The following is a 144,179-nucleotide window of genomic DNA, read 5'->3' as shown; positions in this document are numbered from 1 at the left end:
ACTGCTGGTGGGTTCCATTTTGTCATAGGGTGCTGGCAGATTACGGGCCTCCCATTGCTGCTGCCAGGCCCGTAATCTGCCATGGGCCCCCGTACCGCCTCCTCATGCTGCTGCCAGGTCCAGAGTGTGTCATGGGTCCCTGTACGGCCTCCCATTGCTGCTGTCTCCATCGCCACACTCTGCCATGTGCCACTTTCAGGTCTCCTCACACTGCTGGTGGGTTCCATTTTGTCATAGGGTGCTGGCAGATTACGGGCCTCCCATTGCTGCTGCCAGGCCCGTAATCTGCCATGGGCCCCCGTACCGACTCCTCATGCTGCTGCCAGGCCCGTAATCTGTCATGGGCCCCTGTACCGCCTCCTCATGCTGCTGCCAGGTCCAGAGTGTGTCATGTGTCCCTGTACGGCCTCCCATTGCTGCTGCCTCCATCGCCACACTCTGCCATGTGCCACTTTCAGGTCTCCTCACACTGCTGGTGGGTTCCATTTTGTCATAGGGTGCTGTATGGCCTCCCATTGCTGCTGCCTCCACCGCCACACTGTGGCTCCACACTCTGGTTTTGGCCCCGTGACTGCCCAAATGAGTGAAGTGTGCGGTGATTCTAAGATCGACGGCACTCATCTGCATGTCATACTGACTGACAGTATTATTTCTCTTCCCCAGCAGACTCCAAGGGCATTTAAATTAAGGGTACAGTGTTCTGCACTAATATAAAGGCTCTCTGAAGCCTAGAAACACCCTTTTTATAAGTTAAATTCGCAGCGAATATATTCGCATCGAATCGAATTTATTCCTCGAATTCGCCGAATCAGCCGAATCGAATTTTTGAATACTTCGCTCATCTCTAGCTATAATCATATCAAGTACATTGTTCTCAGTAATCTCTGAGATCTAAGGTGCCCTCCTATGCTTTTTAGGTCTGGTTCACACCTACACCTGTTGCAATCTGCTGCAGGAAAAAAAAATCTCTGACCCTATCCAAGAACGCAGTGGCTGAAAACACATAGATGTGAACGTGTCCCATAGGAAACCATGTTAAATGGATGTAGTGAGTTTCTGTAAACCGCAAAAAGCACTAAAAAAACCTCATTGGTGTGAACCAGGCCTTATAGAGAAGATGAAAGAGAGAGGTTTCTGTTGTTTGTCCTGTGCCTGTTTTCCTGATACAGTAAGATCCATGAGCGTTGTCACCCTATGACAGAAAGTGGTTTAAACATATCTGACCTCTGCATTTTATGCATTGCACACTCCTGACCCCTGCACTCTGTGTATAACACTCCTGTTGCCTGCATTCTGTGCAATATGTAGTCCTGGACCCTGCTCTCTGCGTGCCATGTATTCCTAAACAAGACACTGACTACAGCACTCTGTGTGTTACATACTCCTGATCTTTGTCTGCATCACATTACACACCCTGAACCCCTGTACACTCCATTCTGTATCATAAACCCAACACTGACTGCTGCACTCTATATATTGCACATCTCCAACCCCAGAAATCCTCCTCACAGACTCCTGCACTATATATACACAACACTGTACATTATCTACGTCTTCCCAAAGTGTTCATTGTCTTAACAGTTGCCAGTTGCTAAGCAGTCCATGACTATTTTGATGAAGGTCTTCTTCAGGGAAGGCTCAGTTAAAGGTTAGCTCTCTGACTACTTTAAGTGTATGCAAAATCATATGTAATGAAAGAGTTTTATTTTTTTTTTAAAAAGATGTGTACACTAGGGATGTACTGATACCATGTTTTGATCGGCGAGTACTGATACTTGTGGTTAAGTACTCACTGATACCGAGTATCGATACTTTGTGGTGCAATTTGCGTCAATACAGAATGTATGGACGCAAATTGCACCGCAAAGAATAGCATGTGATTTGAACAGGAATGCTATTCCTGTCCCAATCGCATGCGGTTTCTCCACTGCTACTGTGTTAACCCAGGCTTGTTATAGCTTGGGTTCACATAGGAGCGGTGCTGGAAACCTTCCTGTACCAATCCCATGCTGAGTGGAGAGTGGGAGAGAAGGGAGTGTGGGGATGTATACCTTGGTGTCAGCCATCGGAGGATGGAGGCAGATGCTCCGGATTGTTAGCTGTAGGAGAGGAGATGACAAGCCTGGGGTCACACAGGAGCGGTGTGGAAACCACATGTGATTTGGATATTAGTGGCACAGTATTCTTAATCAAATCGCATTCTATTCTTTGCAGTGCAATTTGCGGCCATACATTTTCTAATTTTCTATACAAATCACACCACAAAGTATCGGTTTGCGTATCAGAAGCATTTTCATGAGTATGAGTACTTGTGAAAATACTCAGTATTGGCACCGATACCAGTATCTGTATTGATGCATATCTAGTGTATACTACAAAAAAAATGCCATGTGTCTCTAAAGAGTTCATATTTGGCTTGAAGAAAAGGTGGCAACCATACCCCAGACTGACAATGCTGCTGTCTGCACTGCTCTCTGTGCTCCTTCATGCGCAGTGGGGGCACTCTAATACAGGAGGTGTGTTACTGGCCAGATCATCAGGTGAAAAAAGAGAGAAAAAAGTCCAAAATAAGAAAATAATGCAGCCGCCACCTCTAATAATTGGTAATCAGCAATATATATTATAGTTTGGCTTTGGATTTAATACCACTTTAAGTGTTGCATGGTGTTCAGCAAGCTCAGTCATACATTGGTCCAAATAGACTCTTCATAATGTAGAAAGATGGTCCAGCTGCCATGGTGACACCTTTGTTATGGTCTTGTAGATGGGAAGGCATAAACTACTACAAGGATACTGATCCATTTGAGTCTCTAGTAGTTTTAATAATCTTTTGAGTCATTTAACTCACAGGTGCCCACACAAAAGGAAAATATCTGTTTTTGGGTGGAGCTGATCAAAATAGGAATGATGATCAAAACTGGCATCACTTCAGATTCACTATATTAATGGAGATGAAGTGATAAATATATAAAGAAGAACTCGCGGTGCATTACATTCTCAGACACTCTATCCCTGGCAGGAACGAATGGACTGGTATGTGAGAGTCAGCGGATTTCTGGTACAAAGTGCTTCTTTCTCTGGGAAGAGAGTCAGTAAATTCTTTGTTATCTTCATCTACCTCAATAGCTGACAGCAGCAGTAAATTCCTGGTGAGCTAAAAGTGGCCATATATGAAGGTCTAGGAATATTGATCTCCATTATTCTGTGCAGTTTGCAATGAATGGCATCCACTTACAGTATTTCTACAAAATCTGCAGAGAACAGATCACCAAACAGAGGTTTTCAGGCTGGTAGACCCCCCCCCCAATGGTGGCAGTGGCTAATGTGATCATTTAACTAAAGGCAAAACTTTTCTTTTAGCTTTGGATAAAGTGGAGAGGGATTAGAACATTGGGTTTTAACACGGTCTGTGTCCCTATTAGGGAGATTCTTCCTCTCTATTTGTCCTGTTTGCCGATATCACCGATAGTGAAAGTGAAAGAAAATCCCAAATGTTGGGATGTCTCCAGTATAGGAATTGAGGAGAAATCTTCCAATGGGGATGCTAGTTCTGGTGACAACCATGGATTCCCTTCTTTTGGAGGGATTTCAATGGCAGAAAAAACTGACAAGGGTTTTAACCCTCCCTAACCCAAAAACTTTGAAAAAAAAAAGTTTTGTCTTTAGGCTCTACTGTAATCTTTATACTCACTGAGACTAATGAATCCTCAGGAATTGGTCAATTTCTGCAAACCTCCCTACTTGTGTATATCCAGGGATGCACAGACTGAATACAGTCAGTGTCCCTTTACAGCTGGATTCCAGATATGAATTTTATAGCATTGGTACATTGGTCCAGCTTGGACCAATGTAAGTATGCATTTTTGATACCTGCAGGATCCCTGTGGAAGCTGTAAATCACTGCAGTAGTCTTCAGTAATTGCAGATATTGTTTGCGTCCTGTTCTGGGTGGCTGCTCTGCTGCACTGTAACCACATGGTTCACCCATTTGGCATGGGAGCCATTTACAGAACCCTTTGCATTTTTTTCAATGAATGCAAGGACAGGTGGAGAGGAAGGGCAATGATATCACAATCTCAACCTGATCCAAAGAAAGCCTTGCATCCTTTGAGAAAAATGCAAGGAGTTCTGTGAATGGTGCCCATGTCGAGCAAGCCACCCCGTGTCCACTATGCAGCAGGGCAGCTAATCAGCATGGGACCCAGAAGATAGTGGCTTTCTCTGTAGTAGTGAAGACTACTATACAGTGATTTTCCAGCTTCTACGGCGGCCCATCAGGTATGGCTTATACATAATTCTATTGGTCCAAGCTTGACCAATGTAACTGTGCTATAAATACTCCATACCTGGAATTCAGCTCTGTATCTAAACCCAAAACCAAAAATTGATTATATTGCAGCTTACTGTTCCTTAAATGTGGCGGCTGAATTAGATTTCTTTTCTTAGAATTTATTTCCTTTATTTTTCCTGTTGATCTGACCAGTAACACTATTCCATTCTTAGGGTGTCTCCATTCTGGATGGAGGAGCAATGCAGCCATTGTTGGTCTAGGGCAGTGTTTCTCAACTCCAGTCCTCATGGACCCCCAACAGGTCATGTTTTCAGGATTTCCATTATTTTGCACAGGTGATTTGATCAGTTTCACTGCCTTAGTAATTACCACAGCTGTTTCATCTGAGGGAAATCCTGAAAACATGACCTGTTGGGGGTCCATGAGGACTGGAGTTGAGAAACACTGGTCTAGGGAGAGGGTAGCGTTAGATGCACTTGACTTACAAACCGAAGCTGAACTTCAGCTAACACTTTATGGGCTGTTACAGCAAAAGTTTTCTTATATCATATCATCCCTTTAGGGCTCTGTGTGTATGGATGTAACTCCCACGCTCATGCGTGGCGGTGATGTAATCGCGGCTTGGCCAGAGTCCGCGAACCTGGAAGGGAGACTGGGTGAAGATGGAAGCCCTGTCAGCTGTGATAGCACACCACTGGAGGGCTTTGTTTTAAGCTGAGTATTTCATAATTTGCTAGTATGTGATGCATATTAGCATATTATGACATTGCCTGGCAGGAGGAATTTCTTTATTTTGGTAAAAAGCTTATAACATGTGAGCACAGTGACCCTCTGGTATAGAGAAGTGTATAAAAAGTTTAAAACGGTAGTAATGCATGTGAACATACCTGTGAAATACCTATTAATCACCTGTCCCCCAGAAGGTTTTACCCACTTCCTGACCAGGCCATTTTTTGCTATGTGGCACTGCGCTACTTTAACTGACAATTGCACGGTCATGTAATGCTGTGCCCAAACAAAATTTATATAATTTTATTTCACACAAATAGATCTTTCATTTGGTGGTATTTGATCACCTCTGGGTTTTTTATTGTATCAATGAAATTTTTTTTGACTTTCTGTTATAAGACATATCCCATATAAAAATTTAAAAAAATCAGATCTTAATACATTTTAGGCAAAAAGTAATATACTAAATGTCTTTGGTAAAAAAAAATCTCAATCAGTGTATATTGAGTGGTTTGTGTGAAAGTCATAGTGTCTACTATGGGATAGATACTGAAATTTTAATTCATTTGTTTTATACTAGTAATGGTGGTTATAACGAGACTGAGATGTAGTGCAGCAGGCAATCTGACAGTAACTGATGCTGGGGAAAACTGACTAACTACCACTGACATCACCAGTGACATTTGTACAGTGATTAGTGCTAATGTTATGCACTGTCACTGTACTAATGACACTGGGGAGGAAGGGGTTAACCTCTAGGGTGATCAAGGGGTTAACTGTGTGCCTAACAAGCTTTTATATGTTTAATTTGTGGTTCTTTTACTGGAAATCTAGTAGTTTTCAGTCCCTGCTTAGCAGGGAATGAATAAACAACCAAAACCCCGTCACTAAACACAGCTCTGTGTTGTTTACATTCACAGAGCTGTGTTTGGTGAAGCTCAGTGCTGGTAGTCAATCATTGGCCGAGACCCAGTGATTGGCATGTGCTGTGAAGCTCCTGCCCGGGTGCGCAGTTCATGTACTAGGTACGTGATCCAGTGCAGGGAGGCACCTCTTCCATAGGTTATACGGTCGGCAAGCAGTTGAGTGGGGTTAAAGTTAAATAATCTTCCCTGCTCCCTGGAGGTAAATAATCTCCTGAGAATAGTTCCATATTCTATGTAGGATATTTATTTCTTTAGAAGTAGGTAATACAATCCCTATGAGACATAATCATACAGTAATACAACTCATGACTTAACACTACAAGATCTGCGACAGATTGTTGTCAGAATAAGAATCATGTATACTACAGATTTCACCCATAGAAGGTGACACATAGAACAGGCGATGATCCTCTGGTAGACAGTTAGGAATTATATGTAAGTGATTAAACTTTTTCTATGTACAGACATATAAACTAACAAATGCAATATATCATAGGACACCTACAAGCGTCTTCTTCAATTACAATGTTGTTAAATATGTGCTGAAATTCGCTGCATTGACAGGATCTATATTTAGATTGAGAGTAGTAGAAATCTGATCGGGGGTGAGATCTGTAACTGAGATGTAAATCACACATGTACTGCCTGCAGCCTTCTCAGCAAACCATCATCTGGTTTCCAAGTGATCTCATTGTTACTGTATGCGCTTCCTAGAAAATACTCCATGGACGTGGATACTCTTACAGCCTTATAATAACATTTCCCTGAATGACTTGCACTAAGCAAACTGTCCCCTAGATGGCACTGTTGGCTTGAGAAACATTGACCAACAGCAAACCTGCACCTACCTGTATACAGTATGTCAGCTTTTCCAAAACTTTTTACCCCATGGGAACCCTTGAAATAGTTGTCTGGACTCTGGGAAATTTTTACTGAAACCAATTCATTGGGGGGTGGGGGGAATACCTGTTACATTGGTGGTCAGTGGGAAGAATGACTCTCTTACAGCCGTGGTCAGAGGGCCACTCATATGTCGCTGTCTATGCCAAGTGGTATTGGCCCTGGACTACGCAGGCACCATAAAATGGGAGGTCAACCAGTCAAAGCTCAAAGAACCTCTAGAAACCTCTGGAGGAACCCCATGGATCCAAGGAGCCTCAGTTGAGAATGGCTGGTATATCAATTTGGAAATCTCTCACTTAAAAGAGAGGCTTTAGAGGAAAGCTGGAACTGTGTGAAAGCACTTTGAGGTTTTATAACAGTATTGTTCAGGTACACTTTAAACTGAAAATATCTACGTACATTTCTTAAAATATGTTCTTACAGAATTACTATGATTTTGCAATGAAAGGACTTACAATGAGGCATACAGGGCTCCCCAATAAATATAAAGGCCCATCATGTGATTACGATTAATTTATACAAATGCAAAGGGGTCAGTCCACCTAAAAGTCATTAGTTTTGATTTGAGCGGGAAATGGTCAAACTACCTGCAAGATTATTATTTTTTGCTGGCTGTGTACCATTGGGGAAATTTTTCTTTAATTCTCGCCAATAGGAAGTTAGAAGAAATCTCCCAAAGTGAGGGGAGTAGACATCTGTCCCAGGTATAGGTGTCACCATTGGAAGATTGTCCCTTACTTCTTGTTTTGGGGACAACTCTAAAATTTTGGATTTCCATCACTTCTCAGTGGTGTACAATGGTACAAATATGTCTTATTCACATGGTCTCAGATGGCCGTATAATGCCAGGAATCTGAACATTTGTGCAGATGGAATGGAGAGGTGTTTGCATTCAGCCACAGCCAGCAATGGAGGGGGCAGACCTATCAGTCATCTGCCCCCTCCATTCATTTATTGTGCTTTATTCATAGAAGCTATGGCTCGGCTTCTATGAATTGCGAAGGTGGGCAGAAAGGGTGGGCATAGTAAGGCTTGCTTGATAAGAGCCTCTGAAAGCCCCTTAGTTGTATTATTCATGGGAAGGGGGGGGTCATGGATGGAGGACAATTTTTACTGACAGAGGAGGAATCAGCAGAAGGGACACATCCAACTGACTGTAAGTTATATCCCTTGTGCTGATTTTTCTGTTTGTGATTTTGACTGTACCTTAGGCTTTAAAAATCCAGCAGAAAGCATAAAACTCCTTCATAATGGCCACAGCAGCTGTGATGACTGCCCCAGGAACTCAATAGCAGAGATCTCACCAGTAGACCACCCAACAGGTATAAGAATTTGACAGACGGTTTAACTCTCTGTGATCCACCAAAAATGATTAGTTGCTGAGCCTTTGATCCATAGACAACACTTTAAAACCATTGCCTTTTAATGTGTTCATTTTGTAAAACAAATGCATTCGTAAACTAAAGGTAAACTGGTGTGACTTTCATAGTCCTCTCGTCTGGCACCAAGGATGAGCGAATCAGCTGTGGTTCAGTTCACAATCAGTTTTTGCAACTCTTGCGTGACGTTCACAAACTTTGTGGTAAACTCATTAAAATCTATGGGAGCTGAATGTTGTACTTCAATTCTTCCCATTTACAGAGCCTAAATACAGACTATTATCAAAGAAAGGGCACGGAAAACCAGGCATTGCCATGGGGGACACATGCCACCGATAAAATAAATACATTACTAAATACATTTTTATAAATTATCTATCCCTACACAGAAATGTCAGCTTTGCTTAATAGCCCCAACAGACACAGACAATATGGCTGCTGTGAACCCACCCTTATGTAGAATGAGGACTGTATTATCTATTTCTTCGAATCATTGGCTTGGAAAAGGCCATACAATGCATTGTAGGTTGCAACTTATTCAGCAAACCTGTTGTTAAAAAAAAAAAAAATTATTATTCCCAGGAATCTGCAGGAAAGCTATGGTAGCAACAAACCTCCCTATCAGGTATTGCTAGGCAGTGCTGGGGCATGGTCCTTCAGCACCTAAGATGAAGATGACCAGCCCCCCCCCCCCCCACACACACACACATAGTCCACTGAGCTGAGATGGATGGAGCTTACATGTGCAGTGGCCAAGAGAGTGCAGAAATGACAGCTGCTGTCTGACAATCCAAGGGCTACCACCTTTTAGTCCAAGGAAAATCAGATGACATGAATGTGATTTAATTATATGGGTCACGGTGAAACTGAGCCAGGTTTTTTACATTCTAATCTTGGTGTATCTGGAAACCAAGATAGCTTACAACTTAGTGCAAGTTTATTTTTTTTTGTTAGCAATTTTATAAAAATACATATATTATGGGGAGGCAAGGAAGCCAAAACACTTTCTTCTGATCTTCTCTCTTTCATTTCACTTTCTTTTATCTCAGCTCTACACAGCCAAGGATACCAAAGCTGCTTGGGTGTGGACCCACAGAAAAGTATCATCCTTGGTTACTCCATTAGATGCTTTCCATGCATACACAATTACCTTGCTATTTCTCACTGAAACACAATATGGGTATTCACCTTGAATATGCAGGACAAAGTGCACTTTCCCTGCCCTGCACTTCTGGGTATGGAGGAGCATGTGACCTGCTTCCCTGTGACAGTGCCTGGTACTAGCAGCCAATGGCTTGGCCTGAGCACTGTGCAACAACTGAGGGAATGACGTGGTTGCTTTGCCTGGCCACTGACACCAATGATTCTATTGCCAGCTGCAACCAAAATAGGAGCAGTGAAAGAGTGAAGGCAAAGGGAGTATAAAGGAAATGGTGGGGGGTCTTTCCAGAGATGTAATTTTTCCCTGAATGAGCACAGTGACAGCATTTCTTTCAATGCTGTTAGTTCAATATTGGTGTAGCGGGGGCTGGAGGGGCTATGAAATCCCCCGCTCTCCCTCCCCACCTCACTACAAGTGGGATCAGTGTAAACAATGGGCTGTGTGTGTAGCAGCCGGCTCTCACCTAGAGCTTCCTTGCTGTGTGAGCATTGGAGCAGCTCTGAGCCAACCAGGGGGAAGGAGGATTTACTTTGCAGCCACCATGGATTCTGGGAACTGTAGTCCTTAAAAGGCCATGATACAATACATGGAAATGAAGATTAATGGAGCTGCAGACTTAAATACCCATTAAATTCTCTGCACAACAGAGGAGAGAGTGAGTTATTCCCAGGCAATTCTGCAGGATCTGGAGAGAACAATGCAGGAAACCAGGCAGTGTGGACCTGCACTGGGGTGCAGAGACCAGAGAGACAACCACAGAGGGCTGGCGCATGGGAAAGAGGAGCTTCTTGTCCTGCACTGTGTGGTGCAGACCTGCTGCTCTTACCTGTCTGTGTCCACCATCAGAGAGACTGAGCTTGAGAGAGAGCCTGGGGACTGAGCCACAGAAATGTCCTTCGCTGAGCTGGGACCAGATCTGGAGAGACTTTTTGCTTACACCAGAGAGAGAACAAGCCTAGTGAGCACCTGCTCATGAAGATCAGAGACTTGAGGGATAGCAGAACACCAAAGGTATGGGACTGGGCCTGTTGCATGCCAGGAGTGGTGAGCAGAATCTTCTGTGCTTATCTCTACACTTGTACAGCTAATGCAATAGAGACTTCTTCCTGTTCAGCAGCCCATCAGCCATCCTTTACACACTCTTAAAGGGACATCTTTATATGCACCACCTTACAGAAGTTCCCCAACAGTAGCCTTCTAATACTGAAAATTAGGTGTCAGGAGAAGGAGCTTCAATGGGATATAGATTTTCTACTCTTGTGTGAGTTGTGCAGCATCTTAAAACAATTAAGCGCATGATAACCTTCTTTTTGATTGCAGGGGTCACTTTGGTCTGGTGAGTTATTTATTCACTTGAGCACAGTCTGATGGTTTATTTTCTTCATATTTGGAGGAAGTGGAGCATAAGATCACTGGAGACATATATATGTGGAAAGAACTATAGACATATTGAACTTCTGATCACTTCATGTATCTGGTTTTGTTACACATGATAATACCTATTTATGTACAGTTGTGTCCAAAATTATTCAACCCCCAATGCTGTAAAGGGGTTTAGGGACTATAGTGTACATTTGGAATTGTATTCAGAATCAAATCCTACAAGGACGTTGTAACTACCCAAATGCAACTAAAATGACATCAATTGTTTATGTAATACAGTAGTAAATGGTTCTTATGTGGTTTCTTCATTGCCACAATTATTCAACCCCTTAAAGACTACCACTCTGAAGAACAGAGGTTCATACAGGTGCTTTCCATCAGGTATTGAAAACACCTGTGGATGTCACCGAGCAGCAATCAAGCATAATAAGCACCAATTAGGCAGCTTTAAAATGACTGTGATACTCAGCTCCTTCTAGACATTTACTGGTGTGGTTACAAACATGGTGAAGGCAAGAGAATGGTCCAGGAAGACAAGAGAAGAGGTGATTTCTCTTCACAGGAAGGGCAATGGCTATAAGAAGATTGCAAAGATGTTAAACATACCAAGAGACACCTTAGGAAGCATCATTCGCAAATTCAAGGCAAAGGGCACTGTTGAAACGCTACCTGGTCGTGGCAGAAAGAAGATGCTGACTTCGACTGCTGTGCGCTACCTGAAGCGTAGAGTGGAGAGAAGTCCCCGTGTGACTGCTGAGGAACTGAGAAAAGATTTGTCAGATGTGGGTACAGAAGTTTCAGCCCAGACAATAAGACGCACACTGCGTAATGAAGGCCTCCGTGCCAGAACTCCCAGGCGTACCCCCTTGCTGTCTCCAAAGAATAAGAAGAGTCGACTGCAGTATGCCAAAAGCCATGTGGACAAACCACAAAAGTTGTGGGATAGTGTTCTGTGGACTGATGAAACAAAATTAGAACTGTTTGGGCCCATGGATCAACGCTATGTTTGGAGGAGGAAGAACAAGGCCTATGATGAAAAGAACACCTTGCCTACTGTGAAGCATGGTGGAGGGTCAATCATGCTTTGGGGCTGTTTTGCTTCTGCAGGTACAGGGAAGCTTCAGCGTGTGCAAGGTACCATGAATTCTCTTCAGTACCAGGAGATATTGGATGGAAACGTGATGCAGTCCGTCACACACCTGAGGCTTGGGAGACGTTGGACCTTTCAACAGGACAATGATCCCAAGCATACCTCCAAGTCCACTAGAGCATGGTTGCAGAGGAAAGGCTGGAACATTTTGGAGTGGCCATCGCAGTCACCAGACTTAAATCCGATTGAGAACCTCTGGTGGGACTTAAAGAAAGCAGTTGCAGTGCGCAAGCCTAAGAATGTGACTGAACTGGAGGCCTTTGCCCATGAAGAATGGGCGAAGATACCCGTAGATCGCTGCAAGACACTTGTGTCAAGCTATGCTTCACGTTTAAAAGCTGTTATAACTGTAAAAGGATGCTGTACTAAGTACTAAGATTGAATGTCACTTGGGGGTTGAATAAAACTGATAATGCTGTGAGCACAGAAAAGACATTTGTGGTTATTTCATTATAACTGTTATGTTATATTTGTCTGACCTACAAGTGCCTCTTTAATGTAAATGTAAGCAAGATGACTGAATGATCAAAAGCAATGTCAAACTGGCCAAAACACTCAATTTCAGTGGGGGTTGAATAATTTTGGACACAACTGTATATGTATAATACTATGGGCACTTGTTGAGTTCAGTATATATAGTATAGCGCCCCCTAAGGGGGGTCTTTTCACTGTATTGAGAGTAAGTACACTATATTGCACTTATAGAGAGGCAGCTTATAATTCATTCACTGGGTGATTTATATTTATTTTCTTTTTCACCACTGGCACACTTGTAGTCACCTTCATGGATAGTCCTTTGCCAACAAGGTATACACCCACCTGCCATTAGGGCTGTATGAATAGTGTGCACACAAGATCATTTCTTTGGGTTAGTTAACGTTGTTATATTGGCCAATGAAATTTGGTTTTACATTATTGCAGTTAGCTAATTGCTATAGTATAGGCCAGTGTTTACCTTAAGCAGTACAGCATCTTTAAACATGTTCATTTGCCTGTTTACTGATTCATGCATTGTCTAACATGCCTTGCCATAATACATCCAATTAAAAACACTACTAGGAAAATGTTTTGAGGATTGATGAAACAGAAGTTGAATTGTTTGGGAAGAAGCACTATGTACGGCACAAAAAGGGCACAGCTTACCAACATCAAAACATCATCCCAACCATGAAGTATGGGGAAGGAACATTGTGATTTGGGCTTACTTTGCTGCCTCAGGGCTTGGACCACTTGCCATCATTGGGGGGGAAATGAATTGCCAAGTTTACCAAAATATCCTCCACTATGTCATAGTGGCTGTCTGCCAGTTGAAGCTTAGTAGACGTTGGGTGATGCAGCAGGACAATGACCCTAAGCATCAAATTAAATCCACCACAGACTGGCTTCAGAAAAAGAAAATGAGCCTTTTGGAGTGGCCCAGTCAGAGCCCAGACCTTAACTCCATAAAGTTGCTGTATGATGACCTAAGGAGAGCTGTTCACACCAGACATCCTACAAATTTGTCTGAACTGAAGGAGTTTTGGAAAGAGAAATGGTCAAAATTTCTCCTAAACATTATGCAGGTCTCAACTAGAGACATCGAAAGTGTTTGTTTGAAGTCTTTGCTGCCAAAAGCGGTTTGACCAACTCTAAGGATTCACTTACTTTTTCCTCCTGCACTGTAAATATTATATGGGTGTGTTTAATAAAGACACAAGAAATTAGAAACGTTTGTGTGTTATCAGCTTAAGCACATAGGGGTTTATTTACTAAAACTGAAGAGTGCAAAATCTGGTGCATTTCTGTATAGAAACCAATCAGCTCCCAGAGTTTTTTCTCAAAGCCTAACTGAACAAGCTGAAGTTAGAAACTGATTGGCTACCATGCATAGCTGCACCAGATTTTGATCTCCCCAGTTTTAGGAAATCAACACCATTGTGTTTGTCTATTGGTATTGTCGTGGTGTTATGGCAAGTTACTTCAGAAAACCAGTTAATTGCAATGTCCACATACTTTTTCTTGCCACTTTATCTAAATTAATCTCAAGGATACGGATTCTATAACAAGAAGCTATACCAAGCTAATGCAGCTACCACAAGGCTAAAACGACACAATGTGAACAGTTAAAGGAACTTTAGAGAACTTCAGAATCCCTCCACCACCACCAACCCCCCCTACTCCACCAGTGCTAGACTATTTTGCGCCCTAAGCAAGACCAGCTACTTGCGCCCGCCCCCCCCCCCCCCCCCACAAAAACCCCCCCAAAAAAAATTTTTTAAAAACAGTAGAAAATATTAAGTTAACAAAACATTAAACTGCTAAATTTCTTTTCATTCAAAAAAATAAGTGCCATAAGATGCCGCCAGCACCAATATTAAAGACAAAATCAGTGTCACAGATGGACTGTATCTGTGACTGGCAGTGGCAGGGTGACAGTTCCAGTGGGTGGAGGATGATGGATCCACACTCTGACAGATTCCAGGCTGGAATTCCCCAGGCAGTGGAGGGAGATAAATGCTGTGACAGCAGGCAGCGCAGCCTACACACAGAGAACACCTGAACTGAGCAATCCCACACTATGACAGACCAACACAACACACCACCACCAACACTGACACAGATCAGCACGCCCATCAAGCACTAGAAAAGCAGGCTGTGGGATTGTGATGATGTCATCACCCACTGACACATCGCACACAGGGGCATAGATAAGGGGGGGGGGTCAGGGGGGGTCTGAAACCCTCCCCCCAGAGGAGAGTTGCCAACCGTACTTGCAGCCCTCAAAATTTCCACTCGCCTGCGAGTGGAAATAAGGTGGGGGCAGCGAGCAGTGCCGGGACTAGGGGTGTGTGGGAGAGGCGGCAGTGGGGACGGTGGCAAGCAGAGATCTCCTGTATGGCTTTCAATAAAGCAGCTGGAAGCTGCGGGAGGGAGAGGAGGAGAAGCAGCTTCCACCAGGAGATCGCTACTTGTCACCGCCCCCACCACTGCACAGAACATACCTGACGGTTCAGTTTTCCTTCTGGCCTCCTCCCTCCCACTGCCGCTGTGTTTTTCACTGCCCAGTCCCTCCCTCTATCCCCTGCACCAATAGGAGAAGAGGGAAGAGAGGCTGCATCTGCTTTGCCTCCTCCTGTGCCCGACCACACTCCAGTCCATGCAGCTTCAGAGGAGGTGTGGGCGGGAAACTGAACACAGCAGTCGACAGCTCTGATGCATCTGAAAGTGTCATGGTGAGTCCGATCTACCTTCCTTTCTTCCACCCCTCCCTTCCTTCCACCCACCACTCCCTTCCTTTCTTCCACCCAGCCACCCTCCCTTCCTTTCTTCCACCCAGTCACCCTCCCTTCCTTTCTTCTACCCCTCCCTTCCTTCCACCCACCCTACAACCCTCCCTTCATTCCTTCTACCCACCCCTCCCTTCCTTACTTCCTCCCACCCCTCCCTTCCTTTCTTCCACCCACTCTTCCTTCCTTCTACCCACCCCTCCCTCCCTTCCTTCAATCCACCCTTCCCTCCCTTCCTTCCACCCCACCCCTCCCTCCCTTCCACCCACCCACCCCTCCCTTCCTTCCTTCCCCCCACCCCTCCCTTCTTTCCTTCCCCCCACCCCTCCCTTCTTTCCTTCCTTCCACCCTCCCTTCCTTCCTTCCTCCACCCCTCCCGTCCTCCCTTGCTTCCTTCCATCTACCCCTCCCTTCCACCCCTCTCTTCCTTCCTTCCACCAACCCTTCCCTTCCTTCCACCAACCCTTCCCTTCCTTCCTCCCTTCCTTCTACCTTCTTGTTTATTGAAATCCTTCTGCTGGTGTGATGACATCACTGCAGATTTTTCTCTTTCCTCTGGCGGCAACAGCTGGCAGGCATGTTTCTATGAATGAGTCCTGGAGTACTAGGGGGAGACCCATAGAATATAAAAATCAAGCTGTAATTCTACTTAAAAGTGAACCTAACCTAGCACAAATTTCTAAACATTTCTAAAGTAATATGGCAGCTGTAAGTAACTCTGTTATTCTGAAAATCGACCCCTCAATCTCTGTGGAGTCTTTTGGATCCAAGGACCAGGGCTATTTAAGCACAAGTCAAGATTAACAACCCTCCCTCTGTATTTTCAACTGTAAAACACTGAAACTTCAGTGAGCTCTGAAATGTAACAGTTAAATGCCATGGGGTGATGGGGTGTACTATCTATTGAAGATATACAAGAAAGCTCTTTTTTCAGTGGATAGTACACTCATATAGGATTAGTGTTGCAACAGAATATTTATTATTTATTTCCTACAATGAAAATACTGGATTACAACTTTGCAGGATAAGAGAAGGTTTAACCATTTGCTGCATGGAATGTGATTTATGGGATCACAAAGAGACGTTGGTCGAAAAAAGGTAATAGTTCCTTCAGTACGTATGTGTGTATGTGGGGAAGGGGGGGCGTAATTATTTGTTACTGATCTCATACATGTATATTTCTGTAAACTAACAAGCACTGAAGTAATGTAACTCACATATCTTTGTTAATTTCTAGAAAATACTGGAAGTTGATAGCTTCCAGCAACATAATAAAAATTCTCCAGCATGAATGTGCACTTAGCTAAATATCCATTAGGTGGCACTAGTAGACTGTGCAATAGTGTAGTGAACTGGAAGCCAGTCTACACACCACTTCTTTTAATATTGACCTAAATGCACCTACTCTTCATTTTAAATGAATGAATGAATAGAGCAGTGACCACAGTTTTGAACATGTAGGGCCCAGGGCCGGATCTAGTCTATCTGATCTGGGGGTGCAGTAAAAAAAAGTCAGGGGGCACTGTGTCAACACTGTGTGTGAGTCACTGACAGTCTGTCACACAGTGTCACAACCTGGGAAACACTCGTTTGTATTAGGCTGTCATTAGATTAGGGTGATTGAACAGAACCTGTGCACTCTTATATCAGTTATCACTATCAGAGTCCACCTTTACATCGGGAATCCTCATCAGAGTCCCTCTTACATCATAAGTCCCCACCTCCCATTAGAGTGCCCCCTTATATCAGGGTGCCCATAAACGTGTCCCCTTACATCAAAGTCCCCATCTGAGTACTCCTTTACATCAGATGTCCCCCATCAGAATGCTCCCTTGCATCAGATGTCTCCATGAGATTGCCCCATTACATCAACTGTTCCCATCACAGTGCTCCCTTACATCAGGGTACCCATCATAGAAACATAGAAAAGTGATGGCAGAAAAAGATTGAGTGGTCCATCAAGTCTGCAGTGTGTGTGTATGTGTGTTTTTGTGTGTGTGTGGGGGGGGGGGGGTTTGGGGGGGTTGTTTTTTTTGGTTTGTTTTTTGTGTGTTTTTTTTTTTTACTTTTTTTGTCTCAGTATAGATCCATGCCTGTCCCAAGCATGTTTGAAGCTATTTACTGTTGACTGACTCACTACCTCTGCTGGAAGTTTATTCCAAGCATCATCTACTCTTTCAGTAAAATAGTACTTTCTGAGATTAGTTTTGAACTTTCCTCCAGTTAGATTAAGGTCATGTCCCCGAGTGCTCCTTTACATCAGGTGTCCCTATCAGAATGCTCCCTTACATCAGATGTCTCCATGAGAGTGCCCCATTACATCAAGTGTCCCCACCAGAGTTCTCGCTTACATCAACTGTTCCCATCACAGTGCTCCCCATCATAGAAACATAGAAAAGTGACAAAGGCGGAGCCTAACCATGGCGGCTGACGAGAGCCCGATGTAGGAGCTCTCGGATAAGCTCCTTCACCCACCTCCCCAAACCCCTACCTGTGATGTGGAGCTGCAGTGCGGTGGTCCCCCTTGGATGGATGGAGGAGCCCTGCGGGAGAGCTGATCCATGAGAAGGGACCCGGCTCCGGTGCTCGGGGTGAAGGTGTGTCGGGCTGCGGGGAGAGAAGGTGGAGCGGGGTAGCCACGTGACCGGCCGCTAAGCATCACTGGGAAACCAGGAAGCCGGCCGGTGTTTGGCGCAGAGAGAGAGGAGCTGCTCGGCTTGCGGACCTACCCCTGGGAACACGGCTGCCGGCCCAGTGCCTGGTCCCCTGTTTTAGTGCCGATAGTCTGGTGCCCTGCTGGTAGGCTTACTGCTCGGAGCTCCGCATCCTAGCCCAGTGCTCAGAGTCCTGTCAGCCGGTTTCTACCCGGAGCTCTGTCTGCCGGCTTGTTGGCTGGGACCTTGACCGTTGCTGGACTGTTGGGGGACGTGCTGGTCGGTCCGTTGTTTGGGGCCCTGCTGGATGGCCCAATGTTCTGAGTCCTGCTTCTGAAGGAGGAGAGACACGAGGGATTGGAGAGAGAAAGGAGGACGACTTCTCTGGAGAAACCCCTAAAACGAACACACTGCCCAGCTGAAGGACAGACAGAAATGCTGGTCGGGCCCCGAAAAGAAGAGAGATACGAGCAGGGTGAGTGACTCTGACCGAGTCTCAATAAATTACGTGCTTCTTGTGGGCTGTTGGGAGAGGCAGTGTGTGAGAGAAGAGAGGGGATCCCCTTGAGTGGGAAATGTAAAGCAGTGAAAAGGAGAAGAGGAAAGACGAATGAAAAATTTGAAAATTAAATGAGTGGATAAGTGGTGACGTATATATTAATAGTTATCTCTCCTTAACCCCTGAGCCTATAAGGAAGAATAAGAGCAATAGGAGAATGAAAAATAAAAGCGCAAAAGGAAGTGGGCTAAAAGGGACTCAGACTGGTACTATCAAAAAATACACTTCCCAGGGAAATATAACCCCAGAAAGGTCTCAGGGCAAAAGTGGAAAAGGTGAAGTAGATCTAAGCCTGGAAAGTAGCCCTAGACTATCACTAGGCCTTGACATTAGCAGCCAACAAATACCGGCTAATATAGAGATGGAGACAGAGCTACAAATACCAAACAAAAAAGAAATGGCAGAAATGTTCAAAGATCTGGAGAAAACAATAAAACAAGAAATTGTAAATATTCGAAATGATCTGGGACACCTCTTGGTGAGAGTGGAAGAAACTGAGGAAAAAGTCAAAAATCAGTCCCAAATTATTGCCGAATTGGAAAAAGAAATAATTAACATGGGGAAAGCCCAAGAAAAACTGCTTTATAAGGCTGAGATACAAGAAAATAGGAATAGGAGGAGAAATATTAGGATACGTGGGGTCCCAGAGAACTCAAAAGGAGAAAATTTGCAAGAGACGGTCTGTAAAATATTAAACTCCATAATGGACAGTACTAATATGGAAAAAACTAAAATAGAAGGAATTTTTAGACAAGGAAAAATCCAAGGAAATTCGGGAAAGGATAGGCCACGAGATATACTTGTCAAATTTTGTGAATTCCTAGATAAAGATAAAATTTGGAAGAGGATAAAGGGAAAAGCAGTAATTATGTATGAAGGAAAGGAATTACAGATATATGCGGACTTGTCACCAGAGACTCTATGGAGAAGGAGAACCCTTAGACCTCTATTGGAAAGATTGAAAGAACAAAAGGTGCAATATAGATGGGGGACCCCTGAGTGCCTAATAGGATGGAGAAATGGAATTACAGCATATCTTAGGTTCCCAGAAGATTTGAAAAATTTTTGCAACAGACTCAAACTACAAAGAATGGAGATTCCTGGCTGGGAAGAAGAACACTGGGAAATTAGAACGAAAAGAAAAGAGGACTGGCAATTGGTTGGTGGGGGGGGCGGGGGGAGGGAGGGGGAGGGGGAGAGGGAGAGAGTTAATTTTTTCTTTTTTTTTGCCTCTCTCTCTCTCTCTGCCTCCTGTCTCTCTCTGCCTTGTCCCTGCCGCCCTCAAACCACTGTTACTGAGATATTTTGGTAGGACTTAGGGGCTAAAGGGGAGGCGGGGAAGGGAGGAAAGCTGTCCATGGCTGGAGTTTTTTTTTCCCCATAGATTAAATCAAAAGTGGATAGTATTACCACAAATGATCGGTAGGCAATCAATAGGCCTAAAAAGAGGGGAGGGGGAGGAAGGGGGTGGGTTGGGAAAATGGGAGGGAGGGGGGAGGGGATGGGAGTGGGGTGGGATGGGAGTTGGGTGAGAGGGAGGGGAGGAGGTATTGGGTTAATACTCTGCATGACAGAAGGGACAAAGAGGAAGAGGCAATCTGGAAGAAAGATGGAGTTAATTGGGAAAGATGGAAGAAATACAGTTTATAACTTATAATGTGAACGGGCTGAGTTGTCCAGGGAAGAGATTTAGGTTGTTTAATGAGTTACATCATAGGGCGACATCAGTGGTATTTTTACAGGAGACGCATTTTGAGATAGAGGCAAACGTGAAATTGAATTCCAAACACTACCCAATATGGTACTATGCAGATTCTCCAATTAAAAGAGCAAAAGGGGTTGCAATAGGTTTGGCAAAGAATATGAGATTTGAGCTGGAGGATAGAAGAACCGACCCGGAGGGGAGGTTTTTATTCTTGAAAGGTAGACTTCAGGGGATAGAGTGTACTTTAGCCAACATATACTGCCCTAATAAAAACCCGGAGATGTATATGAAGGGTCTGTTGAAAAAATTAATGGAATTCAAAAAAGGGCGTTTGATAGTAGCTGGAGACCTAAATTTCTGTATGGATCCACAAAGGGATAATACCTCTTCTGTGCAGAGAGAGGGGAGTAGGTCTCTGAGAGCTTTGAAGAAAGTGATGTATGAATGTCAACTAGTGGATACCTGGAGAATAACGCATATGAAAGACAGAGACTATACCTTCTTCTCTAATGCACATGAGATATACTCGAGATTAGATTACATCTTAATAGACCATCAACTTATAGATCATCTGGTTAAAATTGACATAGAGACAAGGACGTTCTCGGATCATGCTCCGGTCGTAATGAAAATGGGATGGGGAAGAAGGTGGACTGGAGGATTAGGGTGGAGGTTAAATGAGGTTCTTCTTCTGGATGAGGAGGTAGTTCAGAAAATCGAGAAAGAGATTAAGGTATACTTTAAGGAGAACGAAACAGAGGAAGTTTCGATAGCTACAGTCTGGGAAAGCCATAAGGTATTCATAAGAGGAATCTTGATTGCGGCAGGAGCAAGGAAGAAAAAGGAAAGAAGAGAGAGGGTCAGTGGGCTATTAAAAGAAATATTGGACTTGGAGCAGATACATAAGAAGAAATTAACAAAAGATACGAGACAGAAGTTATTGGATAAAAAAAATGAACTAGAGAGGTTGATGGATGAGGAGAAGAGAAGAGTATACAACAGGGTTTTGAACGAGAGATATAGATGGGGAGACAGACCAGGAAGATATCTAATGAGAGCTTTGAATAAAAAGAAAAATAGGAACTACAGTTGTGACCAAAATTATTCAACCCCCAATGCTGTAAAGGGGTTTAGGGACTATAGTGTACATTTGGAATTGTATTCAGAATCAAATCCTACAAGGACGTTGTAACTACCCAAATGCAACTAAAATGACATCAATTGTTTATGTAATACAGTAGTAAATGGTTCTTATGTGGTTTCTTCATTGCCACAATTATTCAACCCCTTAAAGACTACCACTCTGAAGAACAGAGGTTCATACAGGTGCTTTCCATCAGGTATTGAAAACACCTGTGGATGTCACCGAGCAGCAATCAAGCATAATAAGCACCAATTAGGCAGCTTTAAAATGACTGTGATACTCAGCTCCTTCTAGACATTTACTGGTGTGGTTACAAACATGGTGAAGGCAAGAGAATGGTCCAGGAAGACAAGAGAAGAGGTGATTTCTCTTCACAGGAAGGGCAATGGCTATAAGAAGATTGCAAAGATGTTAAACATACCAAGAGACACCTTAGGAAGCATCATTCGCAAATTCAAGGCAAAGGGCACTGTTGAAACGCTACCTGGTCGTGGCAGAAAGAAGATGCTGACTTCGACTGCTGTGCGCTACCTGAAGCGTAGAGTGGAGAGAAGTCCCCGTGTGACTGCTGAGGAACTGAGAAAAGATTTGTCAGATGTGGGTACAGAAGTTTCAGCCCAGACAATAAGACGCACACTGCGTAATGAAGGCCTCCGTGCCAGAACTCCCAGGCGTACCCCCTTGCTGTCTCCAAAGAATAAGAAGAGTCGACTGCAGTATGCCAAAAGCCATGTGGACAAACCACAAAAGTTGTGGGATAGTGTTCTGTGGACTGATGAAACAAAATTAGAACTGTTTGGGCCCATGGATCAACGCTATGTTTGGAGGAGGAAGAACAAGGCCTATGATGAAAAGAACACCTTGCCTACTGTGAAGCATGGTGGAGGGTCAATCATGCTTTGGGGCTGTTTTGCTTCTGCAGGTACAGGGAAGCTTCAGCGTGTGCAAGGTACCATGAATTCTCTTCAGTACCAGGAGATATTGGATGGAAACGTGATGCAGTCCGTCACACACCTGAGGCTTGGGAGACGTTGGACCTTTCAACAGGACAATGATCCCAAGCATACCTCCAAGTCCACTAGAGCATGGTTGCAGAGGAAAGGCTGGAACATTTTGGAGTGGCCATCGCAGTCACCAGACTTAAATCCGATTGAGAACCTCTGGTGGGACTTAAAGAAAGCAGTTGCAGTGCGCAAGCCTAAGAATGTGACTGAACTGGAGGCCTTTGCCCATGAAGAATGGGCGAAGATACCCGTAGATCGCTGCAAGACACTTGTGTCAAGCTATGCTTCACGTTTAAAAGCTGTTATAACTGTAAAAGGATGCTGTACTAAGTACTAAGATTGAATGTCACTTGGGGGTTGAATAAAACTGATAATGCTGTGAGCACAGAAAAGACATTTGTGGTTATTTCATTATAACTGTTATGTTATATTTGTCTGACCTACAAGTGCCTCTTTAATGTAAATGTAAGCAAGATGACTGAATGATCAAAAGCAATGTCAAACTGGCCAAAACACTCAATTTCAGTGGGGGTTGAATAATTTTGGTCACAACTGTATATAGAAAAGATAAAAAGCTCAAAGGGGGAGTTGGTCCACTCAAATAAAGAGATTATTAAAGTGTTTACGGAGTATTACAAAAAGATATATAACATTAGCCCCCAAGGCCCTCTAAAAGAAACTCAAGAGGGAATTAATAAAAAAAAGATGACATACTTAAAAAATGCGGGAATACCAAAACTAAGCGAAGCACAGTTGAACTCCCTAGACGCAGAAATCTCCCAGGAAGAAATTAAAATAGCATTAAAAAGCACAGGGGGGGAAAAAGCCCAGACCCGGATGGTTATACAGTTAAGTACTATAAGAAATTTAGTGAAGTACTGTTACCCAAGCTGGAGAAATATATGAATGCTCTGGGAGGTGGGATGGAAGTGAGGAGAGAATCCCTACAGGCCCATGTAGTGCTTATTCATAAGGAGGGAAAAGATCCATCTCAGTGCTCCAGCTATAGACCTATCTCATTATTGAACACTGACACTAAACTGTATGCAAAGGTGTTAGCAAACAGGTTGAGGGATTTGATGCCTGAATGGATCCATGGAGATCAGGTGGGCTTTGTGCCGGGGAGAGAGGGTAGAGATAACGGCTTGAGAACCCTGATGCTTATTCAGAAAAGTAGAAAAGGGAAAGCCCCGGTGGTGCTCTTGTCAATTGATGCAGAGAAGGCATTTGATAGAGTGGACTGGGGCTTTATGATGGACAATTTAAAAGTGCTGGGGATAGGTGATAGAATGCGAGAGTGGATAAGTAAATTATATAGGGAGCCTACTGCAATCATCACGGTAAATGGGGAGAGATCAGAACCCATTGGAATGTCTAATGGTACAAGACAAGGCTGCCCACTGTCCCCCCTGCTATAAGTATTGTCACTCGAACCTTTGTTGTCAATAATAAGAAATAGTGGATCGGTAAAGGGAATTCAGATAGAATCCATAGAACACAGAGTAACGGCCTTTGCGGACGACTTATTGTTCTATGTGGGGAATCCCCGAATAACTCTCCCAAATATAATGAAGATCCTGAAGGAGTACGGTGAACTATCAAATTTAAAAATTAATCCAACGAAAACAGAGATCCTGAATATTAATATATCAAAGAACGAAAAAGAAAAACTACAAAAAGAATTTCCCTTTATATGGAGAGAAAAAGAGATAAAATACCTAGGAATAAAACTCACTGCCTCATCTAAGCATCTGTATAGATTAAACTATATCTCTTTGATAAATGAGATCAGGGAAGATTTAAAAAGATTAGAAGGAGGAAATCCATCCTGGATAGGACGTATAAACCTAGTCAAAATGGTAATTATGCCTAAAATACTGTATAGATTTCAAATGGTACCAATTAAAATCCCAGAAGCCTTCTTTAAGATAATGAAAAAAATGTTAACAAGATACATATGGAAGAATAAAAAACCTAGAATAGCATATGAAACATTGAGCAGGACTAAAGAGAAAGGGGGATTGGGTCTACCAGATGTCAAGAGATACTATAAAGCAGTGGTTTTAGCAAGAATATATGACTGGACATTTAACCATAAGGGGAAAAGTTGGGTAACAATTGAAAATGATCTTAGTGGCATTAGATTGAACTAGATGATATGGGTTCCACCACAGTTCAGGGGAATCAAAGAAAGCACAAGTACCTACACTTTAAATGTTCTTAGGGTATGGGACAATTTACACAAAAACATGAAATGGGAATTTAATTCTATACTAATGCCTCTCACAGATACTGATTATTTTCCTCCGGGAAAAAATAAGATATCAGGGAGATGGTTTAGAAAGGAGGATACCCAACTGAGAGATGTTTTGGTGGAGGGGGAATTGAGACCACTTAAAGATTTAATAGAGAAGAAGGGAGATATTTTTATTAGAATAGATGAGTGGAAATATCATCAATTGAAATGTTTCATTGGAAATCTACCGAAACCCCTGAGAGTAAAACAGGAGTGGAATATGTTTGAAAGGTTGTTAGAGACACGAAGGGATGGGAAGCACGGTATTTCAAAAGTGTATAGAATACTCACAGAATTAGACACAAATACAAAGTTAATTTTTATCACAAAATGGGAGAGAGATATGGGAGTTGGGTTTGATGAAGACAGACAGAGAAAGATGTTTAGATTGATACACGATAATGTTAGTATGAGAGAGGTTGAGGTTAATTATAAGTGTGTGACACGATGGCACATTACACCGAGTGTAGAGCACAGGATGAATGGGGAGAACTCAAATAAGTGTTGGAGAGGATGTGGAGAGATGGGCACGGTGTTTCACATATGGTGGGAATGTCCGAAAATCCAGGCTTTTTGGAAAATAATAGTCAAATTGATTAAAGAAATAACTGAAATTGACATAGGGTTAGACCCAACGACGTGTCTCCTACACAATGTGGAGACATCTGTAAATAGATATAAAGACTCAGGTATTTGGTACTTCTTGAATGCGACGAAAGGGTTGATACCTAAGTTTTGGCGGAAGGCTGAGGTACCGAAGGAGGAAGACTGGATTAATAGAGTAAACCAGATAGGTAGAATGGAAAGATCATACCATATACAGGAAGATAAGATGAGAGTTTATTCCAGGAGATGGGAAAAATGGGAAAGAGCAGGATTGAAAGAGAAATATAGGAAAATATGAACTAGGATGTGAGCAAAAAAAATTAATAAGCCTCAAGAGAGTAGAAAGGGCTAGAGTCTGCAGAGGGGGAGGAGGGGGGATGAGGGGCGGGAAGGGGGGGAAGTGGGATGGGAAAGAAAAGAGTTTTTAGTAAGGGAAAGATAGAAATGTTATAAATGTTTATATGTATGAGAATTTTTTTTCCCTTTTTGGGTTTTTGTATTAACATGAAAAATTTAATAAATATTTAAATAAAAAAAAAAAAAAAAAGTGACAAAAAAAAGAGTGTGTGTGGTGGGGTTTTGTTAACTTTTTTGTCTCAGTATAGATCTATGATTGTCCCAAGCATGTTTGTTGACTGGCTCACTAACTCTGCTAGAAGTTTATTCCAAGCATCAACTGCTCTTTCAGTAAAATAAGGTGTCCCCATCAGAATGCTCCCATACATCAGATTTCTCCATGAGAGTGCCCCATTAGATCAGGTGTCCCCATCAGAGTTCTCCCTTACATAAACTGTTCCCATCACAGTGCTCCCTTACATCAGGGTCCCCACTAAAGTACTCCTTTACATCAGGGTCCCCACCAGAGTACTCCTTTACGTCAGAATCCCCACCAGAGTACTCCTTTACATCAGGGTCCCCACTAAAGTACTCCTTTACATCAGGGTCCCCACCAGAGTACTCCTTTACGTCAGGATCCCCACCAGAGTACTCCTTTACATCAGGACCCCCACCAGAGTACTCCTTTACATCAGGATCCCCACCAGAGTACTCCTTTATATCAGGTGTCCCCACCAGAGTACTCCTTTACATCAGGTGTCCCCACCAGAGTGCTCCTTTACATCAGGTGTCCCCACCAGAGTACTCCTTTACATCAGGATCCCCACCAGAGTACTCCTTTATATCAGGTGTCCCCACCAGAGTACTCCTTTACATCAGGTGTCCCCACCAGAGTACTCCTTTACATCAGGTGTCCCTATCACAGTGCTTCCTTACATCAGTTGTCCCCATCATAGTGCCCCCTTATGTCAAGTGGCCCCATCTGAGTGCCCCATTACATTTGATAAGTCCCATCACCGTGACCCCTACAGAGATTTTCCCAATCAGAGTGCTCCCTTACATCAACTGTCTCCATCAGAGTGCTCCCTTACATCAACTGTCTCCATCAGAGTGCTCCCTTACATCAATTAAATAACAGAAATATATCCTCCTGTGCTTTTACGGTAAATAATACACTTAACTAAAAAGCAGCCAGCATCTATCCCACACCAAAAAAGGGCGATAATAGAAACACATATAAAAAGTGATGCAGCGCTAATAATAAAAGACTCAAAAGGATAATATACATAAAATACTGATAATATATATATTTAAACAAACGGAATAACAAATGACCCAAATCCACATGGGGATATAAAGGAGACAGTGACCCCTAGTATCCAAGGGTATTAAATGGTGACCAGGTGGGTATCTGCAGGAAAAACCAAACAGATACCAATGGCTTAGTGCAGAATAAAGTGTCCACAGTTCATATTACTAAGACGTGCAGGTGAATCACAGCACACTCCAAACATGATCCCAGGTAGTATGGCTGCAATGGCCTCTCACCTCCACTCTATGACCCCACAGGGCCACAAAGCAAATGTAGATCACCTCTGGATCCCTCAAGCCAGTGGCTCCTCAGGTAGAATGGTATAGGCAGTCATCACATGAACAGTATTCAACCGAACCAGTGGGCAAACGGAATATACCCTCCTCAGATGTCAAAGCTCGTATGCTCATAGGTTAAGAAGAGAACACAATCCTCATAGTGTATTACTGCTTTTATTGGCAGAAGTAACAATAAGCCAAAAAAAAGGAGATATATACACTCACATAACAGCAGCCCGTGTCCAGATCATTTCAATAAGCTGGATGTACAGCATGATCAAAAGGTGTTCCAAGATGGCGTCACGCCGGAAGTACGTCACCACGCTATTACCGTCGACACGTTGCGTCACGTAACTCGTGACTTCGTCAGGACAGCGTGATTGGCCAACAGTACTTCCTTTAAAGGCCGGGAACCGCGCCAATCAGAGATGATGGGCGGTACAATCGCGGCCATTTTTCCGTAGTTCATTATACAAAAGCATTCTTCTATTGGATCTAATACTCACAATAGGGAAAAAAACGCTTATGACTGGAAATAAGCCAGGCAACTAGTAAGTACCAATACAAGGCATATTAATCATAAGAAAACCATAAAAATAGATGTGGAAAACCCCATACTTTAATAAAAATAGAATAAAATATTAAACGCATGTCCATAAAGACATGACATGCCCCATTTGTATAAAATATAATAATTAGGAAAAACAAGGGGGGGGGGGAAATTACCACATCTATTTTTATGGTTTTCTTATGATTAATATGCCTTGTATTGGTACTTACTAGTTACACAAAAATAAAAAGTGCGGCGCTAATGAATACAAAATCTATAACCACATATATGTTTCAGATGATCCGGAACACAATGTGATATATATTAAACAGAGAGAATGACCAGTACATCAAATAAATGGTAAATAATAAAGAAAATGTCCAAGCAGGTTATTGCAGGATCTTGCATGGAAGCTATAAAAGCCAGGATCAAACGGTAAAATTGCGCACTCACCGGACGCGCTATAAAAAAGCGCATGTGTAGTATGACCCCTGGGAATCCCTTGTCAATCGAGGACGATGGATAACCATCCGGGAGCAGGTGATCTTGGTGTAATGAACAGCCTCCAGATCCAGAAATCCCCTTTAGACTGGGTGAAATAATGAGTAAGGAACTCCCTCCGGTGGTCAAGATGAGTAATGGGATGTCCTAAAATTAATAGGTCCAAATGGGAGCCAAAAAACACCTCATAGTGTAGTAGGTAAAATCAAAAAAGTTTATTCCAAAAATTAGATTGATTAAAACAGGGCAGAGACACTCAAGCAGTGAATGATACAAGTAAAAGTGTGACTGACCCAGAAGTAAGATGGCCGCCAGGGCCTCCTCGTGGCTCCAGGCGGCTAAGATGTCACGCTCTGCTGGCTCCTCCTAAGGCCTTTCGTGCTCCTGCACATCATCAGAGGGGAGGCCAACCTTACTAGTTGCCTGGCTTATTTCCAGTCATAAGCGTTTTTTTCCCTATTGTGAGTATTAGATCCAATAGGAGAATGCTTTTGTATATTGAACTACGGAAAAATGGCCGCGATTGTACCGCCCATCATCTCTGATTGGCGCGGTTCCCGGCCTTTATAAGGAAGTACTGTTGGCCAATCACGCTGTCCTGACGAAGTCACGAGTTACGTGACGCAACGCGTCGACGGTAATAGCGTGGTGACGTACTTCCGGCGTGACGCCATCTTGGAACACCTTTTGATCATGCTGTACACCCAGCTTATTGAAATGATCTGGACACGGGCTGCTGTTATGTGAGTGTATATATCTCCTTTTTTTGGCTTATTGTTACTTCTGCCAATAAAAGCAGTAATACACTATGAGGATTGTGTTCTCTTCTTAACCTATGAGCATACGAGCTTTGACATCTGAGGAGGGTATATTCCGTTTGCCCACTGGTCCGGTTGAATACTGTTCATGTGATGACTGCCTATACCATTCTACCTGAGGAGCCACTGGCTTGAGGGATCCAGAGGTGATCTACATTTGCTTTGTGGCCCTGTGGGGTCATAGAGTGGAGGTGAGAGGCCATTGCAGCCATACTACCTGGGATCATGTTTGGAGTGTGCTGTGATTCACCTGCACGTCTTAGTAATATGAACTGTGGACACTTTATTCTGCACTAAGCCATTGGTATCTGTTTGGTTTTTCCTGCAGATACCCACCTGGTCACCATTTAATACCCTTGGATACTAGGGGTCACTGTCTCCTTTATATCCCCATGTGTATTTGGGTCATTTGTTACCCCGTTTGTTTAAATATATATATTATCAGTATTTTATGTATATTATCCTTTTGAGTCTTTTATTATTAGCGCTGCATCACTTTTTATATGTGTCCCTTACATCAATTGTCTCCATCAGAGTGCTCCCTTACATCAATTGTCTGCATCAGAGTGCTCCCTTACATCAATTGTCTGCATCAGAGTGCTCCCTTACATCAATTGTCTCCATCAGAGTGCTCCCTTACATCAATTGTCTGCATCAGAGTGCTCCCTTACATCAATTGTCTCCATCAGAGTGCTCCCTTACATCAATTGTCTGCATCAGAGTGCTCCCTTACATCAATTGTCTGCATCAGAGTGCTCCCTTACATCAATTGTCTGCATCAGAGTGCTCCCTTACATCAATTGCCCCATCTTGGCTCATGGAACAGTGAATGCACTCTCAGAGACCTGGGGGGGCACAACTAAAATCTGGGATGGGGCAAAGCCCACCCCAGCACCCCCCTAGATCCGGCCCTGTGTAGGGCTCACATGTAAAAACAATGGTTACTATACAGAATAATATCTGACAAGCTTGTAAGTGCAAAGCTGTTCTTTGTTACATGATCACATAGAAAGACAATGCTTCAGGGCTCTGCAGGGACCGTTCCTCAATCATGTGATCAGATATTTGCCTGATGAATGGTCTCTGCATGGTCCGGGAAATGTTGTCTATGTGATCATGCAATAAAGATAAGCTTTGCACTTTGGTACACGCTTGTCAGTGTGCTGATCACATATCCTATCCATCTTATCTTTGCCCCTAAACTGTAAGACACTGTTTAGACCCATGATGTCACTATAAATTGACATGCCTGACGAACGGGACCTGTGCGGATCCGAAATGTTACACTTTTCTCTGTGATCCTTCTGCAATAAAAACCTCTTTGGATAATATTTTGAGATCTATGGTGTGCTGGCGAATAAGTACGCTTATTTTTGTGTTGTTTCCAGTTTCCATCCCTTTTTCCAGGAACATGTGCGATGAGAATTTAGAATATCTGGCTTCACAGATATTGCAGGGCTGGATCTAGGTGGAGATAAAGATCTGAAGAATCTTCAGATGACTACACTGCTAACACCAGAGCATAATATATATATATATATATATATATATACATATATATATATATATATATATATATATACATATATATATATATATATATATTTTAGAGATGTATATTAAAAAAACTTCCATTATGAAGCAGTTCCTTAAACCAGTGTTTCTCAACCTTTTTTCAGTCAAGGCAACCTTTAAAATGATGGACAGTCTCAAGGCACCCCATTCTAAAATGTAAAAAACTATTCTAATAGGTTTACATAACGCAGCAACACCCACACAAGTAGGACATACAGTGTTAGAGAGGATTTATTCTTTCAATGCAAATACACTTTTGCACGCTGGTACTGACTACTATTCCAATATTTCTCTTCTCCATTAGTTTTTATCCATCACTCAGCTAATTTGCCCCCTTTACTGGTAGAGAGGGGCAGGGGAGGGTCAAACAAGGATTCTGTACAGGTGACATCCTCAATATCAACTGATGGCGTAATTGATTGTTAGGACGCTGGCGACTAGAAGATTGTAATGGGGCACAATGAAAACGCTTTGTGTAACTAACAGGCAGGCTTGATCCATCCTCTGGCTTGTATACAGTTTTTGGGCAATGTATACTTTAGCACCCCTAAAGAAACATCAAGGCACCCTGGTTGAGAAAAGCTGCCTTAAATATTCAGAAAAGTTCCTTCATACCCAATCCCTAACAATAATACACAATTGAAAACTGGACAGGACAAGACTGGGCCTGGTCGTATTATTGGCAGGACTTTGCCAGAGATCATACCCCCAATTGACATGTATAACAATCATTTTGGGCAATGTTTAGGCATTTTGACAAAGCAACCCTAAAGAAACGTCAAGGCACCCTGGTTAAGAAAGGCTGCCTTAAACATTCAGAGAAGTTCCTTCGTACCCAATCCCTAACAATAATAAACAATTGAAAACTGGACAGGACAAGAGTGGGCCTGATCGTATTATTCGCAGGACTTTACCAGAGATCATACCCTCATTGACTTGTATAACGACATTTTTGGGCAATGTTTACGCATTTTGCCGAAGCACCCTAAAGAAACGTCAAGGCACCCCAGGGTGCCTGGTAACCCTAGTTGAGAAAGGCTGCCTTAAACATTCAGAGAAGTTCCTTCGTACCCAATCCCTAACAATAATAAACAATTGAAAACTGGAGAGGACAAGACTGGGCCTGTTCGTATTATTGGCAGGACTTTACCAGAGATCATACCTTCCTTGACTTGAAATATAAATAGGATATCTCTTCTTAAATGTATCATTCCAGTACCAGTATAAGGCAGGTCCAGTCCTCTAATTAGGAGTAATGTGAGCTGCGCTGCTGACACTGATTCTCATGTAATTGCATACAGGTTCCAATGTACATTTCACAATATTTCCCTTGCACGCAATCATTTATCACCTGATATTGGAATTGCTCCCTTAGGCAAATCTGCATATTAATTTTATTCACACAGCAACAATCAGCTTCTGCTCAGCTCCACCATTAACTGAACCTTATGCCTGTATCTTAGCACGAAGCTGCATCAAAAGTAGAGTTCACAACCATGACAATTATTTACTTGGTATGTGCACTCTTCGATGACCACCACCAAACCACCACTGGTCTATAGATATAATCATTGAATATAGATACAGTACTCCACAACGACACAAAGAAATCACTTAACCAGTTCCTGCCCAGGCCTATTCTGACACTTCTCTCCTACATATAAAAATCAGCATTTTTTTTTGCTAGAAAATTACTTAAAACCCCCAAACATTATATATTGTTTTGCAGAGGCCCTCGAGAATAAAATGGTGGGTGTTGCAATTTTTTTTATCTCACATGATATTTGCGCAGCGTTTTTTCAAGCGCAATTTAACAAAAAAACACCGTAATGAATTGATAATTACCTATATCTATATTGTACCGCGCTCCAAACTATATAAGTGCTCTAAATGAATTATAAATAAATATTGTGTATCACCAATAATTCAATAATAATCTATAACCATAATGCTTGAATCCATAATTGCATAATACTTAAATCCATGATTAAAGTGAATCAAAAAATTCTAATAATATTTATAAATCAGTGCATAAAAAACTGCGTGCATACAAAACTAATAAAAAGTGAAAAAATGAAAAAATATAAAAAATATAAAAAATATATAAAATATATAAAAAATAAAAAATAAAAAATAAACTGAAAGAAAATTTATATAAGTGAATAATAGTTCAGTTCATACGAATTGAGATAGTAATGTAGTTCAATCTAATCTGCGTAGTAAGTCAATGTTCATGACATGAACCTCTCTCTCCTTCCTCCTCTCCTTTCTCCTCAACACAGCTTTTCTCAATAAGGACTTTCTCCTCTAGTTGCTTGGCTTATTCCTCCATAACCGATACATACAGAGAAGGGAAAAAAGAAACATAGTGTCTTATCCTGGGTAACAAATGTTTAATGAGCTTCTGATCTCCCACTCACATGGTATCAACAAAAGTAGCGCTTTGTGTAAATATATCCAAATCCTCCTGCAAACAGCCCTGCAGGTGTGTGTATGTTCACTCGATATACTCGCCGTTCCTCTGTGGATGCGTGATGACGTCACCGCCCCTCCCCTACGCGTTACGCTACAGGGACTCGTAGCTTCCTCTGGGGGATGTAGTTTGTTATTGTTATTGTTTTTTATTGTTCCTCTACTCCTTGTTGGAGTCTGAATACAGGTCACATGACTGGACACCTCATGTGTCCAGTCATGTGACCTGTATTCAGACTCCAACAAGGAGTAGAGGAACAATAAAAAACAATAACAATAACAAACTACATCCCCCAGAGGAAGCTACGAGTCCCTGTAGCGCAACGCGTAGGGGAGGGGCGGTGACGTCATCACGCATCCACAGAGGAACGGTGAGTATATCGAGTGAACATACACACACCTGCAGGGCTGTTTGCAGGAGGATTTGGATATATTTACACAAAGCGCTACTTTTGTTGATACCATGTGAGTGGGAGATCAGAAGCTCATTAAACATTTGTTACCCAGGATAAGACACTATGTTTCTTTTTTCCCTTCTCTGTATGTATCGGTTATGGAGGAATAAGCCAAGCAACTAGAGGAGAAAGTCCTTATTGAGAAAAGCTGTGTTGAGGAGAAAGGAGAGGAGGAAGGAGAGAGAGGTTCATGTCATGAACATTGACTTACTACGCAGATTAGATTGAACTACATTACTATCTCAATTCGTATGAACTGAACTATTATTCACTTATATAAATTTTCTTTCAGTTTATTTTTTATTTTTTATTTTTTATATATTTTATATATTTTTTATATTTTTTATATTTTTTCATTTTTTCACTTTTTATTAGTTTTGTATGCACGCAGTTTTTTATGCACTGATTTATAAATATTATTAGAATTTTTTGATTCACTTTAATCATGGATTTAAGTATTATGCAATTATGGATTCAAGCATTATGGTTATAGATTATTATTGAATTATTGGTGATACACAATATTTATTTATAATTCATTTAGAGCACTTATATAGTTTGGAGCGTGGTACAATATAGATATAGGTAATTAACATCCATACACCTAGAGAGGGTGTAAAAAGTACCTGGCGATCTAAAAATCTAATTAAGCACGTTAATTGATTTATTGGTTCACTTCATTCATTATCTAATATTATTTTTAAACACGGAATTAATTGCTGTATTAGTTAGAAAACTTCTAGTGGCTCACAAGTATTTAATTAATTTGCACCGTAATGAATTGAATTGTACACAAACACAATATATGTAATTTTATGTTCAAATATAAAAGATTATGTTATGCCGAGTAAATAGATACCTAACATGCCACGCTTTAAAATTGTGTATGGAATGGCGCCAAACTATGGTACCTAAAAATCTACATATGTGACATTTTAAAAGTCTTTACAGGTTACCAGTTTACAGTTACACAGTAGGTCTGGAGCTATAATTATTGCTTTTACTCTGGCATTCGTGATAATACCTCACAAGTGTGGTGTGATCACCGTTTACATATGTGTTCCAGCTTATGCATGCATTCGCATTTGCACATAAGCAGAGTGGAGGGGGGGATTTTACTTTTTTTTATATATTTGTTTATTTTATTTGAATCTTTTATTTTTTACTGTCACTTTAATTTTTTTTTAATCAACTTTATTGTTTTCACAAGGGAAAAACAACATCCCTTGTGAAAGCATGGGCTGTGAAAGGTCCTCTTTATGGAGAGATTTGAGGTCTATTAGACCCCAACTCTCTCCTCTGGGATGAAGTGCAGCTGATTAGACACACATGGGTCTGATTGGCTGCATTTCTGGCCGATAACAGCCAGGTAAACAAACAACTGAAACCGGAAGTGACAAAATCTCTCTCTCTCTGTAATGTCACTGCCGCTGCCATTTACAACAATCCCAGGCCAGGTGAGACAGGGATAGGAGGTGATAGAAACATAAAAAGTGACAGCAGAAAAAGCTTGAGTGGTCCATCGAGACCACCCATTTTTTTGTGGGGGGGGGTTTGTTTGTTTTGTATTTTTGTTTTGTTTTTTTTCATTAGCTTTTTTGTCTGAATATAGATCTCTGCTTGTCCCAAGCATGTTTGAAGCTATGTAGTATTGACTGGCGATGGCAGCGGGAGGTCAGGGGACCCACTTGTGCTGCCCCCAGAAGTGATCGAGTTGCTCTTTAGCCACTCGAATCACTTCTGCATGAAAAAAAATTGCTAACTGCAAATTTTATTACCAGGATGATGCCTCTAGCTGCAGGCATCATCCCTGATTAACCACTTCAACCCAGGACATCCTTGGACATCCTTCGGGTAAGAAGTGGTTAGAGGGTCACTAAAGTTTCCTCCTAGATTGTAAGCTCTCAGGATCAGGGCCCTCTGATTCCTATTGTACCAAATTGTATTGTAACTGTAATGTCTGCCTTCATTTTGTAAAGTGCTGCGCAAACTGTTGGCGCTATATAAATCCTGTATAATAATAATAATAATAAGGCATTTTGTTTTTAGCTTCGCATAGAGTGGAGAGGGATTAGAACCTCTGTCAGTTTTTATTGCAGTCTGTGTCCCCGTCGGGGAGGTTCACCCTCTCTATTTGTCCTGTTTACCATTATCATCAAAAGCTAAAGTCAAAGACAATCACAAATTTTGGGTTGACATCGGAACAGGACTAGAGGGAAAATCTTCCATTGGGGACACTAGTTCTGGTGACACTTCAGGATTCCCTCACTTTGCAGGGATTTCCTCTCATTTCCTGTTTGGCTATGGGACAGGAAATTAAGGGAAATCTCTCTAATGGGACACAATTGGCAAATAAAAAAAAAACCTGACAGTGGTTAGGTAAGCAGATCTTAAGAATTATTCCACCAATGGGGAAACAAAGGATTGCACCATATACTTTTTGTATATTTCTTCCTATAAGTCCATTTGTACAACAGCACAGTGTGCTCCACTGGCAACTGAATAAATGTTGATTGAAGTTCACAGCAACCACTTTAATGTCCAAGTGGATATCCATAAGCCCACATCATACACTGTATACCCAGTCATAGGTGTGCGCAGGGGGTGTGCCGGCGCGCCTAATCACCTTGTGTGCCGGATGTGCCTACTCATCTTGTGTGCCGGATGTGCCTAATCACCTTGTGTGCCGGATGTGCCTAATCACCTTGTGTGCCGGATGTGCCTAATCACCTTGCGTGCCGGAGGTGCCTAATCACCTTGCGTGCCGGATGTGCTTAATCACCTTGCGTGCCGGAGGTGCCTAATCACCTTGTGTGCCGGATGTGCCTAATCACCTTGTATACATTAGCATCATCACTCTCTGTGTCAGTGGGTTGATGGGAAAAATCTCACACTGACCAGCTCTGCCATAACAGTATGTGTGTGTATATATATATATATATATATATATATATATATATAATAATAATAATAAATATATATATATATATATATATATATATACACACACATACGCATGTGTGTTTGAGCTTTGGGGTGCACACCCTAATGCCATAGGCTGTGCACACTTATGTGCCCACCATGTACCCTCTTTCATATGCCGATATTCCACCTGTCACATCCACCAAGTTGTCAGCCATCAATGTGCAGTGATGCATTGGGGTTGGGGGGGGTGGTTGTGGGGGGTTATCACATAGTAGAACAGCTCAAATTTTGCCCTGCCTTCACTATGCCATTACTACACAAATGAATGCCATTAGGCTGCATGATATGCATTTTTGCCATGTTTTGCTGTGTTTTTACTGTGTTTGCGGTGTATTTTTTACAGGACATGTGACTCAAAAACAGCACCAAAATTGCAATGAGGGTGCATTTTTGATGCATTTTCCAGACGTTTTTGCCAGATTTTCCATTGATTTCAATGGGGAGGTGTGTTTTGTGTGGTTATTTTTTACCAAACCTGCTCAAAAAATGCAGTAAGCAGGATTTTCAAAAATACACCATGCAAGTAACGTATCAATGCGAAGAGTTCCATAGGCTTACATAGTCACATGTTTTTCTTCCGCTTTTTTTTTAACTCAAAAGTGGAAGAAAAATGGATCAGTGTGAAAGCCACCTAAAAAAAACCTGCATGCTGTGTTTTGGGTGCATGTTTGGTCCGGTAAAAAAAAAACGCACCAAAAACGCATCCCTCCATTGAAGTGCATGGAAACGGCATAAAAAACGCATCAAAATGCACCTATGGGAAGTTCTCAAGCTCGGGTTCACAGAATTGTTTGACAAGGGAGATCATATTATATTTAATGGTGCCTTTCAGTGCAGTTTTAGCCTCATAGACTTCTATGTTATCTCACAAAAATCGCATTAGCATAGGTAAGAAGCATTCCTATGGGACTTTGATGGATTCAGTATTTTTTTAACCCGCACCTCTACCCCCTGGTCATCCTTCATCCATTGATTTTGGTACAGCTGTGATTTTGAAGCCTTCTTTCAATTGATTGATCTTTCCTTTGATCGATCAAACCTTCCTTTAATCATTTGATCCTTCTTTCGACCAACCCTTCATTCAATTGATCTATCCTTTCTTCGATCTAGCAATCGTTCAGTCGATCGACCCTTCATTTGCTTGTTTGATAGATCTATTCTTCAATCGTTCGATTGATTCTTTTTTTTGATTGATTGTTCTTTGAAATGATCAATCGACCTTTAAATTATTATTATTATACAGTATTTATATAGTGCCAAAAGGTTTGCTCAGCGCTGTATATTATAGTGGGGGACAATACATGAGACAATACAGTAACAAAACAAAACACGAGGGACTCAAGGGCCCTGCTCTTTCAAGCTTACAATCTAGGAGGGAGGGGATAGTGGTACAGGAGGAAGTGGCTGTGGGGGATGGAGTGGTAGGAGGAGTGGAGGAGATCGGCTGTTAGGTGAGGGCGGGGTAGGCTTCCCTGAAGAGATGGGTTTTCAGGGTGCGCCTGAAGGTGAGGAGGGAAGGTGACAGTCTGATTGATTGGGGTAGTGAGTTCCAGAGGATGGGGGAAGTCCTGGAGAAGTCCTGCAGTCAGGCGTGGGAGGTGGAGACCAGGGAGCTAGAAAGTAGGAGGTCTTGTGAGGAGCGAAGAGTACGGGTTGGGTGGTATTTGGGTATCAGGTCGGTGAGGTAGTTTGGGGCAGCATTATGAATGGCTTTGTATGTCTGTGTTAGTAGTTTGAATTTAATGCATTGGGCAATCGGGAGCCAGTGGAGGGAATGACAGAGGGGGGTGGCAGAAGCGGAGCGGTTGGTGAGGTGGATGAGTCTGGCCGCTGAGTTCAGGATAGACTGAAGCGGGGATAGTCTGTGATGAGGCAGGCCGGTGAAAAGGGAGTTGCAGTAGTCCAGACGTGGGATAATAAGGGAGTGAACGAGTTGTTTAGTAGTGTCTGGGGTTAGGAACGAACGTATTTTGGAGATGTTGCGGAGGTGGAGCCTGCATGAGTTTGCCAACGATTGGACATGGGGTTGGAAGGACAAGTCTGAGTCTAGAGCGACAGCTAGGACTTTGGCTTGTGTGGTGGGACTGATGGTGGCGTTGTTGGTTGTGATGGAGAGGGGGGGGTCACGGGCTGGGGGGAAAATCAGGAGCTCGGTTTTGGAAAGGTTCAATTTGAGGAAATGGAGCGATATCCAGTCTGATATATCGTTCAGTAGGTGGGTGATACGGGCGGAGACTGAAGGGGTGAGGCGAGGGGTGAAGAGGTAAATTTGCATGTCATTGGCGTACAGGTGATAGTTGAAGCCGTGGGAGTGTATCAGTTTGCCGAGGGAGGAGGTGTAGATGGAGAAGAGAAGGGGCCCAAGGACCGAGCCATGGGGGACCCCAACAGAGAGGGGGAGGTGGTAGCGTTATAGGTAATGGTGAAGGAGCGTTGGGATAGATAGGAGGAGAGCCAGGAGAGAGCGGAGTCTCTGATGCCGAGGGAGTGTAGTTTGTTAAGGAGGAGGGGGTGGTCGACTGTGTCGAAAGCCGCGGAAAGCTCGAGGAGTAAGAGGACTGAATTTGATCGATTGCCCCTTTTATCAAGCAAACCACCCTTCTATCAATTGATCTTTCCTTTGGTCGAAAGAAGACTAGATTGATCAAAGAAAGGAAGGGTCGTATGATCGATGGAAGGGTCAATTGATCGATGGAAGGGTCGATCGACGGAACGATCCAAACTGCTTCAGTGTGCCATAGGCTTATGCTGCTGTCAATCACAGCTAGTGAGCCAATGAGGAGAGAGATGTGGTGGGGCTGAGCCTCTGTGTGTGAATGGACATACAGAGCAGTGGCTCGGGAGCAAGCCCTTTTGGGTGCCCCCATAGCAAGCTGCTTGCTCTGGGGACACTCAGCTGGAGGGAGGGGCCACGAGCACAGGTGGGGGGCCCAAGAAGAGGGGTATAGGGGCTTCTCTGTGAAAAACCACTACACAGAACAGGAAAGTATGACATGTTTATTATTTTATTTTTTTTTTTTAATTGCCCTTAATTAATTTAAAAAATCCTTAAACTCGACAGCATTCTCTCTCTATGCAATCAGCACATCATCTATATACCTCCATAGGGCAACATGGGCCCTGAACTTACACAAGCACTCCACCGTAAAGCGCTCCCAATATCTACGCAAACTGCATAGGTGTGAACCTAGCCTAAGTGGTGCTGTACATGAAAAATACTTGAGGCCAATACCATGTAAAACAAAGGTTCTGACACTAGGTTTTGTACCAACAGAAGGGTTGATGTGTGTACAGGTGTATTGTCATACTCAGTATAATGTGTGTACAACTGTAATGTCATACTCAGTGTACTGTGTGTACAGGTATATTGTCATACTCAGTATAATGTGTGTACAGGTGTATTGTCATACTCAGTGTAATGTGTGTACAGGTGTATTGTCACACTCAGTATAATGTGTATACAGGTGTAATGTCATACTCAGTGTACTGTGTGTACAGGTGTATTGTCATACTCAGTGTAATGTGTGTACAGGTGTATTGTCATACTCAGTGTAATGTGTGTACAGGTGTATTGTCACACTCAGTATAATGTGTATACAGGTGTAATGTCATACTCAGTGTAATGTGTGTACAGGTGTAATGTCATACTCAGTATAATGTGTGTACAGGTGTAATGTCATACTCAGTATAATGTGTATACAGGTGTATTGTCATACTCAGTATAACGTGTATACAGGTAGATTGTCATACTCCATGTGTAACGTGTATACAGGTAGATTGTCATGCTCAATGTGTAACGTGTATACAGGTAGATTGTCATGCTCGTTGTGTAACGTGTATACAGGTAGATTGTCATGCTCGCTGTGTAACGTGTATACAGGTAGATTGTCATGCTCGATGTGTAACGTGCATACAGGTAGATTATCATGCTCGCTGTGTAACGTGTATACAGGTAGATTGTTATGCTCGCTGTGTAACGTGTATACAGGTAGATTGTCATGCTCGATGTGTAACGTGTATACAGATAGATTATCATGCTCGCTGTGTAACGTGTATACAGGTAGATTATCATGCTCGCTGTGTAACGTGCATACAGGTAGATTGTCATGCTCGCTGTGTAACGTGCATACAGGTAGATTGTCATACTCCATGTGTAACGTGCATACAGGTAGATTGTCATACTCGCTGTGTAACGTGTATACAGGTAGCTTGTCATACTCGCTGTGTAACGTGTATACAGGTAGCTTGTCATACTCGATGTGTAACGTGTATACAGGTAGATTGTCATGCTCGCTGTGTAACGTGTATACAGGTAGATTGTCATGCTCGCTGTGTAACGTGTATACAGGTAGATTGTCATGTTCGCTGTGTAACGTGTGTACAGGTAGATTGTCATGCTCGCTGTGTAACGTGTGTACAGGTAGATTGTCATACTCGCTGTGTAACGTGTGTACAGGTAGATTGTCATGCTCGCTGTGTAACGTGTATACAGGTAGATTGTCATGTTCGCTGTGTAACGTGTATACAGGTAGATTGTCATGTTCGCTGTGTAACGTGTATACAGGTAGATTATCATGCTCGCTGTGTAACGTGTATACAGGTAGATTGTCATGCTCACTGTGTAACGTGTATACAGGTAGATTGTCATGTTCGCTGTGTAACGTGTATACAGGTAGATTGTCGTACTTGCTGTGTAACGTGTATACAGGTAGATTGCCGTACTCGCTGTGTAACGTGTATACAGGTAGATTGTCATGCTTGCTGTGTAACGTGTATACAGGTAGATTGTCATGTTCGCTGTGTAACGTGTATACAGGTAGATTGTCATGTTCGCTGTGTAACGTGTATACAGGTAGATTGTCGTACTTGCTGTGTAACGTGTATACAGGTAGATTGCCGTACTCGCTGTGTAACGTGTATACAGGTAGATTGTCATACTCGCTGTGTAACGTGTATACAGGTAGATTGCCGTACTCGCTGTGTAACGTGTATACAGGTAGATTGTCATGCTTGCTGTGTAACGTGTATGCAGGTAGATTGTCATGCTCGATGTGTAACGTGTATACAGGTAGATTGTCATGCTCGCTGTGTAACGTGTATGCAGGTAGATTGTCATGCTCGATGTGTAACGTGTATACAGGTAGATTGTCATACTCGCTGTGTAACGTGTATGCAGGTAGATTGTCATGCTCGATGTGTAACGTGTATACAGGTAGATTGTCATGCTCGCTGTGTAACGTGTGTACAGGTAGATTGTCATACTCGCTGTGTAACGTGTATACAGGTAGATTGTCATACTCGCTGTGTAACGTGTATACAGGTAGATTGTCATGTTCCCTGTGTAACGTGTATACAGGTAGATTGTCATGCTCGCTGTGTAACGTGTATACAGGTAGATTGTCATACTCGCTGTGTAAAGTGTATACACGTAGATTGTCATACTCGCTGTGTAACGTGTATACAGGTAGATTGTCATACTCGCTGTGTAACGTGTATACAGGTAGATTGTCATACTCGCTGTGTAACGTGTATACAGGTAGATTGTCGTACTCGCTGTGTAACGTGTATACAGGTAGATTGTCATGTTCCCTGTGTAACGTGTATACAGGTAGATTGTCATACTCGCTGTGTATTGTGTATACAGGTAGATTGTCATACTCGCTGTGTAACGTGTATACAGGTAGATTGTCATGCTCGCTGTGTAACGTGTATACAGGTAGATTGTCATGCTCGCTGTGTAACGTGTGTACAGGTAGATTGTCATACTCGCTGTGTAACGTGTATACAGGTAGATTGTCATGTTCGCTGTGTAACGTGTATGCAGATAGATTGTCATGTTTGCTGTGTAACGTGTATACAGGTAGATTGTCATACTCGCTGTGTAACGTGTATACAGGTAGATTGTCATGCTCGCTGTGTAACGTGTATACAGGTGGGTTGAACATTACCTGTTGCTGTGTGAGAAGTGGGAGGAGATCCAGGAGGATGTCACTCTGTACCTGTCCCTGAGTCCTGTCCCTCCTCCTCCTCCCCGTAGAGTTTTGGTTGCTGTCAGCTGAGCTCTCAGACATGGTTAATAGCGCACACAAAGGCAGGCAGATCAAGTGCAAAGGCTAATTTCTCCTAAGCTCCATCTCTAAACCCCGCTCATGATCACTGTGTTCTTCACCGCCCTCCCCGGGCTGCTGCTGCTGCCTCTCCTCATCAGCTTCATCTTTCCATACATCTTCCAGGACATCGCCAATTTCATCACTGTATCTCGCTTCGGTATCAGGACCAGGAAGCGTTCCAACAAGACCCCAGCCTACACCATTGTGGACCTATTCCTGGAGAAGGTGGAGACGTGTCCTGACAAACCCTTTATCCTTTACCAGGATGAGGTGTACACCTACGCCGAAATAGACAAACTCAGCAACCAGACGGCCAGAGCCCTGCGCAAGCATGCTGGGGTTAAGTCAGGGGACTGTGTGGCCCTATTCATGAACAATGCCCCCGCTTATATCTGGATATGGCTCGGGGTGGCCAAACTGGGCTGCTCAATAGCCTGCCTCAATAACAACATCAGAGCCCAGTCATTTCTGCACTGCTTCAGATGCAGCGGGGCAAAGGTCATCCTCGCAGAGCCAGGTGAGTGCAGCTCTCTTTTCATGTGACATTGGTCAGGGCCCTACAAGTGGCGTCCGGTCATTGTGTACTGTACTGTGTGCTAACTGACAATGTGACGTGGGCCACTGCCCTACCTGTGAGATACATCCACTGACAACTGACAATGTGACATGGGCCAGTGCCCTACCTGTGGGATGCATCCACTGACAACTGACAATGTGATATGGGCCAGTGCCCTACCTGTGGAATGCATCCACTAACAACTGACAATGTGACATGGGCCAGAGCCCTACCTGTGAGATACATCCACTGACAACTGACAATGTGACATGGGCCAGTGCCCTACCTGTGGGATACATCCACTGACAACTGACAATGTGACATGGGCCAGTGCCCTACATGTGGGATATATCCACTGAGAACTGATAATGTGACATGGGCCAGTGCCCTACCTGTGGGATATATCAACTGACTACTGACAATGTGACATGGGCCAGTGCCCTACCTGTGGGATGCATCCACTGACAATGTGACATGGGCCAGTGCCCTACCTGTGGGATGCATCCACTGACAATGTGACAAGGGCCAGTGCCCTACCTGTTGAATGCATCTACTGACAACTGACAACGTGATGTGGGCCAGTGCCCTACCTGTGGGATACATCGACTGACAACTGACAATGTGACATGGGCCAGTGCCCTACCTGTGGAATGCATCCACTGACAACTGACAATGTGACGTGGGCCAGTGCCCTACATGTGAGATGCATCCACTGACAACTGGCAATGTGACATGGGCCAGTGCCCTACCTGTTGAATGCATCTACTGACAACTGACAATGTGACGTGGGCCAGTGCCCTACCTGTTGAATGCATCTACTGACAACTGACAATGTGACGTGGGCCAGTGCCCTACCTGTGGGATACATCGACTAACAACTGACAATGTGACATGGGCCAGTGCCCTACCTGTGGGATATATCAACTGACAACTGACAATGTGACATGAGCCAGTGCCCTACCAGTAGGATGCATCCACTGACAACTGACAATGTGACATGGGCCAGTGCCCTACCTGTGGGATACATCCACTGACAACTGACAATGTGACATGGGCCAGTGCCCTACCTGTGGGATACATCCACTGACAACTGACAATGTGACATGGGCCAGTGCCCTACCTGTGGAATGCATCCACTGACAACTGACAATGTGACGTGGGCCAGTGCCCTACATGTGAGATGCATCCACTGACAACTGACAATGTGACATGGGCCAGTGCCCTACCTGTGGGATACATCCACTGACAACTGACAATGTGATGTGGGCCAGTGCCCTACCTGTGGGATACATCCACTGACAACTGACAATGTGACATGGGCCAGTGCCCTACCTGTGGAATGCATCCACTGAGAACTGACAATGTGACATGGGCCAGTGCCCTACCAGTAGGATGCATCCACTAACAACTGACAATGTGACATGGGCCAGTGCCCTACCTGTGGGATATATCCACTGACAACTGACAATGTGACATGGGCCAGTGCCCTACCTGTGGAATGCATCCATTGACAACTGACAAAGTGACGTGGGCCAGTGCCCTACCTGTGGGATACATCCACTGACAACTGACAATGTGACGTGGGCCAGTGCCCTACCTGTGGGATGCATCCACTGACAACTGACAATGTGACGTGGGCCAGTGCCCTACCAGTAGGATGCATCCACTGACAACTGACAATGTGACGTGGGCCAGTGCCCTACCTGTGGGATGCATCCACTGACAACTGACAATGTGACATGGGCCAGTGGACCAACCTGTGGGATACATCCACTGACAACTTACAATGTGACATGGGCCCGTGCCCTACATGCATGATGCATTCCCTGACAACTGACAATGTGACATGGGCCAGTGCCCTACATGTGGGATGCAGTTCCTGACAACTGACAATGTGACATGGGCCAGTGCCCTACATGTGGGATGCAGTTCCTGACAACTGACAATGTGACATGGGCCAGTGCCCTACATGTGGGATACATCCACTGACAACTGACAATGTGACTGGGCCAGTGCCCTACATGTGGGATGCAGTTCCTGACAAATGACAATGTGACATGGGCCAGTGCCCTATATGAGGAATCTGGTCACTGGATGTGTGTGTACTGCTAACTGACACTGTGATATGGGCTAGTGTCTCACACCTGCATGTGGGATGCATCCTGTCACTGGATGTTTGTATACTGCTAACTGGCGATGTGACATGCACCATGCATCCTACGTGCATGTGCTCCACGTTCCTGTGCAATTCAGTGTGATGGAATGAATGGGCTGAAATTGCACTGATCACACCAAAAGTAGTGTGTGCACCACTTTTAAAAAACACACTACAACCGGATAGCATGGTACTGCGGTACAATGCGATCAGATGCAGGCAAACATACTGCGTGTACGATCTGTGTTTGGGGTGTTGTTCAAGGTGGGTGTTGTGTATACCTCCCTGTATGGGTAGCTCTGAGAGTAAACGTGTACACATACAAAGGTATTCCAGACTGGAAGCAGTCTGTGTCCAGGGATGTACATCCTCAGGTGTAAGCATGTTTAGCTGCGTTCGCCCATTGCACTAACCACTGGACGCAATACCCAGTTTTTACTGGTCTGACTGGTAAAGGACTGGCCAGGTGGCAACAATATATGCTATGGGCAACATAATTCTTTTATCAGACACTTTTAGATGATGACTTCTTACTGAATTGTAAACCATTCAGTTTGGAAGGAATGCTAACGGCACAGGAGGAACACTGCTCATGGCACTCAATGGACCGTCGAGAGCTAGCCAAGAAGTTGAAAGGGCCACTGTTTCAGCACCTGTGTATGCTACTTCTAGAATAGGGGTCTCCAAACTTTCTAAACAAAGGGCCAGTTTACTATCCTTCAGACTTTAGAGGGGCCGAACTGTGGTCAGTGGAAGTAGAAAACGTCCTCTCTGTAACAATGCCCCATTATTGGTGTCAGTGAAAGGAATTGTGCCCCATCATTGGTGTCAGTAAGAGGAACGGTGCACTATCATTGGTGTCTGTAGGAGGGATAGTGTCCCTCTATTGATGTCAGCGGGAGGAATAGTGCCCCATCAATGGTGTCATTGGGAGGAATAGTGTCCCATTGATGGTGTCAGTGGCAGGAATTATGCCCCATTGTTAATGTCAGAGGGAGGAATAGTGCCCCAAAGGCCAGATAATGGCAAACAAAAGGCCACAGTTTGGAGACCACTGCTCTAGAACAGTTCTTCTTCCACTAATCTGTTTTCCTTCAACTACAGAGCTGCAGGAGAATTAGCAAAATAGACATTTGCCCTGAAAACATTATTGTAATAGATACTTCCATAAGGCCAACAATTTACTCAGCACTTTACATATTGTACATTCACATCACTTACCATCTTACACGTCTCCCAACAGTCCCGGATTCCACAGGACAGTCTCAGAATGTAACAGTCCTAGCGTTCTGTGGATCTGTACTGTGTCCCACAGCCAGAACACTGCTGCTGTCATCTCCCTGCTCTTTCTCTCCCACATGGAGGAAAAATATATTTTAAAAATATTCTTCCCAAATATATTGCCATATATTTGAAATACTATATATATAAATATATAGATAGATAGATAGATAGATAGATAGATACTGCATGTTGAAATGTGTTTTTATTACAAAATATATGAAAAATATTTTTAAAAATACATTTCAAATATACTGTGTTTTTAAAAATACAAATCTACATTTTTGGAATGCATTTAGAAATATATGGGAAAATATGTTAAAATAACTTTTTTAGTTACTTTATGTTAAAAAAAATCAGAAGAATATATTTAAAAATATATATATATTTAAAAATATATATTTTTTAAATATATTCTTCATAATAATACCCTACATAATAATGACCCCTGTACACTACCCTACATAATAGTGACTCCTGTACACTTCCCTACACACTAGTGACCCCAGTACACTGCCCTACATACTATCGACCCCTGAACACTACCTTGCATACTAATGACCCCTGTACACTGCCCTACATACTAGTGACCCCATTACACTTCTCTACATACTATTGACCCCTGAACAGTACCCTGCATACTAATGACCCCTGTACACTGCTCTACATACTAGTGACCCGTGTACTCTGCCCTACATAATACTTACACTGGCCAGAACTTAATCCACCCATTTGGGCCAGTCTGTAATACCAGTTGTTCTGCTTTCATGATGGACTTCTGCACTGGACCAATTACTATCTAGACATGGAAAAAACTGTGAATGAACATGAATGAGTCTCACCAAAGTTACATTTTAAGATAGGCTAAGTTTATTTTTTACAGTAACTTTAGTTTTATTATCTTTACATTTTATTCATGCTCTATTTACTTTTAACTGAAGCCTTTTTAAATAAAAAAAAATACACCGTGCTGCCTATAATTTAGTATTTGTATTTCACGGCTTTCGCACCACCCTATAGCAAAAATACCGCTACAGGGCGGCAGGAGTGCGCAAAATCACACACACATATATACACATGATTTTGCATTTCCAGGTAGGGGGCACGTGCCCTACCTACGCCACCATTAGCGCCCTAAGCTCTCAATCATCGGGTCCCAGTCAGTGATTCCCCGCCGGCACCCAGCGATCACCGTGTTTCACGGACGGGGGAGAGACCTGTATGTAAACAATACAGATCTCTCCACTGTCAGCTCCTACACACTGCTTTGTATGGCTCTGCGTAGCAAAGCCATACAAAGCAGTGTGCTTACAGTGCAAAATACACACACACACAGCACGCAGTTAACCCTTTAATTTCCCCCAGATGTTAACCCCTTCCTGCCCAGTGTCATTAGTACAGTGTCAGTGCTTTTTTATTAGCACTGATCACTTTGTTAGTGTCACTGGGAATGTCAGTGGCAGTTAGTCAGTTCCCCCCAGTGTCAGAATGCCCGCCACAATCCCGCAGTCCCGCTATAAGTCACTGATCGCCACCATTACTAGTATAAAAAAAAATTCCAGTATAGTGTATATACCGCCATTTGTAGATGCTATAACTTTCACGTTAACCAATTAATTTACACGTTATGGGATTTTTTTAAGCAAAGATATGTAGCAGAATACATTTTGTCCTACATTTATGATGAAATTTGATTTTTTAAATGTTTTTTACTAGACATATTTAATAGAAAAAAGTAAAAAATAAAGTTTTTTTTCTCAAAATTGTCAGCCTTTTTTTTTTATAGCGTAAAAAATAAAAAACACAGAGGCAATCATTTACCACCAAAAGAAAGCTCTATTTGTGGGAAGAAAAGGACATAAATTTCATTTTAGTGCAGCGTTGCATGACCGCACAATTGTCAGTTAAAGTAACACAGTGCCGTATCACAAAAAATGGCCTGGTCAGGAAGGGGAGTAAATCCTCTGGAGAGCAAGTGGTTAAGTTAAAAAAAATGAGCGCCCTAGTAATGCACCACTATTACCTACATTTTTACTGTTGTGCAATGCTTGTGACTAAAAAAACAGCTTTTATAAATGACTGCATGCAACCCTTTACACACATCATTCAACACCAGCATTGTGTGCATTAAGCTGGCCATACATTAAGCAAAAGGAAAGAAAATCTCTCAATTCCCTCCATCAACACATTCAGTACTGATGGGGGAATCCCTCCCATTGCACTATTGAATTCTGACAGCGGAAGGTTTCCCAGCTGCCAGAACTCAAAGATTACTGCTGCTGGCTATAGCTGACGGCAGTAATTGTATGAAAATACTCGACAGGCTGAACTGAATTTGATCAACAGATTGACTTCGGTACAACCAGCCTGCCCATAGATGGATCAAAATTTCAATCTGCCTATGGACGGCTTAGTTTGTATTTGCTTCTCCTATGTGCAAATATTACCATGAGACACTCAAGACTAGCGACATCAGAAAAACAAATCTTTGTGTCTGGCCAGGATAAAATGAAGATGATCAATAATATTATAATTAATAATGAATCTGTATGCTTGTGATGATGTCTTTTGTAAAGGTACAATTACATGGAGATTGCCTCATTATACGCAGATAGGTGATTAAGGGGTTATTATGCAAAATTATGCCACTGTGGAGGATAATAATGGCAACGACAGCGTTGTAGTAACAGCTAATTAAAACAGATGCCCCCAGACTAAGTGAAGTCTACAGGGAGTTGTGATCCTGACTCAGCAGCCATAGGAGAGCTTACTTATTGTCTGTCTCTGTTTATCCAGAAATACACAGTTGGAAGCATTCTTCTCCCTCTGAGCTGTGTTATCAGTGGGAAGGTGTTCAGAAACAAGTATGTCCTCTTCATGTGCTTGTTTGCTCCAGTAACATGTTCTAACTCATCTGTGCCTATTGGGGCCATGGAGACCTAGAGCCCCACTGGGATCATTTTCAATTGACTCCCCCTGGAATTTACCATAGACACAGCTGTATATGATGAGAAATATGCCTTCCTTGACACCACCACCACATGCATTGTAGCTCTGTATATTTCTAAAACTGGGGATTTGATCTGAAAAAATCACTTGGGCTATTTCACATGGGTGGCAGCGTATACCGCCCTCTGAAAGGCAATCTGTAGTGGATCGTTTTTCAGAGGGTGGTAGAGCAGTGGCTGTCAGGTGTTCAGGAGGTGATCCTGCCCCTCTTGAGTGTCTGCTTTTTTTTAAATCCCAAGGGGAATTTTAAATTTAAGTGTCACACTGCATCTGCAAACCAAGCATTTGGCTTGCAGTTGCAGCACACTCCAATTGGCCATAATAGGCCCTTTTGTCAAACTCTGCAAGGAAAGTCTAAATAATTGCAAAGCAATGCATCATTTGTGAACAGCCCCATCTGACTGGGGAGTGGTAAAATCACAGCTCAACTGCCTGTTAATTCATACACTATATTGCCAAAAATACTCTGATGCCTGCCTTTACACGCACATGAACTTTAATGGCCCCCCAGTCTTAGTCCGTAGGGTTCAATATTGAGTTGGCCCGCCCTTTGCAGCTATAACAGCTTCAACTCTTCTGGGAAGGCTGTCCACAAGGTTTAGGAGGGTGTCTATGGGAAGGTTTAGGAGTGTGTCTATGGGAAGGTTTAGGAGTGTGTCTATGGGAAGGTTTAGGAGGGTGTCTATGGGAAGGTTTAGGAGGGTGTCTATGGGAAGGTTTAGGAGGGTGTCTATGGGAAGGTTTAGGAGTGTGTCTATGGGAAGGTATAGGAGGGTGTCTATGGGAAGGTTTAGGAGGGTGTCTATGGGAAGGTTTAGGAGGGTGTCTATGGGAAGGTTTAGGAGTGTGTCTATGGGAAGGTATAGGAGGGTGTCTATGGGAAGGTTTAGGAGGGTGTCTATGGGAAGGTATAGGAGGGTGTCTATGGGAAGGTTTAGGAGGGTGTCTATGGGAAGGTTTAGGAGGGTGTCTATGGGAAGGTTTAGGAGTGTGTCTATGGGAAGGTATAGGAGGGTGTCTATGGGAAGGTTTAGGAGTGTGTCTATGGGAAGGTATAGGAGGGTGTCTATGGGAAGGTTTAGGAGTGTGTCTATGGGAAGGTATAGGAGGGTGTCTATGGGAAGGTTTAGGAGGGTGTCTATGGGAAGGTTTAGGAGGGTGTCTATGGGAAGGTTTAGGAGTGTGTCTATGGGAAGGTATAGGAGGGTGTCTATGGGAAGGTTTAGGAGTGTGTCTATGAGAAGGTATAGGAGGGTGTCTATGGGAAGGTTTAGGAGGGTGTCTATGGGAAGGTTTAGGAGGGTGTCTATGGGAAGGTTTAGGAGTGTGTCTATGGGAAGGTATAGGAGGGTGTCTATGGGAAGGTTTAGGAGTGTGTCTATGGGAAGGTATAGGAGGGTGTCTATGGGAAGGTTTAGGAGTGTGTCTATGGGAAGGTATAGGAGGGTGTCTATGGGAAGGTTTAGGAGGGTGTCTATGGGAAGGTATAGGAGTGTGTCTGACTATGGGAAGGTATAGGAGGGTGTCTATGGGAAGGTTTAGGAGGGTGTCTATGGGAAGGTATAGGAGTGTGTCTGACTATGGGAAGGTATAGGAGGGTGTCTATGGGAAGGTATAGGAGTGTGTCTATGGGAAGGTATAGGAGGGTGTCTATGGGAAGGTTTAGGAGGGTGTCTATGGGAAGGTTAAGGAGGGTGTCTATGGGAAGGTTTAGGAGTGTGTCTATGGGAAGGTATAGGAGGGTGTCTATGGGAAGGTTTAGGAGTGTGTCTATGGGAAGGTTTAGGAGTGTCTCTATGGGAATGTTTGACCATTCTTCCAGAGCACATTTGTGAGGTCAGGCACTGATGCCGAACGAGAAGGCCTGGCTCGCAGTCTCTGCTCTAATTCATCCCAAAGGTGTTCTATCAGGTTGTGGTCAGGACTGTGCAGGCCAGTCAAGTTCCTCCACCCCGAACTCACTCATCCATGTCTTTATGGACCTTGCTTTGTGCACTGGTGTGCAGTCATGTGTGAACAGGAAGGGGCCATCCCCAAACTGTTCCCACAAAGTTGGGAGCATGAAATTGTCCAAAATGTCTTGGTATGCTGACACTTTAAGAGTTTCCTTCACTGGAACTAAGGGGCCAAGCCCAACCCCTGAAAAACAACCCCACACCAAATCCCCCCTCCACCAAACTTTACATTTGGCACAATGCAGTCAGGCAAGTACCATTCTCCTGGCAACTGCCAAACCCAGACACGTCCATCAGATTGCCAGACAGAAAAGCTTGATTCGTCATTCCAGAGAGCACATCTCCACTGCTCTAGAGTCCAGTGGCTGCGTGCTTTACACCACTGCATCCGACGCTTTGCATTGCACTTGGTGATGTACGGCTTGGATGCAGCTGCTCAGGCATGGAAACCCATTCCATGAAGATCTCTACGCACGGTTGTGCTAATCTGAAGGCCACACCAAGTTTGGAATTCTTTAGCTATTGACTCTGCAGACAGTTGGCGACTTCTGCGCACTGTGCACCTCAGCATGTGCTGACCCCTCTCTGTCATTTTACATGGCCTACCACTTTGAGGCTGAGTGGCTGTTGTTCCCAGTTGCTTCCACTTTATTATAATACCACTAACAGCTGACCGTGGAATATTTAGTAGCAAGGAAATTTCATGGATGGACTTTTTACACAGATGGGAACCTATCACGGTACCACTCTTGAATTCACTGAGCTCCTGAGAGCGACCCATTCTTTCACAAATGTTTGTAGAAGCAGTCTGCATGCCTAGGTGCTTGATTTTATACACTTGTGGCCATGGAGGTGATTGGAACACCTGAATCCAATGATTTGGAGGGGTGTCCCAATACTTTTGGCAATACAGTGTATTAATTGCATCTACACAGTTTCCATTGTTGGGTCACGTGAGTCCTGAAAACTTCCCAGCTTGTGGCTGCCACATTTCCATGAAATGTTCAATCAAAATAACTGCGCATTATGGGACTCACTGTTTTGTAATTTATTAACCAACATGTATTCGGCCTCTCGGTGAGTGGGCTTTAATGCCGTGCAGCCGCATATATGCTTTACCGTGCTGAGAGCGAACTCCCTGCATGCTCCCGATACAGTAACCTGGTGGGTACCAGATGCATACTTGAGATCGGGAGCTTTCCAATCATGTGATCACTGTGACTACCAATCACAGCATCCACATGATTGGAATGCCTGCCTTTGCCTCCTGGCATTTAGAACCTGGTAAAGGGTCGGGAAGGGGTTAAACAGAGTGGTTGTTCACAGACATGTTACACTTTGAAGATTGTTCCTTTAAAAGATAAGTTCACCTTTACAAAAAAAAGTTAAAAATACAATTTTTTTGCAGGTAAAAAAATAGGCATTTATAATTTTTTTGTTAGGATTTTGTAAATCATTGCACCCGTGATCAGCAGATAGTGAGTGTAATGCCATGATCCTGCAGACTGTCTGTGTAGCTGTCTGCCCGTATCTCCAATAGGTAGGCATTTACATTCTGATAGGAAGCTCAATGAACTATCTAGAGTGCTCAACTGCGCCTTGGTAGTTCATTGAGAAATACAAGCCGATAGCTGCAAAGGCTGTCGATTCTTGTAGTTTTCACATTCACAGGGGGATCAGGGAGTGCGGAGGCTGGCACATCTGTAACATGTTACATGTTACACCCTGAATATGGGTGTAACATGTAACATGTTACAAAAGGTGAACTTATCCTTTAATTTTATTAATAGCTGATGGAACAAATTTATAATTACTTTTGAGCACAAGAACGAGGAAAATCTAAAATCTGAAATTGAATAATTTCTTATCTTAAAGTGTTACTAAACCCACAACAGTAAAATCAGCCTTTATACAGTATGTAGTAAAGCATGCTTGTTATACTCACTGTGGAACCTAAGGGGTTATTTCCTCTGCATTGTGTAGAACAGCTGTTTGATCCTGACTTCTCCGATCCTCCCCTTCTTCCAGTGTCTTCCTCTTATCTCCTGATAAGACATATCATGTGGAATCTTTCTGCACATGCTCAGTTTAGCGTGTATTGCTAGAGAGGTTTTTTTTTTTTCTTGGGAAAGTGCATGTGATCAGCACAGGGCCAATTAGCGCTGTCCTGACAGAAGGTCAGGGGTTCTGCATCCTCCTCGAGCAAAATGAAAACTCCTACAAGCTTTAATCAGTGCTCAGCTGGACCTGATAGAAGTCACAAGACTGCTATATACTGCTGATGAGAAAAGGTATTTAGCAGTTTATAGTTACTAAAATAATTGCAATTCCATGTTCTGTGTACTGTGGGAGACCAGATATAGTGAATGCCGGGTCCTGGGTTTAATAACACTTTAACAAATACAATTCTAACTGTAATTGTGGTCCCCAATCTGGAAAAAGTATACTTTTTGTAATGCACATGTGATAAGAAAAGTTTCATCCGGAATTAGAACTTTTGTGGTTATCGACATCCATTGCTTTGGAAGATTATGCAAAGTAAAGGAATGAATGAAATAACAATACAAATAAAGAATTCTGTATAGTGTGTGCAAATTTGGATCTATAGGTAGATTCTAGTGTGTACTGTATATATATAAGTAAATATTCTTTATACAGAACACCAGAGATGAGACGGAAGATGTATTTTCCCACTATTTTGGTTGTGGACCCTTTAAGGAAGAGTTCAAGAGACATTTTTAGTACTCAGGTTCTCACCTATACAGGGTGTAGGGTTCCAAGGTAGGAGGACTGATTTACTGTGCTCTCTGGACTGGTAAGTCCTTATAAGGGACCCATAATTCTGAGGCTTGGAGAGACTTTGAGTGGGAAAGAGCCTCCAAACCCTAAATAGAGGAACTTTAGTCCCAAAAAGGATTAACCCACCTTTACAGAAGGCTTGAAAAGCAGTAGGAAGAAGTCAGTACCCGTCTATGAGGTAGAGTGGAGTAGTCCACAGCTGTGAGAAAGAGTGGGATGTCTGGTGACTTACACTTTGTCTTATGAGCTCCTGTGGCTTGTCTTGAACCCCCCATAAAAGAGACAGGAGCCCTAAGCCAAGTGTGAGACTGAGATAATGGCAGTGAACCATTATGTGGTCTTAATTACACCAGGACAGGGGCGGACTGACCATTTGGGAACTCGGGCACTGCCCGAAGAACGGGGTCAGTAGGGGGCCCTATGAGATGCCCCTGGTACTTTTCATAGGCTTTTTTGGGCATGTTTTGAGTGTGGGTGAGGAGACAGGGGCCCCATGATCCCCTATTGCCCCAGGGCCCCTTGAGTTGTCAGTCCGCCCCTTCACCAGGATGGACTGTTTGCATTTATTTTTGGTGAAGGAAGCTATTTGTGTTTGCTTGTTTTGAGAGACCAAAAATGACTGCTTACTTTTACAAGCGGCTGACTGCTGACCTTGGGCCCTCCAAATTGCAACTTCTAAATGTAGTGCTTACCACCGAAGGAGCCACTGATGCAAAGGTCCCAAATTCAGAATGGAAATGACCTTCCTGGCATTGCCACACCCTTTGCCACACCAATGCTCAGTGGGTAGGATATATTTGTGATAAACACCTTTTTAGGAAATAGTATAATAACTGCAACAGAAATAAACAATGACAGAAAAAAAGACCATGTGTAATACTACAAACAATGAGTGTCTCTGCAACTGAACCCCGGATCTGGGGAAGGGCCCCAAATTAAAGTGTTGGTGCTTGAAGCTAAAAGGTATTCCAGTCTCTCAAAACCCTTCCCACTGGCTAGTGTAGTTTTAATAGTTGGGGCCCAAAGTTCCTGCGGTGGAGCACTCAGGTTTAAGAGAATACCATGATACAGGGTGTAAGTTCCCAAACTGTATCCCTAGGTAAAGTGACAATGTTCCTTTAACTTGTGGGTAAGGAAGTTGTGGCCAGCAGCCTCTCACTACTATGCAGTCTGTAGTTAAACCTTCTGGAACCAGTGGTGCTGGTGGCGACTTGGTTCCTGTAGTGTTGATCTCTTACAGAACCGGCAATGCCCCTTTCCTCCGGCCTGCTGGATTTATCTGACTGCTGGGACCTTCATGCAAATGTGGCAGCCCAGTCTCTGACACAGCGGCGAACAGTCACCTCTCACTTTCCATGTGAGACTGCCCCAAGCCCTGGCTTGTGGCTTCTTCTTCCTTTTCCTTCTCTTTCTAGCACTCAGCTTCTAGGACTTGTATGTGGGTGGGTGTAGCGTGGTGCAGCGGCAATAAACACACTGTGCCTGTTTGCAATAAACAAAATTTGTATTTAAAGCAGAGTTCCACCTGAAAAAAAAAAAATAAAAGTCATCAGCTACAAAAACTGTAGCTGCTGACTTTTAAAATACAGACACTTACCTGTCCCTCGGTCCAGCGGTGTCCTCACCACTGCTGGTTTCACCGGCTGTCTTTTCTCCCTGGTGCTGACATCATCAGTGTGGGCACCCGGCTGTGACAGCTTGTGGCTTCACAGCCGGGTGTCCATTGCGCATGCTCGAAAAGTTCTACGCTGTGAATGGCCCCCGTAGTCTTTTGGGACTTGTCACATGTCCCAGAAGACTACGGGAAGGGAGGGGGGGCATGGGTGGGGGGAAACTTCTGCTTCCGATCACCTAAGCGATCGAAGTGGGAGCGGGTACCTGTCAAATTTGGGTACCCGCTCCCCAAAGGGGAGCGGGGAACAAAGGCTTAAAGCAGAACTTCCCCTTTTGGGTGGCGCTCCACTTTAAGTAATAGTCCAAAGATGCAAGCAGCCCAGTGGGAAGGCACCCAGCTGGGCAACATTCACAGTTCTACGCAACTTATAGATTGGAGCAGTTTCTGATGCATCGACAGTGACTGTCTCTGAGGGTGAATTGTGGCCTGGCTGGAGGGCCCATTAGGGAAGATTCCGATACAAGATGGTAAGTCCTTAGCCTGTCCCTACTCGTTCGGAATCTATCCCTATCACTATTCACTCTCCCTGACAGACGGGGTAACTGTCCCTATGCTATTCACTCACAAAAGTACCCCAAAACCTAAGGGCAGGCACCTTAAAAGGTTCTGCTGACCCAAGATGGCCACCAGGGTCACCAGGATGCAGTGTAGCCCAGGGGACCAAGGAAACCATAGACAAACCAGGTTTCTCTTGACTTCCTCTCCAGCTGCAGTACTGCTGTGGCTAAGTACCACTTAGAGTGGAGAACAAAGACCACGCCTGCCTACATGTAATCCCACAGAGATCTCCAATACTGTCCAGTCTCTCTGGGGGCTACCTCCCCCACAAGTGCCTGTTCCTCCCAAGGCTGCACTGCAGCCAGTCACAGTCTCCTGTGTATCCTGAGCAGTGGGCAGGCTCTCCACCAGTCGCTCTACAGCCCCGTCATAGTGCCTGTGTCCTCTCCATCCCTTTTTCTGTCCATTAAGCCACTCCACACACTTCACTTGTGCCCGGCGAGAGGGAATGACAGCTAACATGTGAGGGCAGCAGTGGCAGACCAATCTATGTGAGCTTTCAGTTGTGTGGCACAGTGCTGACATCATTGGAAGCCTGTCCTGACAACTCCTGATTGTCGGTGCTTGAACTGTCCATGACAGGTTGATCACAGTTCTGGGGGGCAGCAGCTGGGCATTAATCCCCACCCACCCTGCTGCACATGTATACTTATTGCTGTCATACAGGCGTTATAGAAACTTGGCTTTGCATTATTCTTTTTTTTTTATTTAATAAGCAATACAAGAAATCAGAACTTCGCCTGGGAAACCATCCACGTAGCTGGTCTGCATGACATTTTGAAGAGCCTTCAAATGAAATTAGCAGACTGAATGATGGCATCTTGGAATGATTTTTCAGAATTTCGTACAAATGTTTGAACAAAAATCTAACCATGTATGGTCAGAGATCAGATGTGAGTAGGCACTCTGTCTACTAAACTACTTAGTGGGGTATCATGTGCTGTGCGGTCACATGGAATTTTCGTGTTTGAAGCCTATTTGCTAGTTGTTTCTCTCACATTTATAAAGGGTTAAGAACACTAATAAAAGGTTGAACAAGATTCCCACATATCTTTGAAAAAAGTGCTTTCAGTTTGGTAAAGAAAAACAAAAAGGAGCACACCTGCTAAACTGAATTATCAAACCCAGAGAAAGAGGGAGAAAACATACTGTATTAATATAGCGCCGTAATAACCATGCAAACTTTTCTTTTTCATATTCCAAACTTTGCCACAAATATATGGTCATCTAGGTATGGTCTGATAGCTGTATTTTCAGCATGGTTTTATTATGTTCAACACAGGAAATCTCAGGGGTTAGGTTTTGTGTAAACTGTATCTGATCCTTCCACACATGATTTGGCTAGGTTTCAGGTTACATAGTTAGTCTGGCTGAAAAAAAACAAAGGTCCATCCAGTTCAACCATTTATAAAAAAAGAAAAAAGTTATAATCCTATACCCACAGTTGATCCAGAGGAAGGCAAAAAACCCAGCAAACCTAATCCAATTTGCTCCTGCAGGGGAAAAATTCCTTCCTGATCCCCCAAGATATTCCCTGGATCAACTTTACCTATAAATGTTAGTATCCAGTTATATTCTGTGTATCCTAGAAAGAATCCAGGCCTTTTTTAAAGCAATTCACTGAGCTGGCCAGACTCAACTCTTGAGGGAGTCTATTCCACATTTTCACAGTTCTTACTGTGAAGAAACCTTTCCGTATTTGGAGATTAAATCTCTTTTCCTCCAAACGTAAAGAGTGCCCCCTTGTCCTCTGTGATGACCTCAGGGTGAATCACTCTACACCGAGTTCACTATATGAACCACTGTTGTATTTACTGTATACATGTTGATCATATCCCCACTTAATCTCCTCTTCTCAAGAGAGAATACTTTCAGTTCCCCTAATCTTTCCTCATAGCTGAGCTCCTCCATGCCTCGTATCAGTTTGGTTGCCCTACTCTGTACTTTCTCCAGTTCCCCAATGTTCTTTTTGTGAATTGGTGCCCAAAACTGAACTGCACATTCCAGATGAGGTCTTACTAACGATTTGTACCAGGGGAAATGATATCTCTCTCTCTCTGGAGTTTATACCTCTTTTAATACAAGAGAGGATTTTGCTCGATTTAGAAACCACAGCCTGGCATTGCATGCCATTATTAAGCTTGTGATCTACCAGAACCCCCAGATCCTTCTCCACCATTGATTCCCCCAGTGATGTTTGCTGTGAGACAATAGGGGCAAAGTTACAAAGTTTAAAAAAAGGGAGGGTGATCAGACTCATTGATACTTTATAAACCTATTGCCTTTATGTTATTATTAATATGCTATTCTAAAGGAATGACAAAGGTGAGGGTGGTTTCAGCATGGCTGTAGTGTGTTGCCTGAAATGCTTTGGGAAGCTGGGCATTATAACAAGAATTCTTTGAGGAACATAAATTTCTATTTGTTCATACTTTTGTAAACACTTTGTATACAAACATACACACTACACATTAAAAATGCCCATGTAGACATCTTTCATGTTGTATGCCTCATCTGGATTCTCTGTTCACTCTTCTTTACTTCTTTACTCTCTGTTTACTGTTCCTTTGTAAAAATTTAAAAAACCCAATAAAACTTTGTAAAATAAAAATGCCAATGTACACACTATACATTAAAGTAGTTGTAAAGGCTGATAGTTTTTTAAGCAATCTATGCTTGAAGGCAAAAAACCTGTGTACAGCTCCCCCCTTCAGCCCCCTCTTATCCAGTGATATGTAGGGGAGCCTAGACTGTCCCAGGTCTCTCTTTCCTCATTGGCTGAGACACAGCAGTGGGAGCCAGTGAGCCAATGATAGCCAGTGAGCCAATGAGGAGAGAGCAGGTGCGGGGTCAACCCATGGCTCTATGTGTCTTATGGACGCATAGGGCCGGGCTTGGGAGCAAGCACACACCAGTGGCCCCAATAGTGCACAAGTGCTTGCTACTGGGGGCACTGGTCAAGGAGGAAGAGTCAGGAGAATCAGCGGGGGACCCGAGAAGAGGAGGATTGGGGCTGCTCTGTGCAAAACCATTACACATGGCAGGAAAGTATGACATGTTTGTTATTAAAAGAAAACAAAACAAAAACTGAAACTTTAGAATCACTTTAAACATTGCTATGCCCATGCTATAAATCATACATATACATGTACACACTATACATTATACATACTCATGATCACACTATTTATTATCACAGTATACAATATACATACCTGTTCACGCAATATACTTTATACCTACCCATGCACATGCTATAAATTATACATATCCATGTATACAATATACATTATACATACCTATGAACACAGCTACCCAATATACAGTACATACCCAAGCAAACACAATGTCTTATACATACCCATGCACTCACTATTTATTAGACATACCCATGCACTCACTATACATAATACATACACTTGCACACATTCTACATTATACAGTACATACCCATGCACTCACTATATTTTATATATACTCATGGACACACAATACCATGTAAATATCCATCCATCCTTGTGATATATATCCATTCGCGCGATATCCATTATAAATATCCATGCACACAGTTGTCACACAAATACAGAATGGCTGCACTGAGCAACTGAAAGTTCTCTCTAGTAGCTAATCTATATAATTATTACAATTACAAAAACATGGAAAAGCAAGCAGTAAAATAAGTGAATGCCACATAAAAATTACTTTAGACTCCATAAAAATATCTCAAAATATGTATTCCCTTATGACACACTATACTATGGTGGATCTCCTGGAAGTGAAAATGTACAGGAAGGCTCACTGACCATGATGAAGTATAAACCAGCACACCGAGTAGATTCTGAAGCCAGAGTCCCTGTCTGTCACCTTGGAAATAAAGGGGGCCACGGTGCACTCTAAATGTTGATGTAACTTTTTTGCTGATATGGGACTTCAATAAATCCTGCTTTAGAATCTACTTGATCTACAGGTTTTCTCTTCATCACTGGATAATGTAGGATACTACTGTAGAGCCATGCACCCATGTTTCACAAGGGTTACTGTTCTGTCTCTCCAATCTAAGCATTGATAGTGTGATCTCTGTAACTTACAGTTGTGATGATATAGCGATAACGTCAACCTCAGCTGGATACCACAGTCAGTGACTCAATCGATAAGACATCTTGTAGATCTTGTGAAGTTTATTCCATAAACTGAGAGAATCTTACAACAATGAGCATTCGATAGGTCAAAAGATCATAATGTTTCTTGCTCCATGACATGAGGCTAGAGCTGCAATGCATCTCTGGGAAAGGGAGAGGGCTATCTATACAGCATTAACTAAACCAAAGGAAAGAGAGGAGCAGAGACAAAATAAAGAAAACACTTAAAGGCATATGACAGTCAGTATGACAGTCTTGTGAAACATGACAGTTACCTATAGATGTCTGTGTGGCATGGTTTGGTGAATTGTTATGTGTAAAGTTAATGTACCTATGTAAACAATGTGTTGCTCTAAAATAAATTCATGCAGAGCCACAGAAGAAGTCAGTTGTGATGAAATGCGTAGAATGGAGCGGCATGCTGACATCATCACGTAAACTAGAAGTGACAGTAGAATCGCTTTGTTTGCCGGCTAGATTGTTTCATTGCAAAATAGTTTTTAGATGCTTGTGAGTGCATTTTATTAGATTTAATGAATATTTTAAGGATTTTATGGTATGTGGAGCATTTGTTTTTATGTTGCCTTCTGAGTGCTAGATGGATATTGCTGGGAGGAAGATACCTAGAAGAATATCTGTGGATGCTGCTGAATAACAGCAGCGAGAGTGATACGGTCCTGAGGATCATTTTTTGAGCCATTAGTGACATCTCTTTAATTAGGGGTCATTTGATGCTAGTAAACTTATATCTGTACTGTCAAGGTGGTGGCTTCGGCATGCATTCCAGGAAGCTGTGGTGGGGGATTATTGATTACACACTTGGATGTAGGACTTTGGTTTGAATGATACTGTGAATGGACTTTCACATCAAGTGGATAAGTTATGAATTAACTTACCATTTACAAGGAAATGTTTCATGTATGCACATGGACTTACATTTATTTTTGAATATTGTTGTTTTGCACATTGCGTCAATTAATTTTATCACAACACATTGCTCCTGGTCAAGAGTGCTCACGGTCACAATATTTGGTCATAGCTTATCATTAGGGGTTTTCTTAGAGGAGATTATTGTAGCTACATAACACTGGCTCTGAATATTGAGTCACCACCAGTCAAGTTTTTTTTTTTTTGTAAAGTGGAAAAGTAACCAACTGAATCAGAATTTTGCCCTTTGTACTGTTGTTCTGTTTAGAAGACCATGTCACCCTTTCACCTAGTTTATTGTTGTAACTGGAGGCTTTCATCAAGATGTAGACTTTAGTACAGGTTGCTAAACATGTTAGTTCAAAACATCAGTTAACAATAGACATATCACCACAGGGCTATTCTTACTGGAATGTATTCAGTTGTAGTTTTGACAACTTTTCAATGTTAGAAATAGTAAACTCACTGTAGGGTATAGTAAGCAATGACACAAAACCATTGCATTATGCTGTCCATCAATGCTAAGAAGCCGTTAAAATCCATGACAATCTGAGGATGTCTACTTCATAAAAGTTGAATAAAATATTAGCTTCTTAAACAATGGGGCGGTTTTCAAATATGATAAAGCAATAAATGGGGGAAAATTGATCATGTCATAGAAATAGAGTGTACTAAATGTATTGTGATAAAACTTGGGTAAATCATTGCTTTCCATTTCACCGCATTTTTCTACAGTTTATAGAACATGGAAAAAAACCATGCCAATGTGAAATGAAAAGAAAAAAAATGTAGACAAAAATAGAAAAATTAAAAAGAAGACAAAATAAGAAGAAAATAGGAATTAGGCCACATTGAATAAAGTTAACACATTTAACTTTAAAAGATTGAATCTTTTAAAGTTAATCTTTTAAAGTTGAAGCTTCTGTTTTTTGACAATTAGGATTATACCTGGTTCAGGGTGACATACATTATCATCATCAAACCATTCAACAAAAAAAGGAAAATGTCTTTATAAATACTGGATTATTTTAGCTCACAAATTAGTGAAAAAACAGAATAATCTGCCAACAGCAGCTTTGTCATTTCAGCTAAACTGGCAGAAGTAATAGGTGTCTTTTAGCCAACAGAGATAGCTGGAAACAGTGTAACTGATAAGAGTGCAGTGCAGTTCAGGCAGAGAGCACAAAAAGTTCAGTGATCAGATCAGCTCACACAATTTCTGGCAGGATCAACAGGTAATTGCATTTACTGAGAAGATATAATAAAAACCTTTCAAGTGTATATTTAACAGACCAAAAGAGTGCAAATAAGAGAAGTTGGCTTACATACAGTACAACATATTTTACTACCAACAACTACAGTATGTACTGCAAATTGTACCTCAGTAGAAATAAATTTGCTAAATTTATATAGTGAAGCATTATATATATTTTAAATGGTTATTGTGGAAACACAACTGATGGTTGCAGCTATTCATTATTAAGTTTATAGCACATTATCACATTATTAGGTTATTATCACACATACAGTTGTGTCCAAAATTATTCAACCCCCACTGAAATTGAGTGTTTTGGCCAGTTTGACATTGCTTTTGATCATTCAGTCATCTTGCTTACATTTACATTAAAGAGGCACTTGTAGGTCAGACAAATATAACATAACAGTTATAATGAAATAACCACAAATGTCTTTTCTGTGCTCACAGCATTATCAGTTTTATTCAACCCCCAAGTGACATTCAATCTTAGTACTTAGTACAGCATCCTTTTACAGTTATAACAGCTTTTAAACGTGAAGCATAGCTTGACACAAGTGTCTTGCAGCGATCTACGGGTATCTTCGCCCATTCTTCATGGGCAAAGGCCTCCAGTTCAGTCACATTCTTAGGCTTGCGCACTGCAACTGCTTTCTTTAAGTCCCACCAGAGGTTCTCAATCGGATTTAAGTCTGGTGACTGCGATGGCCACTCCAAAATGTTCCAGCCTTTCCTCTGCAACCATGCTCTAGTGGACTTGGAGGTATGCTTGGGATCATTGTCCTGTTGAAAGGTCCAACGTCTCCCAAGCCTCAGGTGTGTGACGGACTGCATCACGTTTCCATCCAATATCTCCTGGTACTGAAGAGAATTCATGGTACCTTGCACACGCTGAAGCTTCCCTGTACCTGCAGAAGCAAAACAGCCCCAAAGCATGATTGACCCTCCACCATGCTTCACAGTAGGCAAGGTGTTCTTTTCATCATAGGCCTTGTTCTTCCTCCTCCAAACATAGCGTTGATCCATGGGCCCAAACAGTTCTAATTTTGTTTCATCAGTCCACAGAACACTATCCCACAACTTTTGTGGTTTGTCCACATGGCTTTTGGCATACTGCAGTCGACTCTTCTTATTCTTTGGAGACAGCAAGGGGGTACGCCTGGGAGTTCTGGCACGGAGGCCTTCATTACGCAGTGTGCGTCTTATTGTCTGGGCTGAAACTTCTGTACCCACATCTGACAAATCTTTTCTCAGTTCCTCAGCAGTCACACGGGGACTTCTCTCCACTCTACGCTTCAGGTAGCGCACAGCAGTCGAAGTCAGCATCTTCTTTCTGCCACGACCAGGTAGCGTTTCAACAGTGCCCTTTGCCTTGAATTTGCGAATGATGCTTCCTAAGGTGTCTCTTGGTATGTTTAACATCTTTGCAATCTTCTTATAGCCATTGCCCTTCCTGTGAAGAGAAATCACCTCTTCTCTTGTCTTCCTGGACCATTCTCTTGCCTTCACCATGTTTGTAACCACACCAGTAAATGTCTAGAAGGAGCTGAGTATCACAGTCATTTTAAAGCTGCCTAATTGGTGCTTATTATGCTTGATTGCTGCTCGGTGACATCCACAGGTGTTTTCAATACCTGATGGAAAGCACCTGTATGAACCTCTGTTCTTCAGAGTGGTAGTCTTTAAGGGGTTGAATAATTGTGGCAATGAAGAAACCACATAAGAACCATTTACTACTGTATTACATAAACAATTGATGTCATTTTAGTTGCATTTGGGTAGTTACAACGTCCTTGTAGGATTTGATTCTGAATACAATTCCAAATGTACACTATAGTCCCTAAACCCCTTTACAGCATTGGGGGTTGAATAATTTTGGACACAACTGTAGGAGGTAGCGCGGGAGTGTCACTTTTCATTAACAATTGGCTAAATTGTTTTGGAAGACCCTTGTAACACATTGGTAAACCTAGGGGAGACTGAAAGGGGATTGTACAGTCAGACTGTATGTGTAGCATTTTAAGGTACACATCCAGAGATGACAACACAACATTTTTATGTCTACGGGAGGCCTCCATCCATTCCATCCAAGTGCTTCCAGCCAGGGGGCAGCAATCGACTGGATACTTTCCCCTGTGATAAGACGGCACTGGCCTTCTGCCCCTTTTATTTTTTTATATATTTTTTAGTAAGTGAGAATGCACATGGCATTTGTATGGCCGCACCATTTCGCGGGAAATGACATAAACTTACAATTATAATGCATATGGCATAGAAGAGGACTCAACAGTTGGCCTTACAATCATAAAGTCTCTGGCTCAGTCATTTGGCTGTATGGCAAAGCCTTGGTGAGGGAGTATCTTGTGTTGGAATTTAGTAATTAGAATAACACAATCTGTTAAATTGCTAACACAGTAAGCCTATACTGTACTATTCACAATTGGAGGGTGGTGGTTGGTCACACACTCCTTTCTTTGGAGCCAGCCAAGGACAGGACTTACGTACATTCCTTTATAATAATAATACAATCCTGTATAATAATAATAATACCTTTATCAGGTCGGGAGACAGAGCTGTGCTGATAAAGTGCCCACAAGTTGGTAGAATTATATTCATGAATAATCGCCTTCTCAAGTCCATGATCTGCTTAAAACTTCTCTGGGAAAGCAAGTGTTGTAACAACTGGAATATGGCCCTCTGCCTGGTTGTTAAGATTGGGATTTCTAAGGTTTAGTTGGGTGAGGGAGTATATGAAGTTGGTATATTCTAAGCTAATCACCAACCACAAGCAGTTCTACCATATGTGCTCCTCTGGAGTAGTTGAGTGACTTGTTGAGGATGAAATAATCTATGCATGTTGGAGCTATATACCAACTTAGAAGAACCTTGTAGTTTACCTCAGTAATCAAAGTGTTCATGTAGGATTTAGATGCTTAGGTTGCTAGTGTGTGCCAATCCTCAAATCCCATGCCTTCTCTCGAGTCTTGCACCTATCTATCTATATAAAGCAATTTTTGGAGGTTGAAGCTAGGATATCCTATTTGCTTGTTACACAACTTGTCATCCTGTCCAAGTTGCTGCATAGGAATTTAAATAGTGACATCAATGTCAAGGCGATCTGTGGCCCCACAGATTTGAGGAAGTGGGTTAGTTGATTGTATCAGTATAATTCATTGTTTGGCATTTATCATGCAGGATTGAACCCTCAACAGGTCAGCTATCCTCAGGAGACCTTCATTGATTCACCAGGGAAAATCACTGGGTTGGAGGCCTGGGGTAAAAGCAATGTTGTAAATAATGGGAGACAGAGCATTGTGGGAGGGATCTGAGCTTGTGCTGATAGCAAAGGTGATTCCATAGTCTGAGGGAGAACAAGAGTGAGGGACACATAATGAATAGAAGCCACATTAGGCCAATTCATTTCAGGGAACAGGTTTGTGGTTCAATCATGGTCCATGTGGGCCATGAAATCTGGAAATGGATGGCAATCAGTTGGGATAAATATGCCACTTGGAAATATTTTGTAAGATTTGGCATTCCGAAGCCTCTTCGTTTTTTTAGGCGTTTAAAATGTTAGCTTCTTAATTTATTCATAGGTATTTTATTGCCCCAGGTAAATTTCAATAGTTTTTTTTAGGTATGAGATGGTTTTAGAGTGTATTGTCATTTGATTTGGTATTAGGTTCCATTCTCAATAACAAGTCTCCAAAGTCTCACGATTTCCAGTATTACTTTGGTGTGACTTTGATCCAACTTTACATTCTCTGGACCAAAGTTGCATCAAAAGTCACACTAAAGTAGTGCAGGTACCTTTTCAAAATCGCTGCGACTTTAAGTTACACAGATTTGAATGGATGCCATTGAAAAGAATGGGCTGTGATGTGTCATGCAACGTTGATGTCCAAAGTCACATAACAAGTTGCACAAGTGTGAATGGAGCCTTAGAGTTTATTGCCACTTGATTTGGAAACTGTTTTGTATGTTGTTATGGGGTGGGTCATCTAAGTTACAGTTAGGAGCATGGAATTGTTTATTTGATTCCAGAAATAGCTGAAATTTGATGTAGGGTTTATAGGAGATTTGTAAAGGTAGTTAATAGGGATGTTACCAACATGAGTATGTCATCCGCAACAAAAATGTGCATTTATATTTCTGTTCTCTTGAGCGTATGCCTTTTTATGTCAGGATTTTCCTATATCATGGTGGCCAGTGGTTCTAAAGCCAGATTGAATAAAATTGTAGCAGGTAGGTGGGTAGTCCTGATGTGTGATTCTAGAGATGTTGAATCATAAGGGTTTTTACCCATTTAGCGATAGTGCCACAGAGGGAGATTGATAAATGTTTATATTAATTAGGAATTAAAGGCCAATAACAAATGATTGTAAGGCAAACAATAGGTAGTTCCAAAAGACTGTATTAAAAGCTTTGAAGATATCTAATGAGAGCAGCTGAGATAATATTTGGAACGTTTCCTGTTCAGGCCTAGTAGTGGGGTGCAAATCCCATTTGGTCCAGATGTATGCATGGAGGTAGGAAGACGTTAAATCTATTTGCCAGTTTCTTATGTAGGATGGCCATTACTCCATACTCATACTCCTAGACCTTTCCGCTGCCTTTGACACAGTCGACCACCTGCTCCTCCTCAGTAAACTCCACTCCATTTGCTTCCATGACACTGCTCTCTCCTGGTTCTCCTCTTACCTTTCTCAGTGCACTTTCAGTGACACATACAACAACTCCTCCACTCCTCTCACTCTTTTAGTTGAGCTACCCCAAGGCTCTGTCCTTGAGCCCCTCCTTTTCTCTCTCTACACCTCCTCCCTGTGCCAATTGATAACCTCCCATGGCTTCCTCACGTATAACAAATCTACTAAGCAACATATCAGCATGGATGTCACACCACTGCCTTAAACTCAATCTATCCAAAACTGAGCTTGTAATATTTCCTCCTCCCCGATCCCCCACTCATGTCTTTACTATTAAGATCAACAGCACAACCATTGGTCCCTCCCCACGTGCCAGGGTGCTAAGTGTAATCCTAGACTCTGACCTCTCCTTTGGACCCCTCACCCAATCACTGGCCAAATCCTGCCGCCTCAACCTCCGGAACATTTCCAAAATCCGTCCCTTTATGACCAATAACACCACAAAACAACATATCCACGCCTTGGTTTTATCCCATTGGTCCCTCCCCACATGCCAGGGTGCTAGGTGTAATCCTAGACTATGACCTCTCCTTTGGGCCCCTCATCCAATCACTGGCTAAATCCTGCCGCCTCAACCTCCGGAACATTTCCAAAATCCACCCCTTTATGACCAATGACACCACAAAACAACATATCCACGCTTTGGTTTTATCCTGCCTTGATTACTGCAACTCCTTCTTCACTGGTTTACCGTCTACCAGGCTATAACCCCTTCAGTCTATTATGAAGGCTGCTGCTAGACTCCTACACCTTACCAACCGATCAGTGACTGCTGCTCCTCTCTGCCAATCCCTTCATTGGTTTCCACTAACGCAACGTATAAAATTCAAAATACTAACCACAGCATACAAAGCTTTCCACAACACTGCCCCTAGCTACATCACCAACCTCATCTGCAGATATCATCCAAATCGCCCGCACCGGTCCTCGCAAGATCAATCTCCCTAATAGATCCCAGAATAGAAGAGAAAACCTGACAGGAGTTATAACCTTTCCCCACTCTATCTAAGAATAAGAAAATACGTTTTTGCTCAGCATACACCTTTTAAAATACAGGATTGGCTGTATTTTATTTATATGCACATACCAAATATTATATTAAACACTGTTCTACACTCTAGCTCCCTCGTCACCTCCTCCCACACTTGCCTCCAGGACTTCTCCAGAGCCTCCCCCATCCTCTGGAACTCCCTACCACAGTATGTCTGGTCAGCCCCCACCCTGTCTGCCTTTAGGCGATCTTTGAAAATTCACTTATTCAGGGAAGCCTACCCCATCTCCACCTAAGAACTGTACTTGAGCCACCTCCATGAGAACATCGCCTACAGCTATTACCTTTTGTACCACCTCCCCCTTCCTTTAGATTGTAAGCTCCATGAGTAGGGCCCTCCTATTCCTTCTGTACTGAAATGTATTGTAATTGTACTGTCTCCCTTATATTGGAAAGCACTGCTAAAACTGTTGGTGCTATATAAATCCTGTATAATAATAATAATAATAATGTAGGAGATGGGGCAGTAGTTTGCAGTTTCCCAGATCTATCCCTGTTTTGGGAGTACATAAATAAAAGTCATGTTTTCTGGGGGCGGTAGATTTTAAAATTTGTTATTTTGATATCTTAGTATATAGGAAAAGTAGTAGTAAAAATGCACTTGTAGATTTAACCACTTCCCGACCGGCCGTTGTATATAAACGGCCGGACGGTGGCACTGCAGGGTCGGGTGGCCGTCTATAAACGGCCTCCCCGCACCCTGCTTGTGCGCGCTCCCTGGGAGCGCGCAGCACCGCGATCCGGTGCCCGCTGTGTCCTCCGGACACAGTGAAACACCGATCGTCGGACGGGACCTCTGTACGAGGTCCCGATCATGTGATCACTGATTGGCCAATCAGTGATCACATGCAAAGTAGTAAGCAAGATGTCACTTCTGACATCATTGCTTACTATGTGTGAAATCTGTGAATGATCACAGAGGTCACATGGTACAAGGCTATTCACAAAAGCCTTGTACCATGTGACAAGCTGTGACCAATCACAGCTCACTCTGTATTTCTCAATGAGTGCAAGAATGCACACAGAGAGAAAGAGAAATGATTGCTTTTACATCCTATATGGGTGTAAAAGCAATCAGTGTAAAAAAAAAAAAAAAAAAAATCTTTATCACCCCTCACAAGTAGTACAGTGTCACCATGGTGACACTGTACTGCTAGGGTGACAGTATGTAAAAAAAAAAATAAAAATAAAAAATAATAATATAAAAAAATAAAATAAAAATGTAAAAAAAAATGTTTAAAAATTATAATTTTTGCTTATAAACTAATTTGGATTTTTTTTTTTACTAAAAAGATAACGGAATAAATTTTGGCTAAGATTTATGATGAAATATTATTTATTTGCAAAATTTTATTAAAAAAACACTTTTTTAAAAAATTTTTGGACATTTCATTTACATAGCAAAAAAAATTCAAATCCCAGTGGTGAATAAATACCACCAAAATAAAGCTTTATCTATCTAAAAAAAATGGTAAAAAATTCATTTGGGTACAGTGTTGCATAACCGCGCAATTGTCATTCAAAGTGTGATAGCGCTAAAAGCCGACATGGACAGGAAGGGGGTAAAAGTGTCCGGTCTGGAAGTGGTTAACCAATACATTTTTTTATATCTTTAAATGTAATAATTTAAAGGTAGAGGAGTGAAGCTGTGACCTATTTGACCTAGAGGAAAACATCTCACTGACTGCTTGGGCTTTGTTACACTTTTCATCACGAATTGGTAGAAAGTGTGGAGCGCTGCTGTGACTAATGTTATATTGATTGCTATTCATGACAATTTTTTAATATCATGCATATTTTTTTTCTTGATCTGTGTAACTGGGAGTGTGTCAGGGGTATATCCTTTGTATACATACTTTGGCTAAAGGTGCCAGAAAGTTGGGAGGTATACTAATTTATAAAATATAACTAAATGTTTATTAATATATTTTCATTTGCTAACATTGTTAGTTTACACTCAACATCAGCAACATATATTAGGCAAGGAAAAGGAAACTACAAACATTTGTACAAAATACAAATGAAGTTCATGGAAAAATTAACTTTGATAAGAATATAATAGATAAACTGGGTTACAAAGATCACTCAGTCGAGTAAGCACAGACAGGATTACACCATAAAATTAGGTCACAAAAGCAAATTAATGTTAAAGGTAATGTACTCTGTATATATATATTCATATATTTATTTACAGTATAAGTCCATCTGTGAAATTTCCTTGCTACTAAATATTCCATGGTCAACTTCTAGTGGTATTATAACAAAGTGGAAGCAAGTGGAATCAGCAGCAACTCAGCCATGAAGTGGTGGGCCACGTAAAATGACAGAGGGGGGTCAGTGCAGAAGTCGCCAACTGTCTGCAGAGTCAATAGCTAAAGACCTCCAAACCTCTTGTGGCCTTCAGATTAGACCAACAACAGTGCGTAGAGACCTTCATGGAATGGGGTTCCATGGCCAAGCAGCTGCATCCAAACTTTACAGCACCAAGTGCAATGCAAAGCGTCAGATGCAGTGGTGTAAAGCACGCCGCCACTGAACTCTAGAGCAATAAAGATGTGTTCCCTGGAGTGACCAATCACGCTTCTCTGTCTGGAAATCTTATGGATGTGTCTGGGTTTGGCTGTTGCCAGGAGAATGATACTTGCCTGACTGTATTGTGCCAAATGTAAAATGTAGTGGAGGGGGGATTATGGTCAGGGGTTGGGCTTGGCCCCTTAGTTCCAGTAAAGGGAATTCTTAAGGCGTCAGCATACCAAAACATTTTGAACAATTTCATGCTCCCAACTTTGTGGAGAGAGTTTGGGGATGGCCCCGTCCTGTTCCAACATGACTGCACACCAGTGCACAAAGCAAGATTCATAAAGACATGGATGAGTGAGTTTGGGGTGAAGGAACTGGACTGGCCTGTACTGACCTCAACCTGATAGAACATCTTTGGGATGAATTAGAGCGGAGACTGCAAGCCAGGCCTTCTCGTCCGACATCAGTCCCTGACCTCACAAATGCATTTCTGGAAGAATGGTCAAACATTCCCATAGACACCCTCCTAAACCTTGTGGACAGCCTTCCCAGAAGAGATGAAGCTATTATAGATGCAAAGGGCGGGCCAACTCAATTTTGAACCCTACAGACAAAGACTAGGATGCCATTAAAGTTCATGTGCGTGTAAAGGCAGGCATCCCAATACTTTTGGCAATATAGTATATATAGTCAGTTATGAACTATCAAACTATATATGAAATAATGCATATCAATGAATTGCCTACCGGATATATTTTTTCACATACATGTTAAAATCTGCATTTTTTTCTATAAAATTTTTTAAAATATAAAAGATGATGTTGCGTCAAGTAAATACACACCAAACGTGTCAAGATTTCAGGCCTGTGAAATGGTGACCTATCTATGGTACTTAAAAATTGTCCATCATTGACACTTTAGGTGCCTTTAATGGTTATCATTTCACTCTGACATTTGCCACAAACTCTCACATGTGGTGCAATCACTGTTTAGATATGCACGCTGTCGATACACATGTGGATGTATACATTTGCATTTACGAGCATGCGCAGGGAGAAGGGAATGCTTTTACATTTTTTTCAGTTATATTTATTTAAATGTATTTTTTAACTCTTATTTTAAAAAGTTTTTTTTTTCATTTAACTTTAGTGCTAACACAAGGGGGTAAACAAGCCCCCTTGTGATAACTTCGGGCAGTGACAGGTATGCTTTATGGAGACCCCAGATGTCTCCCTTGCCCTTCAAAGCAGTGGCTCAAACACAAAAAATTTTTGATCAGCCGCTTTCCTGACTATAACAGCCCGGACATGACAGCTCTGAAACCAGAAGTGAAGAAATCCTCATGGCTTCTGGGACCATTCATCACAGAAAGGATGGGGGAAATGCTTGGACCAATTGCTGCGGTCCAGGGCTCCCTGTAAGAACAAGAGAGCCCATGAATGGTGGTGGGGGGGGAGGGGTAGGGTTCAATAGCTTAGTATACATGATCAGGCTGCAGTCAGGATCCTGATATAACCGCTTTCTGACAAAGCTGTTTATATATATACTGATAGCAAGCATTTAGATAGCTCTTAGGTTGCAATTTTCAAATGTTACCCCCTTACCTAAGCTGGGACTAATTTCTTTTTTTTTGGCTTGGTAAATTTGGTAAATAAGTGAGGCATAAACTCCAGAGAAATCAAGATAAATCATTACAGTCAATTCACAAAAAACAAAAAAAAAAATGGTTTATCCCATGTATAGGCCTCTGGTGCCCAACACGTGACACAGTGGCCCTCTGCATGTAAGCCAATGGGCTATTGGGCACCATATAGATAGCAGAGTAGCAGTGGGGGTGTCGGGTACTGGAATGATTTGTGTTCCAGCATTTGACACTGAAAGAGAGACTGTACTGTCTTTTAATGTCTTGATCACCAATTTGGGGGGGTAGAGTGTTAACGTTCTCTGCCATAACTACCAATGCAGGGGGAGTGGAGGGTAAACGTTTACTGCCAATAACCACTTATTCACCAGTGCATGAGGGGGTTACATTTCACTACCAGTGACCACCAATGTGGAGGAGGGGTTAATAGTACTGAAACCAGTGCTGGACACTATTATTGCGTCCACTGATACCAATGTTGGGAGTTATTATTGCATCTACTGACAGCAATACTGGGGATTATTATTGTGTCCATTGACACTGATTTTGAGGGCTATTTTTGCATTCACAGACACCAATGTCAGAGGTTACTATTGCACTCACTGACACCAACGCTGTGGGTTATTATTGCACTCACTGACACCAATGGTGGGGTTATTGTACTCCATCTTCTTCAGTGTGTACTGCAATACATTGTGATGCAAAAGAAAATGCAGCAAGAGCTAAATATTTGGGCACTGAGGAGCAAAAATGCACTGCTATCATGTGGTCCTCTGGAATTTTCAAGTTGACCACCACTGGATAGGTAATCAATATTTTAGGAATAATGTAATAGGGTGAACAAAATAATAGGGTGAACTCTACAGTGGTCAGTAAGTTAAAAAAAAAAAATGTATCACTGTGGAAATGTTCTTCCCCAATCCTGGAATGTAACTTAATTGTAACATTTCACTAAGGGAGATCGTTCTGTGAATGAAGGCACAATGAGTGCACACTATAAGAAAATTGGAAGAAAAATTCCTTACAAGGAGTGATCGGTCAATTATCTGATCCTTAGTCTAGTGTTTTTGACCTCTGATTCCGACTGTTTGGAGGGAAAAAAAAAGAAGGTGCGATCTAAAATTTTTTATCATGCATAACACAAGGACTGATTTTTTCTCAATATGTACAGTAAACATATGGAAATAATCGAATAGAGAAAAGCACACATGATCAGAAGCAAAGTACAACCTGGAAGAGAGTGGCAACAAACGCAGAAATCATACACAAGAAAGAACATTTGTCTTTGTCGTTCGAGAATTTTCATACCAGTTAATACCATTGCCGGTTCCATCATGAAATGCACCTTTGTTGAAAAACAGACAACAGTTCATCCGATTTTCACATAGTACATACCCCACTTAAGAATGTGTTAATTTCTTTTTAAAAAATGTAAAAAGAATACGTTTGTGGTTTCACCTTATTTCTCCTCCTGGTGCAGTGTAAGGCTAGGTTCACACTGCTGCCTGATTGTGACTATGTAGTGCAACTTCAATGCTGTTTTGAAGTAGTTTCTATATTATATGGGGCCGAAATCATACTGGAATTACACCAAAGTACTACAGGAACCTGTTGCATTGATGAGAACATGCACCATTGAAAACAATGTGATTTCCATTAACATGCGATTCTGTGCAACTCAAGTCACATCTTAAATTGCAATAGTGTGAACAGAGCCTACACCTGTGAAACAAATTGTGGTGAAACGTAAGAAAACCACTATATAAGTGCTAATTTTTGCAAAACATAAACATTTAATATGTTTGTTAAATAAAATATTTTTTTGGCAAATTGACTACTTCTGAGATAAATACTGTTTGAGTATCCTTTAGTGAACTGACCCTTCTATATTTTGTACATTTTCAATAAACATATTTTATTTTTACCTCCTAATGATAATAATATATTTATTGTCCTTTTTGTATATCCCTGACATATTACAAAGAATATTACTGAATGCCGTGTTTTTGTACATCAGTATCTGCACATCCAATGTGTACATACTCTAGGATACCGGTGTCAAACACAAGGCCCGCGGGCCAAATCCAGCCCTCAAGGCCATTTCATGTGGCCCTTGCACCTCTCCTGCAGGTACCCCCTTGCCTCAGCCCCCATCTTGTCTCAGCAGTTGACAGCAGAGAGGAGAATAGAACTCCTCTGCCAAATCCTGCACTTCTCAGTGCAGCTGCAGTGCCCCCTCATCTTTGCCTTCTCTGGTCTCAGCATTCAGCAGACTCTGGTAACTGATTCCACTCCTCCTCATGTCCTCCTCCAGACCCTGCACTTTCTGCTTTCGAGCTCTGCTCCCAAAGAGGGTGCACGGTGATGTTAGGGAGGGTGTGAGATTCTTCATATCTGATGTAATGGGGGTGGGGTGCTCTGGACATCTAGTCTTACAGATACAACTGGCCCTTTGAGGGCAACCATAATGCTGATGCGGCCTATGATGAAATTAAGTTTGACATCCCTGCTCTAGGCCAAACTGGTCAAAAGTCAGTTAACTTACAGATATATTTTGTACTGTTAAAAAAAAAACAGGCCACTATGAGGAAACCTATTCCGATCCTCAAGTAAAATATACAAATCCAATGCTGATATTGTCCTGGTGGATTTAAAGAACCTCTGTTTTTTTAGGGCGTGGATACAATCTAGAGAACCACTGTGCTATCCTTTAAAAATAAACATTGTCAGCCATGGATTAAGCAATCACTTTGCTGCTTGTTTTTACATCGTGTTGCTGTTTTACCAACATGAGTATATTGCTAAGCGTTTGATATTTTTTTCTTTTATTTTTTTAGAGCTGAAAGATACCATAGATGAAGTGATGTCAGAACTCCAGAAAGACAATGCAAGAGTATATTATATCTCACAGACACCTGTCAGTGAGGGGACGGAAACATTCTTGGACAAAGTTAAAGCTGCATCGTGTGAATCCGTTCCCAAATCCTTGAGGTCTTTTATTACTGGAAAATCTCTTGCCATGTACATCTATACATCAGGAACAACAGGTAAAAGGTGATAACTGCTGTCACCAGAAGTGTTTGTCTCTTTATTTCTGAGTATCTCCTCTCATCTTAAATCTCAACTCCAGCCAAAACATTTTGCATATACTGCAATAGAGAATTATTAGAACTTCAGTCAGATTTTTTTTGCTTTGGGATTTTCCTGCACTTAGTGTCCTATTGACAGTAACTGGAAGTGTCTTTGGGGCAGAGACAATAAAAAAACACTGTTAGAAATGTAAGGCAATATTGGAAACCCTGTCAGATTTTTATTTACAGCCTTCTTGTCCTGATGACTCCTCATTCTCCTTATTTATCCTTCCTGTCCTGGTGACTCCTCTCTCCTCAATTCTTCTTCCTGTCCTGATGACTCCTCATTTTCTTCATTTCTACATCTTGTCCTGATGACTCCTCCTTCTCATTTCTCCTTGTCCTGATGACTCCTCCTTCTCTTAATTTCTCCTTCTTGTCCTGACAACTTCTCTGTTCTCATTTCTCCTTCTTGTCCTGATGACTGCTCCTGCTCCTCATTTCTCCTTCTGGTCCTGATAACTCCTTGTTCTCCTCATTTCTCCTTCTTATCCTGAAAACTCATTGTTCTCATTTCTCCTTCGTGTCCTGATGACTGCTCATGCTCCTCATTTCTCCTTCTTATCCTGACGACTCCTTGTTCTCTTTTCTCCTTCTTGTCCTGATGACTGCTCCTGCTCCTTATTTCTCCTTCTTGTCCTGATGACTTCTTTGATCTCCTCATTTCTCCTTGTCCTGATGACTCCTTGTTCTCCTAATTTCTCCTTCTTGTCCTGATGACTCATCGTTCTCCTAATTCATCCTTCTTGTCCTGATGACTCCTCCTTCTCCTCATTTCTCCTTCTTGTCCTCACAACTTCTCCGCTCTCATTTCTCCTTCTTATCCTGATGACAGCTCCTGCTCCTCATTTCTCTTTCTTGTCCTGATGACTCCTTTGTTCTCAATTTCTTCTTCTTGTCCTGATGAATGCTCCTGCTCGTCATTTCTCCTTCTTGTTCTGATAACTCCTTGTTCTCCTCATTTCTCCTTCTGCTCCTGCTCTTCATTTCTGCTTCTTGTCCTGAAAACTCATTGTTCTCATTTCTCCTTCGTGTCCTGATGATTGTTCCTTCTCTTCATTTCTCCTTCTTGTTCTGATGACTCCTTTGTTCTCCTCATTTTTCCTTCCTGTCCTGATGACTCCTCATTCTCTTAATTTATCATTCTTGTCCTGATGACTCCTCATTCTGGTGTCATGGGCATAAAAGTTAAGGGGGAATCTAAAATAATTCCTTGTTTACAAATTCTTCACTGTCCCTGCCCACTCACCGAAAGCCTAACATAGCAGCCAGAGACTACTATACACATAGTGCGGCAGTATCGCCTCCTGAATGCATGGAAACCGTTACTCTACCACCAGTCTTATGCAACCTTTAGGCTAGGTTGACAATTGTGGCTGTCTCTTCAACCCCTCTGAAAAGTGATGCATGGTGGATCACTTTTCAGAGGGGTCGTAGAGACTACCACAATTGTGAACCTAGCCTAAAAGTTACAAAGTACTTTATAGTTAATGCTTTCCAATATATTTATACAAATGTTGTATACAGTTTTGCAGCGGCACAGCATTATATCGCTACATCTCCCAGACCAGTCAAGAGTAAAGTTGCATGCTGGCCAGGGGAGCAATAGACAGTATTACCATTAAATCTGGCACACTTCCTTTCCAAAGCTTGTATATCTTAACCTACTCAACCAAGCAAAACCGAACAGCTGAACTATTTTGGAAAACATGGGTGAAATAAAAAGCCATGGATGTCTATACGGGTTTCAATGAAAATTGAACAAAAGCTCAAATTGTTCTGACTTTGCTGCACTCATTTTGTGAGCAACTGTGGGCCGTACCATTCAGACATACCCTTATGTTGTTGTGAGAATTTGGTCACTTATGTATTAGCAGTCATCGTGCACCACGTTTGCTGAAGTCTAGCCATGTCTCAACTGTGATTTTTGAGTGGGGTAAGACACATTTGTTGACCACATCTAAAAGTTTATGTGGGGGCCCATGCGCGGCTGGCTTCCAAGATAGCCGCTTAGAGCAGAGGCTCCGTGACTAACTCCATGGCAGCCCGGCTCACAACCCAACAGACGGGACACCGGCACACTGAAATGGGGGATATACACCCCCGCACCCTCTGGAATCATGCCCAGACGCCGTAAGTCTCCGGCTCAGCTGCAGAGACTTACAGACTTCTATCCGGCCTGTGATCACAGAATCCAAAATGGCGCCGGCGCCATCTCAGACGGGAGACAAGTCCCTGCACATCAACACAGTTACACTCCGGATCCCAGAATGGCAGTTCCACTGTACAACGGGGACCCAGGTGAGGTCTCTCCTCTTCCACCTACAACCCACAGGCCAGCAAAATCCAGGCCTAGGATTAAAGGCCCTGTAGCTACTACCTACCTGTCCCCAGATATGCCTCATAATCCTACACTACTATTGCAAACAGCTATTGAGGAATTCCCTGCCTCTGATCAACCAGTCTCTGAAACAGCTATGAACAATGTGTTACTCTCATTCAGACAGACTTTACATAGTGATCTGACAAACATGATTGCCCCAATTTCAAACGCCATTATTGATCACTACACACGCATTCAAAACATCGAGTGCAAAATGGCTGACATGTTTATGGGCACAATACGGCGGTAGACGCAAATACAGACCATAAAAACGAAATCTTACAACTAAAAAACAAAATCGCTGATCTAGAAGATCGTTCTAGAAGAAATAACATAAAAAGTCTGAGGCATCCCTGAATCAATTACCTCTGATGCACTAATACCTTATCTGCAACAACTAATGAAACATCTCATTCCTTCACTAGGTCCACTACTGTAGAGGTAGTGCTCGTTAAAGCCCATAGAATTCTCAAACCTACCTTTCTAGCAGCCTCTATTCCTAGAGATGTTCTAGTTAGAGTCCATTTCTACCACATAAAAGAAAAACTAATGTTGGCGGCAAGAAATCCATCAGCCTTTCCTGCTTCACATACAGGGGTAACACTATACGCTGACTTATCCAAATTAACACTCCTCAAAATAAAAAAAGCTATTACCCATCACTAAAGCCTTATGGTATAGGGTACCAATGGGGATACCCCACCAAACTCCTCATAAAAAATCAAGGTAGATCCTACATAGTTCGCAGCTTGGAAGAAAGCCTAGACCTCCTAAAAGATTGGAAGATTCTCCCTGCTGAAGACATCAGACCGACTTTACATCAACCCCACCAAATGGAGGGTGATTGGACCTGAGCACTGTATTACACCAGATGGTCACATGACCTCCCTAACTATACACCTGTGCCCACATAGCCTCGGCCCTTTTTGTTTACATTTTTGAAATTTAACAAGCTAATCCAACTGTTACATGACGAGAACCTAATTTCGCCATGGTTATTGTTCAGCCCCCATGTGTCAGTAACCAAACTGGTTACCCATGTTCTTGCATTTTGTGCAAGATGTTTTTACACAGGTTTTTCCCTGTTCCTTTCATGTTTCTCTTCCAGTCGATTAAACTCCATACCATCATCTTACGTTCATGGTAAAGATCAACAATCCTACACAACTATGAATATCCTTATCGCGTCTAATATGGAAACATATCCATCCTTCATTCCATCTCACAAACCAGATAAAAGACACTAAAAATTCAAAAATACACCCAGAACTACCTCTGCTTCCGTATACCATCACAGTATGTTTAAAATAATCTCTCTCAACGTCAGTGGACTGAACTCACCATATAAGAGATCTTCACTGATAAAAGAAATCCATGCTCAGAATGCCAATGTCATTTTTATTCAAGAAACTCACTTTGCATCGACCAAAACACTCACTTATACAATCAAAAATTTATCTACGAAAAACCTGGTGTCACACCACAAGAAGACTAACGGAGTCCTAAGAGCCATTAAGGATTTGATTAACTTCCAATTTCCAATTCACCTCTGAATACGCAGATCCTCAAGGACGCTTCCACATTTTAGTATGCCTCATTAACAATATCCCCTATACACTGGTCAACATGTATGCTCTGAACTCTAACCAGATCTCATTTTGCAAACAGCTGATCACCAAACTAGATCCCATCAAAAAAGGCTGCCCGACTATAGGTGGGGACTTCAACATCGTAAGCAATTCATAAACGGACTCATCTTCAGGCAAGAAACCTCTGCACCAAAATCTCAACCATTTTCTCCACACCAACGATCTCTACGACATTTGGAGATGTGAGCATGGATCCAAAAAGGACTATTCTTACTTCTCTCTATCACAACGCTCATACTTAAGAATAGACTTCTTTCTCATGGACAAATGGACACTACAATACATATCCTCCTCAACAATTGGGACTATTACGTGGTCCGACTGCGCTGCAGTGTCTGTATCCATAGGCCCACTCAATAGCTTGACACCACCCAAACCATGGAGAATGAACTCATTCATTCTTTCTGACCCAGCCCATAAAAAAAAACATACGGGAAGCACATGATCTCTTGTTCAAGACCAACGACACTCCTGATACTTCAATATTTACATTATGGTCTACCTACAAAGTTTTCATGAGAGGGACTCTTATACGCTCACATAAATGCTCACAGAAGACATTAAACAGAAGGGGTCTTAACCTCCATCAAATTAAAAGAAGCTCTAAACAAATCCAATTCAACTGAAGCCAACTCCTCCTCATTACTAGCCGACAGAGAAAAACTCTGCCCCCTCTTATTGTATCAATATGACCTTAATTTAAAAAAATGAAAGACAAATTTTACTCCCTAAGTAATAAAGCAGGTGCACTCTTATCCAGATCGGTCAAACAACAACGCCTCAAGACCAAAATACATACCATTAGATCCTCTAAGTCCAATTCCCTAGTCTCAAATCCACTTCATATAGCTAATTCCTCTAGGGATTTTTAACAATCCCTCTATAATCTAAAAGACGACAGTGACACTCCACAACCCTCCCCAGAAGGCATACAAGCTTTCTTACGCTCGATTAGAATCCCAACCCTGTCCGCATCTCAATTGAAAAATATTTCAGAACCCTTCCACCCAACAGAAATTAAAGTGACAATTCGAACACTACCCCTTAACAAAACTCCTGGAAGTGACGAACGAATACTATAAACAATTTCCCACTATCCTTGCTCCACACTTAACTAAACTTTTTAACTCCGCTGCTTCCTCTGGTCGAATGCCAAAAGAGATGTTACAACCTATTATCAAAACAATTCCAAAACCAGGTAAGGACCCACAATTAGTACAAAATTACAGACCTATATCTCTAATTAATACAGATATCAAATTATATGCCAAAATACTAGCCCGCAGACTACCTCCGATTATCCCATCCCTAATACAACTGGACCAAATGGGCTTCAACGTCACTCCTTTATGACTTAAACCACAAAGAGTTCTTACACTCTCTTCCTCAAGAACTCCAATCATTTCAAAGATTTGGATTATTTAAACTGGGTCGAGTAGCCACTTTAAAAATGTTTGTATTACCTAAAATCCTCTATATCTTTAGAACCCTCCCAATACCCGTTCCTATACAATTTTTCAACAAAGCACAAAAACAGTTCTTGAGTTTCATCTAGGATTTGAAACGACCTAGATGTACCAATAACCTGTTAATCCATCCCTACCACAGAGGAGGGGCCAACCTCCCACACTTACGCAACTACTACCTTGCAGCACTCCTTGACCAGATTTACTATTTTTTATTTTTTTTTTAAATTGAAATATTTATTGGTTTTTCATGTTATTACAAAAAATTTCATAAAAAGAAACACAATACATTTAAGTAGTCTTAACATTTCTATTTTACCCCTTCTAATAACTCTTTTCTTGCCCTCCCCCCCCCTTATTCCCCTCCCCCCTCTCCCTCCCACCCCTCTGCAAGTTCACCAATCTCACGAGGCCCAATCACTTTAAATAACTTCCTAATTTAAGATTTTCTATATTTCTCCTTCACTTCTGATTTTTCCCATTTTTCCCATCTCGAATAGTATGTTCCCAGCCTATCTTCCTGCATATAGTAAGATTTTTCCATTCTACTGATCTGATTTACTCTGTTGATCCAGTCTTCCTCCTTCGGCACCTCTGTTTTCTGCCAGAACTTGGGTATCAACCCTTTTGCAGCATTTAAATAATACCATACGCCTGATTCTTTATATTTATTTACTGTTATCTCAACGTTATGTAAAAGACACATCGTTGGGTCTAACCCTATGTCATTTCCAGTTATTATTTCTATCAATTTAACTATTGTTTTCCAAAAAGCCTGAATTTTCGGACATTGCCACCACATGTGAAACACCGTGCCTATCTCTCCACATCCTCTCCAGCACATTTTTGAATTCTCCCCACTCATCCTGTGCTCAATACTCGGTGTAATGTGCCATCGTGTCAAACATTTATAGTTAACCTCCACTTCTCTCATACTAACGTTCTCGTGTGTCAATCTAAATATCTTTTTCTGTTGATCCTCATCTAACACCACCTCCATATCTCTTTTCCACTTCGTTATAAAAATTAACTTTGTGTCTGTGTCTAATTCTGTGAGTATTCTATAAATTTTTGCAATACCATGTTTCCCATCTCTACGTGTTTCTAACAGCCTTTCAAACATATTCCACTCCTTCTTTAATCTCAAGGGTTTTGGTAATTTCCCAATAAAACATTTTAGTTGGTAATATTTCCACTCATCTATTCTAATAAAAATATCTCCCTTCTTCTCTTTAAGTTCTTTAAATGATCTCAATTTCCCCTCTACCAGTACATCTCTCAGTTGGACATCTTCCCTCTCAAACCATCTCCCTGATATCTCATCCTTTCCTGGGGGGAAGTAATCAGTATTTGCAAGAGGCATTAATATAGAGTTGAATTCCCATTTCATATTTTTGTGTAAATTATCCCATACCCTTAAAACATTTAAAGTGTAATTACTTGTGTTTTCATTAATTTTTCTATAATGTGCTGGAATCCATATCATCTTACTCAAACGAATCCCACTCAGTGCATTTTAAATTTTTACCCAACTCTTCCCCTTCCGGTTAAATGTCCAATCATAAATTCTTGCTAAAATTACTGCTTTATAATATCTCTTGACGTCGGGTAGTCCCATTCCCCCTTTTTCTTTAGTCCTACTCAGTATTTCATATGATATTCTTGGTTTTTTATTCCTCCAAATATATCTTGTTAACATTTTTTTTATTATCTTAAAAAAAGACTCTGGGAGTTTAATCGGAACCATTTGGAATCTATACAGTATTTTAGGTATAATTACCATTTTAACTAGGTTTATACGTCCTATCCATGATGGGTTTCCTCCTAATATTTTCAATTCTTCCTTAGTCTCATTTATTAAGGAAATATAGTTTAATCTATACAGTTGTTTGTAAGAGATAGCGAGTTTTATCCCTAGGTATTTTAAATCTTTTTCTCTCCATATACAGGGGAATTCTTTTTGTAACTTTTCCTTTTCACTCTTTAATATATTGATGTTCAGGATCTCTGTTTTTGTTGGATTAATTTTTAAGTTTGATAGTTCCCCATACTCCTTCAAAAATTTCATTATATTTGGTAATGTTATTCGGGGGTTACCCTACATAGAATAATAGGTCATCTGCATAGACCGCTACTTTGTGTTCTATATTTTCGATCTGGATTCCCTTTACCGCACCACTGTTCCTTATCATTGACAACAGGGGTTCCAATGACAAAACATATAGCAGGGGGGACAGAGGACAGCCCTGTCTTGTTCCATTGGACATCCCTATGGATTCCGATCTCTCTCCATTTACCGTAATAATTGCGGTGGGTTCCCTGTATAGTTTACCTATCCACTCACGCATTCTCTCTCCAATCCCCAACACTTCTAGGTTGTCCATCATGAAGCCCCAGTTCACTCTATCGAATGCCTTCTCGGCATCAATCGACAACAGCACCACCGGGGCTTTCCCTTTTCTACTTTTCTGGATTAGCATCAGAGTTCTCAACCCGTTGTCCCTACCCTCTCTCCCTGGGACAAAACCCACCTGGTCTCCATGGATCCATTCTGGCATTAGATCTTTCAGCCTATTTGCTAGGACCTTTGCGTACAACTTAGTATCGGTGTTCAATAATGAAATTGGTCTATAGGTGGAACACTGAGAGGGGTCTTTTCCTTCCTTATGAATGAGTACAACATGGGCCTGAAGAGATTCTCTTCTACCCTCCATCCCTCCTCCCAAATCATTCATATACTTCTTTAACTTAGGTAACAATATTTCACTATATTTTTTATAGTAATTAACTGTGTACCCATCTGGTCCTGGGCTTTTTCCACCCCCCGTACTTCTTAGTGCTGTTTTTATTTCATCTTGGGAAATTTCCGCATCTAGGGCATTGAGTTGTACCTCACTTAACTTTGGTAATCCTGCGTTTTTTAAATAGTTCTTCCTTTTTTCTTTAATATCCTCTCCAGTTTCTTTTGACGAGCTTTGGGGTCTAATATTATACAACTTTCTATAGTATTCCGTAAAGACTTTAATAATCTCCTTAGTTGAGTAAACCAACTCCCCGTTAGGGTTTTTTATCTTTTCTATGTAATTTCTATTTTTCTTTTTATTCAGAGCTCTCATTAAGTATTTTCCTGGTCTGTCTCCCCATCTATATCTTTCACTTAATACCTTATTATATACTCTTCTCCTTTCCTCTTCCATCAATCTCTCTAGCTCATCTTTTTTATTCATTAACTTCTGTTTTGTATCTCTTGTTATTTTCTTCTTTTGTATCTGCTCCAAGTCGCAATCAGGATTCCTCTTATATATGCCTTGTGACTTTCCCATACTGTAGCTGTCGATACTTCCTCTGTCTCATTCTCCTTAAAATATACCTCAATCTCTTCCCCAATCTTCTGAGCTATATCTTTGTCCAAGAGAAGGGCCTCATTTAGTCTCCATCCTAGGCCTCCCGTCCACCGTCTCCCCCATCCCATTTTCATAATGACAGGGGCATGGTCCGAGAATGTACTCATCTCTATTTCTATTTTAACCAACAGTTCTATAAGTTGGTGATCTATTAGGATATAGTCCAGTCTCGAATATATCTCATGTGCATTGGAGAAGAAGGTATAGTCTCTGTCTTTCATATGCATAATTCTCCAGGTGTCCACAAGTTGGTACTCGTGGATCGCTTTTTTCAAAGCTCTCAGAGACCTACCACCTTCTCTCTGCACAGGGGAGGTTGTATCTTTTTGTGGATCCATACAGAGATTTAAATCTCCTGCTACTATCAAACGCCCTTTTTTAAAGTCTATCAATTTTTTCAGCAGACCCTTCAAATAGATCTCCGGCTTTTTGTTGGGGCAATATATATTGGCTAACGTGCACTCGATTCCCTGTAATTTGCCTTTTAAGAACAAGAACCTCCCCTCCGGATCGGTCTTTCTATCCTCCAACTCAAATCTCATGTTCTTTGCCAACCCTATTGCCACCCCTTTTGCTCTTTTAATTGGAGAGTCAGCGTAATACCATGTTGGAAAATATTTAGATTTTAATTTTACATTTGACTATCTCAAAATGTGTTTCTTGTAAAAATACCACTGATGTTGCCCTATGATGTAACTCTTTAAACAACTTAAATCTTTTCCCAGGGGAGTTCAACCCGTTCACATTATATGTTATAAACTGTATTTCTTCCATCCTACTTTGTTCTGTCTATCTCTCCTCTAACTCGCCTCCTCCTCTTAGATCCTTCTATCTTGCAGAATATTAACCCAACCACCCCTCCCCCCGCTCTCTCCCACCCAACCCCCCTCACCCACCACCACCCCCCAATCCCCATCTCACCCCCCCCGCCTCCACCCCCCCTTTCTCTTTTTTCCCCTACCCATTTTTAGGCTTGTAATCTGCCTACAAATCATTTGTGGATACAGTTCCACGATTGATTTAAAATTTTTGGGCGTAAGCTCCGCCCATGGACGGCTACCCCTTCTCCGGCCTCCCCAGATCCCCTTTCTCTATCAACTGGGCTCGAGAATAACCTTTACTCCACCCCCTTAACCAGAGCTTCCTTAAGGACTTCCACATTGACAGGGGTGGGGTAGGGGGGATGGGAGAGTAAGAGAAAAAAAAAAAAAAAAAAGGAAAAACATATTTTTTACCTAAGTCACCCTCCCTTCTCTCACCAACCCCAAAACCTCCCTCCTCCTCCCCCCCACCCGCTGCCAGTCCTCTTTTCTTGTGTCAACCGTAGCTTCCTTTTTCTTCTTCTTTTTCTTCCCAGCCAGCTATCTCCAATCTTTGCAAGTCCAGTCTATCACAAAAGTCTCTCAGATCTTCCGGGGATCTCAGATAAGCTGTAACCCCATTTTTCCACCCAATTAAAGATGCTGAATTACCCCATCTATACTGCACATTCTGCTTTCTCATTTGCTCCAACAGGGGTCTCAGGGATCTCCTCCTCCATAGAGTCTCTGATGTTAAATCCGCATAAATTTGGATAGTCAAGTCTCCATATTTAATTAATGATCTTCCTTTGATCTTCTTCCATATCTCATCCTTGACCCCAAATTTTTGGAACTGAACAATTATATCTCTCGGTCTTTCTTTCTCAGTAGCTTGTTGGAACTTTCCTGTTCTGAACACTCCATCTAGTTTAATCCCGTCTGTTTCAGGTCTGTCTCTTATGGAGTTTAAAATTTTATTTACTAATTCATATAGTGTTCCCCCTTTTACAGACTCTGGAATTCCTCGTACTCTAAGGTTACTCCTTCTTTCTTTATTTTCTTGCACTTCCATCCTATAGAGCAGTTTTTTCTGAGTTTTCTCTAGATGGGCTGTTTTTTTCCTTAGATTATCTATGGTTTGGGCCTGGGTTTTAACTTTCTCCTCTGTTTCTTCCATTCTCAATAGCAAATGCCCTAAATCGTTTCGAATAGCTGTCATTTCATGTTTTATCGTTTTCTCCAGACTTTGAAACATTTCTATCATCTCCTTCTTATTTGGTACTTGTAGTTCACCATCAAGATCTTGTTTCCCCAAGCCATCCGCTATTTGTTGGTTACAGGAGCTATTCATATCCAGTGATAATCTAGGACTATTTCCTGAGCTAGTGTCCATTTCCCCTTTTGCGCTTGCGCCTTGGGCCCTTTCTGGCGTAATATGTCCATGTGATGTAAACTTCCTTATCGTGCCTGTTTGAGACCCTTTGAGCCCTGCTCCCTTGGGACCTTTATTCTTCATATCCTCTATATGTCTTTTCTCTTCTATATTCTCTGGATGGGATTATACCGCTCCTTTGTGATTTGTGGACCTGATATACTTGTTATTTTTCCTTATTTTTTGTTCTCCTGAAGCGCCTAGGGCTCTTTTCTTGTTCTCTTCTAGACCCAGGGAATCCTCCCCTCACCTCCTTGGCCCCTTTGTCCCTAATGTCACTTAGGGATCTACTACGCCATAAGCCCCCATCAGCTCTCACTCACCCCGACAGCGGCTCCAGGCTTGAGTGGGGATCCTTCACAGCAGCTCAGCTCAGTCCTGGGGGGGATTCCTCTGGATCTCCGACACTGTGCTTCACTTTTTCCCTCTGAATTTTGCCCCAGGGACACAGGGTGGTTCTCCTGGTATTCCCGGGTCTCCCTGGTCCAGGATCAATCAGCCGGCCGAGGGTAGTAGTCAGCAGTAAGCCGGGGGTAGCGAGCCACAAAAAAAAAAAAAAAAAAAAGCCGGTAACAGCGGAGCGGCAGCTCCCTGTCACATCAGGACGCCGGCCGGTCTTCTCTTTCCCCCCAGAGATCCTCCGCGGCTGGTCACGTGTTTCCTCCACATCACCTCACTTCCCAGCCGCTTGGATCTCTCTCTCTTTACGAAGCGCCGGGGGAACCGGCGCGTCTCTGCAGCCTCCGTCCCACAGCCATCTCCGGCTCTCCGGGCCCAGCTCCACGGCCCTCCAGACTCCGGTGAGACGGTTTCTACAACGGGTCACTGGGGAGGTCGGGAAGCGGGAGCTAGCAGCGAGCTAGAGCCACTCGCTCCCCACAGCCACCATGTTCAGGCTCCTCCCGCCTTTCCAACCAGATTTACTATTAGTGGCACCCAACTACAGAAAAAATGTGGACTAACATGGAACATGAACTGTTCCATCCATCCACTCCACAGTCCTTCTTACTTCTGCACTCTATCTCCCCCAAACACTCTCATCAAACACACCCATACATCAACGCATCCTTAGACGCCTGGATAACTTTTAATACCCATCCATCACTGACCTCCAAACCAATTCCTACACCTCTCAATGTCCTTAACTTTCTAATCCCCGACATCACCCTGGTTACTTGGATAAAGATGGGAATACACTCCCTGTCTGACCTATTTGGAAAACATGGTTTGGCATCCTTCCAATATCTGCAAAATAAATACTGCCACCTAGTGAGAGATTTTATCACTTCCGAATCATCCACTGGTTAAATAGGGAACAAATTCCCTGCACTCTAAATATACCCCTTCAACTTCACCTCTTTCTTGAAAAAAACAAATATCCAGGCAAAGGAATATCAGTGTAAGGGATTTCCGGTAAGACGAAACGTGACCGGAAATGTGCTATCGCGCACACGCACGTGCACACACACGACGAAGATTGGCACCAGACGGCCTATTTAAGGAGTGTCTCTGCTCATGTTCAGTGCTGACTGGTCTTCAGCTCCCCCGTGCCCTGCTTGTTCCTGTATGATTCCTTTGTTGCTGACCCGGCTTGTTCCTCACCTGACTCTGATTGCTTTCCTGATACTGGTTCCTGACTTCGGCTCTGCTCCTGACCTTGGCTTTTCCTTCTTATTCTGTACCGTGCTGCCCGACAGTTGATGACCCTGGCTAGTCCATGACATTGCTCCTGTCTCTTGTCCTCACTACCTGCCTTGCTCTGGTGCATGCCTGGCAATCTGCAAAAACTGCTCTGCCTACTACTACTGTGCCAAGATCAGAGGATCATCAGCCTTCCAAGGTTTTCATCAGCAAGAGCTGCAAACAACAACTACTGGCACTCTTGTTCCCCTGGGTCCTAGACTCTCTGTTCCTACTCCAGCGGGGTCAGGATTAGTGACATAAGTGAGGCCGACCTCGTCATTTCAGTCTCCCATCAGGTACGTGACAATTAGTACTTTATGCTCTCCTGATAGAACTTTTACCTCACTCCAAATCAGCTTCTCTAAAAAATTGGGAACTCCACTTGCCCCAACCCACCTCAGAACTGATGTGGCATGAAGCCTTTAAAAGAACATATAAAGCGTCCCACTGTCCATCACATTGGGAATCATACCTAAAGTTAGTCCACCAGTGGTATCGACCCCACTGCGATTATCTAAACTGTACCCTACTCAATCTCCACTGTGTTAGAGGCAGTGTGGAGAAATAGGCTCTCTCTTCCACATAATTTGGTCCTGTAAATCACTCATATCCTTCTGGAATAATATTTTCAAAGTGATTTCTGAAATAGTAGGCAACATAGTGAAACCAGACCCAGTATTGGCTCTATTCCACATCGGTCTGAATAAGTTCCCCCTAGATACCCGGGCAGTAATTATCCATATCCTATATGCAGCAAAGAACAACATAACCAGACTATGGAAATCAGTGGTGACTCCATCCCTATCCAGGGTGATTCAAGATCTAAATACCCAATGTGACATGGAAAGAAGATTCTCAATTACACGCTTCCCCAACCTCAAATTTAGTACCTCTTGGGCTTCATGGTTAAGTAACATTAGATGTAAAGTTCAAATCTGATAGTTCCAATTAGAGATGAGCGAATCGAACTAGGCGAACCGGAATTCGAGTCGAATTTCAGGAAATATTCGATTCGTGTCGAAACCGAAATTTTGCCTACTTCGGGTGCGCGAATCGAACATTTCCCGATCAGCCGGCAAAAGTGTCCCTGCAGTGAGCTCCGCTATTTCTGACAGTTCTCTGACAGAAGGAACACATGTTTAGCGGTTGAAACATTGTATCTATTAGTTTACATTTAGGATACAGATGTTTCAACCACTGTACATGTGAAGAAGTTGTGAGAGAACTGTCAGAAATAGAGGAACTCTGCACATACACTTTTTGCCGGCTTGGAATTATTCTTCTTTTCATCCTACTTCTTCTTCTTCATCCTCAGAAGAAGAGGATGAGGATGAGGATGAAGAAGAAGAAGAAGAAGAAGAAGAAGAAGAAGAAGTAGGATGAAAAGAAGAATAATTCCAAGCCGCCAAAAAGTGTATGTGCAGAGTTCCTCTATTTCTGACAGTTCTCTCACAGCTTCTTCACATGTACAGCGGTTGAAACATCTGTATCCTAAATGGAAACTAATAGATACAATTTGTATCTATTAGTTTCCATTTAGGATACAGATATTTCAACCGCTGTACATGTGAAGAAGCTGTGAGAGAACTGTCAGAAATAGAGGAACTCTGCACATACACTTTTTGCCGGCTTGGAATTATTCTTCTTTTCATTCTTCTTCTTCTTCCTCATCCTCATCCTCATCCTCATCCTCTTCTTCTGAGGATGAGGATGAAGAAGAAGAAGAAGAAGAAGTAGGATGAAAAGAAGAATAATTCCAAGCCGGCAAAAAGTGTATGTGCAGAGTTCCTCTATTCTGCAGATACACTTAGAGGAGCTCTGCAGATACACTTAGAGGAGCTCTGCACATACACTTTTTGCCGGCTTGGAATTAATCTTATTTTCATCCTACTTCTTCTTCTTCTTCTTCTTCTTCTTCATCCTCATCCTCAGAAGAAGAAGAGGATGAGGATGAGGATGAAGAAGAAGAAGAAGAAGTAGGATGAAAATAAGAATAATTCCAAACCGGAAAAAAGTGTATGTGCAGAGCTCCTCTAAGTGTATCTGCAGAGCTCCTCTAAGTGTATCTGCAGAATAGAGGAACTCTGCACATACACTTTTTGCCGGAAACCGCTGTATGGAGTGAATGTCCCAGAACTGTCAGAAATAGACTATTTATGACAGTTCTGGGACATTCACTGCATACAGCTGTTTTAACCGCTGTATGGAGGGAATGTCATGGAACTGTCAGAAATAGACTATTAATGACAGTTCTGGGACTGTCCTTCAATGCAGCGGTTGAAACATTGTATGTATTTGTTTCCATAAATGGATCCATTTATGGAAACAAATACATACAATGTTTCAACCGCTGCATGGAAGGACAGTCCCAGAACTGTCATTAATAGTCTATTTCTGACAGTTCCATGACATTCCCTCCATACAGCGGTTAAAACAGCTGTATGGAGTGAATGTCCCAGATCTATCAGAAATAGACTATTTATGACAGTTCTGGGACATTCACTGCATACAGCTGTTTTAACCGCTGTATGGAGGGAATGTCATGGAACTGTCAGAAATAGACTATTAATGACAGTTCTGGGACTGTCCTTCCATGCAGCGGTTGAAACATTGTATGTATTTGTTTCCATAAATGGATCCATTTATGGAAACAAATACATACAATGTTTCAACCGCTGCATGGAAGGACAGTCCCAGAACTGTCATTAATAGTCTATTTCTGACAGTTCCATGACATTCCCTCCATACAGCGGTTAAAACAGCTGTATGGAGTGAATGTCCCAGATCTATCAGAAATAGACTATTTATGACAGTTCTGGGACATTCACTGCATACAGCTGTTTTAACCGCTGTATGGAGGGAATGTCATGGAACTGTCAGAAATAGACTATTAATGACAGTTCTGGGACTGTCCTTCCATGCAGCGGTTGAAACATTGTATGTATTTGTTTCCATAAATGGATCCATTTATGGAAACAAATACATACAATGTTTCAACCGCTGCATGGAAGGACAGTCCCAGAACTGTCATTAATAGTCTATTTCTGACAGTTCCATGACATTCCCTCCATACAGCGGTTAAAACAGCTGTATGGAGTGAATGTCCCAGATCTATCAGAAATAGACTATTTATGACAGTTCTGGGACATTCACTGCATACAGCTGTTTTAACCGCTGTATGGAGGGAATGTCATGGAACTGTCAGAAATAGACTATTAATGACAGTTCTGGGACTGTCCTTCAATGCAGCGGTTGAAACATTGTATGTATTTGTTTCCATAAATGGATCCATTTATGGAAACAAATACATACAATGTTTCAACCGCTGCATGGAAGGACAGTCCCAGAACTGTCATTAATAGTCTATTTCTGACAGTTCCATGACATTCCCTCCATACAGCGGTTAAAACAGCTGTATGGAGTGAATGTCCCAGATCTATCAGAAATAGACTATTTATGACAGTTCTGGGACATTCACTGCATACAGCTGTTTTAACCGCTGTATGGAGGGAATGTCATGGAACTGTCAGAAATAGACTATTAATGACAGTTCTGGGACTGTCCTTCCATGCAGCGGTTGAAACATTGTATGTATTTGTTTCCATAAATGGATCCATTTATGGAAACAAATACATACAATGTTTCAACCGCTGCATGGAAGGACAGTCCCAGAACTGTCATTAATAGTCTATTTCTGACAGTTCCATGACATTCCCTCCATACAGCGGTTAAAACAGCTGTATGGAGTGAATGTCCCAGATCTATCAGAAATAGACTATTTATGACAGTTCTGGGACATTCACTGCATACAGCTGTTTTAACCGCTGTATGGAGGGAATGTCATGGAACTGTCAGAAATAGACTATTAATGACAGTTCTGGGACTGTCCTTCAATGCAGCGGTTGAAACATTGTATGTATTTGTTTCCATAAATGGATCCATTTATGGAAACAAATACATACAATGTTTCAACCGCTGCATGGAAGGACAGTCCCAGAACTGTCATTAATAGTCTATTTCTGACAGTTCCATGACATTCCCTCCATACAGCGGTTAAAACAGCTGTATGGAGTGAATGTCCCAGATCTATCAGAAATAGACTATTTATGACAGTTCTGGGACATTCACTGCATACAGCTGTTTTAACCGCTGTATGGAGGGAATGTCATGGAACTGTCAGAAATAGACTATTAATGACAGTTCTGGGACTGTCCTTCAATGCAGCGGTTGAAACATTGTATGTATTTGTTTCCATAAATGGATCCATTTATGGAAACAAATACATACAATGTTTCAACCGCTGCATGGAAGGACAGTCCCAGAACTGTCATTAATAGTCTATTTCTGACAGTTCCATGACATTCCCTCCATACAGCGGTTAAAACAGCTGTATGGAGTGAATGTCCCAGATCTATCAGAAATAGACTATTTATGACAGTTCTGGGACATTCACTGCATACAGCTGTTTTAACCGCTGTATGGAGGGAATGTCATGGAACTGTCAGAAATAGACTATTAATGACAGTTCTGGGACTGTCCTTCCATGCAGCGGTTGAAACATTGTATGTATTTGTTTCCATAAATGGATCCATTTATGGAAACAAATACATACAATGTTTCAACCGCTGCATGGAAGGACAGTCCCAGAACTGTCATTAATAGTCTATTTCTGACAGTTCCATGACATTCCCTCCATACAGCGGTTAAAACAGCTGTATGGAGTGAATGTCCCAGATCTATCAGAAATAGACTATTTATGACAGTTCTGGGACATTCACTGCATACAGCTGTTTTAACCGCTGTATGGAGGGAATGTCATGGAACTGTCAGAAATAGACTATTAATGACAGTTCTGGGACTGTCCTTCAATGCAGCGGTTGAAACATTGTATGTATTTGTTTCCATAAATGGATCCATTTATGGAAACAAATACATACAATGTTTCAACCGCTGCATGGAAGGACAGTCCCAGAACTGTCATTAATAGTCTATTTCTGACAGTTCCATGACATTCCCTCCATACAGCGGTTAAAACAGCTGTATGGAGTGAATGTCCCAGATCTATCAGAAATAGACTATTTATGACAGTTCTGGGACATTCACTGCATACAGCTGTTTTAACCGCTGTATGGAGGGAATGTCATGGAACTGTCAGAAATAGACTATTAATGACAGTTCTGGGACTGTCCTTCCATGCAGCGGTTGAAACATTGTATGTATTTGTTTCCATAAATGGATCCATTTATGGAAACAAATACATACAATGTTTCAACCGCTGCATGGAAGGACAGTCCCAGAACTGTCATTAATAGTCTATTTCTGACAGTTCTATGACATTCCCTCCATACAGCGGTTGAAACCGCTGTATGGAGTGAATGTCCCAGAACTGTCAGAAATAGACAGAAACTGTCACAGAACTGTCCTTCTTCTCATCCTTCTCCTTCTTCTCATCCTTCTTCTCATCCTTCTTCTCATCCTTCTCCTTCTTCTCATCCTTCTCCTTCTTCTCATCCTTCTCCTTCTGCTCATCCTTCTTCTCATCCTTCTCCTTCTTCTCATCCTTCTCCTTCTCCTTCTTCTCATCCTTCTCCTTCTCCTTCTTCTCATCCTTCTCCTTCTCATCCTTCTCCTTCTCCTTCTCATCCTTCTCCTTCTTCTCATCCTTCTTCTTCTTCTCATCCTTCTCCTTCTCCTTCTTCTCATCCTTCTCCTTCTCCTTCTCATCCTTCTCCTTCTTCTCATCCTTCTCCTTCTCCTCATCCTTTTTCTTCTCATCCTTCTCCTTCTCCTTCTTCTCATCCTTCTCCTTCTTCTCATCCTTCTCCTTCTTCTCATCCTTCTCCTTCTTCTCATCCTTCTCCTTCTTCTCCTTCTTCTCATCATTCTCCTTCTTCTCATCCTTCTCCTTCTTCTCATCCTTCTCATCCTTCTTCTCATCCTTCTTCTTCTCATCCTTCTCCTTCTTCTCATCCTTCTCCTTCTCCTTCTTCTCATCCTTCTCCTTCTTCTCATCCTTCTCCTTCTTCTCATCCTTCTCCTTCTCATCCTTCTCCTTCTCCTTCTTCTCTTCCTTCTCCTTCTTCTCATCCTTCTCCTTCTTCTCATCCTTCTTCTTCTCATCCTTCTCCTCCTTCTTCTCATCCTTCTTCTCATCCTTCTTCTTCTCATCCTTCTCCTTCTTCTCATCCTTCTCCTTCTCCTTCTTCTCATCCTTCTCCTTCTTCTCATCCTTCTCCTTCTTCTCATCCTTCTCCTTCTTCTCATCCTTCTCCTTCTTCTCATCCTTCTCCTTCTCCTTCTTCTCTTCCTTCTCCTTCTTATCATCCTTCTCCTTCTTCTCATCATTCTCCTTCTTCTCATCCTTCTCCTTCTTCTCATCCTTCTTCTTCTCATCCTTTTCCTTCTTCTCATCCTTCTTCTTCTCATCCTTCTTCTTCTCATCCTTCTCCTTCTCATCCTTCTCTTTCTTCTCATCCTTCTCCTTCTCCTTCTTCTCATCCTTCTCCTTCTTCTCATCCTTCTCCTTCTCCTTCTTCTCATCCTTCTCCTTATTCTCAGCCTTCTTCTTCTCATCCTTCTCCTTCTCATCCTTCTCCTTCTCATCCTTCTCCTTCTTCTCATCCTTCTCCTTCTTCTCATCCTTCTCCTTCTCCTTCTTCTCATCCTTCTCCTTCTCCTTCTTCTCATCCTTCTCCTTCTCCTTCTTCTCATCCTTCTCCTTCTTCTCATCCTTCTCCTTCTTCTCATCCTTCTCCTTCTCCTTCTTCTCATCCTTCTCCTTCTCCTCATCCTTTTTCTTCTCATCCTTCTCCTTCTCCTTCTTCTCATCCTTCTCCTTCTTCTCATCCTTCTCCTTCTTCTCATCCTTCTCCTTCTTCTCATCCTTCTCCTTCTCCTTCTTCTCTTCCTTCTCCTTCTTATCATCCTTCTCCTTCTTCTCATCATTCTCCTTCTTCTCATCCTTCTTCTTCTTCTCATCCTTCTTCTTCTCATCCTTTTCCTTCTTCTCATCCTTCTTCTTCTCATCCTTCTTCTTCTCATCCTTCTCCTTCTCATCCTTCTCTTTCTTCTCATCCTTCTCCTTCTCCTTCTTCTCATCCTTCTCCTTCTTCTCATCCTTCTCCTTCTTCTCATCCTTCTCCTTATTCTCAGCCTTCTTCTTCTCATCCTTCTCCTTCTCATCCTTCTCCTTCTCATCCTTCTCCTTCTTCTCATCCTTCTCCTTCTTCTCATCCTTCTCCTTCTCCTTCTTCTCATCCTTCTCCTTCTCCTTCTTCTCATCCTTCTCCTTCTCCTTCTTCTCATCCTTCTCCTTCTTCTCATCCTTCTCCTTCTTCTCATCCTTCTCCTTCTCCTTCTTCTCATCCTTCTCCTTCTCCTCATCCTTTTTCTTCTCATCCTTCTCCTTCTCCTTCTTCTCATCCTTCTCCTTCTTCTCATCCTTCTCCTTCTTCTCATCCTTCTCCTTCTTCTCATCCTTCTCCTTCTTCTCCTTCTTCTCATCATTCTCCTTCTTCTCATCCTTCTCCTTCTTCTCATCCTTCTCATCCTTCTTCTCATCCTTCTTCTTCTCATCCTTCTCCTTCTTCTCATCCTTCTCCTTCTCCTTCTTCTCATCCTTCTCCTTCTTCTCATCCTTCTCCTTCTCATCCTTCTCCTTCTCCTTCTTCTCTTCCTTCTCCTTCTTCTCATCCTTCTCCTTCTTCTCATCCTTCTTCTTCTCATCCTTCTCCTCCTTCTTCTCATCCTTCTTCTCATCCTTCTTCTTCTCATCCTTCTCCTTCTTCTCATCCTTCTCCTTCTCCTTCTTCTCATCCTTCTCCTTCTTCTCATCCTTCTCCTTCTTCTCATCCTTCTCCTTCTTCTCATCCTTCTCCTTCTTCTCATCCTTCTCCTTCTCCTTCTTCTCTTCCTTGTCCTTCTTATCATCCTTCTCCTTCTTCTCATCATTCTCCTTCTTCTCATCCTTCTCCTTCTTCTCATCCTTCTTCTTCTCATCCTTTTCCTTCTTCTCATCCTTCTTCTTCTCATCCTTCTTCTTCTCATCCTTCTCCTTCTCATCCTTCTCTTTCTTCTCATCCTTCTCCTTCTCCTTCTTCTCATCCTTCTCCTTCTTCTCATCCTTCTCCTTCTCCTTCTTCTCATCCTTCTCCTTATTCTCAGCCTTCTTCTTCTCATCCTTCTCCTTCTCATCCTTCTCCTTCTCATCCTTCTCCTTCTTCTCATCCTTCTCCTTCTTCTCATCCTTCTCCTTCTCCTTCTTCTCATCCTTCTCCTTCTCCTTCTTCTCATCCTTCTCCTTCTCCTTCTTCTCATCCTTCTCCTTCTTCTCATCCTTCTCCTTCTTCTCACCCTTCTCCTTCTCCTTCTTCTCATCCTTCTCCTTCTCCTTCTTCTCATCCTTCTCCTTCTCCTTCTCCTTCCTCATCTCCAAGGGCATTTAAATTAAAGGTACAGTGTTCTGCACTAATTTAAAGGCTCTCTGAAGCCTAGAAACCCTTTAAATAAGTCATCTTCGTAGCGGAGAAATTCGCATCGAATCGAATTTCACACTGGAATTCGCCGAATCAGCCGAATCGAATTTTTCATTTCTTCGCTCATCTCTAGTTCCAATATCTGGAGTATAACCTGATTGCATTGACTGGTTTAGTTCATCTGTTATTCTTACCCTCTCTGTTCCCCTCTCTTTCCCCACCTTTCCCTATATCCTCCCCAGTTTCCCTATGGTTCTCATTATGCACAATTGCAGTAATTATATCTTCAACTAATGGGTCTTTTTCTTAGACCATTATTGTATAGTTTGTGTAATGACCACTACTTCGAACTGCTTGTATAACTGTGAGCCTTTTTCTTGTCATTTTACTTCAAAATTCAGTAAAAACAAGTTGAATATAAAAGTTTATGCAGTCATAATTTAAAGCTGAACTTTTGGAATATGACAATCTAGTCTGTACCCTTGTAGTGAGCCCCTGTACTGCAAGGATTAAATGCTTGCCGGGATACAGTGTATTACTTACCTTAGTCTTTGCTCCAGCAGGGTCCCTCAATCCATTTGTTTGGTCCCCCGCAGTGTTTTCTAAAGTGCTTTGGGCCACAGTCAAACGCTGGCCTCCTACAAATAATATAGGGTTAATAGCCCTGTACTGTGTGTGATGATGCTGAGTCCACTCACAGCCCGGAGTTTGAAGACAGCTCTGGAGTCTGCCAGAGCCAATGATAAATTAATGAATACACCCTATCCCTGCACCCTCTAGACTAAATGAGTCTCCCCTTTTCCTTCACCCTCTGGAATGCCTGCTCTGTCTGCAACAAACTCACCTCCCTCCACAACCCTTTTTATCACAAATTTCTTTAACCTACTCGCCATTACCAAAACCTGGCTTCATGAATCCAACACTGCTTCCCCTGCTTCCCTCTCCCATGGTGGCCTTCTCTAGGCTCACTCCCCCAGACCCAGTGAATGGAAGGGAGGTGGAGTAGAAATCATCTTAGCCTCACAGAACACCTATCAGGTATTTCACCCACCTCCCTCTCTGACACTCACCTCTTTTGAGGCACGTTGTATTCGACTATTTTCTCCCATTTCTCTAAGAATTGCTGTGATTGCTCGAACAATCCTCTCCTACTCTAATCATCACCTTATTAGTTTCACTCTCTCCCTGTCCTGCACCTCCTCCCCCTCCCCCTTCACCACCTCAACCCTTCTCTTCCCTGCTACTGACCACCTCCATGACAAAATCTCATCCCTGTTTTGCCTCAATCTAGCCACTTCTGTCTACAACAGCTCACTGTCATCCTCCCTAGACAAGCTCACCCCCCTCACTACATACACAATCATGCCCAGATGCTACAACCTTGGCAAACAGATGATACCAGAAGCCTAAAGAAGTGTAGCTGCACTCTTGAGCACCTGTGACATAAGTCTCAGACTTCAACCTATATAAATCTGCCCTCCAGAAAAACTATTCCTGCCTCCTTCCTGCAAAGCAGACCTATTTCATCACTCTCATTTACACTTTCTCATTCAGTCCCCATGAACTCTTCTCTACCTTCAACTCTCATCTTTGTCCTCCACTGCTTCCACCCACTAATTCACTCACTGCCCAAGAGATCGCCAATCACTTCAAAAATAAGTTTGATACAATTTGTGAGGAGATCTCCGATGCACAGATACCTCCCCCACTAAACACTCCATATCTACAGGTACAATCACTACTTCCTGCATTCAACACCACTACTATAGACAAGGGTATTAAACTTTTTTCTCTCGTCCACCTAACCACCTGTCCCCTGGACCCTATTCCGTTGCAAATGCAACAGTCACCCTCTGGCTCTATCCTATACTTTCTAACTTACATCTTCAATCTCTGCCTCTCTTCCAGCATCTTCTCCATCTCTCTAAAACATTCACTAGTCACCCTCATACTTTAAAAGCCCACACTAGACCCCACCAATCTTAACCTACAACCCATCTCCTTACTCCCTTTTCCTCCAAATTTTTTGAATGCCTGGTCTACAACCAACTGAGTGACCATCTCACTGAGAGCAGCCTTCTTGATCCCTTTCAGTCCAGATTTCGCCCTCAACACTCCACGGAAACTGCTCCTTTTAAACTCACATAGATCTGCTAAAACCAATGAACACTGTTCTGTGCTCCCACTCCTGGACCTCTCTGCTGCCTCTGAAACATTGAACCACTCCCTCCTCCTCAAAAAACTCTACTCCTTTGGTTTTCATGACAGTACTCTTCACTGGTTCTCATCCTACCTATCCCACTGCACCTTCAGTGTCACTTACAAATCTTTTCCCCCACAGATGTTGGCACCTATAAAGGAAAACACTTTGTCCCTAATGGTTGCTTGATTTACTTTAAAATTTTGATTCTAAGCATTTTTCTTTTTTCTTTTTTTTTTTATCTGCCCAGGATCTTCTGGCAATAGCTGTCTTTGTGCCTTCTTATCAGTGACCATGATGTGAGGGGGGTAGACATCCCAGGATCTGAAAAGATAAACAGAATAAGCCAGCAGAAAGATTTTGTACCTTTTATTGTTCTAATTCAATAAAAGCTTTGAACTTTTGAAAACCAATGCAAGAAGGAAAGGGGGGGTATTGTTGTAGAGGGTGACGAGTCCCATGGGGACACTTGGTTAGCCTGGTGGGATAAGTGTATAAATGTAGCAGGGGAGTACAGTTTCCATTCAAACTTAGACATAAAATAAGCTGGCCAATGCATTTACTCAGAATGCTACCACTTGGTGTGAGACAGAAGCATGAAGACATCAGTGCACACGAACACCACCCTATGCCCAATAGAAGATCATCACGCCATCTACATATCCTGGTGACTATTGTCACTGGGACTAAAACTGAAGGAAAATGCTACATTTTTACAGTTTTCATTAGAACAGAAAGTGAAGGAAAAATCCTCCAAAAGGGAAACCAGTCTGCACTCATCAGCCACTTTATTAAGTACACCTTGCTCGTGCCAAGAAAATCTCTCCCACAACATTACACCCCCACCACCAGCCTGAACCGATGATACAAGGCAGGATGGATCCGTGGTTTCATATTTACGCCAAATTTTATTTTTTTTTTAAATCTCATCTCGCTAGGCTATCCAGGTCTGCCACCTGATCTCGTTTACGCCAAATTTTGACCCCACCATCTGAATGTCGCAGCAACCAGTCTGCATATTCTCCTCTGACCTCTGACATCAATAAGGAATTTTCATCCACACAACTGCTGCTCACTGGATATTTTTTCTTTTTCAAACCTTTGTCTGTAAACCCTAGAAATGGTTGTGTGTGAAAATCTCAGTAGATCAGCAATTTTTGAAATACTCAGACCAGCCTGTCTGGCACCATCAACCATGCCACATTCAAAGTCACTTAAATCCCCCTTCTTCCCCATTCAGTTTGAACTTCAGCAAGTCGTCTTCACCAAGTCTAGATGCCTAAATGCATTGAGTTGCTGCCATGTGATTGGCTGATTAACAATTTGTGTTACCAAGCAACAAAGTGGCCTGTGAGTATATAACTAATGTCGGTCATACACGGGTCGAATTCCAAACAAATTGAATTTAGAAAATCAGAAATTTCATCCGTTTTGTAATCCGATGGTGCCACCATTGATTTCGAAATTCATCCGACCAAGCCTTCAATTTCATGTTGCTACAGAAAATAATTTTCATGGCCAAGAATTTCCTTTTCTTTCCAGCTCACAGCTCATGCTCGTTTCTTTTTCGTTTATATTTCTCGCACAATTTTCCCATCATTGATTTGAAATTTGTTCATTTTTCAAAAAATTTCCAACATACCCGATCACTCAGATTCGGCGGTCACTCAAAAATTGGCCTTTTCTATGACCCACTAATGGTGCGAAATTCTAATGAAAATTCTTAGAAAAAGATTTTCGAAAGAAAATTATTCCGGAATTCGGCCCGTGTATGGCCGGCTTTAGGCTACATTCACATGGCAGGTTGCGTGGGGCCAGTGGCAGCTGCTAGCAAGAATCAGTAGATCCTTGCCAGCAGTTGTAAACATTCCCTGCACACACTGGGGTTTATTTATTAAAGCTGGTTCACTCAGAATCTGTTGCAGCTGTGCATGGTAGCCAATCGGCTTCCAACCTCAGATTGTTCAATAAAGCGTTAGCAATAAAACCTGTAAGCTGTTTCTTATGCAGGAGTGCATGAGATTCTGAGTGAACCAGCTGTAGTAAATAAACCCTACAGTGTGCGACCAGCAGAAGCTGTCAGTGGCAGCTGTCAGATTTGTATCGGCAAGAGTCACTGCTGTTTGCATGTACCTGCTCATCCAAGCAGTTACAAGTGTATACCAAGCACAGCTGACAGGCAGGCAGAGTGGGGGGATTTACTAAAACTGGAGAGTGCAAAATCTGGTGCAGCTCTGCATAGAAACCAATCAGCATTCAGATTTTATTGCCAAACCTTAATTGAACAAGCTGAGGTTAGAGGCTGATTGGCTACCATGCACAGCTTCCCCAGATTCTGAGTGTTGCAGTGTTAGTGGATTTCTTCCAATGTGTCCAAGGTTGGTGTTCCTGCAGAATTTTGGATGAATACAAATTGGCCGCAGCTAATCGTCCAGTCTGTATAGGGCCTCAGCACAGAGTATTGCTGCATCCAGAAGTGGCGTTTAGCTCCCTCTGAATGCAGCAAACTATCTGAGGCTAAACTGCTATGTAAATGTAGTCTAAGACAGAGATCTCTTCTCACTTCTTGTTGCATATTCAGGGCAGGAAGTGAAGGGAAATCTCCCCACACCGACAAAATATATTAAACTGATAGTGTTTTGTTTCAATTCTTTATTTCGAAGAAATGGCATAACAAGTCAAATAAAGACAAAGAACAACATAACAGAATGTGGCAGAGCACAGTCCACCCCCAACATACAGAGATCATACATGAAAGAAACCATTGATACAAAGCAGCTTTCAATCCAGGTTGAGAGGAACCAAGCTATCCACATCCCAAGGGCACACCATTTCTTCCCTACATTTTGTCCTTTACCAAATCACAATGACAAGTTGGATAAAACATATAACCCCAGTGGAAGAACAAAAATAGAGAGACGAGAGGAAAAGAGAGGGAGAGAGAAGAAGACAGAGAAGGAGAAGAAATAAAAAAGGGTGGGAGGGAAGGATTGCAAAGCGGAGAAAAGGGAGGGGAGGAGAGGGGGAACCCCCCCCTTCTCTGCCCAACCACTCGGCCATGCACACATGAGATCGTCCCCGACATCGGAGAATGTGAAGATTCATACCTTCTTAACCCCCCTGGTGGTATTCCCGAGTGTAGCTCAGGGTAAACTTTCAGTACCAAAAGCGGTAATCCCGAGCTACAGTCGGGATTACCATGCAGCGTTGCTCAGGGATTCCCTCCAGCACTTACCTTGTCCTGCGCTCCCGTGATGTCTCCCCTGCAGCCAGTGGCGGACTGACCATTTGGGAAGTCGGTACCTTTCATAGGCTTTTTTGGGTGTGGTTTGAGTGTGGGCGAGGACACAGGGGCCCCATGATCCCCTTTTGCCCGGGGGCCCCATGAGTTGTCAATCCGCCCCTGCCTGCAGCGTCCCCGGCCATCTCCTCCGACCGATGCCGACATCCATCTTCCGGGTTCCGTTCCCTGCTAGTGTCGAGACGTACGAGGGATGGAATCGGCGGCAATATGCGAACATTTGAAAAGTGACATTCACTCAATACACTAAAATCACATAGTAAAACATTACTGTATCAAACCATTTCACATACATTTTGTCCCGAGTGCTTTGTCCTGTGCCCTGCCTGCATTTTTACTGTTCTTTCTGCCTGGAAACTGAGAAACGTCCATGGCGTCCAAAAAGCGTCCCTTTGGGGTAGATTTACAAAAACTGGTACACTCAGAGTCTGGTACAGCTGTGCATGGCAGCCAATCAGCTTCTAACTCCAGCTTGTTCAATTAAGCTTTGGCAATAAAACCTGGAAGCTGATTGGTTTCTATGAAGAAGAGATCCAGATTTTGCACTCTCCAGCTTTAATAAATAAACCCCTTTATGTCAAAAGCGGTTTTAGACCGGCTAGAGAACAGTGATAGTAAATTAGAACCGCTTGCAGAATTGAGTGATAATGATTCGTGGGGAAAATTCGTCATCAGACACTGAAAACGATTTTGCGACTGAGCTCAGTGATGTGCGAACTTGGCGCTATATTTCAAATTTCAGTGTTTTTGGTTTGATTATATTATTGAATTAAATTTATTATTATTATATTATTAGTTTTTATGATTATTTATTATATTATAATTTATGATTTCGTGTTTCAAATTTTATCATACTCAGGATGTTTACTAGACTCTTGTTCCGACAGATTTCAGTAACTTATTCCTAAAAATTACAGCCTACAATAAAAAAGCGACATATTTCCATGCAAAAAAAGTACCGCTTTGAGCACAGAAATATTGACATAATCATACCGCTAGGGAGGTTAAACTGATAGTGTTTTAAGCCCTCCCTACTCTATTCAAAACAAAGCTTTTTCATTATATATACCCTTGAATGCAAACTCATCAATTACATTTTATTTTCCACAGGGCTTCCAAAGGCAGCTATTATCAATCACAGTCGCATTCTTTTGGCTACTGGCTTTTTTGAAATCTGCCATATCAGGCCCAGAGATATACTCTATATTACTCTTCCACTGTACCACAGCTCAGCTATGCTGATAGGAGTCCACGGATGCATCTCAAAAGGTAAGATTTTCTGTTCTACTGCTTAAAGGGATAGTTCACCTGTATGCTGGGAGTGAGGCCGGATTGGAACATTTGCTGGGAATAATTGGATCACTGAACATTTATCTTAGCCAGCCTTTAGCAATGCTGTAGAAAGGTGGTCTAGACTATGGCAGGCAGATCTCTTGCTGCCTGTTCTACGTGGGAAATCTGCCTATGCAATGGCAGACACTACTGGCCACTATGGTTTTGATGAGGGGTTATTTATAAAAAGGCAATAGGCTGTTTGCTATTCGTCTGGTTTACTCTGTTCAGGTATGTATTTAAATCATTTGTGAAGGTTGATTCAGTAATAGGGTTTTTATTCTAAAATTAATGATTTATGCCTTTACAAGCCACTGTGTTTTCAGTGTTATTTGGTGATTTATAACCCTGAATGTGCAATTTAAAAAAAAACCGCTATCTGTTTTCTTCAAAGAACCTTTGATGGAACGGTTCCAAATTTACACCGATTTCATTTTGTTACTGAGATACTGTTGTCTCATGGGCATCGCAATGATTATAGCAAATAGTTCAAGTGGAACTTCATCGGGGAAGGGAGATTCAGCTCATTCTCCTCCTCCCCCTCTCGCCTACCCTTTTCAGAGTTTTTTTTCTTTTTCTGACAAGTACCCACTTCAGCTTCAGAGGAGAAGTTGCCCCCCCCCCCATTCCCCCCTGTCCACAATCTCTGTGGGACCATTGTGAAACCACAGCGCATCTCACACCTGTGTAATGGGAAGCCGGCTGTGAAACACCAGGAAGTCACAGCCGGGTTCCCACAAGCAGGTGGAAGGACTGGGGATCTGAAGACCAGCTAAGAACTGGCCCGGGTGATGACAGCACTGGATCGCTGGGCTGGTAAGTGTCTGTATTAACAATCAGCAGCTACAGTATACTTTTATAATTTTATAAAAACTGATCAGAACGACTCTTTAACCACTTGTCTACAGGGCACTTATACGCCCTTCCTGCCCAGGCCATTTTCACCTTTCAGAGCTGTCGCACTTTGAATGACAATTGCACGGTCATGCAACACTGTACGCATATAAAATTTTTATAATTTTTTTTCACACAAATAGAGCTTTCTTTTGGTGGTATTTAATCGCCACTGGGTGTTTTATTTTTTGAGCTATAACAAAAAAAGTGTAAAAAATTTAAAAAAAAAAAGTGTTTCTATTATAAAATTTTGCAAACAGGTAATTCTTCTCCTTCACTGATGTGCATTGATGAGGCTTCACTGATAGGCAGCACTGATGGGCAGCACTGATGGGCACTGATGAGGTGGCACGGATAGGCAGCACTGATAGGCAGTATTGATAGGCGGCACTGATGAGCTGGCACTGATGGGTGACACAGCTGGGCAGCACTAATGGATGGCACTGCTGGGCACAGGTGGGTGGCACTGCAGGGCATAGGTGAGTGGCACTGATAGGCACAGGTGGGTAGCAGTGATAGGCACAGGTGGGTGGCACTGATGGGTACAGGTGGGTGGCACTGATAGACACAGGTGGTTGGCACTGCTTGGTGGCACTGAAGGGCACAGGTGGGTGGCACTGATGGGCACAGGTAGGTGGCACTAATGGGTACAGGTGGCCGGCACTGCTGGGCACAGGTGGGTGACACAGGTGGGCGCCTCTGCTGGGCAATGATCATCAGGGAACTGATCGTCAGTGCCCTGATGATTAGTGCCGATCTCTTCTCTGACAATTGCCGGTTATCGGCAGGAAAGTGCAGCCGATAATTATCATCAATTATACAATTATACAATTATACAGTACAATTATAATCAGCAACTGTATTTATCCGGTGGTCTGCTGTGTCGTTGGACACAGCTGATCACGTGGTAAAAGGCCGCCATGATTGGCCGTTTACCGTATCCCATAATCAGCTGTGTCTGTAGGACACAGCGATCACCGTTGGCGCTGGGTGCACGCTGCTGAGGGCGCGCAGGGGGCGTGTTCTGGAATGACATCCATGGACGTCGTCCCAGAACCAGACAACCATGCTGTAGCCGTCCTTCAGGTATAGTGCCTTAGGGAACTGGTTAATGCAAAAAAGGTAGTGCAGCGCCTTTTTTGCGGTTTTTGCGTTTTTTTGTTTTACTGTATGGTATCAGTCTGAGTGCCAGCTGCTTACAACAATAGGCACTCCAGTAAGCGCTGGAGGATCTTTTTGTATATTCATTTGTTTATTAGGGAACTGGTTAAATTGCTCAGTAGTGGAGAGGTTAACCCTCCCCTGTATTTCCACTTTTGCAGCCAAATTAGGATACCACCTACTTTATATGACATGTTCCTGGCCACACAGCTCAACTTAAAAAAATACTTTGTAATTGTTGCTTCCTGTTTTAGATGCTCTTTTCTGATACCTCCTGCACTGTAGAATCCTATCTAGTTCTCTTTATTAATGAGGGAGGCTGGGCAGCTGTGTTTGCCCTAATAACCCTGTCTGTACTGTGCAGGCAGATCTCATTATCAGCTGTAAACTAGATTTGACCACTGTCTGTCCGAACAAATTGGGAAAGGTTTAGAAGGTGGCCTCATGAATTGTATGTTACTGAGTGTATCCTCGCTCCCCCCTGCCAGAACACACTGATCAGATGGCTCATCGGATGCTGATTGGATGCTAGTTTTGCAGCATGACTGTTTGACAGAAGACAGTCATAATACCGGCTTCTGTAGAACAGACAGCTGTACACATGGGCCAAAAGTCAGCCGCTTCCTGCCCAGCCAACCATTTTTATCCGCTTTTTGTCCTGTGTGTAGCAGCTTTAAAGTGGTAGTAAATCTGGGGGAATCAATGGTGGAGAAGGATCTGGGGGTTCTGGTAGATCACAAGCTTAATAATGGCATGCAATGCCAAGCTGCAGTTTCTAAAGCGAGCAAAATCCTCTCTTGTATTAAAAGAGGTATAGACTCCAGAGAGAGAGATATCATTTCCCCCGGTACAAATCATTAGTAATACCTCATCTGGAATATGCAGTTCAGTTTTGGGCACCAAATCACAAAAAGAACATTGGGGAACTGGAGAAAGTACAGAGAAGGGCAACCAAACTGATACGAGGCATGGAGGAGCTCAGCTATGAGGAAAGATTATAAGAACTGAATGTATTCTCTCTTGAGAAGAGGAGATTAAGGGGGATATGATCAACATGTATAAATACATCCGTGGTTCATATAGTGAACTCGGTGTAGAGCTATTCACCCTGAGGTCATCACAGAGGACAAGGGGGCACTCTTTACATCTGGAGGAAAAGAAATTTAATCTCCAAACACGGAAAGGTTTCTTCACAGTAAGAGCTGTGAAAATGTGGAATAGACTCCCTCAAGAGTTGGTTCTGGCCAGCTCAGTGGATTGCTTTAAAAAAGGCCTGGATTCCTTTCTAGATACACAGAATATAACTGGATACTAACATTTATAGGTAAAGTTGATGCAGGGAATAGCAGATTGCCTCTCAGGGGATCAGGAAATTATTTTTTCCCCTGTAGCAACAAATTGGATCATGCTTTGCTGGGTTTTTTGCCTTCCTCTGGATCAACTGTGAGTATAGGATTATAACTTTTTTTTTTTTGGTTGAACTGGATGGACTTTTGTCTTTTTTCAGCCAGACTAACTATGTAACTATGTGAATTCCAGATTTTTATTTATACCTACAGATGATATTCGCTCCTTTTGACAGCCGACACATGCGCTCTGAAAAAACAGAATAGTTGTGCCAGTCCTTCAGTGCACTGTGCCGTGACCCGGAACTCCCACGTACATGCAAGGGAGTGACATCATTGTGGCTCAGCCAGTCAGAAGGCCAGAGCTCACGAACCCAGAAGGAAGACTGGGTGAAGATGGAAGTCTCTGCAGCAGTGATAGCGTGCTGCTGGACAGCTTCCTTTTACCTTGCAAGGGAAAGCTTTTTTTTTTTAAGTGCGGTTTACTACCGCTTTAAGATGGCTACACACTAGAGGTTTTTTTTTTTGTTCAACCCAGCAGGCTGGGGGAGATCTTCATACTAACACAAGCGATGTTAGTCCACAAATCTCCCCTGCTGTGCCTTTGAGTTCTCACATGAACTGCACCCCTGTCAGAACAGACTGATCAGCACTGGTAGCCATCGGTTGTTGGTCAGATTTTGGTTTTCTAGCATACCTGTTTGACAGAAGCTGGTCATGAGATCGGCTTTTGTAGGACAGACAGCTGTACATACAGGCTGAAAGGTAAGAAATATTTTTTAAAGACTTTTTTAGGTATACTATGTGAATGGGAATGTATAAAAAACATGGAGTTTGCATGTTCTCCCTGTGCTTGCATGGGTCTCCTCTGGGTACTCCGGTTTCCTCCTACACTCCAAAGACATGCTGGTAGGTTAATTGGCTCCTGTCTATATTGGCCCTAGTATGTGTATGTATGAATGTGAGTTAGGGACCTTAGACTGTACGCCCCTTGAGGGTTAAAGACTGATGTGAATGTACAATACATATATGTAAAAGCGCTTTGTAAAATTAACAGCTATATATAAGTACTTGAAATAAAAATAAATAAAAATAATAGGGTTTTCTCAAATTAATAACATAATAACTCCAAGATAGTCACTCTTCACTTTGATGCCCTAGACATTGTGAGGCACATATGTAGTGGAATGACAGCTTCTATCAAAGCCTTTATAACAGCAGTGTTCTACTCTGACAGATGAGCTATATTATTATTATTATTATTATTATACAGTATTTATAAAGCGCCGATAGTTCACTCAGCGCTGTACATTACAAAGGGGGACAGAACATGTGACAGAACAATACCAATACAATGCAAAACATGAGGGGATTGAGGGCCCTGCTCTTTCGAGCTTACAATCTAGAAGCTATACTGAATTGATAATAGTAGGAATTGTTTCTTTTAATCTATTCCTGTTCTTTTGTGTTTTTTTTCTCTCATTGTTGCAGGTTGCACTCTAGTGTTACGTAAGAAGTTTTCTGCCAGCCAGTTTTGGGATGATTGCAGGAAGTATAATGTGACTGTTATCCAATATATTGGAGAAGTGCTGCGCTACCTCTGCAATGTTCCCAAGGTACATGTTATTATGGTGCACTGTATAACTGGAATGCATGTGTGAAATGTTAAGATTTTAGCCAGCAAAGGCACTAAACACGTTTCAGATGGTAGTTACCCTGACATTCTCTTAATGTTTATGGGAAAAAATATTTCATCATCCAGGCGTCAATATTGACAATCTGGAAGACCTGGAAGTTCAGCTAGGGTGGCAATGGTCTAAATCAGTGCTTGTACATGGCCATGTTAAAATGAATGTTTGTGGTTAAGTCTGAGTAGGTACATAGTTAGAATATATACCAATTTTGAAGTTCTGCCAAAAGAATTTAACAGCACCACACTATATACAGTTGTGCTCCAAAGTTTGCACACCCTTGGAGAATTGGAAATATACAGTGGGGTTGATTTACTAAAACTGGAGAGTGCAAAATCTGGTGCAGCTGTGCATGGTAGCCAATCAGCTTCTAACTTCAATATATGTAAAAGGTGCAGCGCTTGTAAACAATAGGTATACAAAAGTCCTTAGTGGATCAAATAGATACAAAATAAAGGATATGGGGTAGTCCCGCAAATACAGGTGAGTATAAATAGTTGAGGTGACTTTGATATCCGTGTAGAGGTGGTAATGAAATGCTCACTCACTGGACGCGCATATTAAATGCGCCTTGTGTAAAATTATCCTGATGTCAGGTGATGGGTGGTCTTTCTTCTATCGGATCCGAGGTAAGTTGTCCTTTTCCTCAAAAAGGTCCCCCTATATGGTCCTAGTGGATGCTGTCACTCCGAATGGCCTGGGTGGTAAGTAGTAATCCGTCCTTGGAGTGGGTCTGTGGGCTAGAACACTCCCCCAGGGGGCAACAAGAACACTCCCATAGTGTAGTATGTTAAACCAAACTTTTATTCAAAGAGTTGCATCAGGTAAAATAACATGTGTACAATGTTGCAGACAGTAGTCTGTAAAGGGACTGACCAGCTGGTAATTAAAGATGGCCGCCGGAGCTCCACATTGCTCCGGCGGCGTGACGTCACGGCGTGGTGTGGCTCCTCCTAAGAAAACATGAATGAGTGGGCAAAACACTTATTTTTCTTATGGGATTCATATTCAACTGTAGGTCATAACAGAATGGCTCAATCATAAAACAAAACACGGCAACAAGTAAACAAATGCAATGACCAAAAGTTCTTCATACTGTGTATTGCCCCCTTTAGCATCAATGACAGCATGCAGTCTTTGTCTATGAGGCCCCAAATTCTTACAGGTGGTATAAGTGCCCATTTGTCTTAGCAAAATGCCTCCAGGTCATGCAAAGTCTTGTATGAACTGCACATTTGAGATCTCCCCAGAGTGGCTCAATGATATTAAGGTCAGGAGACTGTGATGGCCATTCCAGAACCTTCACCTTTCCTGCTGGAAAGACCAAGAGCGCCCCATGCGTAGCTTTCTTGCAGAAGAATGTAAATTTTCTGCGAGTATTTTCTGATAACATCTTGCCATCAATTTTCACAAGATTCGCTGTGCCTTTAGAGCTCACAAAACATCAGTGAGCTACCACCATGCTTCACAGTGGGGATGGTATTCTTGTCGCTATAGGCCTTGTTGACCCCTCTCCAAACATAGTGATTATGGTTGTGACCATAAAGCTCCATTTTGGTCTTGTCACTCCAGATTACAGTGTGCCAGAAGCTGTGAGGTGTGTCAAGGTGTTGTCAGGCATATTGTAACTGGGCTTTTTTGTGGCATTGGTGAAGTAAAGGCTTCTTTCTGGCAACTCGACCATGCAGCTCCTTTTTGTTTGAGTATCACCGTATTGTGCTCCTTGAAGCAACCATACCATCTTTTTCCAGAGCAGCCTGTATTTCTCTTGAGGTTATCTGTGGGTTTTTCTTTGTATCCCAAACAATTCTTCTGACAGTTGTGGCTGCAATCTTTTTTGGTCTACCTGACCTTGGCTTGGTATCAAGAGATCCCCAAGTATTCCACTTCTTAACAAGTGATTGAACAGTACTGACTGGCAGGGGCGGACTGACAACTCATGGGGCCCCCAGGCAATAGGGGATCATGGGGCCCCTGTGTCCTTGCCCAAACTCAAAAAAGCCTATGAAAAAGGTACCAGGGGCATCTCATGGGGCCCCCTACTGACCCCGGGCCCTCGGGCAGTTACCGAGTTTCCAAATGGTCAGTCCGCCCCTGCTGACTGGTATATTCAAAGTTTTGGATATCTTTGTTTATCCTTTTCCATCTTTAAAAAAGTTCCATTACTTTGTTACTTAGGTCTTTTGACAGTCCTTTTCTGCTCTCTATGGCCCAGTATCTAGCCTGTTCAGCACATTCACGTGGGAGCTAACAAACTCATTGACTATACATAGACAACACTAATTGCAATTTAAAAGCTACAGATGTGGGAAATGAAGCTTTAATTGCCATTTTAACCTGTATATGTCACCTTGTGAGTCTGTACCAGGCCAAAACATTCCAGGGTATGTAAACTTTTGATCAGGGCCATTTGGGTGATTTCTGTTATCATGATTTAAAAAGGAGCCAAATAACTATGTGATAATAAATGGCTTCATATGACAACTATCCTTAAATCAAAGACCGTTTTTTGGCATGATCAGTAATAATACCAAAATATCCTGATTTCTGCCAGAGTATGCAAACTTTTGAGCACTACTGTGTAATATATATATATATATATATATATATATGTGTGTATTATCCAAATGCCAATGTCAAATTGGCTAATTATTACTTTTAAGGTAATTACATACATTCAAGGCCCCAAGAGATACAATATTATTGTACTTATTCATACATTTTGTTTTAAAGCGGAGTTCCACCCAAAAGTGGAAGCTCTGCTTGTTTACCTCCTCCCCCCCTCCACTGCCATATTTGACACCTTTTGGGGGGGGGGGGGAAAGGGAGCTGATTCCTGGTTTTGACAGGTACCCGCTCCCACTTCTGGCTCAGTTCACTGTAGCGAAGTAAGCCGGAAGTTCATCCCCCTCCTTCCTCCAACAGTCTTCTAGGACACTTCACAGGTTTGCGCAGTGAGCATCCGGCTGTGAAGCCGCAAGCTGTCACAGCCTGGTGTCCAGAGTTGAGATGCCGGCACCAGGGAGAGAGGAGGGGGAGAAGGGACAGTGCAGGTGAGCACATCGCTGGACCCTGGGACAGGTGAGTGCGTGTTTATTAAAGGTCAGCAGCTACAATTTTTATAGCTGTTGAATTTTAATAAACAAAAAAATTACTGGAACTCCGCTTTAAATGTAGATCCATAGCCATTTTATCAAACATTACATACAAATTAGCAATTGCTCCTCCTCCTACTCCATAAATAGGTAATTCCTTAATCTGAACAAAATGTATAGTTACTGTATAGCAGTAATGCATGTAAATAGGTACATTTGATGCGTTAAAACCACAAACACCTTTTTTTTTAACTCCTTGGTGCCGAACGCTTGCAAGCATGGAGCCTCTTGGTGGCTGGGCCTTGGTGCCGAGGGGCCGCATATTTGCCTGATGTATACAAAGGATGTGCCGAGAGTGCGCTCCTGGGACATTCACTGGCACCTCATGGAAAGGTCACAATCATAACTTGCGGTTGGGAGCTTTCCAATCATGTGATCGCCGTGATTGGCTGTCATGGTGGTCACATGAATCTAAACCTTGCCCCGCCTCCCTGCATCACAAACCCCTTAAAGGGCCAGAAGGCGCCCACGTCAAGGGGTTAATAAACTGTAATGTTATTAACCACTTGAGCCCCAGAGGATTTACCCCCCTTAATGACCAGGCCTTTTTTTGCTGTTTGGCGCTGCACTAATTCAAATGATAATTGCGCGGTCATGCAATGCTATACCCAAACAAAATTTACGTCCTTTTTTTCACACAAATAGAGCTTTCTTTTGGTGGTATTTGATCACCTGTGCGCTTTTTATTTTTTGCGCTATAAACAAAAAAACCACGAAAATTTTGAAAAAAAACAATATTTTCTACTTTCAGCTATAAAAAATATATCGTAAACTCAAAGTTAGTCATAAATTTAAGCCAAAATGTATTCTGCTACATGTTTTTGGTAAAAAAAATCCCGTGCATTAGCGGGCAAACTGGCACTATCTAGGAGGGGCGCTAACACTATCGGAAGTCACCAGTGACACTAATACAGTGATCAGTAAAAATCTGTTCACTGTAATCAATGACACTGGTGACAGGGCAGTGAAGGGGTTAACTGGGGGGGGGGGGGCGATCAAGGGGTTAAATGGGATTTCTGGTGCACTAGCGGGCAAACTGGCGCTATCTGGGAGGGGCGCTAACACTATCGGAAGTCGCCAGCGACACTGATACAGTGATCAGTAAAAATTGGTTCACTAATCGGTGACACTGGTGACAGGGCAGTGAAGGGGTTAACTGGAGGGGGGGTGATCAAGGGGTTAAACGGGATTACTGGTGTACTGGCGGGCAATCTGGCGCTATCTGGGAGGGGCGCTAACTCTATCGGAAGTCGCCAACGACACTGATACAGTGATCAGTAAAAATCGGTTCACTGATCAGTGACACTGGTGACAGGGCAGTGAATGGGTTAACTGGGGGGGGGGGAGATTAAGGGGTTAAATGGGATTACTGGTGTACTAGCGGGCAATCTGGCGCTATCTGGGAGGGGCGCTAACTCTATCGGAAGTCGCCAGCGACACTGATACAGTGATCTGTAAAAATTGGTTCACTGATCAGTGACACTGGGTGACAGGGCAGTGAAGGGGTTAACTGGAGGGGGGGGGGCGATCAAGGGGTTAAACGGGATTACTGGTGTACTGGCGGGCAATCTGGCGCTATCTGGGAGGGGAGCTAACTCTATCGGAAGTCGCCAGCGACACTGATCAGTAAAAATCGCTTCACTGATCAGTAACACTGGTGACAGGTGTCTTGGAAATTCGCTTTAACGAATTTCTCCTTACCGTGAGTACTCGCAGTTGGATGCGCAGAAATCCCCCATAAAGCTGTGCGAATCTTGCTTACCACGACTGCAGCTAAACTACACGATTCCTGCCCATCCAAATACTTTGGCTCTGTTGAGATGTGGGGGAATTAGAGCTCTGTTACCCTAGAATGATCAAACGACACTCTCAGGATGGTGTTGCAACTCACATAAGGGCTGGTTTTAGACCCAGCTCTCTGTTTTATTAAAAATACACACATGCCCCCCACATGAATAAAGTCAATCCCGTCCCACCAAACAATGCAATGGGGAGTGCCTATACACAGGATGTATATTCCAATTGGAGCATAGCCTTTCCTATTATCTATCACTGGTCCTCCCCCATGAGTCTTCTGAGGTCAGCAGACTTCCTCCCCTTTCCCCCCATGAGCCATCTGAGGTCATATTTCCTGTCCTACTAGCTTCTATTGGTATGTCCATTCCCTGTACAAGCACTCCCTAAAAATATCAGTCTGTACCTGGATGGGCCCGGTACGATCTTTATTAAAACACATCCATCCAAGATACAGTTCAGATTGGTAATGGGTTGTAAGATATGCATAAGCCTACACGCGGAGTTCGTACCGCTTGGCGCCTTGCGTTATGAAGCCCACGTGGTACTATGCTGCTGATATGTGGATACAGGCCCGCGGTCTACTGCCAGCGACATTCGCATCGAATGCCGTGGTGGTATACACGCCGGTCTATAAGCGCAGATCTGCCATCTCATCCATTACCAAGCTGAGTACTGTAATACATACATTGTACATGCGCATGGCCCAATTGCAGCCTTCAGAGCTTTAATTAAGCCACACGAGAGACATATGAATAACACGAATATATGACACATTTAAAGTTCGACCAACAATACAAAATTTCCATGACACAGGGCAGTGAAGGGTTAACTGGAGGGGGGGGGGGGCGATCAGGGGGTTAAATGTGTCCTAGAGTGTTCTAACTGTAGTGTAGTGCTTGTGTACTCACTTTTTGGATGTCTTCTTCTCTGTCTGGAACGGAATGTGTCCAGGTAGAGAAGAATGACATCATATCCTGCCCTGTGTATGTCAACACAGGACAGGATAGGACAGGGACCGATCATGTGATTTCAGCCAGAAATCACTGGCTGAAATCTAATGATTGATCCCTCCTGGATCAAATAGTGTCACCCGCGGGTCGGCGGGAGCGCGCGCGCACGCCCCCTGCCGGCGAAAGTGTCGGGAGCGCGGAACCCGTTTTTAAACGTGGTTTTGCGCTCCACTGCCGCCCTGCACACGTATATACACAGTGGCAGGGCGGCAAGCGGTTAACGTGCCGCAACCATGCTGCAAACACATGCCAGCACATTTGTGGCACATTACCATAAACTTGAATGGAAGGAGTTGAAAGGCTTCAACTCCTTCCAACTCCACATAAAGCTTCAATTTTGAAGCATAGCAACGCAATGCAACACGAACGCTTCATGATTTGATAATGTGAACAGCACTGTGTGCTATCTATATTATCATTTGCATAGGAGTTTGAGGAGCATTAAAAACGCCCCTCAAACTCCTGTTGTCAATGCCAGTGTGAACAAGACCTTAAATGGTGGTTCTGGTTGGTAACTAAAACAATGTTTTAAAGGTATATATGCAAGTCAGTGACACTGACAAGAATCATTAACAGGAGAAATCAAAACAAATAACAGGACTCGGAACTTGATGTTCCACAGTACATATTGGCTTTCCTAATCTGTCTATCTAAACTTCTCTTACGTTGTTCCTCAGACAGATGATGATGCATCTCATAATGTGAGGATGGCCCTTGGAAATGGTCTACGGACTGATGTCTGGAGTGAGTTTCTGAGGAGGTTTGGAGATATTCAGATGTATGAGTTTTATGCAGCTACCGAAGGAAACGTATTATTTATCAACTACACCAACACAGTCGGCGCAGTGGGCAGAGAAAACTTCCTACTCAAGGTAAAGCAATAATTGATAGAGTTGGTCATAAAAGTGTTTGAATGATGATTGGTATTAGTGGCATTAGGCCTATGAGGGTCCAAAAAAAAAAGCTCTCCACTTCATTGCTCCTCATATATAGGTGTCCGTTTATGAACCAGCGGTAAGAGATCGCTGCTCAGTTCTCCGGCATTCTCGGAGAACACAGTTCTCCTGTGAATGCAGTTTATGAAGCAGTTCTCCGAATGAAGGGAGAACGGTCTCCAAACGCTGGAGAACGGTCTACAAACTTTGGAAAACGGCTGATTTTACTATAATCTCACGAGATTACAGTAAAAGATCAGTTTACTAAGCAGAAGTAAATTATCTCTGCTTAGTTTTCGGTCCCTCCGATTCTCCAGCTCTGGGCTGGAGAATCTGGAGGGAGAACACAGATCTCCAGTGAAGGGCTGACATGATCTCCTGAGTGTCATAAACTGTGAATGACCAGAGAATAGCTGAGATCCGTTGAATCGCAGCTATTCTCTGTGTCATAAACGGACACCAAAGTAAGCTTCAGGTTTGCTAGTCTTTTGACTTTATTTTAGAATGTGAACATCAATGACAGTTTATGTATCCTTCTCAGTAATGGTTTCCTTTACAGTAGAACTAAAACTGTAATGTAGAAAATACTAGTAGGTAGGAATATGTAGTAGAAGTGTCTATGCTTCTCTTCTGCCAGGAAATCTCTTCCTCTGCCTGCTAGCAGTTCTTTGCTAACTGACAAAGCAAGTGGAGATCACTGGAGTAGTGGTGTTTAGTGCAGTGATTTTGAGCTTCTAGAGCAGTGGTCTGCAAACTGTGGCCCCGGGAGCCAGATGTGGCCCTTTGCTTGCCTTTATCTGGCCCTTGGGGAACTATTCCACCAACTGTCACCAATGATGGAGCACTATTCCCTCAATTGACACCATCAATGGGGCATTATACTTCTCACTGTTATCAACAATGGGGCACTATTCCTCCTATTAAAACAGATGATGGGGCACTGATGCCGGGGCATTTTCTACTCCCACCAGCTACATTCCGGCCAGTAAACTGGCCCTTTGCTTAGAAAGTTTGGAGACCCCTGTTCTAGAGGGATCCCACAGGTATGTACAGAATATGCATAGTTAATGGACAGTTTTAAATAACATGTTTGTTATTAAAAAAAAGAATTACAACCTTTAGAATCACTTTCAATTACAATATGACTTGTGTCACAATTGTATATACTATATATATATATTTTTTTTTTTTAATTTGCTATTTTTTTTTCCATGAAAATGGAGTTACCCTCTAAAAATTAATATGAATATTAATGAATAACTATTCTATTTTACAACTATAACTATTCTACAACAGTAAAATCAGTCTGTATATGCAGTAAAGCATGCTAAGGGGTTAATCCTCTGCATTGTGTAAAAAAGCTGTTTTATCCTTTCTTCTCTGCCCCTCCTCTTGTTCAAATGTCCACGCTGATAAGACAAACTGAACCCGTAGCCACTCTGCACATGCTCAGTTTAGTGTTGCTAGAGAGTTTTTTTTTCTTGGGAGAGTGCAAGTTATCAGCACAGGGCCAACCAGCACTGCCCAGACAAAGGTCAGGGGCTTTGCATCCTCCTAGAGCAGAAAGAAAACTCCTCCTACAAGCTTTAACCAGTGCTCTGCTGAACACTGATAGAAGTCACAAGACTGTTCTAACTGCAGTTTATATTTACTAAAATAATTGCATTTCCATGTTCTGTGTACTGTGGGAGACCAGATATAGTGAATGCAGGGTCCTGGGTTTAGTAACACTTTAAATATGATATATAATATACGATATTCTAGCAAGAGTAGCAAATTTTTTCCCCAGTTTACTGAGGAAGGCTGATTCTTCCTATCTTTTGTAGAAAGACTGGGGGCAGCACAGTGGCTTAGAGAAGCCTTTTTCAACCTTTTTACCCCCAAAGGAACTCTTGCAATCATTGTCAAGTCTCAGGGAGTAATAAATAAATAATCATAATAAACTACGTCCCAACACAAGCTGTCAACTTGTGTAATTACTTCTGTAACCTATATATATATATACTGTATGTATGTATAATATTTATATTGGTGAATAAATCAGTTATTATTGTGTATTTCTGAATGATAAAGTATTGTATATCCTTTGTTTCTACAGAAAGCACTTCCTTTTGAATTTATTAAATATGACATTGAAAAGGATGAACCTGTCCGAGATGCCAAAGGACGCTGTTGCAAGGCCAAGAGAGGTATGTAATGAATGGATGAATCTGTCCATCGATGAAGAAACGCAGCTCACCGGGTTTGATTTCCTGGGTTTTTCTTACTAAATGAATATACTGTAGATGTTCATTTAGTTTAAGCAAGAAATAAATAATTACGTACAAGGTAAATTCTGAAAACAAGATCTGTGCTTGTAAAAAATGGATGATTAAAGTGAATGCAGCTTCACTTTATTTACTAAGCTCCTTGACCATCAATTTGCAAAGTAAACACTTTCTATTCCTTTAGTAAACCAACCCCTCCGGAAGTGAGAAGTCAGATGACATGAGTTTCTAATCATTGCAAACATCTAGCCATGTAAAGATCTTTTTTTTTCCTTCTCTGCACATGATTTCTGGTTTAAAACAAGCACAGGTTCACTTTACTTCACATTTTAGTAGATCAGGCCCAGAGGATAGATTTCACATTAGTAGTCTGAATACAGTAGAATACACTGGAATCATAAAAATGTTGACATTTTAGAATTGTCCTGATGCTCATGCAACACCAGTTTTCGGAACCATACCATATGTATTACATACAGTACAAGGGGCCAAGCCAGTCTCAGAATTTCTAATATTCTGGACCTAAACAGTTTAAAAACTCACAAGCAGGTCTGGGACAAGGGGTGGACAAGAAGGGCGGCTGCCCTGGGCATTATGATATCATGTGAGGTGGGGGTGCTGCATTGACAGTTTCTACTTACAAGCTGACAGGAGAAGTGACAGAAGCTTCAGAGTAACAAACAGTTGTGGTAGGGATGAGAGTATTTGTGCTAGGAAGGGAGGGAGAAGATATGTGCTAGGAGGAGGGTTGGGGGGGGGGGCAGGTGCTAGGAGGGGGATTTGGGGGGAAAGGATTTGCAGCGGGAAGAGGAAATGGTGGGGCAGTAGTGGCATACGATTTATTTTAGGAGGCAACATTTGGGAGGGAGAGGCTTTGTGCTAGGGTTAATTTGGGAGTTATGTGCTAGGAGGGCTGATTTGTGGCATTTGTGTTAGGAGGGGGATCAGGGAAGATGATTTGTACTAGTAGGGATGATTGAGGAGGATTTGTGCTAGGAGGGGAAATTTGGGAGGGACTTTTTCTAGGAGGGGGGATGTTGAGGAGGGACAGGATTTATACTCAAAGGGGAAATTTAAGGGCTAGAGACTTTGTGCTAGGAGGAGCAAGGGCAGACTGACAATTCATGGGGCCCCCGGGCAATAGGGGTTTATGGGGCCCCTGTGTCCTTGCCCAAACTCAAAAAAGCCTATGAAAAAGATACCAGAGGCATCTCATGGGGCCCCTGTGTCCTTGCCCAAACTCAAAAAAGCCTATGAAAAAGGCACCAGGGGCATCTCATGGGGCCCCCTACTGTCCCCGGGCCCTCGGGCAATGCCCGAGTTTCCAAATGGTCAGTTTGCTCCTGAGCAGGAGGGATTTGAAGAGGGAGAGGATTTGAGCTGGGAGGGAGTTGGGGGGGGCAAAGATCTGTGCTGAGTTTGGGATTTCAAGGGGGACAGGGGGTAATTTGTACAGGAAGAGGGGGAATTTTTGTTTGGGGAGCATTTTGGTTTGCAAAGGGAATTTATACTTGGGGATAAGCACGCAGATTAGTGCATGCTTACCCCCATTTTCTCTCTTTTCTCCATCCCCCCTTCACCCTTTCTCTCTCCCCTTTCTCAACCCTCTCACTCTCTCCTCTGTCTTGAGGCGGTTGGGATGGCAATCACCCGAATTTATACTAGCCTTTCAGTAAGCTGCACGTGGAAGGGCAACGCACTTCACAAGCAAATTTCAAAGCACACTTACTAGCTAGCCTGCAGCAGTTATAAATGAAGGTGGTTGCCATATTTTTGTATAGCTTCTTCACTGATTTGGTGTGGGATCACATTTAAAGTCTTCAGCTGCGATTGTGCTCTTGTTGGGCGTCCAGAGTGCCCCTGAGCCTTTAAGGAGGAGTGGGCTCCCTAAAGGCAAACCTGCCCTTAATGTATTTACTGTTATATATGATCCATCTTGGAGGCTCTCAAAACTATAGAGTTAGGACCGCAGTATACAGAGGAGCCTTTATATGGGCACTGCAGCTTCCATATGTATCTGTGAAAGAAGTATTGTTATCACAATCTATACCATTCATCTCTTATGTGTCTGCCTGACTTGAATTGTATTTCCTGTCCTAGGCCAACCTGGACTTCTGGTCAGTAGGATTACCTCCTTGTCTCCATTTGGAGGCTATGCCGGAGATAAGTCTCATACAGAGAAGAAGATACTTAAGGATGTGTTCCGGAAAGGAGACATGTATTTTAATACTGGGGATATTTTAATGGTTGACCAGCAGAAATTTATTTATTTCCATGATAGAGTTGGAGACACATTTAGGTGAGTAAACAAAATAAGAATATTACACTTTTGACAGTTTTGAAATTGATGGAGAACTTTCTTAGAACTTCAATGACCCCTAATGTCAGCTATGGACACATGAAGAATCATGGAAGGCTTTACTTTATTCTAGACCAGGGGTCTCCAAACTACGGAGCATAAGTCAAATCTGGACCCCTAGAGGGTTGCATCCAGCCCGCAACTAGAGTCAGGCTTCACTTGCTGTGCTGTGATGAACTTCCCATCAGTTGGTTGCTAGGAAGTTGGTTGCTAGGACAGTCGGCTTGCTAGGGCATCTGGTGATGTGCTTGTCTAAGCACGGTGACTAAACTTCCTCCGTCCATACTGCCCTGTTGCTACACTGACTACAATAACACTGTAAGCAAGGTAAGAGTGGACTACTAATAAGAAAGCTGGTGTAAATGGCCGCTGATGAGGACCCAGATGTAAGGGGGGCTCTGATGTGGACCCAGATGTAAGGGGGGCTCTGATGTGGACCCAGATGTAAGGGGGGCTCTGATGAGGACCCAGATGTAAGGGGGACTGTGATGAGGACCCTGATGTAAGGGGGGCTGTGATGAGGACCCTGATGTAAGGGGGGCTGTGATGAGGAGCCAGATGTAAGGGGGGCTGTGATGAGGACCCTGATGTAAGAATGCTCTGATAGGAATCCTAATGTAAGGGGGGACCCCTTAGGTGGAATCTGATGTAAGGGGGGCAATGATGGAGTCTCTGATGTAAGGAAGATTCTGATGGAACCTGGAAGTATGGGGGCTCTGATGGGAACCCTAATCTAAGGGGGGGGGCTCTGATGGGGACCCTGGTGTGAGGGGGACTCTGCTATTAGGGTCATTCTTGTACTAGTGATGTGTTTTTCTTCGACAAGTGCCACAAGAGACAGGAAAGGAAGAAATGTCTCCCTAATGGGATCACAAACAGAAATAAAAACAGAGAGATATATTTTAACCAAGAAAACAAATCTGGCTGATGTTTATAATAGAGTGGTTTCCCTTAACAACCAGCCAAATGCTAATTTTCTTTGTCTAGCCTGCTGTGAAAAAATTATGTATTGATATTAGATTTAATTGGTAGCTTAAGGGTCCATGTACACTGGCTTAAAATGCTGCTCCTTGAGAAGTTGAGAATTTTGCCTGTAGAAGCAACTAATATTATTCTTTGTGTCTATGCACATTAGGCTGTTTAGAGGCATATTTTAAGTTCAGCGTTTACAGGCAGAAAAAACCCTTCCATTTTGTGTTTTAAGAGCGGATTTTCTGGCAGAAAACAAAAATTTAGTGCTCTGTATTAACGTTTTACTCTGTTAAACGTTAATACAAAAAACTGCTCAAAATTAGTGCTTTTTTTGGCCAACAGCACTGGCGTTTTTTTTACCAGTGTGCATGAACCCTTAAGCAAATGTTTGTTTTTTTCACCGCTTTAAAATGTGTTACTAAACCCGCGAAAGTAAAATCAGTCTGTATGTGCAGTAAAGCATGCTTGTTATACTCACTGTGGAACCTAAGGGGTTAATCCTCTGCACTGTGTAAAAATGCAGTTTGATCCTGTTTTCTCGGATCCTCCCCTTCTTCAACTGTCCCCAATCCATCTGCTGAAAGAACAGGGCCTTGGGGGCAGGCTGCACATGCTCAGTTTGGTGTGTATTGCTAGAGAGCACTATCCAGACAGAGGATCAGGGGTTATGCAGCCAATCATAGGACAATCAGGGGAGAATGAAAACTCCTCCTACAAGCTTTAACCAGTACTGTGCTGGGCACTGATAGAAGTCACAAGACTACACTATCTGCTGATGAGAAAACATTTTTAGCAGTTTATATTTACTAGAATAATTACATGTAGTGAATGCCAGGTCCTGGGTGTAGTAACACTTGAAGGCAACATTTTTGGAGTTCTGAGGTTTGTTTTAATCATATCTGAGTCAGCTTGAACTTGATTTATGATAATGCCGGATTATCTTTACAACACATAGTGATAGTTATCCTGAAAAGCACAGTTCTACATTGTAGATGGTTTATTTCAGCACATTAAACTGTTATGAACCTGTGACATATATCCTAAATGTTGGAAAAAGCAAGTTTCAACAAAGCTTTAGAGCTTCTAGTTGTCAGAGAATGCTGTCAGTTGTAGCTTTTAGCTTCAGTTTGTTTAATTAAATTTTGCCAATAAAACCTAGAAGTTGATTAGTTACTAAGTACAGCTGTACCAGATTCTGTGTGCACCAGTTTTAGTAAATCCCCCCCTTCCCATGTGTAGGTAAAAAAAACCAAAACAACTAATATGCCATTCTAGGTCTGGGCAAAAAATGTCTGGTCTGGGCAAAAAATGAGCCAATCTACTACTCTTTGTGTAGGTAGAAAATTAACTTAACTACCATTCTAAACCTGGGCAATAAATTAACCTATCTGCCATCCCAGGTGTGGGTAGAGAATGAACCTGTTTAGCAAAGACACTGAACCTTTTCTTCTCCAGAGAGATTTTCATTTGTTGTCCAGCCTGCTATATCTGAAAGCTAAACTAAAGTAGGCCCTGGGAATGGGCAGCACAGTGGCCAGATGGTTAGCACATCCACCTGGCAGTACTATGGTCTTTGGTTCAAATCCTAACTATGGCACCACCTGCCTGGAGTTTGCATGTTCTCCCTGTGCCTGCATGGATTTCCTCCCACACTCCAAAGACATGCTGGTAGGTTAATTGGCTCCTGTCTAAATTGTCCCTAGTATGTGTATGTATGAATGTGCGTTAGGGACCTTAGATTGTACGCCCCTTGAGGGTTAGGGACTGATGTGAATGTACAATATATATGTAAAGCGCTGCGTAAATTGATGGTGCTATATAAGTACCATAAATAAATGTTCCTTTTATAAACAGAGGACATGTCATATAGTTTGATAGAATCTCTCTATCTAGGTGTAAGCAGATAATCACTCTAGCTACTATTTTAGGCCTGTGCAGTAAATAAGCCCAGCTGCCATTCTAGGCATTGGAAGAAAAAAAATCCAGCTGCGTGTCTGAGTAGAAAAATGAACCCATCTACTACTCTAGCTGTAGGTAGAAAATGAATCCATCTACTACTCTAGCTGTAGGTAGAAAATGGACTGCTACTCTAGCTGTAGGTAGAAAATGAACCCATCTGCTACTCTGGGTGTAGGTAGAAAATGAACCCATCTGCTACTCTGGGTGTAGGTAGAAAATGAACCCATCTGCTACTCTGGGTGTAGGTAGAAAATGAACCCATCTGCTACTCTGGGTGTAGGTAGAAAATGAACCCATCTGCTACTCTGGGTGTAGGTAGAAAAAGAACCCATCTGCTACTCTGGGCGTAGGTAGAAAATGAACTGCTACTCTAGGTGTAGGTGGAAAATGAACTGCTACTCTAGGTGTAGGTGGAAAATGAACTGCTACTCTAGGTGTAGGTAGAAAATGAACTGCTACTCTAGGTGTAGGTAAAAAATGAATTGCCACTCTAGGTGTAGGTAGAAAATGAACTGCTACTCTAGGTGTAGGTAGAAAATGAACTGCTACTCTAGGTGTAGGTAGAAAATGAACTGCTACTCTAGGTGTAGGTAGAAAATGAATTGCCACTCTAGGTGTAGGTAGAAAATGAATTGCCACTCTAGGTGTAGGTAGAAAATGAATTGCCACTCTAGGTGTAGGTAGAAAATGAACTGCTACTCTAGGTGTAGGTAGAAAATGAACTGCTACTCTAGGTGTAGGTAGAAAATGAATTGCCACTCTAGGTGTGGATAGAAAATGAATTGCTACCTGTTGAGCAAATCTCTTCATCAAAGAGATGTCCTTTTTTTTCCAGCCTGCTATATCTGAATGCTAAACTAAAGGAGCCCTCAAGGGTTTTCCTTAAACAGAGAATGTGACAGCTAGTTTGGTAAAATCTCTCTATCTAGTTATAGGTAGAACATGAATCCAGCTACCATTTTAGGCCTGGGCAGAAAATAAGCCCATCTGCCATCAATCCAGATGTGGGCAGAGAATGAATCCATCTGCCATTCTAGGTATGGGAAAAAATGAACTCATCTGCCAATCTAAGTGAGGGTAGAAATTGCACCGTTCTTCTGGGCAAAGACACCAAAGCTCTTATTCAGAGAGATTTTAATTTTTGACCATTCTGCTTTCTTTGAAAGCTAAAGGAGCCAACAAGAGTTCCCCTATTTCAAAAAGAGAATGTGATACCTGGTTTTATAGAATATCTCTGAAACCAGAGCTAGGGTTAGCACTCATCACACCAGTCAGAGTCTGTAGAAGCGGTAAGTGTTTCAGGCTTTTTCCCCCACTATGTGTATTTGTTTTCCTGAGCAAATAAAACCCTTGTCATTACCAGATGTATTCTGTATTATGACTTGTAATATGCTTTCTAAAGCTCTCAAAGGTTCTTCCTAAAGCAGTCATGTCATTAATGGGGTTATGTATTTACAGCACCTGATTGTATAAACTCATCTCATGATAAGCTTCATTTCAGGTGGAAAGGAGAAAACGTTGCCACCACTGAGGTTGCTGATATTTTGAGTCTGGTGACTTTTATAGAAGAAGTGAATGTTTATGGAGTGCCTGTCCCAAGTAAGAAAAATGCCTGGCTGTGTTTATTTTACTACAAGCCATCGACTGGTTTATATGTGTATATGTTTATTCTCTTAGTTTTGTCCTAAGCTAGTGCAGTAAGCACTGATGTGCTAGATTCCACAGTAATCACTAATATTTAACATGGAAAGCTTAGAACAATGAAAGACGATTGATCTGTAATTGTTCTTTTCATTTATTAAATAAGGTTTATCGTGTGCCACCAATCAAATATCATAGTTGACATAGATAGAAGAGAGAATTCTGGGCACCAGGCTTGCTTGTCTGCCAACTGACTCTTGTTTGATCAGCCCAGTCCTTTATGCTACCATGGAGGCGACCCTATAACCACAGTTTAGGAATGATTTGTTTCCTATGTGGCCAGCCTTATGTTAATCAAAATTAGGAAGGAATATATTTCCCATGGTTATTTACAATAAAAAACAGAGATATATTACACCTGTATGTGGCATTGTGGCCAACTGCCCGAACTGGAATGTGATATGATTTTCACTTTCTTCTCATGGGGATTTGAACACCAAACAGAACAAAGGCAATGGCTAGATTCCTATGCCACGGTTCTTGTATTGCTCATTAGAAGCCTTCCTTGAAATGTGAAGTTTAACCACATGATGAGTTTGATTTGCTTAGTTTATGCTGATGGGTGCCTTTTTGCTAATATGCAAATGGTTAGCTGTTCAAAATATAGTCAAAAACCAGGCTTACAAAAACTGTCATCTAGGTCAGAACCAGGGGCGGACTGACCATTTGGAAACTCGGGCACTGCCTGAGGGCCCGGGGTCAGTAGGGGGCCCCATGAGATGCCCCTGGTACCTTTTTCATAGGCTTGTTTGAGTTTGGGAAGGACACAGGGGCCCCATGATCCCCTATTGCCCGGGGGCCCCATGAATTGTCAGTCCACCCCTGGTCAGAACTAATCTCTATCTAAAGCAGCCTTTCTCAACCATCTTATGGAACCCTTAAATAGTTTCCAGGTCTCAAGGAGAAAAAACTGTTAGATCTACAGCTCATGGTATATTAGCATGATAAGTAGATTGTAGAGACTTAAATTAAAGCAGAATTCCAGGAATTTTTTCCCATGCAGTGCGGCTGTGTCAGAAAAGGAAATAATGTGAAAGGCTGTGATTTAGAAAAGATAGGGGGAACAAAATATTTATATATATATATATATATATATATATATATATATATATATATGTGTGTGTGTATGTATATACAGTGTACAAATTTTGGCCTATACATGTGACCAGCATCATTAGTGGAGACCCGGGATCTGTCTTTGACAGCTCGGTCACTGCTCTGGGAGCACATGTTGAGTACACTCTCAATACAGTAACCTTGGCCACCCCCCATTGGCACACATGTGTGCACCCACTTTTCCGCCACACATATGCATTACGTGGGCAGCAGCTGATTAAAGAAAACCTGTTAGGAAAGAAATATGCAATAAGAAACATGCCAGTACTGACCTTTTCTTCTGCAAATATTAGTTGCTGGGTTCTCATACTGATCTATATCAGTACTTTCTAAATCACTGACCAAATTCACTAGCAAACTAGCAGTTCTGACTTCACTTTCTGTATCCTTGTTCCAGATCAGTGAAATAGAATTGAATGAAGCCAAAGAAAGCCAAGCAACTAAAATCGGGAAAGTTGTCCATATTTCTCCTAGTGCAGTTCCCCTCTTACACAAGAAGGCAGATCATAGTGTTTTAGTGGAAGTTGAAACAGTATGGAAATTATTTTGAATATTTTGAACTCCCGTTGTTAGTTAATAAAGGACAGAAAGATGGGATCTGCAATTCCTGCCTTGTTTATAAATGTGCAGGCTCCAGGGCTGTTCTTATTAGTGCATCACTAATTATGTACTTGCTGGGGTTAGTTTATTAAAGGCAAATCGGCTGTTCATATTGCAAGGCATTTTTCCCTTAGCTTAATGAATGTGGTGAAAATTCACTTTGCAAAAAATCCCCAACTGACTGCAAGGATAAAGTATTTTTGCTTATACCTGATTGGATGTCAGCAAAGCTTTACTCCCATTCACTAAGCTAAGGGAAAATTCCTTTGCAAAGTAAACAGCCAATTTGGCTACAGTGAATCAGCCCCATTGACATAGAACAAGCATGTGTATATCAGGTGTTCTGACACAACAAGGGCAAATGCTTGTTGCAAGTACTGTAAAGGAATTAGAAAGCCCTGGAACATGTAGGTTGAAAAACAATTCAGCAACCGTGGCATCCATTTTTTAATCCTGAAATGTTTATGAATTTAATAAAGTATGTTCTGCTAGTGTCTACCAAAACTGCCACAGTACTTGAAGTTAGCAGTGTTAATGCTGAAGATCACTTTTATTGATAAGAGGCTTTATAGACAAACATGCAAAACATTGCTCATTTCTCTCAGGCCTGTTGCAACCAATATTTTGTACAAATGTAATCTGAATTGCTTTGTGGTTTCCTAAACAGATCATGAAGGGCGGATTGGAATGGCCACACTCAAGCTGAGGAAATATGAGAGCTTTGATGGTAGAAAGCTATATGCACATGTTCGAGACTTTCTTCCAAATTATGCAAGACCTCGTTTTATTAGGATCCAGGTGAGACTTCTTTTGATACTAGGGTGAAACTCTTGATATTCTCAAAAATCATGTTCACTATTATCAATGCTATAGCTTGATGTGGCATCCTACCAAATCAAAAAAGGTGGGGATGAGGGTTAGCTTAGCTGCCCTTTAAATATTAACTGTATTTATTTAATGGTGACATATTATAGTGCTTTACTGAATACATGGTCACTCACTGCCCCCACTTGTACCTAAGAATAATGTCCCTGCTCAGTCATATGATCACTTCTGTACTAGGGATGCTATTTACCACTTCAAGTCCAGACACTTTCACCCCCTTCCTGTCCAGGCCAATTTTCAGCTTTCAGTGCTATCACATTTTGAATGAAAATTGCACGGTCATGCAACGCTGCACCCATATTAATTTTTTAGAATTTTTTTGAGACAGATAAAGCTTTATTTTGGTGGTATTTATTCACTACTGGGATTTTTTTGCTATATAAATGAAAAAGTCAAAAAATTTTGAAAAAAAGTGTTTTTTTTTTTGCAAATAAATAATCTTTCTTCATAAATCTTGGCCAAAATGTATTCAGCTATCTTTTTAGTAAAAAAAATAACCCAAATTAGTTTATAACCAAAAATTATAATTTAAAATAAAAAGTTTACATTTTTATTTTATTTTTATATTTTTATGTATGTTTTTGGGTTTTTTTTTTTACATACTGTCACCCTAGCAGTACAGTGTCACCATAGTGACTACTTGTGGGGGGTGATGAAGATTTTTTTTTTTTTACACTGATTGCTTTTACACCCATAAAGGCTGTAAAAGCAATAATTTCTCCTTCTCTCTGACTGCAATCTTGCAGCCATTGAGAAATACTGTGAGAGTTGTGATTGGTCACAGCTTGTCACATGGTATAAGGCTGTTGTGAATAGCCGTGTGACCTCTGTGATACCATGTGTACCATGTGACCTCCGTGATCATTCACAAATTTCACTAGTAGTAAGCAATGATGTCAGAAGTGACATCTTGCTTACTACTGTTCATGTGATCACTGATTGCCCAATCAGTGACCACATGATCAGGACCTCACACAGAGGTCCTGTACAGCAATTGGTGCCGCACGCTTCCAGGGAGAGCGCACAGGCTGAAAATGCGGGTGCCGTTTATGATTGGCAACCCGCTCCTGCACTGCTCCCATCCAGCCGTTTATATACCTGGGTCGGACGGGAAGTGGTTAAAGGCCAATTCCAGGCTTGGGATCCCCAAATTGCCTATGACTAAGGCATGGGACATGTTAGACCTTCCTCATCAAAATGTGACAAATAGATAAATTACACAAATAAATGTTCATGAACTAAACGATTGAGTGAAGTGACCTAAAAAAATATATAGTAACCAATATACATATGTGAAATCATATAAATAAATGCGAATACATATATATTGTGAACACATATAGAAAAATCATATATATATTGTGAATAAATAAAGTGCAACGTTCCAATCGGTGTATAAATCTTCAATAAACTGTGAATCAACCAGAGACCACTGACAAAAATCCTCCACCAGCTAGCGGACGTGCTCACCTCCAGCCATGACCCATAAAGGGTCATACACGCTTCAAATGCATATGCTCAGCCATGGTATCCTTGCATGTACCTTTGATACTGTTGTCACTGCTTTCATCCTATCCACGGATGTTTTTTTCACCAAAACATCTCCTGCTGTATCAACAATTTAAGATTATAATGCACACTTAAAGCGGAGTTCCACCTAAAAAAAATAAAATAAAAGTTAGCAGCTACAAGAACTGTAGCTGCTGACTTTTAAAATACAGCCACTTACCTGTCCCTCGGTCCAGAGGTATCTTCACCACCGCTGGTTCCACCAGCCATCTTCTCCCTGGCACCAGCATCTTCAGTGTGGGCACCCAGCTGTGACAGCTTGCGGCTTCACATCCGGGTGCCCACTGCGCATGTTTGTGAAGCACTGCGCTTTGTATGGCCCCGTAGTCTTCTGGGACCTGTCACATGTCCCAGAAAACTGAGGGGGGGGGGACAACTTCCACTTCCGATCACCTAGGCGATCCTAGAGGAAGTGTGGGAGCGGGTACCTGTCAAATTCGGGTACCCGCTCCCCAAAGGTGCCAATCCTTAATGGGGAACGGGGGACAAAGGCTTAAAGCGGAACTTCCCCTTTTGGGTGTGGCTCTGCTTTAAGCACATTAACTAGAATAACTGGTAAAATTCATATACCGTGTGTACCTTCAAGTCCTTGCCTTGAGAACTGATTGGACTTGCTGTTGTCTTCTATCACTTTTTGGGGAGTTTCTTTTTGCCTAGATCCTAGGTTCAGTCTATGTATAGGACCTTATTTTCTCTAAAAGTTAATGGTAACCCCACTACTAGTTGAATCATTTGGGCTGGACAGAGCAGCAGGAAAGACAATGGTTTCATGCTAAAGTGGAGATATCGTAGCCCTGTATAAAACCTAGGCCTAGTATTCAGCACCCTTCCTAAGTACAAAGAAACTGATATAACGATGGGTACATTGTGGAAGGTATGTCAATCAGTAACATTAGCTCATAGTTTTGATGGACATGACAGCTTAGACCTAAATGGGAATATGCATATACTGCATGTATATGTATGTATATGTATGTATATATATATGTGTGTGTGTATATATATGTATGTATATATATATATATATATATATATGTGTGTGTGTGTGTGTATGTATATATATATATATACACATATATGTGTGTGTGTATATATATGTGTATATATATATATATATATTTATTTATTATTATATATTTTTTTTTATTATTATTTTTTTTATTTTTTACATCACTCTTCCTGGACTACTAAAATATGTTATTATTCTCTCATGATCACTTATTTATGCATTTGCTGATTAGGATGAACTGGAAATCACAGGAACGTTTAAACAGCGCAAGGTGGAGCTGGTGAAACAGGGCTTCGATCCATCCACAATCACTGACCCCCTATACTTCCTGGATGAGAGGGAAAAGAAATACGTGCCCATGACACAAACCATATATACAGACATTAAAAATAAAAAGATAAAATTGTAAGACAGTGGCGTGCCTTTGGATACTGTGCGTCTGTCTTATGCTGGGTATTGACACTGGAACTAGTTTATTTTGCAATAAAAAATAAATAGTATGTATATGTTTGTCCATTCTTAAGAGGGTAACTAAGTAACAACATCAATTCCTCCAGGATGCCATTAGTGCCCCACTGGGGCCAATTTGTACGCTCTGACCCCCGACATCAGTGTCAAAAATAAACAACATGAGCGGTATGTGTTGTAATACAGCTGCAATACTCAGCACTGCTCATTTAGTGCAATCTTTGTAATACATTACAGAAGATGATACTGCTTGCCCTTTAATGAAGTGTGTGATGAAAAATGAAGAGCTATTTATGGGCTAGGTACTGCAGGGTGGATTTCAGGTTCCTGCAACATCAAGCCTGTATATATTCCTCCAGGTAGACTACATTGGTTACCTACAACAGTTATTTGAAAAGCTTAGGCAATATGCTCATGGGATTTATAACATTAAGGGGTGATGCACTAAAGGAATTCACTAAAGTATTTATGGTGTTTCAATCCAGAGAAATGTAAAAAAAAAAAAAAAAAAAGAGAATTTTTCTTTTAGTAAATAACCTCTTAAGATTTTTTTAATAAACAGCATATTAATATTTTTAAAGGAGCACTACTGAAGAACATACCTGCAGTTTACAGTGGTGGGAATGTTTCAAGCAAATATGTGCAATTTGTACAGTTATGTTAAAATACTATTAATACTAATATTGTTACTAACATTATTAACAAATCGATTGTCATGTGCTGAGTCCCAGGAAGGAAATAAATTATAAACTCATTGAAACCCAGTTGTCTGTTGCAGTTATTATGTCATTTTTATCTTTGACTTAATTTTTATTAAGAAAAATGAAGAGACCATATAACCAATAAACAAAAGGTTTTCTAAACTGTAATTTTTTTCTTTAAAAAAAAAAGAAATACGTACAGGACATTGAAGACATACAGATGATAGAAAGCAGCATGTAAAGATGCCAGGCTTATCTAAAGAATTTCAATGTAGTATATGAGACTTTGTATTGCTATTTATACAGACAAGTTCTTATTTCTTCAGTGTTAAACTTCGCAGGAATGACAGAAGAGAGTGTGTGTGTGTATGGGGGGGGGGGGGGTTAAACTGGCGCTGTGGTTTCAATAATGTTGACATCAGGTCCAGTATCACTACAAAGGTTGTCACCTGAGAGAGTTATGCAGTTACTACTTGTAACAATAATATATCATTTCCTATTTCCTAAAGCATTTATAATTTTTCTACATATTTAGTTTTAGGCCAAGTTGTCCAATAACAGCATCAGTGATGGGGTATAGGCAGACTATAATACTGCCAGGGGTGCTGGAGCAGGAGCAGAAAGTTTTTTTCTATAAGTATTAAGTTATGTGAATAAAAGGTAACCATTACAGGCTCCCCTGGCATTGATATAGTATGTCACAGCCCCATCATTACCATTCCTGGACAGCATAGTACATACAGTATGGCAGGGCTCAAAATTTCCAGTCCTGAGCTAGTAGCCAGACCTTAAGAGTTAATTGCCAACAGAGCCATCTTTAATATTGATTGGACCCTGGGCAAACATTTTTGGGGGGCCCTCCTAGCCGCTACCCCCCCCCCCCCCCCCCAGCCCCTCATTCTGAGACATACAGTAAATAGCAGCTAGACTCAAAATCAGTTTACTGCAGCAGATCAGGCAGCAATTGGTTGCCAGAGGTTACAGCATATCATTACTACTCACTGAGGTTACAGCACGTATTACAGCTCACTGATCAGTTGCTAGAGCTTACAACACATCATTTCTGCTCACTGATTAATTGCTAGAGGGTAGTGCACATCCTTACCACTCACCCATTGGTTCTTAGAGTTGGATGCACATCATTACCACTCACTGATTGCTTGCTAGAGGTTACTGCACATTATTACTGCTCACTAATTGGTTGCTAGAGCGTGTTGCACATCCTTACCACTCACCCATTGGTTCTTAGAGGTTCTTGCACATCATTACCACTCACTAATTGGTTGCTAGAGGTTACTGCATATCATTACAGCTCACTGGTTGCTAGAGGTTACCGCACACAATCTACTTCCGTTCTGCAAACCACAGACTGCGGAGGGGTCAAGACCCACCAATAGAAAATTCTAAAACTTGTTATTAGCAATGAGCATAGCAGAGAATACACAACTATGAAGGTTGAATGAGTGTAGGTAGGAACAGAGCTCAATGTGAGCAGCATCTCCAAACATGGGCTTCCAGGGTATATAAAGAGTGCAGGGTTGAAGGGGGCACTACGTACAGATTGCAGGGTTCAGGGGTGCACGTTGTACGAAGTGCAGGGTTGAGGGGTGCGCTGTGTATGGAGTTCAGGGTTGCGCTGTGTATTCAGTGCAGGATTGAGGGGTGTGCTCTGTATGCAGTGCAGAGCTGAGGGGTGTGCTATGTACGAAGTGAAGGATTGAGGGGTGCGCTATGTATGAAGTGCAGGGTTGAGAGTTGTGCTATGTACGCAGTGCAGGCTTGAGGGGTGCGCTGTGTATGGAGTGCAGGGTTACACTGTGTATGGAGTGCAGGATTGAGGGGTGTGCTATGTATGCAGTGCAGGGCTAAGGGGTGTGCTATGTATGCAGTGCAGGGCTGAGGGGTGCGCTATGTACGAAGTGAAGGATTGAGGGGTGCACTCTATATGAAGTGCAGGGTTGAGGGGTGTGCTGTGTACATCCAAGTTCTCTCTCCCCCCCCCCCCCACAAGTACAAAGCTCTCTTCCTAACAGATTTCATTTCAGAGCTCACCCACAGAAAACACACACACAGAGACAAACACACACACAGACGGAGACAGACACACACACATGCATACACACAAACACGCACACAGATACATTCAGACACATACACACACACTCACTCAGACATATACACACTCACACTCACTCAGAAACACACACATACACTCAGACATACACACTAAGACACACACACAGACACACACACACACACTCAGACACACACACACACCCAGAGACACACACATACTCAGACACACACACACACACACACACACCCAGAGACACACACACATACTCAGACACACACACACACACCCAGAGACACACACACATACTCAGACACACACACACACACCCAGAGACACACACACATACTCAGACACACACACACACAACATATTCACAGTGGGGCTGCAGAGGAATACTTACAGTGTGCCCGTGCAGGCTGCCAGTGAGGAGGAGCTTCTGCCTGTGTGGAGTCCCCACCCCCTCCCTCCTCTGCTCTCCTATGGAGATCGATGTGTAGAGTACGGAGGGTTCTGAGCGGTTGCAACAATGACTGGGCCCTTGGCAGCTGCCCCTTTTGCCCCACGTTAAAGACAGCCCTGTTCACCACCGGTAGCCCCACCCAAGCACTACCCTGCCCAACCCTTAATTCCGCCCCTAAACACCTCCTCGTAAATTATCTCACTGATGATACTGTTGCAAATTAAAGTTACAAAAATAAATATTAACAACAACAACTTTAACAATATTAACATAAAGCATAAAAGGAAAATAAGTACTTTACATCAATAAGGACACAAAGCTGAGGCACTATTCCTCCCACTGACACCAATGATGGGGCACTATTCCTCCCACTGACACCAATGATGGGGCACTATTCCTCCCACTGACACCAATGCTGAGGCACTATTCCTCCCACTGACAACAAGCATGGGGCACTATTACTCCCACTAACACCAAGCATGGGGCATTGTGACTTTTACTGATACCAATGATAGGGTATAATTCCTCCCAATGATACAAACTCTGAGGTGTTATTCCTTCCACTGAAACCAAAGTTAAGGCACTACTACTCCTGATGAAAATCCTGGGAAACTTGGCATCTCCTCCACCATGCAATAGTCCCACTTCATTCCTCCACTGAAGCATGCACACCTCCAGCCTCTACTGAGAATTCAGGGAACCTCAGTGTCTCCACCATCATACATGCTGCGTGCTTCAGTGGAGGAGGAATGAAGTGGGACTATTGCATGGTGGTGGAGACCTCAAGGTCCCTGGATTTTCAGTTAAGGGTGAAGGTGTCAATGCACCTGCAGGAGATGATCAAAGACTATGGGCATCCTACAAGAGATGGTTAGAGGCTCTGGACATGCTAACAGTACAAACAAATGGCAAGTGCTCCAATCTATAACTGGGCTTTGCAGCAAGGAGCACATGGAAGAGTGACGCATGTCAAACAACAGAGAAAAATTCCATGCTTAAGTTACCAACCAGCTTGCAACCAACTGAATTGTCCTAAGAGTTCACATTAAAAACAGGGGTTTAGCTTGCACACATTTGCAAATACATGCGTAAGCTGCAGAGCCTCTTTACGGCACTCCAATATTCTGCAGTTCCTAACTCTATAAATTTTGAGCGCCTCCATAATAGAAGCACATGTATAATAATAGATAGACTGAGGGCAGGTAAGTCTGGAGGGAGCCCTCCTTAAAGACAGAGGAGCACACTAGACACCAAGCATATATCACAATGGCAGCCAAGGTGTCCCTTGCTTCCTCTCACCAGTATAACAACAGTACAAACAGATGTCAACTGCCCCAATCTATAACTGGTCTTTGCAGCAAGAAGCACATGGAAGGGTGACGCATGTCAAACAACAACAGAGAAAAATTCCCAGCTCAACTTATCAACCAGCTTGCAACCAACCGAATTGTCCTGTCTAACAGTTCACATTAAAAACAAGGGTTTATTTTTCACACATTTGCAAATAAATGCTTAAGCTGCAGAGCCTCTTCATGGCACCCCAATATCCTGCAGTGGCTAACTGTATAAATTTTGAGAACATCCACAGTAGAAGGTCTGGGCAAGCTGCAGGAGATGATCAAAGACTATGGGCGTGCTACAAGGAATGGTCAAAGACTGCATATACAGTTGTGTTCAAAATAATAGCAGTCAGACATCACTAACTCAATCAATCACTGTTTTTGGTAGAAATGATATTTCTACATGGCAAATAATTTACTAGCAGGTGTAGTAGAGTAATAGAAATCCAACAGACCCAACAGTCATGACATGCATGCTGCTGATTCTGTGTCATTGAATCACTAATTGAAAGGGGCATGTTCAAAATAATGGCAGTGTGGAGTTCTATTAGTGAGGTCATTCATTCTTTGAAAAACAGGTGGCAATTATTGCCCTTATTTAAGGAAGGAAGGCAGCAAATGTTGTACATGCTGGTTACAGTGCACTTCTCTCTGAAATCCTGAGGAAAATGGGTCGTTCCAGACATTGTTCAGAAGAACAGCGTACCTTAATTAAAAAGTTGATTGGAGAAGGGAAAACATATAAGGAAGTGCAGAAAATGATAAGCTGCTCAGCTAAAATGATCGCAAATGCTTTAAAATGGCAACCAAAACCTGAAAGACGTGGAAGAAAGTGAAAAACTACCATTCGAATGGATAGAAGAATAGCCAAAATGGCAAGGACTCAGCCAACAATCAGCTCCAGGAAGATCAAAGAAGGTGTAAAGTTACCTGTGAGTACTGTTACAATTAGAAGACGCCTATGTGAAGCCAAGCTATCTGCAAGAAGCCCCCGCAAAGTCCCACTGTTGAAAAAAAGACGTGCTGAAGAGGTTACAATTTGCCAAAGAGCACATTGACTGGCCTAAAGAGAAATGGCGCAACATTTTGTGGACTGATGAAAGTAAGATTGTTCTTTTTGGGTCTAGTGGCCGGAGACAGTTTGTCAGACGACCCCCAAACACTGAATTCAAGCCACAGTACACTGTGAAGACAGTGAAGCATGGTTGCGCAAGCATCATGATATGGGGATGTTTCTCATACTACGGTGTTGGGCCTATTTATCGCATACCAAGGATCGTGGATAAGTTTGAATACATCAGAATACTTGAAGAGGTCATGCTGCCTTATGCTGAAGAGGAAATGCCCTTGAAATGGGTGTTCCAACAAGACAACGACCCCAAACACACCAGTAAACGTGCAACATCTTGGTTCCAGACCAACAAGATTGACGTTATGGAGTGGCCAGCCCAATCCACAGATCTTAATCCAATAGAAAACTTGTGGGGTGACATCAAAAATGCAGTTTCTGAGGCAAAATCAAGAAATAGAGAAGAACTGTGGAATGTAATCCAATCATCCTGGCCTGGAAAACCTGTTCAGAGGTGCCAGAAGTTGGTTGACTCCATGCAACACAGATGTACAGCAGTTCTCAGAAACAGTGCTTATACAACTAAATATTCATTAAGTGATTCAAAGGAAAGCAAAATCTTCAAACATTTTTCAGTTTATATAATGAATGTTTGAGTTTGTAAAGAAGAATACAAACACTGCTATTTTTTTGAACAGTCTAATATAAGTGTTTCTTCAATTTTTTTAGAGGAACAACACACATTTGATATATTTTTCTTCATGTTTTGATTTGGAATAGAATGTGTAGTGTTCCCAATGCATTTGTGTGTATGGAAATAAAATCTATTAGAAGGATTTTGAGCTTTATTCACTTTTTTCAACACACTGCTATTATTTTGAACACAACTGTATGCTACAGAAGATGCTCAAAGGCTATGGGTATGCTACAAGGAATGGTCAAAGACTGCATACGTGATGCAGAAGATGGTCAAAGACTATGGGCGTGCTACAAGGAATTGTGAAAGACTGCATACATGCTGCAGAAGATGGTCAAAGGCTATGGGCGTGCTACAAGGAATGGTCAAAGACTGCATATATGCTGCAGAAGATGGTCAAAGGCTATGGGTATGCTATGAGAGATGGTCACAGCTTTCAACATGCTATAGGAGTTGTTGGAGGATAGGAACATGCTTCTCTCAACAAAATCATTATAATATAATCTAAAAAGAAGAGGAAAGGGATGGATAAAACAGATAAAGTAAGATAGCATAACAGAAATAATTCGAGACATTTAGTTACTAGAACCCATTCAAAAAATTCATTTTTCCTGTACTGTCCTGAGTGAGCACCTAGGAAGGGAAACCACAGACTATTGTCTGCTGGGCTGCAGGCTCTGCACTGGGGCTATATAAATGTATTTGTCAGTCTTTAGTACAGGTTTGAATGAGTTCTCATATATTAACATGGTTGCTTCACAACCAGATATATTTAATATGGCAGTGAAGCAACCCATAGCAAACAATAGGAGTGAGGATTTCACTGATGTGGCTACAGCAAGCTGGCATCAATTTGGCTGCTATAAGTTATCACTGTACATTGTACTCCCTTATTAAACAGGTCAAGGTATTCTTACACAAAATACACCAGAATACTTTATGTGAAATCCAGCAAGTTCTTTAGGTCAGGAATGAACATTACAATGATCAGCATTATGAAAGGTGATACAAGTAATAGGATAGCTGGCTTGGATTATGATTATTTTCACACCTTAACTGCAGCTGGTTCATGGGTCAATTTAAAGGGAACCTGTCAGATTGCCTCCTGACTGTGCCAGTCGATATTCCTATCTAGTACTGGAGACTGCCATTGTCTAATTGCTTGGACACACAGCAAGGTGTGGCAATCCACAGCAGGCAGTCAAAGTGACTGTTCACACATGTGGCTACAGCAAGCTGGAATCTATTTGGTTGCTTTAAGTTACCAAAACTTTACACATCCTCACTCAACATTGTACTGTCTTAGTGTATAGGCCGAGGTATTCTTACACCTAATACACCATAACACTTTACCTGAAACCCAACAGGTTCTTCTAGTCAGGGATTAACATCACAATGGACAGCTTTAGGAAAGGTGATACAACTAATGGGATAGCTGGCTTGGATTATGACTATTTTCAGTTTTCTGTTTCATACCTTTTACTGCAGCTTCATTGATCGAGTTAAACAGATGCTGTCAGATTGCTTGTTACAGTTGAGTTCCTATACAGCTCTGGAAACTGCCATCTTCTAATTTCCTGGACAATTCTAACTGATGAAATAGAAAAAATCCAACCTGCGCTTGGATAAATACACAAAATACAAACTTAAAATAAAATAAAATATAAAAAGCTGCTGGCATAAAAGGCAACATACAACTTAAAAACAAAGAAAATGCAGCGCTAATCTATAACACAATAAGTAATCATAAAGTCCAAATAACACACACCAGTCAATAAAAGCAGCCCAAAAGAGGGATTAATAGTGCAGATGATGAATCTGACAGTCCTCCCAAGGTTAAGATTCACTCTTCCTCTTATGAGATCCTCAAAAGGCAAGAAAAAGGACTCCCATCCAGTAATCAAATAAAGAATATAAAAGGAAGATCATTCATAGTGTAGTATTTTGATAATGTTACAAACCAATTTAATACAAGTTCCATCAATATGAATGGTTACCAACATTAAACATAAAGTTTCCAACCAGAAAGATGGCTGTCGTTCCTCCAGAACGTGGTGATGTCACATGCTGGGTGGAGCTTAAGCGTGTGATGTCACCACGTTCTGGAGGGACGGCGGACATCTTTCTGGTTAGAAACTTTATGTTTAATGTTGGTAACCATTCATATTGATGTACGTGGAACTTGTATTAAATTGGTTTGTAACAGTATCACAATACTACACTATGAGTGCTCTTCTTTTTTTCTTTATTTGATTACTGGATGGGAGTCCTTTTTCTGGCCTTTTGAAGATCTCATAAGAGGAAGAGTGAATCCTATCCTTGGGAGACTGTCAGCTTCATCATCTGCACTAATGTTCCCTCTTTTGGGCTGCTTATATTGACCGTTGTGTTTCGGTTAGAACGTCCAGTAAGGGGCTTATTCATTCGGGTGCCTTGATGATGGTGGATGGTGCCGAACTCTTCTTTGTGCAATTTATCCAAACCTATTTTTAATTCTAACTCTGAGGTTGGGTAGAATCTAACAATGTCTTTACCTGGCCCCAGAAGAACATGTTTAATTCATATTCATCTCACAGATTCTTGACAATCAAGCAATTTACTTTTTAAAAATATATATATAGCAATAACTGCAGTAAATGGTAATCTTCAGTAACCTTTCAGTAGCTTAGCAAAAAAATACAAATAAAAACTCTTGTCACCCAGGGCAGTGTGTGAAAGGTAATCATAACTATCAAAGTCCACAAAGTAGTGGCCTTTGGAGCACAGCCTCGTTAAATAAATATATGTCACCTTTGTCATAAAGGTGAAAATGCATTCTGTCAACCTGACAGCATTGAAACACAAGTTTCATTTAGCATTTGATTGAACTTTACATTACAGCTTTCATTAAAACAAAATATGTACACTCACCAGCCACTTCATTAAGTACACCTGTTCAATTCCTTGGTAACAGAAATTGCTAATCAGCCAATTACGTGGCAGCAAATTAGTGCATTTAGGCATCTAGAGGTGGTGAGGATGACTTGCTGAAGTTCAAACTGAGCACCAGAAGACCGCTTTAAGTGACTTCGAACGTGGCATGATTGTTGGTGCCAGATGGACTGGTCTGAGTATTTCAAAAACTGTTGATCTACTGGAATTTTCATGCACAACCATCTCTAGGGTTTACAGAGAATGGTCCAAAAAAGAGAAAATATCCAGTGAGTGGCAGTTGTGTGGACAAAAATGCCCTGTTGATGTCAGAAGTCAGAGGAGAATGGGCAGACTGGTTTGAGGTGATAAAGGGCAACAGTAACTCATGTAAATATGGGCCAGAATCTCTGAGGAATGTTTCCAACACCTTGTTGAATCTCTGCCATGAAGAATTAAGGCAGTCCTAAATGCAAATGGGGGCCCAACCTGGTACTAGCAAGGTGTACCTAATAAAGTGGCCGGTGGGTGTATGTATGGACTTCACTTCAGAAACAGGTCCTCATCACTGATGGTTACACCCAAGAGGCATTCTGGATCCCACCCTATAGATCCAGGACATCTCTCAAGTGCTTAAACATGACAGTTGGAGAACATCTGTATTGTAGGCCCCAATATTGCTCCCCAATTCTGATTCTTAAAGGCGAAGGGTTCACCCTACATATCACAGGGAACACAGGAGCAGCTCTACCACATACAACACATAGCAGGTGTTGCAATTATTAATAAATTATAAATGGGATATTTGTCTCCTGGTAAAGGGATCTAAACTTTCTGGTGTTCCTGTGCACCCTGCAATTACGACAGATTTGTAACCCCACATTTTAAAGGAGAGAGAGAGGAGAGATAGAGAGACCTCTTGGACCTCTGTTCAGGTCATTGGGAGGTCTGCTGTTCGATTGGATGCTGCCATCCGGACGACCCCTATGGCCATCTTTAGTGAGGGCAGTGTTTATAAAAAGCACGGTCTCACTACCGTTGACATGCATTTTTGGGTATGGCTAGGTTAGGGACAGGAACCCATTGGTCAAGGAGAGTGCGCCTAGCATAGGGAGAGATTCTAGAGGAGGAGGGACAGCATTGGGTTCCGGCTTCAGAGTTTAAAAGGGTAACCTTTCTGCTACTAATCTCTGCTGCATCTGCCTTCCAGCTGCCCAGGTGCTGCCATTTTTGAGTCGCTGCATAGACCCTGTTATTGTATGTTGGAAGGTTCTGAAAATACAACTCCTACAATTCCAACCACTGTGTGTGCTGTGCCTTCCTCTGGGGTGCCTACCGCCCAGCCACCCCTACAGACTACAAGGTGACAGCATAGAACCTAGCGTGAGTGCTTTGCAGTTTAACTTTTGGCAACAACTCACTAGTATTTCACAAACACAGATGCTGTCCAGCTGTCTAGCGTGTCCAAGCATTTTCTGTATGAGCATGCTGGAGATATGGCATCTTTTTATTTTTTACAAATACGGCTGCCTCCATACAGACACAGTAGAGAACAAGGTATGACAAGTCAGTAATGGGTAGAAGACCACATACAATAACTAGTCCTTTGTGCTCTGCTTGTCTTTTTTGGGCACAGCTTCCAGAGTTCAGTTCCTTTATATGTATCAGTCAAGTGATTTCTCTTCTTCTTACGATCTATTTTGCACCGACGGGTATCTTGATTATTATTATTATTATACAGGGTTTATATTGCTGCAACATTTTGTGCAGCCCGTTAAAACATAAGGGCAGACAGTACAATTATAATACAATTTATTACAGGAGGGATCAGAGGGCCCTGCTCAGTAGAGCTTACAATCTAAGAGGGAGGGTCCAGAGCTACAAAAGGTAATAACTGTGGTGGATGAGCGAATGGAGAAAATACATGTACAGTTGTTAGGTGGGGGAATGATTGGCTGTCCTGTGATATGCTGCATGATGCTTAAATGTGCATTGATGCGGAAAACATCTAAAATTTCAATAAACCATATTTTTCATTCTGCACACACTGTATGATTGTTTCAGTTTATTATGCACCCCAAACATACAAATTCCATTTACAATTCAGTACATTACAAGAACATTATGTAATTCAGAGTTAAACTGCATTTGTTTTCAGATTCTAAATTAAAATGACATTGATTAGACAATAACAATGATACAACAATGATAATCACTGACCCTTATTGTGATACTACAGTAAAGGATATTTTGTTTTCTTTGCTAAAAAAAAAAAAAAAGAAGGTATGCTTACCTGCTCTGTACAATATTGCACAGAGCGGTCTTTTACATCCTTTTTGGCAGTCTCCTGCCAGAGCTGTCCGCTACTTCTTCCACTTCTTGCTTAGCAAGCCATGTACTATGGTGGACACCCGTGCTGGCACTTTCCTGAGCCAAGCTGTGTGTGTCCATCAGGGGCGGACTGACAACTCATGGGGCCCCCGGGCAATAGGGGATCATGGGGCCCGTGTCCTTGCCCAAACTCAAAAAAGCCTATGAAAAAGGTACCAGGGGCATCTCATGGGGCCCCCTACTGACCCCGGGCCCTCGGGCAGTGCCAGAGTTTCCAAATGGTCAGTCCGCCCCTGGTGTCCATAGAAACATACAGTGCTGGTAAGCCACACCCCTGCTCTCTCCTCACATGAGTTTGACAGACAGCTGCAGGAACCTATGCCCTCAGGGTCTCCTGTGAAAGCCGAAAGAGAGGAGAGCGGTGCTGCAGCTGGGATGCCGCTGGAGCGGTTAGAGGACTCAGGTAAGTGTTTAGGGATGGGGGGTAGAACAGGTAGTGGGGTTTTTTTCTACAATAATACAGAGGATGCATAAAGATAAAAAACCTTTTGAGTTTAGAGCTACTTTAACCTCTTAACCACTCCAACCAAAGTCCCAACGCTAACCATAAACTGCAGGCAAAATGTTTCCTATCATGAATAAACTAGAGGTGAAATAAATGAATGGGACTAAAACATTGGTGTCTATTTACGAAGAACCAAAGGATAACCACTGGTGTAGTTTGGCCCAAGTGCCATCACTCTTGATGGACTGCTTGGTCTGCATGTACATGTGATGAAACATCTAAACAAAGGCATGCAAATGAAAAAAGATAAAAAAAATTCATATACCATACACTATCACTACACGTAATAATAATTATTATCAGTTATCACAATACACCATTGTGGTCCAGAATGGTTTGCTTCAGTATTAACGCAAACTGTGCCTGAAATACAGAATTCTCGATAGATAACTGAGCACAGAAGTAGAGGTCACTGCGCTGTGGTTGCAGAGGTAATGATGTAAGTGTGCCCAGGAATACTTGCTTATGGCCCAGTGTGAGTGCAGACCAGACGGTGACTGGTAAGGGGGGACTATGGAACTCAGGCACAGTTCAGTACAACTGGGCCCAGTGTTAGTGTACCCTTACACAAACCTTGATCGAAATAGCAATAGGACGTTCAGGTGGGCCTACCATCCATTCAAGTGATAATCTGGATTTGCAAACCTGCTCCATAAAAAAAATAAAAATAACCCTTTAATCCAACTGGTTTGAGAACAGCTCTACATTTCTTTTCCTTGTTGGGGAGGTTTATTTTTTATTTTTTTTGTGAAAACAGACAGTTGTGCATTTTTTTTTCAGATGGAAACCAGTTTTTATCTTGTAGGCGTTTTTTGACCTTATAACTTGCAGCAATTGAACTTTTACAAATATGTAGATACAGTATGTTCGGAACGTTGATGATCATTACACTTTATTTACGTTGTGCTGCTCAGCCCTGTTGTGCATTTTAATTTCGAACAAAGCACGAATTATCCTCTGGTGCATTTTAAAGAGCCCTCTGGAATTAATTTATTCCAGGCTCTTTCCCAATGCAGAAGAGATCTAGTCTTGCTGTAACAAACACAAATGTGAAAATGCACAGTGATACACACAAAACTGAAGGCAATTCTATATATAGAAAG

The 144,179-nt window shown here is 42.3% G+C and overlaps 1 protein-coding gene across 1 annotated transcript; it reads left to right on the top strand.

The window, feature by feature from the left end:
- Positions 1-42,481: 42,481 nt before the first annotated feature.
- On the top strand, positions 42,482-131,686 carry SLC27A2 (solute carrier family 27 member 2). The gene is made up of 10 exons (XM_089685702.1): positions 42,482-43,066; positions 75,615-75,824; positions 103,811-103,969; positions 108,925-109,049; positions 115,764-115,958; positions 118,120-118,210; positions 120,389-120,587; positions 125,080-125,177; positions 127,663-127,793; positions 130,691-131,686. The coding sequence occupies exons 1-10, from the start codon at positions 42,589-42,591 to the stop codon at positions 130,865-130,867; spliced, it is 1,863 nt and encodes a 620-aa protein (XP_089541828.1). The 5' UTR covers positions 42,482-42,588; the 3' UTR covers positions 130,868-131,686.
- Positions 131,687-144,179: the final 12,493 nt, after the last annotated feature.

The sequence above is a fragment of the Staurois parvus genome, unplaced genomic scaffold, assembly GCF_062004578.1.
Source record: "Staurois parvus isolate SC_StPar_1 unplaced genomic scaffold, SC_StPar_1.0 ptg000381l, whole genome shotgun sequence".
Lineage (NCBI taxonomy): Eukaryota > Metazoa > Chordata > Amphibia > Anura > Ranidae > Staurois > Staurois parvus.
This window is presented reverse-complemented; position numbering and strand designations above follow the sequence as displayed.

What these genes read in the sequence shown, in the direction of transcription:
- SLC27A2 (XM_089685702.1), top strand. Translation starts at nt 42,589, where the DNA reads ATGATCACTGTGTTCTTCACCGCCCTCCCCGGGCTGCTGCTGCTGCCT. An exon ending in CCACGGATGCATCTCAAAAG is followed by an intron (nt 103,970 to 108,924) that starts GTAAGATTTTCT and finishes TCATTGTTGCAG; the next exon opens with GTTGCACTCTAGTGTTACGT. An exon ending in TTATGGAGTGCCTGTCCCAA is followed by an intron (nt 125,178 to 127,662) that starts GTAAGAAAAATG and finishes TTTCCTAAACAG; the next exon opens with ATCATGAAGGGCGGATTGGA.